The sequence below is a fragment of the Lissotriton helveticus genome, chromosome 9, assembly GCF_964261635.1.
Source record: "Lissotriton helveticus chromosome 9, aLisHel1.1, whole genome shotgun sequence".
NCBI lineage: Eukaryota > Metazoa > Chordata > Amphibia > Caudata > Salamandridae > Lissotriton > Lissotriton helveticus.
The window spans coordinates 474,693,013-474,837,191 of record NC_136070.1 but is presented as its reverse complement, the minus strand read 5'-3'; positions in this window follow the sequence as shown (position 1 = coordinate 474,837,191).

The following is a 144,179-nucleotide window of genomic DNA, read 5'->3' as shown; positions in this document are numbered from 1 at the left end:
GCGCTCCGCAGACGGTGCGTAGCCGGCCGCCACCCGCCTCCCTCCCGCCCTTCTTAAATACTTAAATAAAAGGAAAGAAAGCTTTTAAAAACACTTACCTTGTCCGCCGCGTCCCCGGGGCTCCCTCTCGCCGTCCCTGGATTCGCGCCGCCATTTCGGATACTAATGCGCATGCGCGGGCGTCCGCGCATGCGCATTAGTATCTGAATCGGTGGCGGCGCGAATCCAGGGACGGCGAGAGAGAGCCCCGGGGACACGGCGGACAAGGTAAGTATTTTTAAAAGCTTTCTATCCTTTTTTTTTAATATTTAGGGAGGGCGGGAGGGAGGCGGGCGGCTCGTAGTGGGGCTACGCGGAGTGCGCGGGTGGGCGTAGTTTTGCGCCCACTTCGCGTAGCTCCGCGGAGCCCCACTCCGCACCCTACGCCCAGGGTTAGTTTAAATTCAAGACACCCCACAAAAAGACTAGGCCCATGCACCACTCACTACCGCTGGGCATAATGGATGAAAGCTAGGCAAATTGGGTGCAGGCCTGAGAACACTGCCTGCCTTCAAAATGGCCCCTTGCACCCCAACACATGGCCCGTCCCTGCCTGTACCAGCACTCAAAATGGCCCCCACCCACATGCACAGTCCACAACAACACCCCCAAAAATCGAAAAAACACAAAAAAATCACCACAATCCTATGCCATCCATGCCCTCAATGATGTTTAAATTCAAGACACCCCACAAAAAGACTAGACCCATGCACTACTCACTACCCCAGGGCATAATGGATGAAAGCTAGGCAAAATGGGTGCAGGCCTGAGAACACTGTCTGCCTTCAAAATGACCCCTTGCACCCCAGCACATGACCCGTCCCTGCCTGTACCAGCACTCAAAATGGCCCCCACCCACAAGCACAGTCCACAACAACACCCCCAAAAATCGACAAAACACATAAAAATCCCCACAATCTCATGCCATCTATGCCCTCAACGATGTTTAAATACAAGACACCCCACAGAAAGACTAGGCCCATGCACCACTCACTACCCCTGGGCCTACTGGCTAGTGAGGCTTTACAGGCACCCCAAAATAAAAAAATAAAAACATATAACAGTGAGCTAAAATTCCATGACATATATGAGAACTAAGTTAAAAAAAATCAGAGAAACAGTTGTATCATGCACCCATGACTAACCCTGGGCCTACTGGATACTGTGGCTAGCTACCACCACAATATATATTTTGTTAAAGTTGTGAAAAAAGTTTTAGAACTGGAGCTGCCTCAAGTGCAATGCCCCAAACAAACAACACCAACTTACTTGTAAAATCTCAAGTCCAAAAGTGATCCAAACTCCAAAGTCCAAAAAGTCCTCAAATACAAAAATCCACCAGCAGCAAGAAAAAGTAATCCTTCCAGCTCAACAGCCAAATGAAAAGTGGCCAGTTCATGGACAAAGCACTGGGAGGAGCCTGCTGGACAGGAACAGGAAGTTGGAGACTCTGAGGCAATTCCTTCCTCCCACCCCACCCCAAAAAATGAACTCCTGCAACAAAAAGTGCAGCCAAATGTCAATCTGAGGAGTTATTCTGATCAAAATCATCATTTTCACAAGGTTTATGCTTCCTGCGGTGGATTTCTTGTGCAGAATTGCAATTTTTGCAATTTCGGGAACTCGAGCTGTTCAAACCTCCGGCCGGAAGTCAGCTGTGCGCCGTCGCGGGCATTTATGACGTACTCGCGTTGTGAAACTCTCGCTGTGCAAGATGGCAAGCCGCGATGACGTAATTGCGTTCGAAAAACTCTCGCGCGATCACGCAGCAGGATCGAAAATGGCGCAGCACACGCAAAACCGGGAGAAAAACAACTCGGCAGGCTCAGAGTCAACGCCGCGGGCGCGATATTGTATTTTTAAAGCGCGACCAAGCAAAATAATTCATAGCTTGCGAATTTGCGGATTATTGGGAAAATTCACACAATTCGCGGATCGCGAAATCGTCAAAAATCCGCAAATTCACCCGCGAAACGGATTTTACGCCCATGGTTACTATTTATTCCCTTTAGTATCTATTCAAGCACTTGATCGCTAAAAAAGCCAAAATTAATATAATTGCACAATCGCGTTTTGTAAATTACACACACGCTTCCATGTTCTAAAGGTCGAATGCGCTTAGAAATGGTGCCAAGTGAGATTTTTTTAACATCACCGTGGTTTTTCATAAATTTGAAAAATATTGTTTTCACAGGCACATGAAATGTGCTGCACGTTTTTCATTTTAGGGTGTGTAAGGGTTTTCCTGTTCTCGTGTTTGCGTACTGCTGTTTTTTTTTTTTAAACCAGGGACATACAACACACCACACCTGAGGAAGCTCGGTTGGCTCTCAATACTCAAATGCACGCAGTTCAAACTCCTCACCCACACATTCAAAGCCCTCCACAACTCAGGGTCCAGCCTACGCGAACAGCCAGATTAATTTCCATCACCCATCCAGGCACCGCCGCTCAGCTGGACTCGTACCATTACACATCCCACGCGTTCAAAGCAGCATAACCGGAGGTCGAGCAATTTCTTACATCTCCCCTTAAGGCTTGGAACGACCTTCCACTACACATAAGGGCCTCCACCTCTCTTTTTAAATTCCACAAGATGCTGAAGACCTGGCTCTTCAACTAACTCCTCACCCCACTCCTAGGGTTAGCCTCACACACCTACATAGCGCCAGGATGCCTTCAAGGAGGACAGTGCTCTATGCAAATAACCATAGCATAACATAATATTCCAGGCAAAGCACAATAGTGCCTCCCTCAATTCATTGGGGACATTCCCACCTAGTTAAGCAATGATAGCCTCAGTGGAGGCAGCTCCTGCTGCTATTAAGAGCCAAAGGGAAGATGTCCTTCTTAGTCCTTCTCAGAGATAAATAGCACCTTTCAGTGATGTCACAAAACACCTTCTGGCTGCACAGTAAATGTATGAGACTGCATTCATGTGATTGCACGTGTGTTGACGGAATGCCCCGCAGTGATGGCATGACTGAAACCTTGATTTCCTAGACCTCAGGCTGGAAGATGACGATTCCCCAGTAGGGGAGCTCCACCATTGGTGTCCACCCTGACTTGTGCCACTTTGGTATTGCATATGGTATCCATTATCTTGTATACTGAGAAGGGTTCTATGAAATAAGTATGCGTTGGGATTGTTTAAATAGGCAATATAACCAAAATCGTCAATTATCATATCATAAATGATTTCATCATGTGCTCCAGTGTTGTATATGTAGGCTCTTAACTCTAAAATGGCCGGTGGTCTTGGACTTCCATCGGATTACAGTGACTAGCCTGGCGCCATAACTGCCCATCACCCAAGTGTCCTTGCAGAAGATTTACCACTGCTCCCGGTGCCCCTTGGCACCATGGCTATATCAGTACTTGGACCACACAGTAAAGCATTGAACTTGGGTCAGCCTAGTGGTACAGGGATTGTCTGGAGTATTTTTTTGTGCTACAGCAGCTGGGCTTCAAACACTTAGCTGCTGTGAGTGCTACTGCTAATCCATTCACAGCAGTCCGAGCAGCAGGCAGTCTGGCCTCCTCATTCTTCCTATCATGCCCCAACTTGGAAATTGTCCTGTCAACAGGCACCCTCTGTGGGCAAATGATCCTTAGCTGTGCTCCAGTGTGCCCTTATATGGGCTTCACTGACCTACTGGACTACATTATTTCTCACCACGATCCCTTGCAGATGACAACAGGGCTCATGTACTGCACTGCACAATGATTCTAGTCTTCTGCTTACTGTTCCTATATCTGCTGTATTGTTTGAGTTCAATGTACTTCTCCAGGCTCCTCTTCTCTCAGGGTCTGCTAGACTCTAGGTTCCCTCTCTGAACTCCCACTGGTATTGCTAAGATCCACTAAAGTATAACCTGTTTCCTTTTTACTCTCCTCGCTCCAACCATCAGACTTTCCAACCAAAAACTAGGCCTGAATTCCTAACTTAAAGATTGCTGGAACCGTTCAAGGCTAGTGGCACCAAGTAAGCACTGTGGTACAACTGCAAGGAAGTTTACAGTCTAACTGGACATACTAATAGTGACCATCATAAGAGCCTATCCATGTAAACACATTGTTTTTCCTCTGCTTTTCTGCAGCATCAAGTATACCCTCAAAATGACCAACTCTCAGAGCTGCTCATTGCGACTGCTGATGGGCATTCAGGGTCCTTACCTACCGGGAAATATCACAGAAATAAGTACAGTTGTGAGGCTCCAGGAGCACTCTGGACATCTCAAGCCACCCCTACAGAAAAGGATCTGGCCACAGGAAGCCAGGCAAGCCAGGTGAGTCCTAACAGTCCTGTTGTCTGTGCTCCTCTTTAGAGGCCATGTTTGCAGGACAATTGAAAGCTGGGACTTTTGGGTCAAAGACTGCTTCTATTGGTGTTTTAATTCTGTATGTATATGTGGATTTGCAGCGTGAAGAAGTGGAAAGCTGTACTGGGTCATAGTTAACAAGGGGATCTTGCGAGGAGGATCATTGGTTAGACAAGGAAGACATGACTCATCCTCACCTTCCTTGCTACACAACAAGATCCTGGAGGCCTACACCCCTTGGCTATTCCCTGTGAAGAAGGGAAATTAAGAGGTGCCCTAACGAATGGGCTTTTGCATTGACCTTGAAGATGACAGCTGGGCATGACTCTCCTTCCATAGTCCCTGCTGTGCTCTAGATTTTTGGCACCCGAGGATAACCCTACATCCTTGGCAAAGGGAATTCTACATCTTTAAAAAATAACTGAACATGTAATTGTGTCTAAACATTCTGATATATATGGTCATTTTGCTTGGTGCTTTTATCATCTGGTTAGGGGTGTGCATTGTCTGGTATTCAGTTAAATCTGCTATGGAGTTTGGAACACGAAAGGAACATGTAATTAAGTCCTGAAATCTGAAAGCCATTACCATTACAACAACACCTCTAGAACTTTTACTGTTTATTGTTATAAAGATTAAGGTACAATTTAGCATTCTACTCTCATTTCCGAAATGAGTATCATTAAAGTATGTAACAAATCAGACCAGTTTTTTTAAGCACATTACTTATGCATCGGCATGGGCAGTGTGGCTGAAACCGCGGGACTTCGAGTCCCATGACTATTTTGGTGAGAGTAGGTCCCTTAACCACCTGACCAACTCTATTGATGACTTTATCAGTAACAAATTTCAAGCTTGCATGGATTCATTTTATACAAAGTTAGAACTATTAACTACTACCATTAGCTATTAACTACTATTAGCTACTTCACCTACTTGAGTTCTGTTGTGGGAATATTGAGCAAGCTATTATGGGAATCAAGGGTGTTTTGCCCCCGTCAGCTATATCTACACCACTTGTTGCAGGTCAGAAGATGTGCTTAAAATGGTGATGGATTGTACATCTGTGATTAACCCCACGAAGGGTGATGCTTGGTTATTTAGCCAATAGCCCCACATGACAGTAGGCACTAAGGTCTTCTCTGGCAGCTCTGATCATGTTAATTGAGACTGTCAAACTAACCTATCTTTGGTCCCATTATTAACCTTCCTCCAGAAGCAACCCCCTACTTTGTGATCCTTGGAAATGTGCCCCATGTGACTGGCCACTCATCGGAATTGAAGCCTAATTAAAAAACAAAGTGTCCCACTGGATTGGCACATATTCGGAACTGGGCTCTGCCATTTATGATTGAATTAACATGATTAGAAGAGTTAGCTGGCTGGTAAAAGGTGAAAAGACACTCAGTGGGGATTGTGTTGTAATTAATTTCAACCGCTCTAATGTGGCAGAGCAAGTATTTCCTGCATTAAGTCCCTTTAGAGCAGCCACTTCCTCCTCAATCCTGGTTCTTCCTTTTGGATTTTTCTACAGAACCGCAACAGTATGTCCTACATCATGGACCATGGTTGGACCCCAGAGTCATGGTCACTTTGGCAAGAAGCCTCTTTTTACCCCATTGGCGATTGGCAATAGATTTGCCCCTGTGAATCAGTTGGACTCCTATGACTGACTCGAGTCCCTTGTGCCACTTCCAGCTCCACCCCTTCCTACCCCAGTTAGCCATCCTGTTTGTGTACATGCTGATCCAATCACTGGTAATTGCAACAACCTTAAACTGCTGCCTGTCATTTTGAAAGGTATATATAATTGTTCACTTTCCTCTTCTACCCTTGAGACAGGAATCTCAACTCGGGAGAGGTTAAATCTAGAGGATACTACACAGGGTATTATGGGTCTTACTGGGTAAAAAGCCTCTGGCCCTGACGACATCCCTTTAGATTTGTTTGTCAGCAATGTGGAATTCCGGGGACCCTTGCTGACTCTAATTCTAAATGTTGCGGTTAGGGACTGTCCTCCTTTCGGTCTATAGCAGTTATAGACCCCATCTTTAGGGCGATAAAGACAGTACACAGAATTACAAGCCCATATCGCTTATTGATTCTGTTGTAAAGGTCCTGGGGTGGGTGATACTGGATAGACTTACATGTGGGCTGAAGACAGCAATATTATTTCAGTTTCACAATATGACTTTAAGCAGGGTAAATCTACCATCAATCAATGCATGAACCTTTATATGGTCATCAATAAATATACAGTTGCTCACTCAGAGGCAGTCCACCTCACTTTCATGGATCTGACATCAGCCTCTGACTGTGTAAATCCCATCAAACGTTGGAGTGTTCTCTTGGCGATGGACCCAACTATAGTATATTTTGTACAGGATCTCCATGATAAGGTTAGGGCTTTCCCATATCTGGGTGTGTTATTCGACTCTATTTTGAGATGGAAACCTCTTGTTACTGCAAAGAAAGAGGAACTTAGGAGGACTATTGGGACTGGATTTAGCTTTGCAACACGCCTGGGGAGTAGACCGCTCAAGGCTTTAGTCAAGATTTACCAGCCCAAGTGCATTTCAAAGGCGCTGTATGGGAGTGACATCTGGGGTTATGTGAGCTCAAACGAACTTCAGATCAAAGATAATAAATTCTTTAGGCGTCTATCGTCTGTCTCCCAAAGTACCTTAGCGATCAGATAGCCCTTCGCCCATTGCTGAGTTGGATCAGGATATGGACCAATGAGGAGCTTAGCCTGAACCACTTAATAGTCAGGGACTGTTTGTCACTTGATCATGCTTTAAAAATCCTCTGGTACAAGCACATAAGGGACTCACTCCTCAAGTTGGGAAGAGCAGAGCTATTTTCTAATCCTGAGCGTAGTCATCGAGTGGATTATTAGTGAGTGAAGGAGCACTTCCTTGAAAGGAAAACCCTGTTAAGAGAGGAGTTTGAATTGCTGAAACCCAGTGTCCAAAAGAATGTAATGCTAATCATCACCCATGATAAGGAGCCCTACTTAGCTCTGGTGAAAAACAAAAAAAACAGATTTTCTCTTTTAAGATTTATATTTACCCTACTGCATCTGTCCTTAACTCACCCTAAAGGTTGATTTTAAATCTCTGGGTCCCATCGGCTGTGACAATTGGCCTCCGCAGGACACGATGTATTTTATCATGTTTTGTAAATTTTACACTTTGTCCAGGAGAACCTTTATTGTCCCCTTACTTAGATGGAGGCTTCGCAAATGTTCGCCCTGCGCTTTTTTTTCCAGATACAATAGGATGAGTTCACACTTTTAAATGTATGCTTTTTAAGAGTCATAATTACCCTCAGGGGTTCACAGGAAGAATAATTTTGCTATAAACTTTTAAGCATTTTCCTTGTACATTGTACAGATTTTATGTATTGTATTTATGTTTTTATGTATACTTTTATGGTTTTAAATGTAACCGAATAAAGATATATTGATTGATTGAAGTCATGAAACCTGAAAGCCATTAGGAGCACAACAACACCTGTAGAACTTTAATCATTTATTGTTTAACCATTTATTGTTATAAACTGTAAGGTACAATTCGGCATTCTACCTTTGTTTACAAAATGAGTATCATTAAAGTATGCAGTGGCGTAGCTAGCTCTCTGGCTGCCCGTGGGGGTCCTTGCATTTTCCGCCCGCGGCGGCCGCAGTAAAGAGTGGGGGGTTGCTGGCGAGTTTTCTCAGTTTGTCACCCCATGGTAAACATATTGAGGAGCGGGGGGGCTTGCTATTGCTGCCCCAAGACAGCAGGTAAGAGCAGGGGAAGGCGCCAACCCCAAAACTCGTGCCACCTCGGGAGAAACGCCCAACCGCCCAGCTGCGCAACTAAAAGTATGTAACAATCAGACCAGTTTTTATTAGCACTTACAAAGGGTGCAACTGTGCTAAGAAGATCTAAATCGAAAGCAAGTTATTATTTTCTAATATTTGCAATGTGGTGCAAACGCAGATGTTTAGTGAGGAGCTAGGACAAAGAATTGAGATGGTGTTGTCTTTTTTATGATCAATCTCCTGATTTTAAATGGGTTCAATTGATGATTACCTATTTTAAATGTGCTTTTTAGCTTATTTATATTTTTTAATTCATTGTATTTTATGATGACATTTTCAAATTTGCTGCTAAAAACTGACCTCATTTGAGATGTCTGATTATGCCTATTTGTGCCCAGGGGTTAACCTCTAGAGGGGGCGCACCCTTCCGTATATTTTCATCCTCTCGTTACTAAGGGATTAAATGCTAGAGAGCAACTATTGATCTGTTTTTAAACTACATTATGTCATTTTATGTTGTTGTACTTAGCAATGTTGTATTATTGTGCTTTTATGGCAGCATTTGACGAAATAAAGTTTGATTGATTTCTTGGTTAATATTTCAGCGCTTAGACATGGCAGAAATGGAAAGTGAAGCTCTATATGAAAACAAGTTATTACAACGCTTAGAAATAGGCACTAAAGCTCTACATAAAAGACAAGTTTTGTTTCAGCACTTAAAAATGTTAGCAGCATGTCTTGAAGCTCTGTATCAACAACACATTAATATTATTAGTTCTATTATTAATATTATCTGTCAGGAACTTAAAATATTTGCTGTACCGGAAACAGATGTTGTAATTCACCTCGACAAATGGGTGCAGGCCTGAGAACACTGCCTGCCTTCAAAATGGCCCCTTGCACCCCAGCACATGGCCCGTCCCTGCCTGTACCAGCACTCAAAATGGCCCCCACCCACATGCAGAGTCCACAACAACACCCCCAAAAATCGAAAAAACACATAAAAATCACCACAATCCCATGCCATCCATGCCCTCAATGATGTTTAAATTCAAGACACCCCACAGAAAGACTAGGCCCATGCACCACTCACTACCTCTGGGCATAATGGATGAAAGCTAGGCAAAATGGGTGCAGGCCTGAGAACACTGCCTGCCTTCAAAATGGCCCCTTGCACCCCAGCACATGGCCCGTCCCTGCCTGTACCAGCACTCAAAATGGCCCCCACCCACATGCACAGTCCACAACAACACCCCCAAAAATCGAAAAAACACATAAAAATCGACACAATCCCATGCCATCCATGCCCTCAATGATGTTTAAATTAAAGACACCGCACAGAAAGACAAGGCCCATGCACCACTCACTACCCCTCGGCATAATGGATGAAAGCTAGGCAAAATGGGTGCAGGCCTGAGAACACTGCCTGCCTTCAAAATGGCCCCTTGCACCCCAGCACATGGCCCGTCCCTGCCTGTACCAGCACTCAAAATGGCCCCCACCCACATGCACAGTCCACAACAACACCCCCAAAAATCGAAAAAACACATAAAAATCACCACAATCCCATGCCATCCATGCCCTCAATGATGTTTAAATTCAAGACACCCCACAAAAAGACTAGGCCCATGCACCACTCACTACCCCTGGGCATAATGAACGAAAGCTAGGCAAAATGGGTGCAGGCCTGAGAACACTGCCTGCCTTCAAAATGGCCCCTTGCACCCCAGCACATGGCCCGTCCCTGCCTGTACCAGCACTCAAAATGGCCCTCACCCACATGCACAGTCCACAACAACACCCCCAAAAATCGAAAAAACACATAAAAATCACCACAATCCCATGCCATCCATGCCCTCAATGATGTTTAAATTCAAGACACCCCACAAAAAGAATAGGCCCATGCACCACTCACTACCACTGGGCATAATGAATGAAAGCTAGGCAAAATGGGTGCAGGCCTGAGAACACTACCTGCCTTCAAAATGGCACCTTGCACCCCAGCACATGGCCCGTCCCTGCCTGTACCAGCACTCAAAATGGCCCTCACCCAAATGCACAGTCCACAACAACACCCCCAAAAATCGAAAAAACACATAAAAATCACCATAATCCCATGCCATCCATGCCCTCAATGATGTTTAAATTCAAGACACCCCACAGAAAGACAAGGCCCATGCACCACTCACTACCCCTAGGCATAATGGATGAAAGCTAGGCAAAATGGGTGCAGGCCTGAGAACACTGCTTGCCTTCAAAATGGCCCCTTGCACCCCTGCACATGGCCCGTCCCTGCCTGTATCAGCACTCAAAATGGCCCCCACCCACATGCACAGTCCACAACAACACCCCCAAAAATCGAAAAAACACATAGAAATCACCACAATCCCATGCCATCCATGCCCTCAATGATGATTAAATTCAAGACACCCCACAGAAAGACTAGGCCCATGCACCACTCACTACCCCTGGGCATAATGGATGAAAGCTAGGCAAAATGGGTGCAGGCCTGAGAACACTGCCTGCCTTCAAAATGGCCACTTGCACGCCAGCACATGGCCCGTCCCTGCCTGTACCAGCACTCAAAATGGCCCTCACCCACATGCACAGTCCACAACAACACCCCCAAAAATCGAAAAAACACATAAAAATCACCACAATCCCATGCCATCCATGCCCTCAATGATGTTTAAATTAAGGGTGGGCGGCCAGCTACCCACCGTGCACGGAGTGCGCGTAGTGCCGTCTCCTACGCATTTTGCGTAGCGGGCGTAGCCAGGCGGCACTACGCGCGCTCCGCAGACGGTGCGTAGCCGGCCGCCACCCGCCTTCCTCCCGCCCTTCTTAAATACTTAAATAAAAGGATAGAAAGCTTTTAAAAACACTTACCTTGTCCGCCGCGTCCCCGGGGCTCCCTCTCGCCGTCCCTGGATTCGCGCCGCCATTTCGGATACTAATGCGCATGCGCGGGCGGCCGCGCATGCGCATTTCTCATGAGAAATGCGCATGCGCGGGCGTCCGCGCATGCGCATTAGTATCTGAATCGGTGGCAGCGCGAATCCAGGGACGGCGAGAGAGAGCTCCGGGGACACGGCGGACAAGGTAAGTGTTTTTAAAAGCTTTCTATCCTTTTATTTAAATATTTAGGGAGGGCGGGAGGGAGGCGGGCGGCGCGTAGTGGGGCTACGCGGAGTGCGCGGGTGGGCGTAGTTTTGCGCCCACTTCGCGTAGCTCCGCGGAGCCCCACTCCGCACACTACGCCCAGGGTTAGTTTAAATTCAAAACACCCCACAAAAAGACTAGGCCCATGCACCACTCACTACCGCTGGGCATAATGGATGAAAGCTAGGCAAATTGGGTGCAGGCCTGAGAACACTGCCTGCCTTCAAAATGGCCCCTTGCACCCCAGCACATGGCCCGTCCCTGCCTGTACCAGCACTCAAAATGGCCCCCACCCACATGCACAGTCCACAACAACACCCCCAAAAATCGAAAAAACACATAAAAATCACCACAATCCCATGCCATCCATGCCCTCAATGATGTTTAAATTCAAGACACCCCACAAAAAGACTAGGCCCATGCACTACTCACTACCCCAGGGCATAATTGATGAAAGCTAGGCAAAATGGGTGCAGGCCTGAGAACACTGTCTGCCTTCAAAATGACCCCTTGCACCCCAGCACATGACCCGTCCCTGCCTGTACCAGCACTCAAAATGGCCCCCACCCACAAGCACAGTCCACAACAACACCCCCAAAAATCGACAAAACACATAAAAATCACCACAATCCCACGCCATCTATGCCCTCAACGATGTTTAAATACAAGACACCCCACAGAAAGACTAGGCCCATGCACCACTCACTACCCCTGGGCCTACTGGCTAGTGAGGCTTTACAGGCACCCCAAAATTAAAAAAAAAACAACATATAACAGTGAGCTAAAATTCCATGACATATATGAGAATTAAGTTAAAAAAAAATCAGAGAAACAGTTGTATCATGCACCCATGACTAACTCTGGGCCTACTGGATACTGTGGCTAGCTACCACCACAATATATATTTTGTTAAAGTTGTGAAAAAAGTTTTAGAACTGGACCTGCCTCAAGTGCAATGCCCCAAACAAACAACACCAACTTACTTGTAAAATCTCAAGTCCAAAAGTGATCCAAACTCCAAAGTCCAAAAAGTCCTCAAATACAAAAATCCACCAGCAGCAAGAAAAAGTAATCCTTCCAGCTCAACAGCCAAATGAAAAGTGGCCAGTTCAGGGACAAAGCACTGGGAGGAGCCTGCTGGACAGGAACAGGAAGTTGGAGACTCTGAGGCACTTCCTTCCTCCCACCCCACCCCAAAAAATGAACTCCTGCAACAAAAAGTGCAGCCAAATGTCAATCTGAGGAGTTATTCTGATCAAAATCATCATTTTCACAAGGTTTATGCTTCCTGCGGTGGATTTCTTGTGCAGAATTGCAATGTTTGCAATTTCGGGAACTCGAGCTGTTCAAACTTCCCGCCGGAAGTCAGCTGTGCGCCGTCGCTGGCATTTATGACGTACTCGCGTTGTAAAACTCTCGCTGTACAAGATGGCAAGCCGCGATGACGTAATTGCGTTCGAAAAACTCTCGCGCGATCACGCAGCAGGATCGAAAATGGCGCAGCACACGCAAAACCGGGAGAAAAACAACTCGGCAGGCTCAGAGTCAACGCCGCGGGCGCGATATTGTATTTTTAAAGCGCGACCAAGCAAAATAATTCATAGCTTGCGAATTTGCGGATTATTGGGAAAATTCACGCAATTCGCGGATCGCGAAATCGTCAAAAATCCGCAAATTCACCCGCGAAACGGATTTTACGCCCATGGTTACTATTTATTCCCTTTAGTATCTATTCGAGCACTTGATCGCTAAAAAAGCCAAAATTAATATAATTGCACAATCGCGTTTTGTAAATTACACACGCGCTTCCACGTTCTACAGGTCGAATGCGCTTAGAAATGGTGCCAAGTGAGATTTTTTTAACATCACCGTGGTTTTTCATAAATTTGAAAAATGTTGTTTTCACAGGCACATGAAATGTGCTGCACGTTTTTCATTTTAGGGTGTGTAAGGGTTTTCCTGTTCTCGTGTTTGCGTACTGCTGTTTTTTTTTTTAAACCAGGGACATACAACACACCACACCTGAGGAAGCTCGGTTGGCTCTCAATACTCAAATGCACGCAGTTCAAACTCCTCACCCACACATTCAAAGCCCTCCACAACTCAGGGTCCAGCCTACGCGAACAGCCAGATTAATTTCCATCACCCATCCAGGCACCGCCGCTCAGCTGGACTCGTACCATTACACATCCCACGCGTTCAAAGCAGCATAACCGGAGGTCGAGCAATTTCTTACATCTCCCCTTAAGGCTTGGAACGACCTTCCACTACACATAAGGGCCTCCACCTCTCTTTTTAAATTCCACAAGATGCTGAAGACCTGGCTCTTCAACTAACTCCTCACCCCACTCCTAGGGTTAGCCTCACACACCTACATAGCGCCAGGATGCCTTCAAGGAGGACAGTGCTCTATGCAAATAACCATAGCATAACATAATATTCCAGGCAAAGCACAATAGTGCCTCCCTCAATTCATTGGGGACATTCCCACCTAGTTAAGCAATGATAGCCTCAGTGGAGGCAGCTCCTGCTGCTATTAAGAGCCAAAGGGAAGATGTCCTTCTTAGCCCTACTCAGAGATAAATAGCACCTTTCAGTGATGTCACAAAACACCTTCTGGCTGCACAGCAAATGTATGAGACTGCATTCATGTGATTGCACGTGTGTTGACGGAATGCCCCGCAGTGATGGCATGACTCAAACCTTGATTTCCTAGACCTCAGGCTGGAAGATGACGATTCCCCAGTAGGGGAGCTCCACCATTGGTGTCCACCCTGACTTGTGCCACTTTGGTATTGCATATGGTATCCATTATCTTGTATACTGAGAAGGGTTCTATGAAATAAGTATGCGTTGGGATTGTTTAAATAGGTAATATAACCAAAATCGTCAATTATCATATCATAAATGATTTCATCATGTGCTCCAGTGTTGTATATGTAGGCTCTTAACTCTAAAATGGCCGGTGGTCTTGGACTTCCATCGGATTACAGTGACTAGCCTGGCGCCATAACTGCCCATCACCCAAGTGTCCGTGCAGAAGATTTACCACTGCTCCCGGTGCCCCTTGGCACCATGGCTATATCAGTACTTGGACCACACAGTAAAGCATTGAACTTGGGCCAGCCTAGTGGTACAGGGATTGTCTGGAGTATTTTTTTGTGCTACAGCAGCTGGGCTTCAAACACTTAGCTGCTGTGAGTGCTACTGCTAATCCATTCAGAGCAGTCCGAGCAGCAGGCAGTCGGGCCTCCTCATTCTTCCTATCATGCCCCAACTTGGAAATTGTCCTGTCAACAGGCACCCTCTGTGGGCAAATGATCCTTAGCTGTGCTCCAGTGTGCCCTTATATAGGCTTCACTAACCTACTGGACTACATTATTTCTCACCACGATCCCTTGCAGATGACAACAGGGCTCATGTACTGCACTGCACAATGATTCTAGTCTTCTGCTTACTGTTCCTATATCTGCTGTATTGTTTGAGTTCAATGTACTTCTCCAGGCTCCTCTTCTCTCAGGGTCTGCTAGACTCTAGGTTCCCTCTCTGAACTCCCACTGGTATTGCTAAGATCCACTAAAGTATAACCTGTTTCCTTTTTACTCTCCTCGCTCCAACCATCAGACTTTCCAACCAAAAACTAGGCCTGAATTCCTAACTTAAAGATTGCTGGAACCGTTCAAGGCTAGTGGCACCAAGTAAGCACTGTGGTACAACTGCAAGGAAGTTTACAGTCTAACTGGACATACTAATAGTGACCATCATAAGAGCCTATCCATGTAAACACATTGTTTTTCCTCTGCTTTTCTGCAGCATCAAGTATGCCCTCAAAATGACCAACTCTCAGAGCTGCTCATTGCGACTGCTGATGGGCATTCAGGGTCCTTACCTACCGGGAAATATCACAGAAATAAGTACAGTTGTGAGGCACCAGGAGCACTCTGGACATCTCAAGCCACCCCTACAGAAAAGGATCTGGCCACAGGAAGCCAGGCAAGCCAGGTGAGTCCTAACAGTCCTGTTGTCTGTGCTCCTCTTTAGAGGCCATGTTTGCAGGACAATTGAAAGCTGGGACTTTTGGGTCAAAGACTGCTTCTATTGGTGTTTTAATTCTGTATGTATATGTGTATTTGCAGCGTGAAGAAGTGGAAAGCTGTACTGGGTCATAGTTAACAAGGGGATCTTGCGAGGAGGATCATTGGTTAGACAAGGAAGACATGACTCATCCTCACCTTCCTTGCTACACAACAAGATCCTGGAGGCCTACACCCCTTGGCTATTCCCTGTGAAGAAGGGAAATTAAGAGGTGCCCTTACGAATGGGCTTTTGCATTGACCTTGAAGATGACAGCTGGGCATGACTCTCCTTCCATAGTCCCTGCTGTGCTCTAGATTTTTGGCACCCGAGGATAACCCTACATCCTTGGCAAAGGGAATTCTACATCTTTAAAAAATAACTGAACATGTAATTGTGTCTAAACATTCTGATATCTATGGTCATTTTGCTTGGTGCTTTTATCATCTGGTTAGGGGTGTGCATTGTCTGGTATTCAGTTAAATCTGCTATGGAGTTTGGAACACGAAAGGAACATGTAATTAAGTCCTGAAATCTGAAAGCCATTACCATTACAACAACACCTCTAGAACTTTTACTGTTTATTGTTATAAAGAATAAGGTACAATTTAGCATTCTACTCTCATTTCCGAAATGAGTATCATTAAAGTATGTAACAAATCAGACCAGTTTTTTTAAGCACATTACTTATGCATCGGCATGGGCAGTGTGGCTGAAACCGCGGGACTTCGAGTCCCATGACTATTTTGGTGAGAGTAGGTCCCTTAACCACCTGACCAACTCTATTGATGACTTTATCAGTAACAAATTTCAAGCTTGCATGGATTCATTTTATACAAAGTTAGAACTATTAACTACTACCATTAGCTATTAACTACTATTAGCTACTTCACCTACTTGAGTTCTGTTGTGGGAATATTGAGCAAGCTATTATGGGAATCAAGGGTGTTTTGCCCCCGTCAGCTATATCTACACCACTTGTTGCATGTCAGAAGATGTGCTTAAAATGGTGATGGATTGTACATCTGTGATTAACCCCATGAAGGGTGATGCTTGGTTATTTAGCCAATAGCCCCACATGACAGTAGGCACTAAGGTCTTCTCTGGCAGCTCTGATCATGTTAATTGAGACTGTCAACCTAACCTATCTTTGGTCCCATTATTAACCTTCCTCCAGAAGCAACCCCCTACTTTGTGATCCTTGGAAATGTGCCCCATGTGACTGGCCACTCATCGGAATTGAAGCCTAATTAATAAACAAAGTGTCCCACTGGATTGGCACATATTCGGAACTGGGCTCTGCCATTTATGATTGAATTAACATGATTAGAAGAGTTAGCTGGCTGGTAAAAGGTGAAAAGGCACTCAGTGGGGATTGTGTTGTAATTAATTTCAACCGCTCTAATGTGGCAGAGCAAGTATTTCCTGCATTAAGTCCCTTTAGAGCAGCCACTTCCTCCTCAATCCTGGTTCTTCCTTTTGGATTTTCTACAGAACCGCAACAGTATGTCCTACATCATGGACCATGGTTGGACCCCAGAGTCATGGTTACTTTGGCAAGAAGCCTCTTTTTACCCCATTGGCGATTGGCAATAGATTTGCCCCTGTGAATCAGTTGGACTCCTATGACTGACTCGAGTCCCTTGTGCCACTTCCAGCTCCACCCCTTCCTACCCCAGTTAGCCATCCTGTTTGTGTACATGCTGATCCAATCACTGGTAATTGCAACAACCTTAAACTGCTGCCTGTCATTTTGAAAGGTATATATAATTGTTCACTTTCCTCTTCTACCCTTGAGACAGGAATCTCAACTCGGGAGAGGTTAAATCTAGAGGATACTACACAGGGTATTATGGGTCTTACTGGGTAAAAAGCCTCTGGCCCTGACGACATCCCTTTAGATTTGTTTGTCAGCAATGTGGAATTCCGGGGACCCTTGCTGACTCTAATTCTAAATGTTGCGGTTAGGGACTGTCCTCCTTTCGGTCTATAGCAGTTATAGAGCCCATCTTTAGGGCGATAAAGACAGTACACAGAATTACAAGCCCATATCGCTTATTGATTCTGTTGTAAAGGTCCTGGGGTGGGTGATACTGGATAGACTTACATGTTGGGCTGAAGACAGCAATATTATTTCAGTTTCACAATATGACTTTAAGCAGGGTAAATCTACCATCAATCAATGCATGAACCTTTATATGGTCATCAATAAATATACAGTTGCTCACTCAGAGGCAGTCCACCTCACTTTTATGGATCTGACATCAGCCTCTGACTGTGTAAATCCCATCAAACGTTGGAGTGTTCTCTTGGCGATGGACCCAACTATAGTATATTTTGTACAGGATCTCCATGATAAGGTTAGGGCTTTCCCATATCTGGGTGTGTTATTTGACTCTATTTTGAGATGGAAACCTCTTGTTACTGCAAAGAAAGAGGAACTTAGGAGGACTATTGGGACTGGATTTAGCTTTGCAACACGCCTGGGGAGTAGACCGCTCAAGGCTTTAGTCAAGATTTACCAGCCCAAGTGCATTTCAAAGGCGCTGTATGGGAGTGACATCTGGGGTTATGTGAGCTCAAACGAACTTCAGATCAAAGATAATAAATTCTTTAGGCGTCTATCGTCTGTCTCCCAAAGTACCTTAGCGATCAGATAGCCCTTCGCCCATTGCTGAGTTGGATCAGGATATGGACCAATGAGGAGCTTAGCCTGAACCACTTAATAGTCAGGGACTGTTTGTCACTTGATCATGCTTTAAAAATCCTCTGGTACAAGCACATAAGGGACTCACTCCTCAAGTTGGGAAGAGCAGAGCTATTTTCTAATCCTGAGCGTAGTCATCGAGTGGATTATTAGTGAGTGAAGGAGCACTTCCTTGAAAGGAAAACCCTGTTAAGAGAGGAGGTTGAATTGCTGAAACCCAGTGTCCAAAAGAATGTAATGCTAATCATCACCCATGATAAGGAGCCCTACTTAGCTCTGGTGAAAAACAAAAAAAACAGATTTTCTCTTTTAAGATTTATATTTAACCTACTGCATCTGTCCTTATCTCACCCTAAAGGTTGATTTTAAATCTCTGGGTCCCATCGGCTGTGACAATTGGCCTCCGCAGGACACGATGTATTTTATCATGTTTTGTAAATTTTACACTTTGTCCAGGAGAACCTTTATTGTCCCCTTACTTAGATGGAGGCTTCGCAAATGTTCGCCCTGCGCTTTTTTTTCCAGATACAATAGGATGAGTTCACACTTTTAAATGTATGCTTTTTAAGAGTCATAATTACCCTCAGGGGTTCACAGGAAGAATAATTTTGCTATAAACCTTTTAAGCATTTTCCTTGTACATTGTACAGATTTTATGTATTGTATTTATGTTTTTATGTATACTTTTATGGTTTTAAATGTAACCGAATAAAGATATATTGATTGATTGAAGTCATAAAACCTGAAAGCCATTAGGAGCACAACAACACCTGTAGAACTTTAATCATTTATTGTTTAACCATTTATTGTTATAAACTGTAAGGTACAATTCGGCATTCTACCTTTGTTTACAAAATGAGTATCATTAAAGTATGCAGTGGCGTAGCTAGCTCTCTGGCTGCCCGTGGGGGTCCTTGCATTTTCCGCCCGTGGCGGCCGCAGTAAAGAGTGGGGGGTTGCTGGCGAGTTTTCTCAGTTTGTCACCCCATGGTAAACATATTGAGGAGCGGGGGGGGCTTGCTATTGCTGCCCCAACACAGCAGGTAAGAGCAGGGGAAGGCGCCAACCCCAAAACTCGTGCCACCTTGGGAGAAACGCCCCCACCGCCCAGCTGCGCTACTAAAAGTATGTAACAATCAGACCAGTTTTTATTAGCACTTACAAAGGGTGCAACTGTGCTAAGAAGATCTAAATCGAAAGCAAGTTATTATTTTCTAATATTTGCAATGTGGTGCAAACGCAGATGTTTAGTGAGGAGCTAGGACAAAGAATTGAGATGGTGTTGTCTTTTTTATGATCAATCTCCTGATTTTAAATGGGTTCAATTGATGATTACCTATTTTAAATGTGCTTTTTAGCTTATTTATATTTTTTAATTCATTGTATTTTATGATGACATTTTCAAATTTGCTGCTAAAAACTGACCTCATTTGAGATGTCTGATTATGCCTATTTGTCCCCAGGGGTTAACCTCTAGAGGGGGCGCACCCTTCCGTATATTTTCATCCTCTCGTTACTAAGGGATTTAATGCTAGAGAGCAACTATTGATCTGTTTTTAAACTACATTATGTCATTTTATGTTGTTGTACTTAGCAATGTTGTATTATTGTGCTTTTATGGCAGCATTTGCCGAAATAAAGTTTGATTGATTGCTTGGTTAATATTTCAGCGCTTAGACATGGCAGAAATGGAAAGTGAAGCTCTATATGAAAACAAGTTATTACAACGCTTAGAAATAGGCACTAAAGCTCTACATAAAAGACAAGTTTTGTTTCAGCACTTAAAAATGTTAGCAGCATGTCTTGAAGCTCTGTATCAACAACACATTAATATTATTAGTTCTATTATTAATATTATCTGTCAGGAACTTAAAATATTTGCTGTACCGGAAACAGATGTTGTAATTCACCTCGACAAATGGGTGCAGGCCTGAGAACACTGCCTGCCTTCAAAATGGCCCCTTGCACCCCAGCACATGGCCCGTCCCTGCCTGTACCAGCACTCAAAATGGCCCCCACCCACATGCAGAGTCCACAACAACACCCCCAAAAATCGAAAAAACACATAAAAATCACCACAATCCCATGCCATCCATGCCCTCAATGATGTTTAAATTCAAGACACCCCACAGAAAGACTAGGCCCATGCACCACTCACTACCCCTGGGCATAATGGATGAAAGCTAGGCAAAATGAGTGCAGGCCTGAGAACACTGCCTGCCTTCAAAATGGTCCCTTGCACCCCAGCACATGGCCCGTCCCTGCCTGTACCAGCACTCAAAATGGCCCCCACCCACATGCACAGTCCACAACAACACCCCCAAAAATCGAAAAAACACATAAAAATCGCCACAATCCCATGCCATCCATGCCCTCAATGATGTTTAAATTCAGGACACCCCACAGAAAGACTAGGCCCATGCACCACTCACTACCCCAGGGCATAATGGATGCAAGCTAGGCAAAATGGGTGCTGGCCTGAGAACACTGCCTGCCTTCAAAATTGCCCCTTGCACCCCAGCACATGGCCCGTCCCAGCCTGTACCAGCACTCAAAATGGCCCCCACCCACATGCACAGTCCACAACAACACCCCCAAAAATCGAAAAAACACATAAAAATCACCACAATCCCATGCCATCCATGCCCTCAATGACTTTTAAATTCAAGACACCCCACAAAAAGACTAGGCCCATGCACCACTCACTATCCGTGGGCATAATGAACGAAAGCTAGGCAAAATGGGTGCAGGCCTGAGAACACTGCCTGCCTTCAAAATGGCCCCTTGCACCCCAGCACATGGCCCGTCCCTGCCTGTACCAGCACTCAAAATGGCCCTCACCCCCATGCACAGTCCACAACAACACCCCCAAAAATCGAAAAAACACATAAAAATCACCACAATCCCATGCCATCCATGCCCTCAATGATGTTTAAATTCAAGACACCCCACAGAAAGACAAGGCCCATGCACCACTCACTACCCCTAGGCATAATGGATGAAAGCTAGGCAAAATGGGTGCAGGCCTGAGAACACTGCTTGCCTTCAAAATGGCCCCTTGCACCCCTGCACATGGCCCGTCCCTGCCTGTACCAGCACTCAAAATGGCCCCCACCCACATGCACAGTCCACAACAACACCCCCAAAAATCGAAAAAACACATACAAATCACCACAATCCCATGCCATCAATGCCCTCAATGATGTTTAAATTCAAGACACCCCACAGAAAGACTAGGCCCATGCACCACTCACTACCCCTGGGCATAATGGATGAAAGCTCGGCAAAATGGGTGCAGGCCTGAGAACACTGCCTGCCTTCAAAATGGCCCCTTGCACGCCAGCACATGGCCCGTCCCTGCCTGTACCAGCACTCAAAATGGCCCCCACCCACATGCACAGTCCACAACAACACCCCCAAAAATCGAGAAAACACATAAAAATCACCACAATCCCATGCCATCCATGCCCTCAATGATGTTTAAATTAAGGGTGGGCGGCCAGCTACGCTCCGTGCACGGAGTGCGCGTAGTGCCGTCTCCTACGCATTTTGCGTAGCGGGCGTAGCCAGGCGGCACTACGCGCGCTCCGCAGACGGTGCGTAGCCGGCCGCCACCCGCCTCCCTCCCGCCCTTCTTAAATACTTAAATAAAAGGATAGAAAGCTTTTAAAAACACTTACCTTGTCCGCCGCGTCCCCGGGGCTCCCTCTTGCCGTCCCTGGATTCGCGCCCCCATTTCGGATACTAATGCGCATGCGCGGGCGGCCGCGCATGCGCATTTCTCATGAGAAATGCACATGCGCGGGCGTCCGCGCATGCGCATTAGTATCTGAATCGGTGGCAGCGCGAATCCAGGGACGGCGAGAGAGAGCCCCGGGGACACGGCGGACAAGGTAAGTGTTTTTAAAAGCTTTCTATCCTTTTATTTAAATATTTAGGGAGGGCGGGAGGGAGGCGGGCGGCGCGTAGTGGGGCTACGCGGAGTGCGCGGGTGGGCGTAGTTTTGCGCCCACTTCGCGTAGCTCCGCGGAGCCCCACTCCGCACACTACGCCCAGGGTTAGTTTAAATTCAAAACACCCCACAAAAAGACTAGGCCCATGCACCACTCACTACCGCTGGGCATAATGGATGAAAGCTAGGCAAATTGGGTGCAGGCCTGAGAACACTGCCTGCCTTCAAAATGGCCCCTTGCACCCCAGCACATGGCCCGTCCCTGCCTGTACCAGCACTCAAAATGGCCCCCACCCACATGCACAGTCCACAACAACACCCCCAAAAATCGAAAAAACACATAAAAATCACCACAATCCCATGCCATCCATGCCCTCAATGATGTTTAAATTCAAGACACCCCACAAAAAGACTAGGCCCATGCACTACTCACTACCCCAGGGCATAATGGATGAAAGCTAGGCAAAATGGGTGCAGGCCTGAGAACACTGTCTGCCTTCAAAATGACCCCTTGCACCCCAGCACATGACCCATCCCTGCCTGTACCAGCACTCAAAATGGCCCCCACCCACAAGCACAGTCCACAACAACACCCCCAAAATTCGAAAAAACACATAAAAATCACCACAATCCCATGCCATCTATGCCCTCAACGATGTTTAAATACAAGACACCCCACAGAAAGACTAGGCCCATGCACCACTCACTACCCCTGGGCCTACTGGCTAGTGAGGCTTTACAGGCACCCCAAAATTAAAAAAAACCAACATGTTTTTTTATTTTTTTTATTTTGGAGATTTATAGAGCGCATGGCTGCCCGAAAGCGTCCCAGCGCTATCTGAATCCACTATGATCTCCAGATCTCCAGAGAACATATAACAGTGAGCTAAAATTCCATGACATATATGAGAATTAAGTTTTAAAAAATCAGAGAAACAGTTGTATCATGCACCCATGACTAACCCTGGGCCTACTGGATACTGTGGCTAGCTACCACCACAATATATATTTTGTTAAAGTTGTGAAAAAAGTTTTAGAACTGGAGCTGCCTCAAGTGCAATGCCCCAAACAAACAACACCAACTTACTTGTAAAATCTCAAGTCCAAAAGTGATCCAAACTCCAAAGTCCAAAAAGTCCTCAAATACAAAAATCCACCAGCAGCAAGAAAAAGTAAGCCTTCCAGCTCAACAGCCAAATGAAAAGTGGCCAGTTCATGGACAAAGCACTGGGAGGAGCCTGCTGGACAGGAACAGGAAGTTGGAGACTCTGAGGCACTTCCTTCCTCCCACCCCACCCCAAAAAATGAACTCTTGCAACAAAAAGTGCAGCCAAATGTCAATCTGAGGAGTTATTCTGATCAAAATCATCATTTTCACATGGTTTATGCTTCGTGCGGTGGATTTCTTGTGCAGAATTGCAATTTTTGCAATTTCGGGAACTCGAGCTGTTCAAACCTCCCGCCGAAAGTCAGCTGTGCGCCGTCGCGGGCATTTATGACGTACTCGCGTTGTGAAACTCTCGCTGTGCAAGATGGCAAGCCGCGATGATGTAATTGCGTTCGAAAAACTCTCGCGCGATCACGCAGCAGGATCGAAAATGGCGCAGCACACGCAAAACCGGGAGAAAAACAACTCGGCAGGCTCAGAGTCAACGCCGCGGGCGCGATATTGTATTTTTAAAGCGCGACCAAGCAAAATAATTCATAGCTTGCGAATTTGCGGATTATTGGGAAAATTCACGCAATTCGCGGATCGCGAAATCGTCAAAAATCCGCAAATTCACCCGCGAAACGGATTTTACGCCCATGGTTACTATTTATTCCCTTTAGTATCTATTCGAGCACTTGATCGCTAAAAAAGCCAAAATTAATATAATTGCACAATCGCGTTTTGTAAATTACACACGCGCGTCCACGTTCTAAAGGTCGATTGCGCTTAGAAATGGTGCCAAGTGAGATTTTTTTTAACATCACCGTGGTTTTTCATAAATTTGAAAAATGTTGTTTTCACAGGCACATGAAATGTGCTGCACGTTTTTCATTTTAGGGTGTGTAAGGGTTTTCCTGTTCTCGTGTTTGAGCACTGCTGTTTTTTTTTTTTTAAACCAGGGACATACAACACACCACACCTGAGGAAGCTCGGTTGGCTCTCAATACTCAAATGCACGCAGTTCAAACTCCTCACCCACACATTCAAAGCCCTCCACAACTCAGGGTCCAGCCTACGCGAACAGCCAGATTAATTTCCATCACCCATCCAGGCACCGCCGCTCAGCTGGACTCGTACCATTACACATCCCACGCGTTCAAAGCAGCATAACCGGAGGTCGAGCAATTTCTTACATTTCCCCTTAAGGCTTGGAACGACCTTCCACTACACATAAGGGCCTCCACCTCTCTTTTTAAATTCCAGAAGATGTTGAAGACCTGGCTCTTCAACAAACTCCTCACCCCACTCCTAGGGTTAGCCTCACACACCTACATAGCGCCAGGATGCCTTCAAGGAGGACAGTGCTCTATGCAAATAACCATAGCATAACATAATATTCCAGGCAAAGCACAATAGTGCCTCCCTCAATTCATTGGGGACATTCCCACCTAGTTAAGCAATGATAGCCTCAGTGGAGGCAGCTCCTGCTGCTATTAAGAGCCAAAGGGAAGATGTCCTTCTTAGTCCTTCTCAGAGATAAATAGCACCTTTCAGTGATGTCACAAAACACCTTCTGGCTGCACAGCAAATGTATGAGACTGCATTCATGTGATTGCACGTGTGTTGACGGAATGCCCCGCACTGATGGCATGACTCAAACCTTCATTTCCTAGACCTCAGGCTGGAAGATGACGATTCCCCAGTAGGGGAGCTCCACCATTGGTGTCCACCCTGACTTGTGCCACTTTGGTATTGCATATGGTATCCATTATCTTGTATACTGAGAATGGTTCTATGAAATAAGTATGCATTGGGATTGTTTAAATAGGCAATATAACCAAAATCGTCAATTATCATATCATAAATGATTTCATCATGTGCTCCAGTGTTGTATATGTAGGCTCTTAACTCTAAAATGGCCGGTGGTCTTGGACTTCCATCGGATTACAGTGACTAGCCTGGAGCCATAACTGCCCATCACCCAAGTGTCCTTGCAGAAGATTTACCACTGCTCCCGGTGCCCCTTGGCACCATGGCTATATCAGTACTTGGACCACACAGTAAAGCATTGAACTTGGGCCAGCCTAGTGGTACAGGGATTGTCTGGAGTATTTTTTTGTGCTACAGCAGCTGGGCTTCAAACACTTAGCTGCTGTGAGTGCTACTGCTAATCCATTCACAGCAGTCCGAGCAGCAGGCAGTCGGGCCTCCTCATTCTTCCTATCATGCCCCAACTTGGAAATTGTCCTGTCAACAGGCACCCTCTGTGGGCAAATGATCCTTAGCTGTGCTCCAGTGTTCCCTTATATGGGCTTCACTAACCTACTGGACTACATTATTTCTCACCACGATCCCTTGCAGATGACAACAGGGCTCATGTACTGCACTGCACAATGATTCTAGTCTTCTGCTTACTGTTCCTATATCTGCTGTATTGTTTGAGTTCAATGTACTTCTCCAGGCTCGTCTTCTCTCAGGGTCTGCTAGACTCTAGGTTCCCTCTCTGAACTCCCACTGGTATTGCTAAGATCCACTAAAGTATAACCTGTTTCCTTTTTACTCTCCTCGCTCCAACCATCAGACTTGCCAACCACAAACTAGGCCTGAATTCCTAACTTAAAGATTGCTGGAACCGTTCAAGGCTAGTGGCACCAAGTAAGCACTGTGGTACAACTGCAAGGAAGTTTACAGTCTAACTGGACATACTAACAGTGACCATCATAGGAGCCTATGCATGCAAACACATTGTTTTTCCTCTGCTCTTCTGCAGCATTAAGTAGCCCTCAAATTGGCCAACCCTCAGAGCTGCTCAGTGCGACTGCTGATGGGCATTCAGGGTCCTTACCTACCGGAAATGTCACAGAAATAAGTACAGTTGTGAGGCTCCAGGAGCACTCTGGACATCTCAAGCCACCCCTACAGAAAAGGGCTTGGCCACAGGAAGCCACGCAAGCCAGGTGAGTCCTAACAGTCCTGTTGTCTGTGCTCCTCTTTAGAGGCCATGTTTGCAGGACAATTGAAAGCTGGGACTTTTGGGTCATAGGCTGCTTTTATTGGTGTTTTACTTCTATATGTGTGGAGAAGTGTGGCTCACTGGTTAGAGGAGGCAGACCTGGAAGCAGAGGTCAGCCCGGGAGCAGGGTTCAATTCCCGGCTCGGCGGGGTCTTGAGTCCTAAAATGTCCATGGACTCGACAATTCTCGCTCCGGTGCCTACTCGATTCACGGGTTCACACTCTGCGACTCTGGGCAATAGCTTGCCTAATCTCCACAACCCCCCTCGCGGCGGGATGCTTGGCTTTCACCTTGCGGATACCCTGCCGGGGTTATCTCACAGGGGAATACCAGGACGGGTTCCCTAAGCAAGCGCTTAGAAACCGCTTGGTGATTTGCGCTATCTAAATTCCTGTACATTTACATTTACATTTACATATGTATATGTGGATTTGCAGCACATGTGAAGAAGTGGAAGCCTGGGGTGGGTCATAGTTCCCAAGGGGATGTTGCAAGGAGGATCATTGGTTACACAAGGAAGACATGACTCATAATCACCTTCCTTGCTACACAAGACCCTGGAGGCCTACACCCCTTGGCTATTCCCTGTGAAGAAGGGAAATTAAGAGGTGCCCTAACGAATGGGCTTTTGCATTCACCTTGAAGATGACAGCTGGGCATGACTCTCCTTCGATGGTCCCTTCTGTGCTCTAGATTTGTGGCACCCGAGGATAACCCTACATCCTTGGCAGAGGGAATTCTATATCTTTAAAAAATAACTGAACATGTAATTGTGTCCAAACATTCTGCTCTCTATGGTCATTTTGCTTGGTGCTTTTATCATCTGGTTAGGGGTGTGCGTTGTCTGGTATTCCGTTAAATCTGCTATGGAGTTTGGAACACGAAAGGAACATGTATTTAAGTCCTAAAATCTGAAAGCCATTACCATTACAACAACACCTCTAGAACTTTAACTGTTTATTGTTATAAAGATTAAGGTACAATTCAGCATTCTACTCTCATTTCCGAAATGAGTATCATTAAAGTATGCAACAATCAGACCAGTTTTTTTTAAGCGCATTACTTATGCATCGGCATGGGCAGCGGGGCTGAAACCGCGGGACTTCGAGTCCCAGGACTATTTTGGTGAGAGTAGGTCCCTTAACCACCCGATTGATGACTTTATCAGTAATAAATTTCAAGCTTGCATGGATTCATTTTATAAAAAGTTAGAACTATTAACTACTACCTTTAGCTATTAACTACTATTAGCTACTTCACCTGCTTGAGCTCTGTTGTGGGAATATTGAGCAAGCTATTATGGGAATCAATGGTGTTTTGCCCCCGTCAGCTATATCTACACGACTTGTTGCAGGCCAGAAGATGTGCAGAAAATGGTGATGGATTGTACATCTGTGATTAACCCCACGAAGGGTGATGCATGGTTATTTAGCCAATAGCCCCACATGACAGTAGGAACTAAGTTCCTCTCTGGCAGCTCTGATCATGTTAATTGAGACTGTCAACCTAACCTATCTTTGGTCCCATTATTAAACTTCCTCCAGAAGCAACCGCCTACTTTGTGTTCCTTGGAAATGTGCCCCATGTGACTGGTCACTCATCGGAATTGTATGTCCAATTAAAAAACAAAGTGCCCCACTGGATTGGCACACCTTCGGAACTGGACTCTGCCATTTATGATTGAATTAACATGATTAGAAGAGTTAGCTGGCTATTAAAAGGTAAAAAGACACTCAGTGGGGATTGTGTTGTAATTAATTTCAACCGCTCTAATGTGGCAGAGCAAGTATTTCCTGCATTAAGTCCCTTTAGAGCAGCCACTTCCGCCTCAATCCTGGTGCTTCCTTTTGGATTTTTCTACAGAACCGCAACAGTATATCCTACATCATGGACCATGGTTGAACCCCAGAGTCATAGTCACTTTGGCATGAAGCCTCTTTTTACCCCAGTGGCGATTGCCAATAGATTTGTCCCTGTGAATCAGTTGGACTCCTGTGACTGACTCGAGTCTCTTGCGCCATTTCCAGCTCCACCCCTTCCTACCCCAGTTAGCCATCCTGTTTGTGTACATGCTGATCCAATCACTGGTAATTGCAACAACCTTAAACTGCTGCCTGTCATTTTGAAGGTATATATAATTGTTCACTTTCCTCTTCTACCCTTGAGACAGGAATCTCAACCCGGGAGAGGTTAAATCTAGAGGATACTACCCAGGGTATTATGGGTCTTACTGGGCAAAAAGCCCCTGGCCCTGACGACATCCCCTTAGATTTGTTTGTCAGCAATGTTGAATTCCGGGGACCCTTGCTGACTCTAATTCTAAATGTTGTGGTTAGGGACTGTCCTCCTTTCGGTCTATAGCAGTTATAGAGCCCATCTTTAGGGCGATAAAGACAGTACGCAGAATTACAAGCCCATATCGTTTATTGAGTCTGTTGTAAAGGTCCTGGGGTGGGTTATACTGGATAGACTTACATGTTGGGCTGAAGACAGAAATATCATTTCAGTTTCACAATATGACTTTAAGCAGGGTAAATCTACCATCAATCAATGCATGAACCTTTATATGGTCATCAATAAATGTACAGTTGCTCACTCAGAGCCAGTCCACCTCACCTTTATGGATCTGACATCAGCCTCTGACTGTGTAAATCCCATCAAACGTTGGAGTGTTCTCTTGGGGATGGACCCAACTATAATATATTTTGTACAGGATCTCCATGCTAAAGTTAGGGCTTTCCCATATCTGGGTGTGTTATTCGTTTCTTTTTTGAGATGGAAACCTCTTGTTACTGCAAAGAAAGAGGAACTTAGGAGGACTATTGGGACTGGATTTAGCTTTGCAACACGCCTGGGGAGTAGACCGCTCAAGGCTTTAGTCAAGATTTACCAGCCCAAGTGCATTTCAAAGGTGCTGTATGGGAGTGACATCTGGGGTCATGTGAGCTCAAACGAACTTCAGATCAAAGAAAATAAATTCTTTAGGCGTCTATCGTCTGTCTCCCAAAGTACCTTAGCGATCAGATAGCCCTTCGCCCATTGCTGAGTTGGATCAGGATATGGACCAATGAGGAGCTTAGCCTGAACCACTTAATAGTCAGGGACTGTTTGTCACTTCATCATGCTTTAAAAATCCTCTGGCTCAAGCACATAAGGGACTCACTCCTCAAGTTGGGAAGAGCAGAGCTATTATCTAATCCTGAGCATATTCATCGAGTGGATTATTAGTGAATTTAAGGAGCACTTCCTTGAAAGGAAAACACTGTTAAGAGAGGAGGTTGAATTGCTGAAACCCAGTGTCCAAAAGAATGTAATGCTGATCATCACCCAGGATAAGGAGCCCTACTTAGCTCTGGTGAAAAACAATAAAAACAGATTTTCTCTTTTAAGATTTATATTTAACCTACTGCATCCGTCCTTATCTCACCCTAGAGGTTGTTATGATTTTAAATCTCTGGGTTCCATCGGCTGTGACAATTGGCCTCCGCAGGACACGATGTATTTATCATGTTTTGTAAATGTTACACTTTGTCCAGGAGAACCTTTATTGTCCCCTTACTTAGAGGGAGGCTTCGCAAACGTTCGCCCTGCGCTTTTTCTGCCCGATAAAATAGGATGAGTTCACACTTTTAAATGTATACTTTTTAAGAGTCATAATTACCCTCAGGGGTTCACAGGAAGATTCATTTTGCTATTTTAAGTATTTTCCTCGTACATTGCATAGATTTTATGTATTGTATTTATGTTTTTATGTATACTTTTATGGTTTTAAAGGTAACCGAATAAAGATATATTGATTGATTGAAGTCATGAAACCTGAAAGCCATTAGGAGCACAACAACACCTGTAGAACTTTAATCATTTATTGTTTAACCATTGATAGTTATAAACAGTAAGGTACAATTCGGCATTCTTCCCTTGTTTACAAAATGAGTATCATTAAAGTATGCGGTGGCGTAGCTAGGTCTCTGGCTGCCCGTGGGGGTCCCGGTATTTTCCGCCCGCGGCGGACGCAGTAAAGAGTGGGGGTTGCTGGCGAGTTTTCTCAGTTTGTCATCCTGTGGCAAACATATTAAGGAGCGGAGGGGGGGGGGGGGGGTTGCTATTGCTGCCCCAAGACTGCAAGTAAGAGCAGGGGAAGGCGCCAACCCCAAAACTCGTACCACACCGGGAGAAAGGGCCATCCCCCCAGCTACGCTACTAAAAGTATGTAACAATCAGACCAGTTCTTATTAGCACTTACAAAGGGTGCAACTGTGCTATGAAGATCTAAATCGAAAGCAAGTTATTATTTGCTAATATTTCATTTGCAATGTGGTGCAAACGTAGATGGTGTTGTCTTTTTTAGGATCAATTTCCTGATTTAAATGGGTTCAATTGATGATTACCTATTTTAACTGTGCTTTTTAGCTTATTTATATTTTTAATTCATTGTATTTTATGATGACATTTTCAGATTTGCTGCTAAAAACTGACCTCATTTGAGATGTCTGATTATGCCTATTTGTCCCTAGTGGTTAACCTGTAGAGGGGGCGCACCCTTCCCTATATTTTCATCCTCTCGTTACTAAGGGTTTAAATGCTAGAGAGCAACTATTGATCTGTTTTTAAACTACATTATGTCATTTTATGTTGTTGTACTTAGCAATGTTGTATTATTGTGCTTTTATGGCAGCATTTGCCGAAATAAAGTTTGATTGATTGATTGGTTAATATTTCAGTGCTTAGACATGGCAGAAATGGAAAGTGAAGCTCTATATGAAAACAAGTTATTACAACGCTTAGAAATAGGCACTAAAGCTTTACATAAAAGACAAGTTTTGTTTCAGCGCTTAAAAATATTAGCAGCATGTCTTAAAAGCGCTGTATCAACAACACATTAATATTATTAGTGCTAATATTAATATTTTCGGTCAGGAATTTAAAATATTTGCTGTACCGGAAACAGATGTTGTAATTCACCTCGACACTTGAGGGGGAACTAATTAAGGAGTGCATCTATTTCTGATGGTTTAATTTTTCTTCATCATGTTTTTTTAGAAGGAACACAAATTAATTCTCAAAGCCCAATCAGCGTCTTTCATTAGGTAATGAACCCCATTAGGATGCACCGCACACCTATACACCACTGCATAGCTTGCCTAATGATTCCATGTAACTGCCTGCTATCCCATTTTCTAAATGAGCATTCCTTGTTTCCTTTTTTTTTTTTTGGCTCTAATCGTTTATCTCTTGAACGATTCTATCCCAACACTTTTTTGATCTACCTTAATTGGTATTTTTAAGATATGCTTTTGCTCTACCAGTTTGAAATTGTTCTCCTGGTGCTCCTGATCTGAAAGGAAGCCCGGAGCTGTCAGGATTTATACTGGGGTGTAAATGAAAAGCTTATGCTGACAAAGGAAACCTTAACACTAGGGCTGCATCCTCAGGCAGGTTCAGCGTCCCTGCTGACAACATCCTGCTGTCGCAGAAGCCCAACTGCTTGACTTGTTTTGTAATGCTTTCGCTTGTAATGCCCCGGTGTATTTCTTTGGAGCTAGCTGTATTTAGAGAGCACCAGAACTACCCCCCAGAGCCTGAACGAAACCTTAATGCATCTTTGTGAGCTCGTCATTGGTTTTCAAGTCCACCATATTATGGCACTACTGATGCGTTAATTAAAATTCACGAGCCGTCTACGACACAGACTTCTATTTCACAATACCGACTTAATGGCAGAAGAACATTTGGTACACAAATACTTTGCAAATAATCATTTTGGGGCACTCAAATAGGTAACACTCATTAAACAAAGCAGAGAAAACCTCGAAATCAAAAGCAATATATTGCTCATCAGTTGCACATAACAATTGACGCACTAGGGTGTAGTAATATTAGTGCACAACCTATGGATAGTTTATTACTAAGGCCCTGATTACAAACGAACTTTTAGCCTTAAGGCCCATGGTGGCCCCCTCCAAAATTAGATTTTTGGTTGGGAATGGGTAACCCGTGAGAAAAGCTGCTAAAAAGTACGGGTAAGCAGTCTATGGAAATTATTTACAGTTTAGCCGTACAGTATATCCGCAATACATTGATAGGTTCACAGTTCTGCCATACTTGTTGCATTTAGTGTAGGAGGAATTGCTGGGTTTCTAAAGGCGAAGCTTCAGATGACATCGCTAGTAGAAGACCTTGAACCTTGAACTTGTATATGTGCAAAATGCTAAGGATGCATGCTAACAGCTTTGCACTCACACTTCTCGCCCCTGAAAAGGCCTTCTATGTGTAAATGTGAATATTGGCAGAAACAGGCCCTTTAAGGCCCATACTTGTTAACTGCACTCACACTGGGTGACATGCATTTGTGGGTACGGTCTAAGGACATCAGCAGGAGAGAAGAGTTGTTCAAAAAGAAAATGTAGACCGCCAGATGTATATTTGAAAATGAAGACCGCCAGACCTATTTTGCTCGTACTAGATAGACACCTGCAGGCAAAAAGCTATAACACATTTTGCTTCTGATTAATTTCAAAACATTTCAAAAAATGAAGTTAATGCTAAATTCACATGATGTGCACTTCATGCACACGAAATTTTAGAATTTCACAGCTAGAAAACAATGTTCTTGAGGCCTAGTCATTTTGGTTCTTGAAAATGTAAAATCCTTTTTTCAAAAATCTAAGAATGTGTACACTCAACAGCAGGCTTTTGCTCTTGGCTGGGATATTCTGTTTCCTATAAGGTGCTAAAGGCGTTAGCCGAGATCAGTGGTGTATAAGTCACTTTCATTGAAAAATGTAAGCCGCGTATTGCAAATGTAAGGGTGTAATTCTCGCGGGAGACTAGGTTTAAACAATGACAACCGAATGTTACCAGATCCTGTGATCCACCAACAAAAAACAACGCCAAATTCCTAGCAGATAGGTATGTATCATGAGGATAAGTCTGGGATGAGATTTCCACTGTCGCAAAGAAAGTCTAAATTTCAAGGTAATTCAAACTTGAAATTTTAGGGACTCCAATTAATACCAATTCGAAACCCTCACTGAACACCTTTGTTTGTGGTAAACGTGCGTATTTGCCACTGATAAGTTGGCTTGTTTACATACAGTCCCTACATGGCTGAATATTATTTCAAGAAAACAGCTCTGTGTCCCCTAACTCCACCTGAAAGACGGGAATGAACATGAGGACTGTCTTCCTTCTATTGGAGTCATGGGAGTGCCACACTTTGGGAGCTGAGTGACAGCAGAGCGTGATGGTTCTCACTCCCTGCCTTTTATTATGGAAGGTAACTGGAGGGTTTGGTGGTACATCAAGTCAGCAATCTTGCCTAGATTAGCAGATGACTGCATTGAGGCCTATTGCACTTGATCTCAATACTGTTTCCAGAAAAATACAGGGGATGCTGAAAGTTAAAACGAAGTTTGTGATACTAAAACTAGAACTTCACAATATTTTGCCTCTGACAAAAAAGAAGACAGAGCATCTCTTAATGAACCTTAAGTGAGACAGAACCACTGAGCCTAGTCAAAACCAATGAGACACTTCTGGATCCTCTCATCTGCTGTCCCATTCTGATTCCCTCATCGCAACTATAAAACAATTGACAGGAGCAGTGTTGGATGACACGCTTCCAGCCATAAATCCACCAATTAAATCCTGCATCCTTCCTTTTATCTTCACATAAGGAACCTGGGAAGCACTTTTTGCTCCTGGAACTTGGATGCTCACTAAGTGGCGATCTATTTTGAAACAAAGCAATTTTGCTATAAAGGAAGCACTCAACTTTATTACCGTTCACATGAACCATAAAAGTTTACAATAAAATTATCACAATGTGTATAACAATTACAAACAATAAATGAAAAGAAAAATAATTCATAAAATTCCAGAGAGATAAAATTCTTAACATACAATGACTGAATTGGGGTCAAATAGTAATGTATAGATCATCAATGTTCCAAAAAGAGACTATAATAATCAGTTGAAAACAATGTACATTAAAATCAATCATTATACTGGAGCGCTTATTCATAGCGTTTTCTAATAGCCAAAGAGACTTTTAAATGAAGCACTCAATCGGCTCCTTCGTGACACCTGACGTGGGTTTCATCCGCTCAGTAAGGTAGGCATTTTTACCCTAATCAACATTCTCATATGGGCCTTACTGTTTATGTTATAGCTGGCTCATCCCTTGTAAGCACATTTTGTTTCTCACAATGCAGGTCCTGATTGATTTGATAGGAGAGTACGCAATCTCTTTTTCCTTGAGAAACTTCCATAGCAGGTGAGACTGATGTTGGAGCTTCTACCTTGCTAAATGGCTTTAGGCTTCTTTACCATAGAGGCTGTGCACTATTGTGTTTATAGTCCTGATGCACTATGTAGCACACATACAAAGTGGGAAAAGCTTTCCATTGTGTTTAGGCATAATATTTTGTACAAGAAGGGTACCCTTACTGTACAAAACCTATTCTACACTCATGCACACACTCTAGCGCTATGGCTCGGGTGGGACTGCGCTCTGTTGCGTCACTTTTTCCCTCCCTGTGTGCATAGCCATGAGCTTACATGTATCTATGAGGGGATGTTGATTGCGGTAAACAGGAAGGGGACAGAATGCTGATTGGAGGAGATGCGAGAAAGGTAATAAGAGAGTGGTGGCAATGAACTTGGGGAAGGGTAGTGAGTGAGGCCATATATGTGGGTAACGAAACTATTTGAAACTATACGTTAAATATGCCCCATGCCCTTTCAATCATAAGCAGGGACTAAATCGCCTAGGAATGAACGTATGCTGTAAATCGTGAGTCACAGGTTCCAATACGGGAGGTTATTGTCTGCATTTTATATCCTTGCAATCAATTACACATGACTCTTAAGGTGAGCGATAGTAAAACCTATCTCTAAATCTCTAAGAGACACTTCATTTTTACGGTGTGTGGTATTAAAAGGGTCAAACAGCAGCCTTTAAATAACAGTCACCTCTTCAGGCACTAAATGTTTCCAGCTCAGAATTGCTACTCCAAACGTTTTTGAAGACCATGCTATAAAAGCAGCTTACATTAGTTCTGTTGCATAGATGTGGATTAGACACTCATTAACTGAATGCTACGCAGTTTTCCAAGAATTCTACATGTTTATTTCTTTGATTTTAAACCAAAATATTAATATAATGGAAGTTGATTGGATTGGAAAGATCAAATGAGGATGTACAAGCATTAGAATGCACAGATGTGGTATTCCAAGTGAGAGTTGTGGTCAGTATTTCTAAGTCAACAGAACCATACTTTCTGCTCCAGTCTGCATCACTCATTCATAACATAACTTTGATGTAACGTTTTGGGCCAATCCTCTTACCATTCGACCTTTCTTTCCGACTGAAAGGTGAGGGAAGTTAACATTACATCAATCAATATCAATTAACAGTGTTACCCATTTGACAACACAATAAGGACCAGGAATCAGTGACTGTAGTTAAGGTTTATTACAAATTAGCAATCAAGTTAAGGTACACAAATTTTAGCACCATGCTATAAAGATACAGAATAACAACTTGGAAAACCAACCTCCCAAAGACGTTTAGCTTACCAGTATTAGGCAAATAAGAAGTTCAGTCACAGCAATACAAACGATTAACATTAAGATCAGGTGTTCAGAGACAAGTTTCCAGTCCTCTCTGCTATACATGAGTAAATCTAGAATCATGTAAGTTAAAGTCCAAACTAAGAGGATGGTTCATTGGTCTAAGGAATCTCAGGCTTTAAGGAACTGCAGAGAAATAGGAAAACGGAAGAAAGTGCGGGAGTGAAGAAAGGTGTCAGCATTCCAGAAGCTCGGTCAAGAGTATTCTTGGATCAGGGGAATTTTGAGTGTTTAGCCTAACCCACACTCAGCAAAAATCAAAAGTAAATAAGCTTAGAGGTCCAAACCTCTCAAAGTCCAGGAAAAGTGGCTCTAGCATCAGACAGTGTAGACTCCAGTTATTCACACTAAAATCAATCAGGAACCACCCCTCTGATCACATCATCAGGGGTTCCATTGTCCTTTTCCATTCTCATGTTTTGACCTGTAACATTTGCGAAACATACCACACTGAACATGAGAACGAGATCATCTTTGCTCAACCAAGCCATGTTGGAACATTGCTGAATAGGACTCTTTAATTAAAGCTCACGCTCTCCATGTTTCTTTGTCAAGGTCTTCTTCTCAGGCTCTCTCTCTATTGCTAATACAGCCTTGCATCTATTCTCAAACTAACAAAGAGTGTGTATGCACCTGCATGGAAAAGTCATGTCAGCAGAAATTGAAAACATTGTTTTATGCAGAATGGAAATCAGGGCAACTTAAGGCAAGTTTAGAATATTTAATCAATGGTGCACATTTAATATCTGTGTGCGTGTTTAAACATAAAGGAATACAACGTTGACAGTATATTAAATTCATACTACATATGGCATATATGGGTGGGCAGAAATATTAACTCTGCTTGCGTAGTTTGTGGAATTCTGGAACTCTGAGCCCCGTGTGTAGCGTGGAGTTACCACTAAATTCCACCGTGCAGCGCCAGGCGGAATTTTGTTCTCCTTTGATGTTGTGATACTTGTTTTGGCATGCACTGGGGAGCGCCACAAGACTTTCCGGCCGCTAGCGAGCGCGCACAATGTTTGGTGGGCGCTAGCACGGCTTCCATCGCAACGGTGCCTTTTAAGCAATGCTGGCGAGCCAGAGCAACTGCTACTGCACCTCTAGCAGATTGTCTTCTCGAGAAGGAGCTAAATGTCCTAGAAAACATGTTTTCGAGTTTATATTCATCTCCAAGAGACCGTTCAATTAGTTTTTTAGTGCATAAAGCCTTTTTTTAATGTACTTTTTTTTTCAACAGAGACTCTAACTTCCTGTTCCTCTCCAGCAGGCTCCTCCCAGTGCTTTGTCCATCTCCTGGTCACTTTTCATTTAGATTTGGAGCTGGAAGGATCACTTTTTTTGTCTACTGCATATAAACCATTGGATGAAAGGACTTTTTGTGATATCACAGGTAAGTTTAAACATTGTTGTATAAGGGTGTTGTTTGTTTGATAGAGGGCATGCACCAGTATTTATTTATACTTTTATTCATTTTTTTAAATTTATTGTGGTGGGTGGCTTGCAGTTTCAGAGGGGACTAGTTATTTTTTTGCATTTTATTTTTAATCTTTTGTAAAGGAAAAATGTTACACAATTCAGTACATTTTCTCCATGGTTGTTAATAAATTTGCAATATATTAATTTAGTTTACTAGGTGGACTAGTCTTCCATTGGGCCACCCAGCCAGTAGGCCCAGTACTAATCATGGATACATTAAACAACTGTTTTTGTTGTATATGTTGTTAAAACATAATTTAAAGCAGTGATAACATTGGATTACATCTAAAATGAGTTTCTTTAATGGGTATTACACATTTTGTTTCAGCTTAAAATGTAGAGGTTTGGTAGTATTTGATGCCTTGGGAAGATGTGTGTTGTTGTAAAATCTTTATAGCTGAGCTAATTTTCATTTTTGGCATTGCTATATTAATGGTAGTGCTCTCATCCATTTTACCATGTCTCCTTTGTGTGGTGAGTGAGTGTGTCTGTCATAGACCACCATTTGTTTTTGTTCTCCATACCATGTGGCCAGGGGACATTTTGTGTAGTTGGTGTCCGTAGACCTGCATGTGTTCTTTGTTTTCCAAGCATTCTTGTTTGTTATTTGACCATGTAGCCAATGGCCATTTTCTGTAGCCAGCCAGTGTGCTTTTGACATAGGCCTGTATGTGTTCTTCGTTGTTGCCATGCCTCCTTGCTAGTTGTTGTTGTTTGACGATGCGGCCGGTGGCCATTTTGTATAGTCAGTCAGTGTTCTTTTGCCATAGGTCTGCATGTGTTCTTTGTTCAGGCCATGCTTCCTTGCTGCTGTTGTTGGTTGACCATGTGTCTGGTGGCCACTTTGTGCAGTCAGCCGTACTTAGCATTTTCCCAATTTTCATTCAAAGCCATTTTCTAGGGACATTGATAGGAGAGGGCTATGCATGTTTGCTTTTTTATCCATTTTTTCCATTTTCTTCCAAATCAGCTTAATGAGTTTTGATGATCATTGTATTATATGTATATCATGATTTTTATGAAGTGTTTTATATTATATGCATTTTTTGTATTTTGTTACATGCACCTTCTTGACAATGGCATTTTTTTAAACTTTATTTTTTAAGATTAAAGTAAAGTTTACTTATTTCCACCCTCCATCTACCCATCCATCCCCTGCCTGACATAGGCGCAGAGGCGAACAACAGCAATCATTTTTTAAGTATTATTCAATATTCCCCTGCACCGCCCTAACCACCACAGATGTCTCCCCAGCTTAGCTGCACATAAAGCAAACATTTACATCTTTATGTTGTGTGTGCTGATTGGAAATTAAATATTTATGTTATTGCAAACATCTTGGAAGCCTTTAACAGCAGGGTGCTTGAATGACTGTGACCCAGAGTTCTCAGAATTGAATTTGTTTCCATGGACAATGGCAGTATATAGTTAAGGCTATGGCAGATGGTGGTTATTTCAGCGTCCTGTGTTTGGCACATTGCATGAGGTTATCATTCTGCAAGACTTTCTCAGAAAAGAAGACATAGTCAGCAAATTACTGACCACCTGCAAAAGAATCTGCACTCATTTCAGCCATTCTTTTAAAGCCCGGAAGCAGTTGAGGATCATTCAGTGTGATAATAGAGTACCAGTTAAAGCTCATACAGGAGGTGCTAACACATTAGAACTTGAACTATTAAATGTTGCAACATCTGTGTGAGCAGAGCAAATCAATCAATCAATGAGTATGTCATTCAAAGAGAAGGGGATGCAACTGTGAAAAACATGTCCATTGTGATGAACAAATCAAGTGCCTGATGGAGATGCTACTTATATTTGAGGTTTTCACACAGGAAGTAAGCAAGGAGGATAGTACAATGGGCCAAGCTGCTATCCAGTTGATGTATCTGCTACAGGGCAGTGACAAATGGTGGCTGAAAGCTTCTTGGGTGTAAACGAAGATGAGCATAATTTGGTCCAGAGATTAATCGTTCGCTTGGCTGATAATACAAGGCTGCAAAGAGGCATTGTGTCATTCCAAGAGTACATCTGTGCCACAATACTTGATCACAGGTACATAAAACTGTTGTCCACTTTCATTCCTTTTTCAGAAGGGGATATTTCAGAATACAAGACGTGGATTGCTCGGTGAGTCAGAGACCTGGAACAAGAATGGCTGGAAATTAGAGCACCACCCCCAGGCATAAGTTCTGGGGTGCTACCTTTTACTTCTGGAGAGGGCAGTCCTGTTGTCCAAAAGCAGCAAGCAGCAGCAACAGTAAAACCGGTGGTAACAACAACAGGACCAGAACCTCTGCAGTAGGTTGGTTTCAATTTGCAAGTCTTAAGTTCCGTGCAGAGGTGAAGGCAAAACAGGTCAAACAAGTGGCAGCACCAATGACCATTCAGAGATATTTCAGGACTATCTGGATTACCCAAGAGAGGTCTATGTGGATCAAAACCCATTGGTGCATTGGTATGGGAAGATTCTCCAATGGCCAAAGCTCAGCAGGCTGGAAATTAAGTATCTGGCTTGTCCGGTAGTGAATGTGTCTGCTGAGCGTGCGTTCAGTGCAGCTGGTACAGTCGTCACAGTAAAAAGGACCAGTCTCTCGCCTCAAATCATGGAGAGATTGACCATGATCAAAATGAACCAGCACTTCATACCACAGAAATACACTGTTCCTGAAATAACACAGTAGGAGGATGAGGGTGATTGGTCAAACTCAAAAGTGTTAGATCATGATGAACAACTTCTAGACAAACCACCTGAGTTGGAGAACAAACTCAACTTCTTTGACTGAGAGTAGGCTGCCACAAAACTTTATTACTTTTTGCTGAACTGATAATACATACAAAAACACAACATTAGGGGAGTCCACCATGGCCACTCTCTTGTTTTACTATTTGAGCATGAGCAAGAAAAAGAAAGCCTTTTCAATAAACATGCATAGAATAGCTTAATTGGGCCTGCTTGGGTATCCAGACACTTGTCACTTTGTACAGCCCCTCTCATCACACCCAGACTAGACTTCTTTTCACTCTTCTATAATTTGTATTTTTCTAACCTAAATGCCTGAACATTTAGAACTATAACTTGGGTCTCTGTGACTGAACAACTCTTTGCTATGGATTTAACTGAATTATGTCATACTTTTTTTATTTCCATCCACAACAGATTGATGTTGATGTGCTGCTTATCATCACACTGATGAATATTGTTGTTGCGTAGTGTTTGTCTTGGTCACTCCTTTCCCCATATTGCCTTTCCCATCCATTTATCAATTCTTCAAACACCTAACCCTCTTTTCCTAAGTTGTGTGATTTATTGAGGTGACTTAATTTACACCATAAATGGATCACACACTTGGTGGGGTAGTTATGATGAAAGTGACATTCACTGCAGGATCTTCTATTACCTGAGCAATAGCCCACACCAGCCCCACTTATCCACCCATGCATAAAAGGGATTTAGATATAGAACATCATAATTCAGGTCTTGTGTTACGTAAACGATTAACCTTGTTGACTCTACTCTTGACTATGAGTCCACTTCTCCTGACTCAAGAATTTCATAACTTTAGTTTTCATTAAATAGCACCCCATCACACAGAAGACGTTACTATACCGTTAGCTGAGTTCTCCCCAATTGCAAAACAGGAACTACTTACGATTACGGACTGAGTCAAATCTGGCTCTCAGGTTGATCCATGCCCTCCTGATGTGTTCAAATTGGCACTGCCAGGTATTGAGAAAGAAGTTTTGCATCTGTTGAACACTTCCCTTCACACAGGACAGATCCCTCTAGCTTTCAAAGAGGCTCGCCTGATTCCTCTACTAAAAAAACCTGGATCGGACACGAAGTGTTTGAAGAACTTCCGACCCATTTCCCAGCTGCCTTTTTTGGCTAAGGTGATCGAGCAGCATGTGCTGGCATTGCTCTCAGGACATCTAGAGAGCAACAACCTGCTGGAGTCCAATCAGGCAGGGTTCCGTGCCAACCATAGCACGGAATTAGTCATGCTATCAATCCTGGATGAATTGAGGAGTCGAGCTGATATAAAAACACCGAGTGCCCTGGTACTACTGGATCTCTCCGCGGCCTTTGATACCGTGTGTCATGGACAACTATTGTCGCGGTTGAGGTCTTTTGGTATCAGGGGTACAGCACATGCATGGCTTACATCATTCCTGCAGGGCAGGACACAAAGAGTACAGTTGGGGGATCTCCTTTCCACCTCTGCTCCCATCACTTGTGGGGTGCCACAGGGTTCTGCCCTGTCACCCCTACTCTTTAATATTTACTTGCAGCCATTAATTGCACTCCTGAATAGGATGGACTGCCTAGTATACAACTACGCCGATGACACCCAGATAATCATCCGGCTGGATGATGGCCCGGGAGCGTCTACCAGGTTGCAGGACATACTCAAAGCCACGGTTAATTGGATGTCCGAGAATTCCTTAAAAATCAACCCGGACAAGACGGAAGTGTTGCCTATTTCCATCACGGGCAACCCCTGGAGCGAGAAATGCTGGCCTGTGGAGCTGGGTGCGCCACCGGAACCGGCGACTGCAGTCAAAAGTTTGGGCTTATACGTGGATGATAAACTCTCCATGAAAAAACAAGTCACCACGGTAGTGGGCACCTGTATAGGCCTGATGCGACAATTGAGGAAGATCTCTGCACTACTCTCATTTTCCACCTTGAGACACGTGGTTTCAGCCACAATCCTGGCTAGGCTGGACTATGGAAACTCCCTGTATATCGGTCTACCCCAGCGGCTGCTGGATATGCTACAGGGGGTTATGAACGACGCAGCCCGGCTGATTTACAAGAAACCTAGGACTGCCCACTCTTCCCCTCTGATGCAGGAGCTACATTGGCTCCCGATTCGGCAGAGGGTTGTATTTAAAGGATTGTGTATCGTACATAAGGCGCTGTATGGTAATGCACCAAGATACTTGTAATCCCGCCTGTCCCCATATACACCGAGCAGGACTTTGCGCTCGTCGGACGCTACCCTCTTGTCCCAATCCTGTTTTAAACTGGCCACGGTGGGGGGACGTGCTTTCTCTAACACACTCCCAGCTTTATGGAACAAACTGGCCCCAGAACTAAGGAAGGAATGCAATCTGTTATCCTTCAGGAAAAAGTTAAAAACCGTATTGTTCAAGCAAGCATGGAGTAGCCTCTAGGCGTTGTGTTAAGATCAAGTAAATACCGAACCCCACTACGTAATCTGGACAAACAGCGCTTAGAGACCCCGGTGGTTATAACGCGCTATACAAATTAAATAAATAAATAAATATTGCTAGTTTTTGTAATAATTCCAGGTACTCTTTTCTTTATTGTGTCATGGTGGTAGTAGTCTGGTCTCAGTCTTTGTAAAGCTATGATATAAATATATAACCAACTAACTCTGTGTTTTCCTTTCAATATAGTTGCCTGTGATGGATAATCTTTTTGGTTAATCCTACAGTTAGAGCTCAGCTAGGTTAAAGTGGGACTCGCTTGAAGTGATGCCTTTACTGTTAGCACACTAGCCTGCTACTACCACAACCATTAAGAAGGCACCTTGGGAAACCCTGCAAGTAGTTTTTGAAGACTAAGAGAGTTAGTAGCCATCGCTTCATCTATTCAGGTAAGAGAACCGGAGTGGAGTGAACTACTTTAGTTAGTAAGTAACTAACCTCTATAGATAACTATACTATACACCTTTGACTTTCCTCATTTATCTAGGTTGTTGTAGGCAATATATATAATGGCAGCATACCCTATCACCTGATGGTAAATCAATAATATAGTTCCAGAGGGTAGTAGGGCATGGGTATAACTAAATATAACTAAGTGGTATACATACACTTTGATAACCTGATTAAAAACAAGCTGTGCGAAACGACAGCAGTGCAAAGTAAAAGTAAACCACTTCAGGCATAAAGTAGAATAATAATTTGTAATTAACTTTTTTTGTACCCATATAACAACATACAAAAACAAAAACCCACCCTCTCCATCCACAACAGGCTCATCCGTCTCCAAAAACAAAACACCCCATCCTCAAGCAATGTCCAAAATGCCCAAACTAGTCCCCTTCCTGTCCCAATTCCCACCCTCTCCATCCCCAACAAAACATCCCTCCCACCAAAACAAAAAATAAACCGAGCATTGGCAAAGCCGATAGGTCTCACCTCTGCAAGAGCTATTGGCTTTGGTAATATGTTTTAGCATTGCTGTACACCAGAGTGGCTGCTGTTCAGCATGGCTAAAAGTTAGAGGAGTAAAGCAGAGTGACATGGAGATGAGTGTCATAAAGTGGAGTAGAGTGGAGTGTTATGGAGTGGCAAACTGTAGAGTTGAATGGCATTGAGAGGAGTGAAGTGGAGTGTCATGGAGTAGAGTACAGTGTTGTGGAGTATTGTGAAGGGAGTAGAGTGACATAGAGTGGAAGTACATAGAGTTGAGTCAGATAGATTGGAGTACAGTATCAGAATTGAGTAGAGTAGAGTGGAGTGGCTTAGAGTGTTGTGGAGTGGCATAGAGGGTGTTGCGTAGATTGGAGTAGAGAGCTGTGGAGTAAAATGGCGTACAGCGGAGTCGATTTTCATACAGTGGAGTGGAGTAATGTGGCATAGGATAGAGGGGATTAAATAGGCATGGAGGGGCATAGAAGGAGTTGTGTAGAGCGTATACAGTGGAGTAGTGTCATAGAATTGCATATAGTGGAGAAGAGTGCTGTACAGTGGAGTGCCGTGGAGTAGAGTGTCAGTGTAGCAAAGTTTAATGCGAAATGCTTCATGTAGTGGAGTATTGTGGAGCGGATTGTTGTGGAGTAGAGTGCAGTAGAGGGGCATAGAGTGGCCTAGAGTTGAAGTGCCACAAAGTACAGTGGTGCAAAGTAGACTGGCATAGAGTGCAGTGGCGTTGAGTTGGTTGGTTATGAGTAAAGTTGGTTATAGTGCATTGGCATAGAGAGCAGGGGCGTAGAGTAGCATAGAGTGCAGAGGCATAGAGTAGAGCAGTGCGGAGGAGATTGAAGTGGAGTAGAGTGCAATGGCACACAGTGGAGTAGAGGGGCATAGAGTGAAGTGGCATAGAGCTGAGTAGTGCAGGGGAGATGAGTGGTGCAGAATTGAGTGTGGTTATGCAGAGTACAGTCATACAGAGCGCAGTCATACAGAGTGCAGTTATGCAGTGCACAGGGTCATAGAGTGCAGTTATGCCGAGTGCAGTGGCATAGTGTGTAGTACCGCAGAGTGCAATAGCAAAGAGTGCAGTAGAGTTCAGTGATGTAGATAAAAATTACTATAAAATATATCTATAGAAGGTTTTAATGAGAGGCGCTACTTTAAATGAGTAGATACTGAGTGCCTACATTTGTGGGAGGCACATCACCAGTAAGGGTCCCAATTACTGGCTGTGTGCCAGTGAAATAGATGACAGGTCCTAAGGACACAGGACAGTAACTCCTACCTTTAAGATACGTCTGTCAATATTTTAGGTATGTTAAATGCTACATAGGGTTATCTTGTTTCTGCAACCCGCATTTACTCTGTTAGCTGTGATTCTTGTCACTACTTCACAGGAAAGGGTATGCATGGCTTGCTCTCTGGGGTCCATCACATTGATCGCCTCATCCCATTTGGTGATCTTGGGCATTCCTGTGGCGTAGGCTTCTCGGCTCACCGATAGTGCCTCCCCCCACAGTGTAGGGCTGTGCAAGTCTCCCATAAAATAAAAAAATTTGGCTTGTGAATCTTGCTGGCATGTGAACCTGTTAACCTCATGTTTGCACACATGTCACAAGTGGGGAGACTTGAAGGCCTCAGAGACGCTCGGCTTCTGAAAAGCAGCCAGTGATTGGCAGAGCATGCAACACCTATGCCAGCAATACAAAATACCAAAATGGCTTCCATGTGACACGGACCGGACAGGCTCTGCAGCTCCTCCCCACCACCATGTAACCTGAGAGAGAGTGCTTCTGCACCCAGAAGCTTTTTATAGAATATAGTGCCAGAATGGTGGACTGTTTGGAAAGTAGTTGCCTCCTGGTTGGGCCCCTACTCCCAGCTGAGCAATTAAACTAAATAATGTGCTCTTGGGCAAATCACTTTCTCTGTGTACTTCAGTTCAGGCAAGAAAAATATTCAGGAGGCGGGAACCTGGTGTACCCTGAGGATAGTCGTACATCGGACAATGAAGAAGAGACACTGAAAATGGATGATAAATTGTGCATGTCTCAATGCTCTCAGTTTGGAGAACATGTGAGGTTATGTGGGACGAAGATGAGAAAGGTATGTCATGAAGGATTAGGTAGAAGCAGTGAAGCAGAAATAATTTTAAAAAAAAACACATCGACCAAACATCTGGCTCATGCTCATATTTAGGGAAGTGGGGAAGTTTCACAGGAGCTTGAGACAAGCAAAACGGGGTGGAGTAGGTGCTGTAATAGAATGCTACAACTACAACTGAAAAAAAACAAGCACCGGAAGTGACTTTTCAGAAAGCAAAAAAAAAAAAAACAATAGTACCAAATCAGTGGACGGGCACTGTTTAAATTGAATCAATATTTGCTTGGCCCCTGCTCCACAGTATGTGGCAGAAGTGATGTTTCAGCTGCACTGATGAATTAAAACAGCTGCAGAGAAGAGTGACAAAAAAAGCAGACAAATGGTAAGCATGGGCAGGGTCCAAGCACTTTTCTTTAACTCCTTCCATGCTCATGACGAGCTCAGCTCGTCATGAGGCACACTGGAGCTGTGCTAATGACGAGCTGACCTTGTCATGAACAATGTAAATCTGAAGCCTTCAGCACAGGAGGGGAAAAGTCATAGCAGCCAAGGTGTTAAACAACAGTGTCTGGCAAGCGAGGCACGTGTGCTAGTGCATGCACTTGGAGGCTCAACCATAAAAAGAGCTAAAAAAGGGCATTCTCCATGCGTGTCCGGAGCTCCTCAAGGTTACCCTTCATCTGTGCCATCCTGCTGACTAGCTGCACCAGGTGCTGCAGCACAAGGCCCTGGAATAGGCGGTCTGAGCGGAAAGGGGGACCGCAGTGGTTGTAGTTAGACAGGAGGATGCCAGCTGCCTGCAGTCTTTCAATTCTACCTTGACTCCAGAGAGCCAGATGAATAACATTAATGCCACTACATCACACACGCCATGCATAGAATGCAGATATCCTGTCTGCTGTAAGTAGACGGTGGGGAAAATGATGTGCTGCAGTACAGGGAAAGGAACAGGATACAGATGATTTTTGGCACATTCATCTCAGAATCTCCAGTCCGCAAACTCGAAATCAGGCACTTAGTCCCACTGTACTCGCTGGCCTCACCCTCCAACAAAAAATATTTCCAATGAATACAGTCATTTGGCAGTAAGGAATGGAAGCTTAACTTACTCTACTGCAGGGTAACTCTGAGGGATTAGGTCGGGTACGTAGAGGTTTTGCTATAGAATAGTGGGGTGTCACTGATCATCATCAGCATCATGTGCCCACTGCCTAAGCTTTGGTTTAGTCAGTCATTGTAGTTGACGAATGTCGAAAGGGAAAATTTTGAACCGGTGTACCGTAAATCCGTTATGGAAGCCATAAAATATAAATGACAAATTGACCAGAAAAAAGTGGTACATGCCAAGAAAGGATTTTTCAAAATTTTTGGGTAGTCTGGGAAAGAACTTAGCAAATAATAAAGGAGTGAAGTACTAGGAGGTGACTGAGTGGGCACTGAGAGGGGAGGGAAAAGCACCTTGTTTTCGGTTTGCAATGCAATAATAACTTGGTAAATGCCACATCAATTGAAGCAGACACACATTGCACAGCCAACACTGCAGTGCCAAATGAAACCTTACTACAGTTAGGTCATGGTTGGTGAAATGCCATGGGCAGGGAGGTGATGAATGATGATGGGTGGGATACATATCTGCCTCGCTTAACAATTACACTGCAAGGGAGTACACAGAAAATAGAAATACCCCCACTTTGCACCAAAGCTTTGATAAATCCAAGCAACTCTCTTGTTTTACTGTTTAAACATGAGCAGAAAAAAGATAGGCTTCTCAACAAACATGCATAATATAGCTTACTTGGGCCTGCAATCTTCACAGTAGAGTAGCTAAAATCTGTTCTCTTAGTTTTACAATGCCAGTCCACAAGACATACGAGGGGAGAGGGAAAGCTTGATAACAAAGCAGAAGAAATAGAGAAAAAAGGATAATGCAGGGATATCAAGAATTTTACAAACATTAGATTGAACAAAAAGGAGTTGAAAAAAAGAAGACAGTCACAGTATAATAAAAAAACAAGGAAAGATTACTCTAAATGGGTAGAGTTAAAGGTTAAGGAAAAAATAATAATATTTTAACAGGAGGACTAAATGGGGCCAGCAGATCTGTCAGCTGCAGCCAAGGTGCTGGTGGTGGCTGATCCGGCTCCCTGGTCCACCTCAGATGCAAGCTTCTTGCCCTTGGGTGCTGAAGTAAGAAATAAAGAAGATTAAAAAAAGATTTGTGGCACAGTTAATCTCCCCAAAAATATTTTGACAAAGGCAAATGCAATAACATTGTACTTTTCTAAGTCAGATCACCTATAGTACCAGTATTAACTATCAAGTTTACCTATTCCTAATTTCCTAAACCTAAGGCCTATACCAAATTTCCAAAACCACATTTGGAACTACCAATGCACTACAATGAATAATCTTTGCTTCTCATCTCATTCTCAACCCCCTTTGATGGGACAACTCAGTCTCCCAGATTGCTTGTGACTGTACAAGAACGCTAACTCACTGATAATATTAACTACTACAACTAACTTAGTGATAGAACAGAGGAGTCTGCATGTCTTCTTAAATAATCAGCCAAAGCGAGCACCAACAAGTATGATTAGGTAATGCCAAGTGCCTGGCTATCTAAAATTGGATCACATAATATTCGTAATAGAAACTTAACTTGCCTCTGAGTGTGAGCAGCATGCTATTTGAAAAAAAATATTAGCATTGTAGGACACAACAAAAAATAGAAACTACTCACGAGCCCCGCAACCTCAACACCCAGCAAGTCGAGCAGGTCCTGCTTCCGGTCCAGTATGTCTGCCCAGAGGTGCTGGATGCACTGGACACACACTGGTGCACCCTCTTCCGGAGCAGCCAACGCTCCTGCAAGGCATACCCGCTCCCAGGCCTGCCGCCTGCTGCCAGCAAGGAGGGGAGGTGGGCCTGCAAAAAAAAACAAGTACAGCCACCTCCGCTTCTGAAAAAATGGGGCAGGGCTGTACCCCTAGACGGTGCCAACGACCGCAATATAGGCAGGTAGTATCTGTATGGGCACCATAGCTGCCTGTCGTGCCCTGCTCTGCCATGGTGCTGGGTGAGGAAAAAAGAAGAAATGGGAAAAGTAAAGAATTTAGAAGTATAAAGGAAGAACTTAGGAAGTAAAGGGAAAACCAAAAAAGTACAAAAAAGTTGCAGAAAAAAAGACAAAACGTAAAATACACAAACACAAGGACACACTAATAAAATGAAGGTAAATGAGGGATAGATGAGTGGGACAGAGGGATTGCTAAAATATAACTTTGATAAAGAAATCAGGCCCAACACATGCACAGAACAGGAAAGCAGGTAAATAGGAAAGCAGGACAGGAAAGCAGGTAAAACAAAATGGAAGCACCCATGTGCACCACGTAGTGCCGTTGGCACTAGTTTTGCAGTGCGGTAGCACGCATTGCACTCTGGCATGTAAAAAACCAGCATGAACGTGCGGACAAGCGCTTCCAGCCAATTACAAAGTGAAACTCCAAGAAAGTCTGTCAAGCAGAACTACTCCCACCCCTAATGGCTTTAATAGTCATGTGTAAGTATGGCTATGAAGAACTACTATTTATATGAAATATATGTGTAACCTTAGTCCACACATTACATGAACCATTATCGTTTCTAGAGTAAACACATTCTAAATATGTGAGGATGTTTTATTCATCAAGTCTTCAAAGATTATCTCATTTAATATGGTTAATGCACACAGTGTAATGTATGAATTCTCGAATTGAGTGCACTTCAATAATAATGTTACGTGCAACATTTCATATTAATTATCGTTAAGTCACATAGCTAACATGTGCTAAGTGCACTTTTATTTCATGTAGTTGTGACATGTAAAGGTGGGGGGTCAATATTACACTGTACCAATTTCCTCTTCCTTCAAGTCTTACAGGTGCTTCCCTCTGTAGAATTGACGCCACTCAAGAAAAGAACTCTATTGCAAAATAAAACAATTTAGTTCCTTCCCACATTATCGAACAGCTGCATTTTTGTCTTTTTGTCTACCTTCTCAGAGACAACTCTTAGAAAAAGAATAGTTCAGATAGCTGAACAATAGCTGTTTTGACTGTCTTCCTATCACATAGTCAAAAATTAGTGGAGGCGGTGGATGTCTGTGCCTTCTCATGGAAATTGTTCTCCCACTGAGGGGTGATTTTTAGGTTTTGCCTAGCGAAAGCTGCGCTCTGCGCAGCTTTTCGCGCAGGCGAAATCCTGTTGAGAACTGTAGGGTGCTTTGGGTCGGCCCTCGTCATTGATTGGCTGGCTCCGTAAACGGAGCCTTGCCATTGGACGAGGGGCCTGTCCGTCAATGCCGGACCAGACACGGGGGCGTTCCTGACATTCTTTGCCTTTTGCCGACGTCACGCGACGCCGGGAACGCCCCCGAGTCTGGTCCGGCATTGCTGGCACCTCCCTTGCTCTACTGTCATCACCACAACACTGCGCCCATTTTATCCCAAGCTAAACACTCGGAGAGGCGCAGTGACCGGGTCTTTGAAGGCCGCTCTCCCAATGAAAACAAGTTTTCTCTCCGAGTCAGCACGAGCAGGAAGACGAGCAGCGCGCCTCCCAGCTGGCCTCTCGCATCAGCATCCAGAGCTGCCCTGCGCGGTGTGTAGCTTCAGTGGAGCTTCAGAGTGCAGAGTGGAGCTTCAGAGTGGAGCTTCAGAGTGCAGAGTGAGCTTCAGAGTGCAGAGTGGAGCTTCAGAGTGGAGCTTCAGAGTGGAGCTTCAGAGTGGAGCTTCAGAGTGGAGCTTCAGAGTGGAGCTTCAGAGTGGAGCTTCAGAGTGCAGAGTGGAGCTTCAGAGTGGAGCTTCAGAGTGCAGAGTGGAGCTTCAGAGTGGAGCTTCAGAGTGCAGAGTGGAGCTTCAGAGTGGAGCTTCAGAGTGCAGAGTGGAGCTTCAGAGTGGAGCTTCAGAGTGGAGCTTCAGAGTGGAGCTTCAGAGTGGAGCTTCAGAGTGGAGCTTCAGAGTGCAGAGTGGAGCTTCAGAGTGGAGCTTCAGAGTGCAGAGTGGAGCTTCAGAGTGCAGATTCAGAGTGGAGCTTCAGAGTGCAGAGTGGAGCTTCAGAGTGCAGATTCAGAGTGGAGCTTCAGAGTGCAGAGTGGAGCTTCAGAGTGCAGATTCAGAGTGGAGCTTCAGAGTGCAGAGTGGAGCTTCAGAGTGCAGATTCAGAGTGGAGCTTCAGAGTGCAGAGTGGAGCTTCAGAGTGGAGCTTCAGAGTGCAGAGTGGAGCTTCAGAGTGCAGAGTGGAGCTTCAGAGTGGAGCTTCAGAGTGGAGCTTCAGAGTGGAGCTTCAGAGTGGAGCTTCAGAGTGGAGCTTCAGAGTGGAGCTTCAGAGTGGAGCTTCAGAGTGCAGAGTGGAGCTTCAGAGTGGAGCTTCAGAGTGGAGCTTCAGAGTGGAGCTTCAGAGTGGAGCTTCAGAGTGGAGCTTCAGAGTGGAGCTTCAGAGTGGAGCTTCAGAGTGCAGCTTCAGAGTGGAGCTTCAGAGTGGAGCTTCAGAGTGCAGATTCAGAGTGGAGCTTCAGAGTGCAGAGTGGAGCTTCAGAGTGCAGATTCAGAGTGGAGCTTCAGAGTGCAGAGTGGAGCTTCAGAGTGGAGCTTCAGAGTGCAGAGTGGAGCTTCAGAGTGCAGAGTGGAGCTTCAGAGTGGAGCTTCAGAGTGCAGAGTGGAGCTTCAGAGTGCAGAGTGGAGCTTCAGAGTGCAGAGTGGAGCTTCAGAGTGCAGAGTGGAGCTTCAGAGTGCAGAGTGGAGCTTCAGAGTGGAGCTTCAGAGTGGAGCTTCAGAGTGGAGCTTCAGAGTGGAGCTTAAGAGTGGAGCTTCAGAGTGGAGCTTCAGAGTGGAGCTTCAGAGTGGAGAGTGGAGCTTCAGAGTGCAGAGTGGAGCTTCAGAGTGGAGCTTCAGAGTGCAGAGTGGAGCTTCAGAGTGCAGAGTGGAGCTTCAGAGTGCAGATTCAGAGTGGAGCTTCAGAGTGCAGAGTGGAGCTTCAGAGTGGAGCTTCAGAGTGGAGCTTCAGAGTGGAGCTTCAGAGTGGAGCTTCAGAGTGGAGCTTCAGAGTGGAGCTTCAGAGTGGAGCTTCAGAGTGGAGCTTCAGAGTGCAGAGTGGAGCTTCAGAGTGGAGCTTCAGAGTGGAGCTTCAGAGTGGAGCTTCAGAGTGGAGCTTCAGAGTGGAGCTTCAGAGTGGAGCTTCAGAGTGGAGCTTCAGAGTGCAGATTCAGAGTGGAGCTTCAGAGTGCAGATTCAGAGTGGAGCTTCAGAGTGCAGAGTGGAGCTTCAGAGTGGAGCTTCAGAGTGCAGAGTGGAGCTTCAGAGTGCAGAGTGGAGCTGCAGAGTGGAGCTTCAGAGTGGAGCTTCAGAGTGCAGAGTGGAGCTTCAGAGTGGAGCTTCAGAGTGCAGAGTGGAGCTTCAGAGTGGAGCTTCAGAGTGCAGAGTGGAGCTTCAGAGTGGAGCTTCAGAGTGGAGCTTCAGAGTGGAGCTTCAGAGTGGAGCTTCAGAGTGGAGCTTCAGAGTGGAGCTTCAGAGTGGAGCTTCAGAGTGGAGCTTCAGAGTGGAGCTTCAGAGTGGAGCTTCAGAGTGGAGCTTCAGAGTGCAGAGTGCAGATTCAGAGTGGAGCTTCAGAGTGCAGAGTGGAGCTTCAGAGTGGAGCTTCAGAGTGCAGAGTGGAGCTTCAGAGTGGAGCTTCAGAGTGCAGAGTGGAGCTTCAGAGTGGAGCTTCAGAGTGCAGAGTGGAGCTTCAGAGTGGAGCTTCAGAGTGGAGCTTCAGAGTGCAGAGTGGAGCTTCAGAGTGCAGATTCAGAGTGGAGCTTCAGAGTGCAGAGTGGAGCTTCAGAGTGGAGCTTCAGAGTGCAGAGTGGAGCTTCAGAGTGGAGCTTCAGAGTGGAGCTTCAGAGTGGAGCTTCAGAGTGGAGCTTCAGAGTGGAGCTTCAGAGTGGAGCTTCAGAGTGGAGCTTCAGAGTGCAGCTTCAGAGTGGAGCTTCAGAGTGCAGAGTGGAGCTTCAGAGTGCAGATTCAGAGTGGAGCTTCAGAGTGCAGAGTGGAGCTTCAGAGTGGAGCTTCAGAGTGCAGAGTGGAGCTTCAGAGTGGAGCTTCAGAGTGCAGAGTGGAGCTTCAGAGTGGAGCTTCAGAGTGCAGAGTGGAGCTTCAGAGTGGAGCTTCAGAGTGCAGAGTGGAGCTTCAGAGTGGAGCTTCAGAGTGGAGCTTCAGAGTGGAGCTTCAGAGTGGAGCTTCAGAGTGGAGCTTCAGAGTGGAGCTTCAGAGTGGAGATTCAGAGTGGAGCTTCAGAGTGCAGAGTGGAGCTGCAGATTCAGAGTGGAGCTGCAGAGTGCAGATTCAGAGTGCAGAGTGGAGCTTCAGAGTGCAGATTCAGAGTGGAGCATCAGAGTGCAGATTCAGAGTGGAGCTTCAGAGTGCAGAGTGGAGCTTCAGAGTGCAGATTCAGAGTGGAGCTTCAGAGTGCAGAGTGGAGCTTCAGAGTGCAGATTCAGAGTGGAGCTTCAGAGTGCAGAGTGGAGCTTCAGAGTGGAGCTTCAGAGTGCAGAGTGGAGCTTCAGAGTGCAGAGTGGAGCTTCAGAGTGGAGCTTCAGAGTGCAGAGTGGAGCTTCAGAGTGCAGAGTGGAGCTTCAGAGTGCAGAGTGGAGCTTCAGAGTGGAGCTTCAGAGTGGAGCTTCAGAGTGGAGCTTCAGAGTGGAGCATCAGAGTGGAGCATCAGAGTGGAGCTTCAGAGTGGAGCTTCAGAGTGGAGCTTCAGAGTGGAGCTTCAGAGTGGAGCTTCAGAGTGGAGCTTCAGAGTGGAGCTTCAGAGTGGAGCTTCAGAGTGGAGCTTCAGAGTGGAGCATCAGAGTGCAGAGTGGAGCTTCAGAGTGCAGAGTGGAGCTTCAGAGTGCAGATTCAGAGTGGAGCTTCAGAGTGCAGAGTGGAGCTTCAGAGTGCAGAGTGGAGCTTCAGAGTGCAGATTCAGAGTGGAGCTTCAGAGTGCAGAGTGGAGCTTCAGAGTGCAGAGTGGAGCTTCAGAGTGCAGATTCAGAGTGCAGAGTGGAGCTTCAGAGTGGAGCTTCAGAGTGGAGCTTCAGAGTGGAGCTTCAGAGTGGAGCTTCAGAGTGGAGCTTCAGAGTGGAGCTTCAGAGTGGAGCTTCAGAGTGGAGCTTCAGAGTGCAGATTCAGAGTGCAGATTCAGAGTGCAGATTCAGAGTGGAGCTTCAGAGTGCAGAGTGGAGCTTCAGAGTGCAGATTCAGAGTGGAGCTTCAGAGTGCAGATTCAGAGTGGAGCTTCAGAGTGGAGATTCAGAGTGGAGCTTCAGAGTGCAGATTCAGAGTGCAGATTCAGAGTGGAGCTTCAGAGTGGAGCTTCAGAGTGGAGCTTCAGAGTGGAGCTTCAGAGTGGAGCTTCAGAGTGGAGCTTCAGAGTGCAGAGTGGAGCTTCAGAGTGCAGAGTGGAGCTTCAGAGTGGAGCTTCAGAGTGCAGAGTGGAGCTTCAGAGTGCAGAGTGGAGCTTCAGAGTGGAGCTTCAGAGTGGAGCTTCAGAGTGGAGCTTCAGAGTGGAGCTTCAGAGTGGAGCTTCAGAGTGGAGCTTCAGAGTGGAGCTTCAGAGTGGAGCTTCAGAGTGGAGCTTCAGAGTGCAGAGTGGAGCTTCAGAGTGGAGCTTCAGAGTGGAGCTTCAGAGTGGAGCTTCAGAGTGGAGCTTCAGAGTGGAGCTTCAGAGTGGAGCTTCAGAGTGGAGCTTCAGAGTGGAGAGTGGAGCTTCAGAGTGGAGCTTCAGAGTGGAGCTTCAGAGTGGAGCTTCAGAGTGGAGCTTCAGAGTGGAGCTTCAGAGTGCAGAGTGGAGCTTCAGAGTGCAGAGTGGAGCTTCAGAGTGCAGATTCAGAGTGGAGCTTCAGAGTGCAGAGTGGAGCTTCAGAGTGCAGATTCAGAGTGGAGCTTCAGAGTGCAGAGTGGAGCTTCAGAGTGGAGCTTCAGAGTGCAGAGTGGAGCTTCAGAGTGGAGCTTCAGAGTGCAGAGTGGAGCTTCAGAGTGGAGCTTCAGAGTGGAGCTTCAGAGTGGAGCTTCAGAGTGGAGCTTCAGAGTGGAGCTTCAGAGTGGAGCTTCAGAGTGGAGATTCAGAGTGGAGCTTCAGAGTGGAGCTTCAGAGTGGAGCTTCAGAGTGCAGAGTGGAGCTTCAGAGTGGAGCTTCAGAGTGGAGCTTCAGAGTGGAGCTTCAGAGTGGAGCTTCAGAGTGCAGAGTGGAGCTTCAGAGTGCAGAGTGGATCTTCAGAGTGCAGAGTGGAGCTTCAGAGTGGAGCTTCAGAGTGCAGAGTGGAGCTTCAGAGTGCAGAGTGGAGCTTCAGAGTGCAGATTCAGAGTGGAGCTTCAGAGTGCAGAGTGGAGCTTCAGAGTGGAGCTTCAGAGTGGAGCTTCAGAGTGGAGCTTCAGAGTGGAGCTTCAGAGTGGAGCTTCAGAGTGGAGCTTCAGAGTGGAGCTTCAGAGTGGAGCTTCAGAGTGGAGCTTCAGAGTGGAGATTCAGAGTGCAGATTCAGAGTGGAGCTTCAGAGTGGAGCTTCAGAGTGCAGATTCAGAGTGGAGCTTCAGAGTGCAGAGTGGAGCTTCAGAGTGCAGATTCAGAGTGGAGCTTCAGAGTGCAGAGTGGAGCTTCAGAGTGGAGCTTCAGAGTGCAGAGTGGAGCTTCAGAGTGCAGAGTGGAGCTTCAGAGTGGAGCTTCAGAGTGCAGAGTGGAGCTTCAGAGTGGAGCTTCAGAGTGCAGAGTGGAGCTTCAGAGTGGAGCTTCAGAGTGGAGCTTCAGAGTGGAGCTTCAGAGTGGAGCTTCAGAGTGGAGCTTCAGAGTGGAGCTTCAGAGTGGAGCTTCAGAGTGGAGCTTCAGAGTGCAGAGTGGAGCTTCAGAGTGGAGCTTCAGAGTGCAGAGTGGAGCTTCAGAGTGGAGCTTCAGAGTGCAGAGTGGAGCTTCAGAGTGGAGCTTCAGAGTGCAGAGTGGAGCTTCAGAGTGGAGCTTCAGAGTGGAGCTTCAGAGTGCAGAGTGGAGCTTCAGAGTGCAGATTCAGAGTGGAGCTTCAGAGTGCAGAGTGGAGCTTCAGAGTGGAGCTTCAGAGTGCAGAGTGGAGCTTCAGAGTGGAGCTTCAGAGTGGAGCTTCAGAGTGGAGCTTCAGAGTGGAGCTTCAGAGTGGAGCTTCAGAGTGGAGCTTCAGAGTGCAGCTTCAGAGTGGAGCTTCAGAGTGCAGAGTGGAGCTTCAGAGTGGAGCTTCAGAGTGCAGAGTGGAGCTTCAGAGTGGAGCTTCAGAGTGCAGAGTGGAGCTTCAGAGTGGAGCTTCAGAGTGCAGAGTGGAGCTTCAGAGTGGAGCTTCAGAGTGCAGAGTGGAGCTTCAGAGTGGAGCTTCAGAGTGGAGCTTCAGAGTGGAGCTTCAGAGTGGAGCTTCAGAGTGGAGCTTCAGAGTGGAGCTTCAGAGTGCAGATTCAGAGTGCAGAGTGGAGCTTCAGAGTGCAGAGTGGAGCTTCAGAGTGCAGAGTGGAGCTTCAGAGTGCAGAGTGGAGCTTCAGAGTGCAGAGTGGAGCTTCAGAGTAGAGCTTCAGAGTGGAGCTTCAGAGTGGAGCTTCAGAGTGGAGCTTCAGAGTGGAGCTTCAGAGTGGAGCTTCAGAGTGGAGCTTCAGAGTGGAGCTTCAGAGTGGAGCTTCAGAGTGGAGCTTCAGAGTGGAGCTTCAGAGTGGAGCTTCAGAGTGGAGCTTCAGAGTGGAGCTTCAGAGTGGAGCTTCAGAGTGCAGAGTGGAGCTGCAGATTCAGAGTGGAGCTGCAGAGTGCAGATTCAGAGTGCAGAGTGGAGCTTCAGAGTGCAGATTCAGAGTGGAGCATCAGAGTGCAGATTCAGAGTGGAGCTTCAGAGTGCAGAGTGGAGCTTCAGAGTGCAGATTCAGAGTGGAGCTTCAGAGTGCAGAGTGGAGCTTCAGAGTGCAGATTCAGAGTGGAGCTTCAGAGTGCAGAGTGGAGCTTCAGAGTGGAGCTTCAGAGTGCAGAGTGGAGCTTCAGAGTGCAGAGTGGAGCTTCAGAGTGGAGCTTCAGAGTGCAGAGTGGAGCTTCAGAGTGCAGAGTGGAGCTTCAGAGTGCAGAGTGGAGCTTCAGAGTGCAGAGTGGAGCTTCAGAGTGGAGCTTCAGAGTGGAGCTTCAGAGTGGAGCTTCAGAGTGGAGCTTCAGAGTGGAGCATCAGAGTGGAGCATCAGAGTGTAGCATCAGAGTGGAGCATCAGAGTGGAGCATCAGAGTGGAGCATCAGAGTGGAGCTTCAGAGTGGAGCTTCAGAGTGGAGCTTCAGAGTGGAGCTTCAGAGTGGAGCTTCAGAGTGCAGCTTCAGAGTGCAGAGTGGAGCTTCAGAGTGCAGAGTGGAGCTTCAGAGTGCAGAGTGGAGCTTCAGAGTGCAGAGTGGAGCTTCAGAGTGCAGAGTGGAGCTTCAGAGTGGAGCTTCAGAGTGGAGCTTCAGAGTGGAGCTTCAGAGTGGAGCTTCAGAGTGGAGCTTCAGAGTGGAGCTTCAGAGTGGAGCTTCAGAGTGGAGCTTCAGAGTGGAGCTTCAGAGTGGAGCTTCAGAGTGCAGCTTCAGAGTGCAGAGTGGAGCTTCAGAGTGCAGCTTCAGAGTGCAGAGTGGAGCTTCAGAGTGCAGAGTGGAGCTTCAGAGTGCAGAGTGGAGCTTCAGAGTGCAGAGTGGAGCTTCAGAGTGCAGAGTGGAGCTTCAGAGTGCAGAGTGGAGCTTCAGAGTGGAGCTTCAGAGTGTCAAGAGCAATGCCAATAGCTCTAACTTTAACAAAGGCAAAACCATTGCATTGTAAATGCTTGTTTTATTTACCTTTTGATATTCCTTACTATTTGTTTGTATGTTTGGATCTAGTCGGATGCTTTGGGTCTTTATGGATTTGCCTGCGTGAGGTGTTAGAAATACTTGAACAATGTACCTGGTGCTCGTTAACACAGTTACTCAGGTTTCGAGCAGACCACCAAGCATGGGAGACATGAGGCAGTGGGTAAAGGCAAAGCATCTTTACTTTGGCTGACTGGTTAATCTGCATTGCAAAAGACTATCTGATGGGAGACCATAAGCCATTTTGTACCCAGCTACCAGAGTAAATAATAATAAATAGTACATGTCATTTGGGGCTGCTGGTGTGATCACTTTAGTTTGTGACATAATTACATTAGAATATCTGATTTAAATTTACTGCTAGATGTATCTAAATGTGAATAAACAAATGCACTATTTGGCATTGAATTTCAAACAGATTTTTATTGTCAAATGCCACTGATGGTACCTGGCAGCACTAAGCATGATTGCATAAGGAGTTCTTGCATGTCTTTGGTGCATCTAGCCTTGCTTGCAGTGCACAGAGACATTTCATTGCCACACACAGAAGAAAGAAATTAGTGGGAACATTGTCATAGCCATTCCCCACACACAACAAATAGATTGCTATACTCTACACATCTACATACATGCTACGTAGCAGACACAGATTGGATTAATCTTTCAAACATGGCACAATGACAATACACTACATTGCAGATGTTCTGACGCATCATTGAAGAAAATGTATTTAAATTACACAAGATTGTAATTAGATTAATAGTTTATGCCAATTGCATCGCAGTTCTTACTTCCGCTCCTCATACCGTTTTGGCTGTAACAGAGCAGTTGGTGGTGCAATTTGGTGGTGGTAGGATGTAAATTAAGCATTTAAAAACACTGTTAGTCTCTAATGTATCCCTAATATCAGATTCACGCTTTGTTAAATCAGCAACATACTTTGTAGTCCAAGTTTCTACAACTATGGCGGAGACCATTTGCTTGAACTACAACACTTTGCACATGATATCATTTGGGATTTACAGAAAATGTGATAGACTCCCTCTGAGGCTGAGTGTTGGGCAATCTTAATAGGATGGTCATACTGCCTCTATTTATTGATGGCTTCAGGTCCATTCCACTTTATTTCTCCAAAGCATTAAAAAAAGTAGAAACTAGGTGGCAAATGTTCTGGCTGTATAAGAAGCCATACTACGTAATCAACTCAATGGCCATAGGGCTATGCGTTTCCTGGTTATCAAAGTGTTAACCACATCACTACAACCTTGAAAAGTAACATTGACACCGAGAATATGATGACAATTTGCAATATTTCTTGTTTCAAACAATACACATTGCTGAGATATAATCCTGGTATGCTGTCATTCATTTACGCAAGCAATATATCTTGCTGGAGTAACCTGCACTTTAAGACCTTATGACATATGACTAATAGTGGGATATTGCTCCCATTTGTAAAAGGAAAATATAGTACCTAGCCAAGGCTTTTATCAGTCTTTACTGCTTAGAGATTTTCTGCAGAATCCATATTTGAGGGAAGTTGACCTAGCACATAATGAATCTTTAGAACACTTCATCAGGGTACCTTGTACGGGGTTTACATGTGTCTTTGTAATAATAGTAAACCACACAAATTTAATCTCCAGGCTTCCAAATGGATGAGGCATTCAGGATCTCCTGTTTGTGAGGATGACATTAGATCAAGCAATATGTTTGTACAATCTATTCATAATGTTTCTTGTTTTAGGGTACATCGCTTTAAATTATTAAATGACCTATACTACCCTCCTTATCGACAGCATAAGCTGAGTCTCAGTGCATCTTCGGAGTGCTTCATGTTATCACATCGAGGCTGATGCCACCTACATCTTTGTATCATATCCACCCATTACACTGTACTAGGATTGAGTGTTTTATCAACCCAATCTCTAAAGGAAGATTGGCAGTGTTTGGGATTAACCTTTAAAACCACAGCAAAGATATCCCTTGTTTTTAGATAATAGTAGAAAAGTGACCTTAAGTAGTTCATGATCCATCATACTTCTTGATAGCAAATTCCTGATGAACGATCAAGGAAGGACATACATTATTCAGTTTACTATCTTTCATTATAGCCACTGTTTACAGCAGCACTTGTGCTTCTGTACCAGCATCTTTGGCTGAATCCAACCTGACAATTCAAAATAAAACAATCTGATGCTAGATAACATAACGATTTTTTACAAAGTGTTTTTCAGATGACTCACATAACCCATTTAAGAGTGGGATGAGATAATTACCTGGCTTAGAACAAGCACATCCTCTTTATTTAAATATGTACTATCCTTTATCTATCTATCTATCTATCTATCTATCTATCTATCTATCTATCTATCTATCTATCTATCTATCTATCTATCTATCTATCTATCTATCTGTATGTCTGTGTGTGTCTGTCTATCTATCGCTCTAGAAAAACAAGGTTTAAAAGTGATGTTTTAATAAGAGATGAGAACTAATGTTTAAAAACAAAGAAATCACTGATATTTACTAGTTACAACTTAGTGAACTAACTGTAAATTGCGCCCCATCATACACTGCTTATGACATTGCATCACTCATAACAGGTTAAATAACATCACTGGTGACATCACAGATGACATCATCCAGTCATAGTGACAGCATCCTATATCATTTATGGGCTTTATGCAACACATATATAGTTCAACAAGGTACACCTGTGCCCAATGTTCTGTCATCAATCAAATGACAGCAGGTATAACCTATAGCCACATGATGGGCATATAGCATTTGTATTAAATCGCTCACAGTTTTTTTGGGTTCTATCCTGTTTTACTGGTATTCACCCACCTAACAAACCATAGGCCTCCATAGACATTAAAGAGATTGCCTCCCTTTTAAACACTGAATACCCTCCAAAACAGAGTTCATACTCCATTCTCGTTAATAGGATCACCCTCTAAAATATATAACCCGCAGGTTTAAGTCAAGAGGGTGAGAGATATGTATTTGTCACTGATAAGACACCGTCTGCAGACCTATGGCCAAGTAGTTTAGAAAAATACACGGCACACATTCTTGAGATGAGCATAATGGCGTACAGCCTCAAAGCTATGCTTACAACCGTGTTGTGAATTAAACTATCACTAAGTTGGTCACGACTATATTTTACATTATTCAGAAATCTGCAGTGCCCCCAAACCTTCACCAAAGTATTGGAAATAAAAAACCCACAGCATATAAGCATCCTTCTTACATAGAATGTATCTTTAGCATTATATTACAACTACTTAACAACGGTACGTGATCAGACATCTACTGGTGGATAATTTATTGTAAACTAGCAGCCCGTCCCGACGTTGTGCGGGAGCAACAGGCTTCCCCGACCCCCGCCTGCCCCAACATTGTCCAGCAGCCCGGCCCCCGCCCGGCCCGTCCCCCGCCCAGCCCGTCCCCTGCCTGCCCCGAACCCCGCCTACCCCGACATGGGTCCCCTTACCTCATCCGCCGCTCCTCCCGCCTGTCCGCTGCTCTCACCGCCGCTGGCCTGTCCGCTGCTCCTCACGTCAGCGCTCCTCCTCCGCGCCATGTCCGCCGCTCCCTTACCTCAGCCGCCGCTCCTCCAGCCTGTCCGTTGCTCGCACCGCCGCTGACCTGTCTGCTGCTCCTCACGTCACCGTTCCTCCCCCGCGCCATGTCCGCCGCTCCTCGTCGCGCTCCTGGACGCCGCTCCTCCCCGGGCTCCTGACGTGAGCACGCACGTCGCGGCCGGCGCTACTTCGGAGGGACTACTTTTTTTTTTACTGTACATTTTTTAAATAACTTTTTTTATTTTATTTATATAGCCTATAACCATCTACACACCCTGACGATTCCAACGGTGTATCGGGTGTGTGGATTAGCGCTGTGGTTCCCGAGTTTACCCGCCTCAAAGGCTGAAAGTTCTTCCTTTATTATAGTAGTATAGATAGAAGTTTTGGCTTTTCTCTCTGATTTTTTGCAACAGACTTTGGCTATAAGCTATAACGTACTTTGAAAAATGCCTCTGCAAACCACATCAGATGCCCTCAGCCATAATCTTGTTTAAAAAAGAGTACTATTTATATCACAAACTTTACTCATGTGCAAATAGTGCACAATATAACTTTCAACATGCACAACCACGCGTGCCTCCAGGACTTATGCTATTTTCATTCTATGTACTCATAAGTGCGCACACAGTAACTCTATTATATAAATGATTATAGGCCCTAATCTAACAACTTTCAAACTTTTTAAAATAATATAAGGGCTAAAGGAGTAATATGAATAGCAGTATCATGGATGATATTTGGATTGTTCTGTTTTTTCACCATAATCTAAGATCCTATTGCCATAACTAACTTTATTGCCACTCTACCCTTTATTTTTTTCAGTGAATATCTGAGGATTTCAGACCTCATGCTCAACTCCTTCAGGCAACCTGCAGGTAACCTCCCAGCTGCGCACAGCTTTCAGTCTTGTGCAGCATGAATGAGCTTAGCCGCAGATACAGGGCTCTGTCCAGGCTCTAAACCCAACCCTCAATGGGCAACCACCTCCCTGCTGGCCACCAACTTCAAGCCAGGACCTGTGCCTATCTCCTTTCAAGCATCGTACACCCCACCGGCGCCTTTGGTTATGTGCAGAGGGTGTTGGGGGCAAAGACAGGGGCCAGCCCACAACCCAGAAGGGCCCAACTCCCCACAGTGCGTAGCCTTTTAGCCATGCACAGCGGTGGGTTGACCCTGCGCCAAAACCACTGCTGATGTCCAACCAATCAGCAAAACCCCATCTATGATGAATGGACCATTTAGATCGTCGGGCTAAATATGTCTAACATTTTGCCAGCGTTAACCCCTTCATGCCCATCTTAAGCATATTTTTAAATAATAATAGCTCAAAAAATGTCTGAATAGATTTGCACTAAATAGCAAAAAGTATGCTTCCTGAGTAAAGTTCTGCTGGCGGAAAAGTCCCTCGGTGGTGATGGCTGTGCACCCCTGATCTGAGTGGCCCACATTTAATGATGTCTGGATCCCAGATGCTGACTTGTGTTGTCATTGGCAAATATGGATTGTTTCTGTGCGCCATGAGTTAGGCCTGTCCAATGGATTACAGTCTTTACCGACCAGGAGGGTTGCCGAAAGCGCTACCTTCATTGTGGTGAAAGGCTACTGCCTTTTTAGAGGTTAAGCAGTGCAAGCTTGGTGGTAGTAGCATACATGTAGTGATCAGTAATAGTGAACAAGTCTTTTTATCTTGGAGTGCGGCCTACAAGCTCACTTATTTAAACTTCTACTGCTATATGCTAAACTATTCCTTGGCCTGCGTTGGTTTGGTGTGTAGTGCTGCGTAGTTGGTGTGTTGGGTGTATGTGTGCCAGTGAATGGTATAATACAATCCATTTTGGGAGACCCAGGGCTAACTGGAGGAACATGAGGTGTTAAAGGAATCCCTTGACAGATTTCTGGAGTGCTTCATTCACATAAGCAGGGTGGGACACACTGGAGGAAGGGAGAGCCAATAAACCTCAAAGGGTGCTCTGTTATTCAGAATGGGATCCAAAGGAAGGGGCTTGGGCACATCTCACGAAGTATTAATACTAATAACTGGGTTGATAGTGATGCGGCAAGTAGTGGCGCCTCTAATTTAAACGTTAATATAGTCCAACACAAGTTTTCAACGGTGCTACAGGTGAGAGGATAATCCACAACCTCCAAATCGGACCGCAGTACTCAAAACATAAATACAAAGGACCTGTGCACACGTAATTGTAAATATACAGTATTAATACTGAGAGTATTTCAACTATATCAAGATCACGAAATACATGATCCAGACAACGTTTTTTCTCCTTTGGCAGATTTATTAGTTTTCCAGGTGCCCAGCCCACATCTCATGAAGTAGATGAAGCTGATAAGAGAATCATAAAGAGTAGGACTGAGGCCCTGTGATAGCATTTTGATACATGTATCACTCTGGCAACTTCCAGGTGTGAACCTCAAGTCACTCCCATGCCTGTGCTGCAGGACTATCAGATTTGGAGTCGCTTGTGCTGTGACAGACACCTTTCTGGAGACAGGGCAGAGAAGAGGGAACTTCAAAAGGAAACTGAAACCCCATCATGAATTTCAAAGACTAAGACTATAAGAAGGGGAGCTCGAGACCACCAAATTTGGCAACTGTCAAGCAGCCCTTCAGGCGTTGTGAGGAGGAGAAGCTCTGTAAGACTTTTGCCTGTGCCTAGGACTGGGGTCCAAGGCATGCCAGTCTTCTAGCAGGGTAAGGGGACCTCACTCAGTGAATCCAAGACCACCTGCCCTTGGAGCCTGGACCATCAGTGCCTATCTGCCTGCCAAGACCAGTGTGTCCTTTGAGGAAGAGGATGGCTGGAGGGAGCAAGGTCCAATAGGGGATCTTGCAGATTAGATCCCTGCAGTGAGGCATGATGAGATCACTCTGGCACCGATCCGGTCATTTCTTGCGTGCAGGAAAAGTTGGTGGCCCCCATATGCCAGATGAGTGCAGCTATGAAGTCAACACTGAACTCTTCTGTACCTATTGGTTCATCACCTATGTGCAGGCTGTAAGTCAGCGACCCCATAAGCAAGGTAGAGCCACTGTGAAGATTGTTGCTGTGCCGATTGGGTTATAGCCGGTGTGCAAAGGTAAGTCTGTGACCCTATACACCAGGTGGGACCATCATGAATATTACTGTAATGTCAATCAGGCAGTAGCCATGTGTGGAGTGAAGACTATGGTCCCGTATAACAGAGGGCACTGGACCAAGACAAGGAGTGTGGTCTGGTCAAGACCGGTGTCGTAAGTAGGAAGCAACCGTAGCTACTTAATTGGGTGCAAGCCTTGGATGAGGAACAGTACCAGCAGTGTTGCACCCCCCACCAGAGGAGGGGAGGAGGAGCATAGGGGGCACCCTGGCCACTGCCTCCGCAGGATGACATGAGAGGAAATCAAGGGCACCCAAGTGATGCCCCTCTTGGCTTACAATGAAGAACTGAAAGGAGCCAGTCACTGCAGCTACAGCACCTGCAAAGGGGGCACGCTTGGAGACTCTGGTCGTTCCGATCCTGCTGGTGCGAGTAAGACTGATGTATGGGCCAGAAGGTGTTAGAGGAACCTGCCTGCAATATAGCACTATAGCACTGGAACATTTTTGACTTTTGTAAAAAGTCAGAGTTGGACTCCTGAGGCATTGGACTATTAGTGGTGCCTAACCTGAATGCCACTGAACCACTACCGCTAGCAACAGAGGAGTGGGACTTAGGAACATGCCTATGAAACACTAGAGCCCTGACCTCAGGGGACTCTGTGTATTGTTTGACATGCCCTATTTTACTTGTAAACAATATGAAACAATGATTCCCTTGGAGAGGGCTTTATGCCTAGGCTCTCCTGGCAAACATAATTATAAAAAACGAATACAGTTTCTGTTATATGTCTACAGATGCGTTTTACTCATTGGTTGAAACACAAGCAAACACAATTGTATCCTTCATAATAACAACTAGGTTCCCCAAATGTACGGACCAGTATAAGTGTATGGTGACAAAAGTGATCTTTGAATCTCATGTGACATACAAAAAATGTAAATAAGAATCAAAAAAATCTCTGTTGACAAATTTGCAGAACAATCAAAATGACCTAGAACTCTTGTTTTATTATTCTGATTTTTTTTCCTATTGAATGATAGTCAACAATGTAAAAACATTGGTGTTTCGACCCCCATGTAAGCCTCACTGGAGTCTTCTTCAGGACAACAGAACATAAGGAACCCTGAATTCTTGGAACATGTGAAGAATACCCGTGCAGAAAGAAATAGTGCAAGACATGTGTGAACATATCTCTTAGAAAGAAACGAAGAAACAGAGAGCTCTTGGAGGGAGACAGAACACTCTTGGTGCTCTTAACAGTAACATTTCACTGATCCTTTTGACAGTGATTGGGGGCCCAGTATTCAGTAGTTTCCTATGGTTTATTGAGTCTCACATTGATCTGTTGAATGGTGTTGTAAGAACCTAGTACCTCCCTACATGATAAAACAGGCCTTCTTGATGCTGTTGTTGTGCAGATAAGTTTGCACATTTCTTGCACTATTTGTATCAGCAACTCATGTGTTCTATACTTTCCTGTGCCTTGGACATAAGAATGAGGTCACTATGGAAAGTGTATATCATAGTGTTTTTCTTTATGGGTAGGTGGTGGTTTTGTGACAGTGCTCTGTCATTAGTGATATGCAATTTCCCACCAGACTGCTTTTTAGATCTTGCTTACAGACATGTTTCAGCTGCTTGTTGTCAAAGACCTATAAGTGCGCAATATCACTACTAAGAGTCATCCAATTGCCTACCATTGGTTGCCATTCTTTGAAATTCTCATTGGGTTTCATATTATTTGACTGCTTTGCTTCCTCTTCTTGTGTTTGTCCCTCCCGTGGATCATAGCATCCTTACCATCCACTTTAATGGATAACCTGTATCTTTTCACTACTCTCACTCAGGGAACTAGATGTTTTCCCCATAGTCCAGTGCTGCAGCCTCTTGTAGGTTTCTACTTTTTAATTTCCATACTGTTGCTCCCCTGTTCCACACATCTTGTTTTTTATTCTATTATCTTACACACACCCCTCAACCTTCTCACGTTATTGCCCACTGCTGAAATTGAATGTTATTTAAAGGTTGACCCCACTACCTCACAGGCTCCTCTGTTGCTCCACAACCCAACTCTACCCCTCCTCATTACCTTAAAAAATGGTAACTGCTTAATAATACAGCATGCATGGTGACGCATTTACTTCATCTCCCTGCAGTCGCTGTATCATCATAACCATACATGTGCATGCGTGATGACACATGTGTATGTATTTGTCGTTGTGCTGGGCCTTGCTTGCTGATGCTGACATGCATCAGCAAAAGGCATTTATTTTGCACTACTTATTAGCTTTTCCAAGGGTTGTTTGACACATTCACTCTCTGGCACTCCGAAGGGAGCAATTTGGGAGTGAGAACAATGTGTGCCAGTGAAGAAAAAGAGAGCAGGCATCAATTTTGTATAATTTCTTTCAATGAGCAGTGCACGTGTGTGTGCTTCACTCTGCCTTTTTTTTCCTTTGAGTTTCCTTGGTTTTGGTTTTTACTAATTGGATTTGCATTTATGCATAGCAACAGGGTCGGTTTTAGCGCTGGTGGCGCCTGGTGCGACAATCACTTTTGGCGCCAGACACAACCCATGACAGCATCCTTGGATTTTCTCCCCACCACCTGCAAAATTGCCCCTCATATGTCCTATCAAAAGATATTGCAAAACACAGCGCCCCCCTGATGTCACACGTCCCTCTCAACAGGTCAGCTCCCAATGCGGCCACACCAGTTGCACTGCCGTAAAGCCGGCCCTTCATAGAATTGCCCTATGTGGTGTTATGTGGATGTGTGGTACTTATCTGCAGTATTCTCAGGGTGAGCTTGTGTTATTGTGTTTTCAACACTGGCACTTTATTGTGCTTTGTAATCTTCATGTGCACTATACATGGATTTTGTCATCCACATGCTTCCTCGATTGATGTACATCAGTAGAGCTGGGTGGGTCACTAAAGGTTGGATCCAGGTTCAAGCCTAAAGCGTGTTTGTGGCTCAGCTCAAGGTCCTCTTGAAGTCTGGAACCCAAAACTAGCTTGGCATTATTGTGGCTCCTGCCTACAACTCGAACATCATGTGCCAAGAATTAAAGACAAACCATTTACAGTAGATGTAAAAAATGGAGAGAGAATGAGGTACCCATCTCGGCAACTGAATTCCAAAATGTGAAACCAGAAAACCCACTTGACCAACTTGTTTGAACTTAAGCAAAAAAGTATATTATTGTGCTACTTTTTTTCATTATAGCATGAACGTTCTGGATGTTTACAGTACAAAACTTCATTTGTGCTTGATTTAACAGACTATGATGTAGCTCCATGAATGAAAAAATGAAGGCCACATATAATCAATCAATCAGTACATTTGTTGAGCCCACCACTCACCTGTGAGGGTCTCAAGGCACTGGGGGGAGGGAGGGGTGCTGCTACTGCTCGAATAGCCAGGTCTTGAGAAGCCTTCTGAAGGTTAGTAGGTCCTGGGTCTGCCGTAGAAGGATGGGGAGGGTGTTCCAGGTCTTGGCGGCTAGGTGGGAGAACGAACAGCCACCGGAGGTTGCTCTTTGGATGAGGGGGACAGTGGCGAGGGCGATGTCGGCGAAGCGGAGTTGGCGGTTCGGGATGTAGAAGGTGAGGCGTCTGTTGAGGTATGCTGGTCCGGTGTTGTGGAGTGCCTTGTGTGTGTGGGTGAGGAGCTTGAAGGTGATATGATAGTTGATGGGAAGCCTGTGCAGGTCTCTCAGGTGCGGTGTGATGTGGCTGTGGCATGGGATGTCGAGGATCGGGCAAGCAGAGGCGTTCTGGATGCGTCGTAGACGTTTCAGGAGTTTGGCCGAGGCTCCCGCTTAGAGGGCGTTTCCTTAGTCAAGCCTGCTGCTGACGAGGGCCTGGGTGACCATTCTTCTTGTTTCAGTGGGGATCCACCTGTAGATCTTGCGGAGCATGCAGAGGGTGTTGAAGCAGGAGGACAAGACGGCGTTGACTTGCTTAGTCATGGAGAGTGTTGCGTCGAGGATAAACCCCAAGTTGCGTGCGTGGTCGGTGAATGTCGATGCTGCTCCCAGAACGGGCAGCCACCAGGAGTCATCCCAGGCTGAGGGGTTGGAGCCGAGGATGAGGACCTCTGTCTTGTTCGAGTTTGGCTTCAGACGACTGTTCTTCATCCACTCGGTGACAGCTTTCATTTCTTCCTGGAGGTTGGTTTTGGCATTGAGGGAGAGGATCAGCTGGGTGTTGTCACCTTAGGAGATGATGTTGAGGTCGACGTGGGCGAGCGGTGCCATGTAGATGTTGAACAGTGTCAGGCTGAGGGATGATCCTTGGGGTATGCCGCAGATGATCTCGGATGCTTCGGAGCGGAAAGGGGGGAGGCAGACGCTCTGGGTTCTGCCTGAGAGGAAGGAGGTGGTCCATTCCAGAGTCATGTCTCAGAACCTGCATTGTTGAGGCGTGTGCGTAGGGTACGGTGGCAGACAATGTCGAAGGCAGCTGATAGGTCCAGGAGGATGAAGGTCGCGGTCTTGCCGTTGTCCAGCAGTGCCCTGATGTCATCGGTGGTGGCGATGAAGGCAGTCTCGGTACTCTGATTTCTGCAGAAACCAGACTGGGACGAGTCCAGGTTGTTGTTCTCCTTAAGGTAGCGGGTCAGCTGCCTGTTGACGGTCTTCTCGATGACCTTTGCTGGGAACGGGAGTAGGGAGATTGGCCGGAAGCTCTTGAGGTCCCTTGGATCCACCTTGGGCTTCTTCAGTAGAGCGTTGATCTCGGCGTGCTTCCAGCTTTCCGGGAAGGTCACGGTCTCGAAGGAGATGTTGATGGCCTTGCGAAGGTGGGGTACGATGGTGACGCTAGCTTTGTTGAAGATGTGGTGTGGGCATGGGTCTGACGGAGAGCCGGAGTGGATGGTGTTCATGATTTGGATAGTGTCGTTGTTGTTTTTATGATGGTCCAGGTGAGTAGGGGGTCGATGTGGGTGGAGACCGTGGGGTCTGATTGATGTGTCGATGGTTGTTGGGGTGGTTGGGTTGTTGAAGCATTTGTAGATGTCTACGATTTTGCGATGGAAGAAGTGTGGCTGAAGGGGGCTTGCGGAGAAGATGGGATCGAGCGCGTGACCGGCGGGGTGGGTGGGCATTGTGACACACTGTCTGAGTCCGAGGTTGGCGAGGGTGTCAATCAGGGTGGTGGAGGTGGTGTCATTGTTGTTCTCGAGGTGGAAGTTCAGGTCTCCGAGGAGGATGTAGTCTGTGGAGGCAAGGACATGTGTGCTGACAAAGTCGGCAATGGATTCGCTGAACTGATGCTGGGGACCGGGGGTTCTGTAATCGAGAGCTCCTCTGAGGGTGAGGTTGGGATCGGTGTGGATCTGGAAGTGCAGGTGTTCTGTGGTGCTGAGGGTGTCGTTGGTGCTGGTCGATACCCTGAGGGTGTTCTTGTGGATGATGCCGATTCCACCTACTACTCCGTTGATGCGGTCCCTATGGGTGAAGATGTAGCCGTCCGGGATGGCTATGGCAATGTCGGGTGCGGAGGAGGCTTTCATCCAGCTCTCTGTCAGGAAGGCCACGTCCGGGAAGGATGTGTCAAGCATGTCTCAGATTTCAACGGCGTGTTTGCGTGTGGAGCGGGTGTTCAGTAGTATGCATCTGAGGTGGTTGCGTCCTGTCTTGGTGGGTGGTTTGGCGGCTCGGAGGCTGGTGAAGTTGCAGATCCTGCAGGAGAAGGGTCATTTGGTGTGCTTCGGGGCGGCCAGGAAGCAGGTGTGCGATCAGCCAGTGTTGAGTGCGTGGAGGGTGTTGGCATCGTAGTGGCGTCGGGTGTCATGACGATCGCGGGGTCAGGGGTTCGGGTGGTGGACATGGTCCAGGTGCAGACGGGCGCAGACGGGCTTGCCTTAGGCGCGCCAGCGGCACGGCTGCACATCGGCCACCATATAATGTAAGGTGGGAGGGAGGAGCCTCTGGGAGGCGGGAGCGAGGCAGCGAATAGGTGAGCAGGGGGCGGGGCGCAGGGGACGTAGTGGCGGGAAAACAGGTGAGGCAGGGGTTACAGAAGGCAAAAACAGGGGGCACAGGGGAGTAAATAAGGGAGACAATACACAGGGCAGCAGGAAAAATAATGAGCAGTTACACAGGGATGTAAAAGAAGATAAGAATTCAGCAGTACCTGCCTTGCGAGGCGAAGGAGCCTCGAACCTGCGGCAGTGGCGTTGAGAGCAGCAGGGACACACCGTCCTACTGGTGGAGCTGTGCGGTGAGGGGGAGCGACTTGCCTGAAGACAGGGTCAAGGGCCGCTCTCTTCACCGCCCATCATCAGCCAAATAAAGGGAGGTGGGAGGGAGGAGCAGCTTGGAGGAGGGAGCGGGCGGCGAATGGGTGAGCAGGGGGTGGGGCCGTACGGGACACAGCAGCGGGAAAACAGGTGAGGCAGGGGTTACAGAAGGTAAAAGCAGGGGGCACAGGGGAGAAAACGAGGTAGAGAATACACAGGGCAGCAGGCAAAATGATGAGCAGTAACACAGGGATGTAAAAGAAGACAAGAATTTAGCAGTACCTGCCTAACGAGGCAGAGGAGACTCGAACCTGCGGCTGCGGCGGTGAAAGCAGCAGGGATACACCGTCCCACTGGTGGACTGAGGGACTTCCTCTTAGTTCACTAATGGCGAATTTCATTGCCTGCACTGCATCCCCAAATGCGATGCAGTGCGCGCAACAAAATTTGTTTTATTTATTTATATGTTTACTTACCTGTTAAACTCCGTAATCCATACATTACTACCCCCCACCCTGCCTCTCCCACTCCCCACGTCACCACCCTGCAGAAACTCCTACTACCGACCGCGGTTGGCCACAGCGCTATTGCATGGATCACTAGCGCATGTGTTAATCAGCTCCTAAAAGAAGTTCTTTAAGCCTTTTTGCGGAGTGCAACTGTGCGATTTAAATTGTAAATGCTTCATCTTGAAAAATAGTTTGAAATTTAATGTCATATAATGGAAGACACTGAGAAAGAAATGCTGTTATTGAGACTTTCATGTGTTTTACTATTTGTCTCATTTGAAAGTTTTTATAAAAGAAGAGTTACTTGACTTGACGTTGATCCTTACCCTAAAGAAACCTTAAATAATGTACCTTTGATAATGAATATATTTTCTTGGTATTCCTGCAAATGAAAAATTCTGGATACATATTTAATTTCTAACCGAATGTGAAAAGTGAGACAAAAACAATTCAGACAGATTTGTATAAAAGCAGCATTCTTTCTTTTCTTACAAATTTACATGTTTCAGTTTACAGACAAAGCATTATGGAAAACATTCACCTCAGATGCCTTACTGCCATCCGACCTCGAAAAAATATTGTTCAGTACAAAGCAAGGCAAAAGAGATAGAAGTTTGTTTCAATTATGGATGCCAGACGTCCTCAGCAGTGCTCGAGTCATAGGCAGGAAACATAACATCTCTTGCTACATTTAATCTGTAAGACATTACATAATTAGGACACGGTTCTGTGAAGTGATCTGAGCAACATGCACATCGGTTCAGGGCTTTTATGTTAGTCATCAAAGACCCAAATGTAATTGTCTACAAAAAAACCTTTTTGTTTATAAGTAAATATGCTGTTTTTCTCAATAGGACACCCTTTGTACTTAGCTATAGGATGAAAGCTCGTCATCTCTGATCAAAACGGAGGAAATACACATCAATTGTATTAGTCAAAATAACGGAACACGTCGTGTTTGTAAATTGACTTCACAAAAACAAAACTATTAATAAAAACACTTGTGAGAAAGGTGCGGGAGATGGAGACATAACAACCTACTTGGTTCAATTATAGTAGTTTGACAAAATGCAAATTACAACCAGTCCATTTAATTTAGAGAAAAGAATAGCACAGCTGCTTAGCCCTCAGTTCAAAAAGTACCAGTTCTGTCATTTAATTCAAAGTATTTAAAATACGAACATAAGACTCATATTTTGTAGAATGTCTGTTTCACTGCTTTTTTGGGTTCCTTCGCAATATAAGAGCAACTATTTGTATCGAATCAAAAAACAACTCAATAATACCTATGTTAGCATGTATGGCAAAGCGAATTAACTCAGCAAATTAAATATTCATTACATATATAAATAATTGAAGTATATAACTGTGTTTTATCAACATTATTTTTTAAATAAATGTAAAGACATCCCACCAACAGTGCCAATTTTTAGGTATTTAATATTTACTAAATTTAATTTAACATTCTTTGTTTAATTAATTTTAATTCATTTAATGTCAATAAAAGTTATAAAAATTTAACATTAAAGTCAAAATAATGTAATTATTGTAACATTATGTTTTAAGTCTCTTTCTCCATTATTTTCCATGGGAGTGAGTTGCAGTACCTGTGTGTAGTCATGTGTGGGCTTTGCTTGACTAATGTCATGTCTGGGCTGGAGTACATTTAACTGTTTTGTGGCCTATGAGACTAGTAACTTTAGAAGAGTAGTTGTTAACAGCAATGGTACTCGCTTTAGTGGAAGAGGTGTGGCGCCGCGGCCAGGGCGACTGACGCTGGAATCTGGGGACCACTGTTCGATCCCCGGCTCCGGCGGCAGGTCAGCCCAGCACCATGTGACTCTGGGCAATAGCTCGCTTAATCTTCCCGACGGCCCCCCAGCGCCTAGAGACCCTTACGGGTGATTGTGCGCTTTACAAATGTGGACTTTACTTTACTTTTTTGAGCGTGGGTGTTTGGATTAGCATGTCCCTCGCAGGTCCCCTCCTTACCTCTCCTTAAACTCCCCCTAAATCCCTTCCATTTTATAGTAAGTAGTCCCCATTATCCAACCACTCCTCTTGGTCCCTCTCACAATTTTACAGCAAAAACATGTACTTATGGGTGTAAGGATCTCAATATTGAAAAAGTAGGACAGGCGAAGGCAGAAGTCTCTGTCTGTAGATTAGTGAATCGCATTTTTGAATATGTAATAGTACTGCTGTACTGCTGCTAGAGATCGCGGGTCACCCGACCAATAATTTCGCCACTTCTGGCTTCGGGCCCATATACTTTACTTTATCATATACATTGATCAGATGACCACACAATCTACTACCAATAATTGTGAGTTCCCTTTCGATTATTTCCAGTGTACCCAACTTACCATCCACCGTTATGGGCCTATGACCACGATGGGTCAGGGAGCTAGCTGTAAAAGGAAAGGCAGCAAGATACAAACCCCAACTTTTTGTACTTTATTTCATGAAATGACCACGGACAACTGAGAAGTTTTAAAAGTTTATCTTAGATTTCAGATTCTGCAATCATACAGTTTATAGTAATGAGGCAAACTATAATCAGAATAACGAAGAGCACATAACCATATAGGAAGAGTATACAGGTAACCATCTAACCCTATAATGAGGGAAAATCCCGAAATAACGGAAATGAAATTCGAGGGAGGGTACTAAATGCTAGGAATTTTATGCACGTTTTAGGATTTTATCATTAGGTCATATTTCGAGAGAAAAGACACTGGGGAAACCTATACATCTATGGAAGGGTAGAAAAGTGCAACATGCTATAATGCTAACGTTATTACTTCAATTCAGTATTTAGGAGGAAAATTGTAACACACATTTAATTCATAAACAGTATAGGGAGATTTATACTAAAAAGGCAGGGGAACATAGGAACATGCTATGAAATGCAAACTGTAAATGACTTTAATGAGATGCAATGATTTGCAGAGAAAAACATGGAAAATTAACATATGCAAAGGGTATGTCTTTATTGAAGCAAAGACAGAAAATAGGAAGTGCAGTTTCAGAGATTTTCAGCAAGATATTTACCTAGACTGGTGTGAAAACCAACCCTGGCCACGGGTCAGTTAAGGACAGGAAGTACCCCAAGGAATAGCAGTCATCAATGGGACAGCAGGTGCAGAATGGACACCTCAGGACAGGACAGGAAACCCAGATTAGGATCAGGACAGGACCACCAGGACACGACCAGCACCCGCAGTTCGGAAGCAACGCCTGCGCTCCACCCTCTCTGCAGCTATCGATCAGAACCCCGATTGGGTCAGCGAACTCCCAGCAAAAGTGCTCCGCCAGCACTTAAGGTTTAGTCAAACCTTAGTCTATGGTCAAATTCGGACAGAGAGCTCCGCAGCACCTCTGTATCAAGTCACCTATTGAGTGCGTTGGGTCAGTGACAGGTCAGCTATTCAGACAAGTCGGACAATTTCCCTAGGTGAACCTAGGCTAGATATACTGTTTTGGGACAGGGTACCACCCCCCAAATGTTGCAAAGTGTCAGAATCCCCAATTTGGATCGGTCCTAAGGTAGGATTTGGTTAACACACCAATCAGAACAGACTATTCTAAGGCCTATTTTGCATCCTAAGGTGCCGCCTAGCAAGATTGGGGTTCCCACGAGAAGTCGCAGGGAATACAATGGAAAGAAATACAATGTATACAAATAGGGTACAAGCTAGGCTTTCTCGCTGGGTGAAGGTGCATCTTCCCATGCAGGCTCTGGCAGCAACCTTCTTTGGCTTGGTTTCAATGCCACCGCACCATCGACTGATTCGGCGCAGTAGTGCCCTCCAAGATGGACTCCCCAGCCCCATCACCCCTCAGTGCCGAGGATACATGAAAAGTAAGCGAAAACAAATTAGTACATAGAAATAAATGAATGTATTACATGTCATGATTTCATATTTTAGTTTCATCATTGTAAAAATATACTATGCAATTACGGGTAAGTGCTACACATAACGACACGATAAGCAATAGCACGAGCTTCAATTCATTATCACATTAAGCTGCCATTTCATGGCGATTACGCATGCGCACCCTTTCCTTCCAAAACTATCTCTACGCAAAGTCACGTGAGTGTGACTGACGCATGCGCAGAAGAGGAAAGTCAAGCAGCGGCCATGTTAGGAACAAGAATTAATCGTATTAGTAGAACACATAAGCAAGCATCTCTATGATACCCACGCACATTCAAAATACATAAAATTAGTAAAACAAACAATTGAAGTTACGAGATTATAATAGATTTTCGAGGTTCTTGACTCGAGCAAGTCGCAATGCGAAATCTTGCTCTATCAATCCCCTCTTTGATGATATTTACTATCATCACAAAAAATGGAACCAGATGCCAACTTTCTTTCACACCTTGTACATTTCTATCTCTTCTAACAGGCGATTCAGTTTTTCTTTCTCAGTTTTGGTAGGGTGAGAATTTTTCACCTTTTTATAAATCTGATTATTAATTTCTTCCAATTCAAGTTCATCCGCACTCCGTTTCACTCGTCTCGTATTCACTTGGTATTTCTTTGTGTGTTTGCGACATTTGCAACAGACGAATATGAGAAATAGGATAAGACCTATCACTCCAATTGGCATCAGTACCTTAAGTAATAAGCTTTTACCTAAACTAGCAAACCAATGACCTACATTGGAGAGACCATCAACCAGTCTCTTCCAGGCACTGTCAACCTCGAGTGGTTTGAGTTCCTTTTCCAAATTAGTAATGTTTTTCACATATCTTTTGAGCTGTACGCTTTTGTCCGGAATGTAAGTGCAACAATGTTGCGCCTTCAGCATCCGGCAGACTCCGCCCTCTTTTGCTAATAAGGTGTCAAGCGCAAGTCTGTTCTGCAAAACCATTGATCTGATCGCAACCATTTCGGTATTGACCAGCAGAAATCCATGAGCTGTGTCAGTAGACAACACATCCACTATTGTGGACAATTTGCAAATTCTGTGAGTGTTCAGAACCACTCCCACTCCAGGTATCAGTGCACTAAAAATACTACCCATTATTTCACCTACGCTTTCTCTTTTACTACGCGCTAAGCCATTAGTGTTTTCACTGCTTCCAGTAATTTCATTCACATGGTATATTCTCGGGAAAACAATGCCAAAGTAGCAGCTTCCATACCAGTGATCCGGCAATTTGAAATAAGCCTTGTCTCCACATATATAATAAATTCCAGGAAACACAGGCTCTGACCCATTTTTGAATCCCCAACCTCCAATTACCTTGTAATTGTGCTCACATTGACTGGAACCAATGAAAATGTTATTATAATAATCAGTCTTCTCACGGTGAAGACAGAGTTTCCCTTTCTTTTCGAAATCCAGCAACAGAGCAGGCCCTGCCCCGCCATTTGAGGTGCTTTCCATGTTCTCAGCCCATTTAGGTGTTTTCTGCCTTTTGTCATTTGCCTTTCTTTGGAAACTCTCCCTTCTTTTCTCTGCCATGTTTAAAAATACCTTTTCTTGTTCATGTAATGAACAGGTCAAGTTGTCTCTGTGGGCTTCATTTAAGTCTATAGTACCTATAGTCAGAAAATATTCTCCCATATAACGTGTAACGTCACTTCTAGTATGTACAGGATTCAGATTTCCACGTATAGGAAGTTCAGAAAAGATCACGTCATTGTTAGAGTAATAGTACTGTAACGGTCCTCTTTTGTAAAATAAGCTTGCTAAAATACTACAGGAGATTCCATAGGTCAGAGGTAGATGATGATATGTCACGCCTTCAGCCACAGAAGTAGGTAGCTTCATGCAGACATAGCAATCTTCTATTTCCATAGTTTCTACATAATGCACTAACAGGTTTGCGAAAACATTTAAATGAGTCTGGTTTCTAACTCCGTGGTAATGTAGTCCTTCCTCATCTGATGCTTCTAAGTCTCGTTTTGTCTGTCTGAGTGCTTTTTCACGTCTTTCTACACTTCGTGTTGTCAGTTCTTCAGTGTCAGTAGTCTGGGTAGGGTCAATATTAGTATTTTTGCTTACCATAAAAGGAATGAAAACTGTTAATCCTATCCAAATTAATATAACTATAACTATACTACATATACACACCTTGCAGCATGTTTTGCAACAACTGCGGCTAGGTCTACCACTCACGTTTGAATCAGACATTTTGGCTCAGAAGAAAATTTCAACCCCTCTTTGTTGCTTTGCCCAGGTATTTTTATGCTGAGCAATTTCACGGCGGTTCTTCCTCTTCCTCTGCAGAGTAATCAGTAATCTGTTCTCCGTCGCTTTTGTCAGTAATATCAAGATTCTCAAAGTTTTCCAAGATTAAGTAGGTCCACTCCGGATCTTGGTATTTTTCGTTTTGTCTTTTTATTCGTTCACTCCTTCTCTTGGAGCTATCTTCGGGTATTTCTGCAATTCGGGGACTTCTTCTTATATCTGCAAGTTTCTCTTGGACTGTTTTTATTCTTAATTTTAGTCTCTTAATATACCTTGGCTCAATGTGCTTCTTTTTCTTGAGTCTTTTAGCTGGCACTACTGTTATTTGGCTTTCTTCTAATGTCCTTTTATTTTCACTTGTTTGTGGCACTTCAATTTCTGCCTTCTCCCTTTCTGTCTGACTAGTCCCAGGTCTTGTATCTATTTCTTCTGCCTGGTTACTAAGCTGGCCTTGTTCAGGTATATTTTGCGTTTCGCTTTCAAATGTCTAAGTCCTGAACATGTTCTCCTAGTTCTGCCTGATCCTCCTCGAGCACTTCGATCCCTTGATTTTCTTCTGCTCGAACTATTACACTATGTCTAGTCTGTCCCTTTTCGATATCATGAGTCAGTGGAGGAGTATCGATCACTTGTTCTGTCCCTGTCTGACCTTCTTCTTCGTCCTCAGTTTTGATGTGAATCTCAATGATCTGAGGGTCTTCGCCTGTGCCTTGCTCGACCTCTCTATTCCACTCTCTGTCTTCTCCTATTCGCTCTCTTGTTCTGAGTGGGTCTCCAGGAAGGTCGATTATGGGTATCCAATCTTCTGGCCAAATCCTCGGCAGCTCGTCATCAGCTACTTCCGGACCAACATCTGTGGGATCCTCAGCAGTACTAGTGCTTGGCCATACGTCATCAGCTACCTCTGGACCAACGCCTATTGGACCTTCAACGGGACTGGTGCTCGGCCGGCTAATATCAGTTACTTCAGGACCAACGTCTGTAGACCCCTCAGCTGAACGACCTTCGGCTCCAGGTTCCTCGTCAGGTATCACCTTCTGGGTATGGCTGGCATGGATCCACTTGGGAACGCCTGCGCACTTCACAGCTGTGCTTGTTACCAGGATTACTTGGCGCTTTTTTCCCCACCTTGGCTCAAGGCAACTCGAACGAGTATGCTTCTTTATCTTAACCCAGTCACCAGGAACCAATTTGTGAACTGGGGTTGTCGGGTTGGCGACGGCGTCTGCCCCAATCTGGCGAGAGATAGAACGCACTTGGTCACCCAGTTGCTTGCAGTATTCAAGTACCAAATCATCAGAAATGCTTAACAGTTTGTGTCCTGGTACCCACGCTTGTCTCATCACTCTTCCCATCAATATCTCATGGGGGCTCAGGCCTGTTCTTCGATCTGGAATGCTTCTGAGTCCCATCAGAACAAGAGGCAAGGCATTTATCCAGTTCAAGCCAGTAGAATCACACATTTTTGCCAATCTATTTTTTATAGTGCCATTTATTTGTTCTACCACTCCAGAAGCCTCTGGATGATATGCACAGTGCAGCTTTTGTGTGATCCCGAATGCTTTGCAAAGCTGGGCCAAAATTTCATTCTGAAAATGTCTGCCTCTATCTGAGTCAATAAAGACTGGAACCCCGAATCTAGGTATCAATTCTTTGAGTAGGAGCTTAGCTACTGTTATGGCGTCATTCTGTGTGGCAGGGTAAGCTTCCACCCACTTTGAAAATAGGCAGACAATGACAAGGACATACCTTTTTCCCTCACAACGAGGCATGGTAATGAAATCAATTTGTATTCTTACAAAAGGACCCCCTGATCTCCCAATTTTCATCAGTTCAACTACTGTTCTCTTGCCAGCGTTGAACTGCTGACAGGTCAAGCACCTCTGGCAGAGAGATTCTGCTACTTTCCTGAATTTCTTGTTGTACCAAGTCTGTTGAAATACCAGAACCATGGCGTCCCTCCCAATGTGTGATCCCTCATGTATCAATCGAGCCATTGGGGCAAGCAGGTGTCTGGATAACACAGGCATACCATTTGGGCCCACAATGACACCATCCTCACGTCTCGGTTTACAACCTTGTTCTTTCCACTTCTCTTTCTCTTCCCAGGGCGTCACATGCTGCCATTCTCTCACTTCATCCCATGTAGGCACTTCTTCAAACATTCTAAGTTGGCAGCTGTTTCCAACCCCACCCCGCCTGGGATTTATTCTCATTTGTTCCATAGCACATTGTTTTGCCACCCGATCAGCAAAATCATTTCCCAAAGATACAGGGTCAAGGCCCTTCTTATGAGCAACACATTTGACCACTGCCAATTCTTTTGGTAATTGGATTGCCTCTAAAAGGTCTTGGACAACTTTTCCATTCCGAATGGGGGTACCTGAGGAAGTCAGGAATTCTCTTTGTAGCCATAATTGGCCAAAGTCATGCACAACCCCGTAACAGTACTGACTATCAGTATACACTGTTACTCTTTTGTCTTTTCCCAATTTGCAAGCTCTTATCAGGGCGATCAATTTGGCTACTTGTGCAGACTTTACTCCAAATAGATAAGATGCTTCTTCAATTTTGTTTAACGTGACCACAGCATAGGCAGCACTTAGGCCTCCGAGTTCATGCCTTAGGCATGAACCATCCACGAACCATTCCTCATCATGTACAGGCAAAGGAGTTTCTTTAATGTCTGGGCGGGGTTTAGTACTAAACTCTGTCAGGTCAATGCAGTCATGCTCATTATCTCCCTTATCTTCCATTGCCATTGAGTCAGGGAGTAGAGTGGCAGGGTTTAAAATGTTACATCGGGTAATGACTATATTTGCGGCACCCATGAGAATCCTCTCATATTTAGTCAGCCGACTAGGGGTGAGATACTGAGTTTTTGTACGAGTCAATAGGATCACAACTGCATGTGGAACATACACAGTTACAGGATGTCCCATAATAATTGACTCACTTTGTTCTAAACTGGTGCAAGTTGCAGCTACTGCTTTCAGACATCCAGGTAGTCCAGCAGCCACTGAAGTGGCAGAAAAATATGCCACAGGCCTTCTGGTCAAACCATGCTCCTGAGTCAGGACGGACAATGCACAATTGTCACGAGTGTCACAGAATAGGCCAAACTCCTTGGAGTAGTCAGGCATCCCCAGAGCAGGGGCTGTACACAGGCAATTTCGCAACTGTGTGAAAGCTGTTAAGCTCTCGTCATTCCATTCTACTGGGTCCTTTGCTCCTTTCTTTGTCATTTGTATCAAAGGCTTTGCAAGGACTGCAAATCCCACAATCCATTGCCAGCAGTAACCTACAACTCCGAGGAACATTCTGATTTCTTTCTGAGTACGGGGTAACTGCATATTTTGAATTATTCTGACTCTCTCTGAGGTGACTTTTCTGATACCTTTTTCTATCTGGTGTCCCAGATATTTCACTGATTTCGAACAGAACTGTAATTTCTCAGGGGCCACTTTATGTCCCTTTTCACTCAGATGATTCAGTAGGGCAATGGTGTCAACCACGCAATCCCTATGGCTTTTAGACGCCACCAATAGGTCGTCAATGTACTGTACCAAAAAAGATTTTTCCAGGTAAGACTAAAGTTTCAAGGCATTTTTTCAAGATCTGATTAAAGATAGAGGGGCTTTCTGTGTACCCCTGGGGGACCCTGTTCCAGACATACACGTTACTGTTGAAAGCAAATGAGAAAAGAAATTTGCTGTCTGGATGCAATGGGATCGAAAAGAAAGCATGACATAAGTCTATCACAGTGAACCATTCAGCATCCCAGGGGATCTGATACAGAATCACTGCTGGGTTCGGGACAATAGGGCAGCAAGGGACCACTATCTTGTTTACCTTTCTCAGGTCCTGCACTACTCTGTACTTGCCATTAGGCTTTTTGATGCCCATAATGGGTGAGTTGCACGGCTACTCATTACTTCCTGTATGATGTTTGCTTCTAGCAATTTCTGTATTTCAATGGCAACACCTGCTCTCACTTCTGCACTCATTCTGTAAGGCTTGGTATTGGGGTATACTGCATTTTCCCTCATGGCTATTTGTATGGGGTCTATGTTTTTCATTAATCCCACATCCTTTCCTGTAAAGTCCCACACTTCTTGTTTCACTGTCTGCTGGAGTTCTTCAGGTAAGTCCTGTATAGTCATTCGTTTTATTTCTGAGTCAGGTCTAATTAACATTAGCTTGTAGATACCGTCTTCATCTGGGGTTTGAATTTCGACGCCCTTTGGTGTGCAAAAGATGGTACAATTCATTTTGCACAGCAAATCACGTCCCAGTAAATTTACCGGACTGGTATCGCAGACAACAAATCTGTGCATTTGTTTAAAATTTCCAATTGAGATCTCCATGGGCTCGGTAACAGGTGTACTAATCAATTGATTAGATACTACTACTACTTGGATTGCTTCTCCCGAGAGGGGTAGGTTTGGAACGTCCACTGTTCTTACAGTAGAACGGGTGTCCAATAGAAAGGTGACATCATTTCCATCAACCTTTCCTTCAATGTATGGCCCTGACTGGTCTATCGGCAAAGAGGCGCCAAGTACGCACTCCTCGTCCTCCCTTCTCAGGCCCCGTCAGTACTGGTCATCACAGAAAAAGGTGTCGTTCAACAAATACTGCGAAGTTGCTGTATTTCTATCCTCATTGCCTCCCCAGATTTCTACATCATCACCCTGTTGTGACTTCCCTTTAAAAATAGGTTTTGGCGCTCGGGGCACTTGAATCGTCTTTACCTGCTGCTGGGTCTTTCTTTGTTTTTCATTCTGCGTCTGTGGAATTAAATCAGGTGTTTGGGCATTATCAGACTGTAAATAGGGACACTCGTCTCTCCAATGTCCAATTTCTCCGCACTGATGGCAGGGAAATTTCTTTTTTGCTTCCTCTCTACTCATTTTAGCTCTAGGTTTTCCTCCACCCCCACCCCCAGGGCCTTGGTTCTGAGTAGTTTTGTTTAACTTACTCAATTGCTTTTCCTGCTGTTCTGCGAGCTTTACTTGAGCCCACATCACCTTCTCCTTCAGGGCCTTTTTCTTTTCTGCCATTTCGTCCTCACAGTACTTTGCGTACCGTAGGACCTCATCCATCTTTTTGGTATGCCAACAGATTTTATTATCCTTTATCCACTGACAAATTTCGGGTCTTAAACCGTTTACAAACCTGTAAATGAAGTTGGTCATGTCCTTCATCTCGATGTTATCTATACCACTGTATGTTTTAAATACCTGCAACAGCCTTTCATAAAAGGAGTGCACTGTCTCGTCCCTTTCCTGCGTGGTTCTATCTATCTTGGTCCAATCAGTTTCTTTTGCAGGCACTTTTAATTTCAAATGTTGAATTACTTGTTCATACTTCTTCATCACTTCCTTCGATGGTTCCCCTGTTTTTTCGTCTCTCGGGTATTCCTCACTAGGCCAGGCTATAGCTATCTTACACTCAGTCCACAGATCTACAGGGACCACTATGTCGAAGAACCCATCCAGGTCCTTCCATAGGCATTTCTGCACTTTTACGAATCTTTCTACCTGCCGGTACCAATCGACTGGCTTTTCTCGTAATTTTGGGAAGTCATTGGTAAAGGACACAATATCCTGTCGGGACCATGGAACATGTACATATTTTCCTCCTGGCACTTCGCGCATAGGGCATAACTGTTCTGGTTTGTCTGCTTCCTTTAGGACAAATTCGGGAGTTACTTGCTTAGACCTGGCCTCATCTTTCTTTCGGGCCCACCTGGCTTTCCACCTTTCTACATCTCCCCATTTCTGTAACACTGTCAATAGTTCCTTGACCTGCGCCTTTTTCCCTGACACATTCAGGTTTTCCAAATCTCTGTCTGAAAATTCTGCTCGGTATGGTTTCTGCAAGGGTTTCGATTTTGAAATGTCTATTCCCATACTAGCAGCAGTATCTGTCAATTTTTCATGAAGTACTCGGACATTGCGGGTAAGACTTTTGCACATAAACAACAGCTCTTCTTCAGAGTAGGTATTTAATCTGTCTAATCCTACATTTCCTACCATTAATTCTTCTATTTCTACTCTCAGTTTGTAGAGGTCTAAAGGTTTCGTTTGCGAAGTTTGTTTCTCTAATTCTTGACTCCATCTTTCAATTTCCTCAGGTGTAACCAAAGTGACGCTTCTAGTACCCGAAATCGATTCCATTTGAATCTCCCTCGCATTGAAAGGATTATGTCTTTTCTGCATCCTTTTCCCTGTATTTCTATGGGGTAGATCCATCAGTGAGACTTCAGATTCACACTCACTTGTCTGTTCATCTACAATTAAGGGTTCTGGTCTGGGCTGTGCTATGACGGGAGTAATGACTGGAGGTTTTGGACTTTCATGCCGATCCCCGTACAATGGAACCACGGGTCCGATTGTTACTGGGATTGTCAATGCTTCAGGACTGGTATTTAACTGGGACATTTTCTGAATGATCTCAGCTCTCTGTTTTGCTAGAACCTCCCGCTCCTTTTCTTCCAGTAATCTCTCTATGGATTTGTCATGTGACACCTGCGGGGTCAGTGTGGGAGCATAACTTGGGGCAGTGGGATGAGTCTCACTAGGTCCTTCACCATAATTTGGTCTTGGGAACAAACTTCCTGTACCTAGGGATCTTCGTTCTTCCTCATACTGTGGCTGTAATAACGGCATTCCTGAACTTGAGGGTCTCATCTCGCCTCCGTAGGGAGGTCGAGAAGAAAAATCTCCTTCACGGGAATATCCTGTCTCCCCACTAGCTGACATTCTGGGGTATATGTTTCTGGTATCCACTGGTCCTAAATTCTCAGTATAGGGAGGAATTTGGTACCCCCCTCCTACACTTGCGGACCTGATCTCTTCTTGTGGTGGAGGTCTCCGGGAAATATCTCCCGCACTTGAAGGTCGGTGTCCTTCATTATAAGGAGGCGGACTTCTCATACATATGTCATCTAATGATTCATCATCCGACTCTCCGATAGGTACCCAATGTTTAGATTTTTCCAACCGTTTCTTTTCCCCAGAAGGATCATCTGCTGGCATCATGGGAAACAATCCCTCCACTATCATGTTCTGCCTCCACTGTTTCATCTTTTTAGCTCGTGCTTCCTGCTTCAATTTTGGATAAAATTTAGTTAACCCTTTATCCATCCGTGGCTTATCCCTTTCGAAAGCCTCGATTTCCCATTCCTCTAGCGCTTCATACTGCGTTAATCTAGGTCTGGGATGTAAATCATTCATTCGGGTTCTCAAATTGAATAGAATTCTGCTGTTAAATGTTCCATCTAACGGGAAAGCCAATACTCCGTCATCTTTCGTGTATTCTGCCCAATTTTCCAACCATACACATGTGTTATACCCTTTATCGAACATCATGAAAGATGCGGGAGTATTTGGTGGTGGAATCACAACACCTTCTCTAGTTTTAATCGGCTTGTCCTTTTTGAAATAATTCTTCACTTTGTTTACAAGAGACACTTTTCTCTTATTTCCGTACATAATGTCGTTTTTAACTCCTTTCCACTGATCGTTCTCAAATCCCATATGCCGTGGATCAGGTCTGGTATGCGGTCTATACGAATGCCACGTACGATTTTTACGAGTAATTTGTTTACAAATCACTTCCAATCCGAGTGCGTCTTTTATTTTCGTGCGACCAATGAAATGCACGAATTCAAATAATCTTGACCAATGGGTGCGCGGCCCTTTCGCGAGACAGTTCTCACGCTTCGGCGCTCGCCCCTCCTTTACAATTTCAGCTCTGCTACCAGCTCGCTACGCCTACCAATCCCAGCGCGGCACGGAGTGACGTCAGAGCAGCTTCGCGACTGACTCCCTCCTTCACAAGGTAACGGAAACTTTCTTTCTTTCTAAAGTGTTCAGTGCTAGGTTATTTATCAACGAATACACATTCGCCACTGTGCTCAAGTGTCTAGACAGGAAAGAATTTTTTTTCACTGCAAGTAAACTACTTCCATTTACTTTTCACACTCTACGGGTAGATCTCTTCTGCCTACCCTTCACACTAGCATTGGGGCACCTGCTACTCCCCTAGACTCATCCACCTTTCCGGGATATATCCAAGTCTAAAGTTTCACCAGCGAGCCCTTTTGCTTTCACTCAAGCTCCGATGAACCTGCTACTCTTCCGGTGTGACCCTCACTAGGTTATGCCACAGTAGGAATTTTGCCAATGAACCTCGTTACTAACATTTATTCAATCATACATTCAGAAAAACCCTAGTTAGTGCTTCCAGTTCTGCCTAACCTGCACCAACTTTCCTTAGAGCAAATGACCTCAAAGCAAGTGGATTCTATTCACCACTCGCTATTCAATTCCCCGGGGATTCCTTAACAACATACAAGACGTTTTACGTACGAATGGATTAATACATATACCAGTATAATAACAAGAATAACAATTTTAAAACATTTCATAATTTTTCAAAGTAAACAATTTTCAAGCGAGTGATCAATTCTCTTGAAGCGCCTACTCTTATAGCAGCATCCGACTTAGCTAGACTAACTAGTTCTACCTAACCTTTAGCTATTCCCTAACCATCCTCGATGCTACCAGAAAATTACTGCTAGAGATCGCGGGTCACCCGACCAATAATTTCGCCACTTCTGGCTTCAGGCCCATATACTTTACTTTATCATATACATTGATCAGATGACCACACAATCTACTACCAATAATTGTGAGTTCCCTTTCGATTATTTCCAGTGTACCCAACTTACCATCCACCGTTATGGGTACCTATGACCACGATGGGTCAGGGAGCTAGCTGTAAAAGGAAAGGCAGCAAGATACAAACCCCAACTTTTTGTACTTTATTTCATGAAATGACCACGGACAACTGAGAAGTTTTAAAAGTTTATCTTAGATTTCAGATTCTGCAATCATACAGTTTATAGTAATGAGGCAAACTATAATCAGAATTACGAAGAGCACATAACCATATAGGAAGAGTATACAGGTAACCATCTAACCCTATAATGAGGGAAAATCCCGAAATAACGGAAATGAAATTCGAGGGAGGGTACTAAATGCTAGGAATTTTATGCACGTTTTAGGATTTTATCATTAGGTCATATTTCGAGAGAAAAGACACTGGGGAAACCTATACATCTATGGAAGGGTAGAAAAGTGCAACATGCTATAATGCTAACGTTATTACTTCAATTCAGTATTTAGGAGGAAAATTGTAACACACATTTAATTCATAAACAGTATAGGGAGATTTATACTAAAAAGTCAGGGGAACATAGGAACATGCTATGAAATGCAAACTGTAAATGACTTTAATGAGATGCAATGATTTGCAGAGAAAAACATGAAAAATTAACATATACAAAGGGTATGTCTTTATTGAAGCAAAGACAGAAAATAGGAAGTGCAGTTTCAGAGATTTTCAGCAAGATATTTACCTAGACTGGTGTGAAAACCAACCCTGGCCACGGGTCAGTTAAGGACAGGAAGTACCCCAAGGAATAGCAGTCATCAATGGGACAGCAGGTGCAGAATGGACACCTCAGGACAGGACAGGAAACCCAGATTAGGATCAGGACAGGACCACCAGGACACGACCAGCACCCGCAGTTCGGAAGCAACGCCTGCGCTCCACCCTCTCTGCAGCTATCGATCAGAACCCCGATTGGGTCAGCGAACTCCCAGCAAAAGTGCTCCGCCAGCACTTAAGGTTTAGTCAAACCTTAGTCTATGGTCAAATTCGGACAGAGAGCTCCGCAGCACCTCTGTATCAAGTCACCTATTGAGTGCGTTGGGTCAGTGACAGGTCATCTATTCAGACAAGTTGGACAATTTCCCTAGGTGAACCTAGGCTAGATATACTGTTTTGGGACAGGGTACCACCCCCCAAATGTTGCAAAGTGTCAGAATCCCCAATTTGGATTGGTCCTAAGGTAGGATTTGGTTAACACACCAATCAGAACAGACTATTCTAAGGCCTATTTTGCATCCTAAGGTGCCGCCTAGCAAGATTGGGGTTCCCACAAGAAGTCGCAGGGAATACAATGGAAAGAAATACAATGTATGCAAATAGGGTACAAGTTAGGCTTTCTCGCTGGGTGAAGGTGCATCTTTCCATGCAGGTTCTGGCAGCAACCTTCTTTGGCTTGGTTTCAATGCCACCGCACCATCGACTGATTCGGCGCAGTAGTGCCCTCCAAGATGGACTCCCCAGCCCCATCACCCCTCAGTGCCGAGGATACATGAAAAGTAAGCGAAAACAAATTAGTACATAGAAATAAATGAATGTATTACATGTCATGATTTCATATTTTAGTTTCATCATTGTAAAAATATACTATGCAATTACGGGTAAGTGCTACACATAACGACACGATAAGCAATAGCACGAGCTTCAATTCATTATCACATTAAGCTGCCATTTCATGGCGATTACGCATGCGCACCCTTTCCCTCCAAAACTATCTCTACGCAAAGTCACGTGAGTGTGACTGACGCATGCGCAGAAGAGGAAAGTCAAGCAGCGGCCATGTTAGGAACAAGAATTAATCGTATTAGTAGAACACATAAGCAAGCATCTCTATGATACCCACGCACATTCAAAATACATAAAATTAGTAAAACAAACCATTGAAGTTACGAGATTATAATAGATTTTCGAGGTTCTTGACTCGAGCAAGTCGCAATGCGAAATCTTGCTCTATCACTGCTACTTCACACACTACAAAATGCAGTTTGTAAATAGTTACCACAATTTGTGAATAGGCTCCATGGAGTCTTTATGATTGTACGGAAAATCATATTTAGGGGTGTCAGGTTAACCAGTGATCAACACAATATTAAACTCTTACTTGTAGAGAACTGCTGTTAGATGGTTCAGTAATCCACAAGCCTATATTTCTTGAAGCTGATGACGTGTACCAGTATGTTGCTTTGTGTGTACACGGTGCATCACACTCAATCTGCTATGCATATTCTGGAACCAACACAATGACTGACTGTTCAGTTACATTTTTGGGAAATAGCATAGCATCTCAAATGTTTATTTAGCATTTTGGATCTTTAAGTTTAGCTTTTGCCTAAACATTGTTGTGGCTATGCAAGAAATAGTACCATCTAATTATTTCCATATCTTTCTTTCCTCTGTAACCCATGGTTGCCTCTCCTCCCGTAATCAGTCTGTCAGTGAGGCTCTTTGCAGTGTCCTTGAAGGCACACATGAAGGTGGATCTTCATCGTACTTTTAGGCAGACTTTCAATTATCATACCTCTGTTGGGACGGAAAAGTCCTCTGAATGGTAAGAGACATGAGTCAAGGCCAGCTTTCGCACTGGTGGCGCCTGGTGCGACAATCCTTTTTTAGTGTCTTCTCCATGACCTCCTCCTCAGATTCCCTGACTACCCCCTGGCAAAAGGGGCCCCCTCATCTCTCCATAGTCCCTCTCCTGCATACATTTCATTTGTCTTAAAGCACTGGTAAATATTGGCTTTTCTAATCCACTCAGCTATCCACTCTAAATACAGATCTGATCTTTGTAGCAGGCATATTAACCATTTGAGCTCCTTTGTGGCAAGTCAAAACTGCCACTAGACAAAACTCATAGCCCTCCCTCTAGCAGGAACATTAATCACAAGAGTTATCTTGACATTTTCATTGCTGCCTGTAATCTGAACACACAAGGAACTCTGCATCAGCTGCTTTTAAATTGTAAGTAATTGCTAAACACAATGCCCCCACCTGTTGTCAGTGCCCACCCTTGCAGGTCAGCTCTCAAGGCAGCATATGTGCCTTGACATAGGCTTGTCACCTGGATTGCGGTCTTGTTGGTCTGAGAGTGATGCAGAAACCGCTACCCTTATAGCGGTATAAGGCTACCCTCTTCACAAGAAATTAAGCAGCACAAGTGCAGTGGTGGCAGCATACAGTGTAGTGGTCAGTATTAAAGAAACAGTGTGTTTTTACCCTGTATCACAGGACTGAGTCCTACAGGCGTATTCACCTTTTTAAAAGTTTGCCTGCTGTGTGCCTAACTCACCTATGGCCTACATCAGGTAGACGTGGAATGCTGTGTAGCTAAGGAGTAGTCACTCTGCCCAGGATATATCTGTGCCTGGGAAGGGTACAGTCCAGCCATAGAGCAATACTGTGCAGTATCTGAGTGTTTAGTGCACGAACTGAGTGTAAAGATGCCTGATGAGAATACATTATGTGAGAGATGTAGTGCTGTTTAGTGCCCGTGCAATAAATGCATATGCTGAGTTTATTTGTTTTTGTCAGAATTATAATACATGAAGGGTTGTGCGGCACACACATAGTGAGGGTGTTTGTGCTGGCAGTGTGTGCTTGCGGGTAGTACACCCTGGTACAGTACAGAAAAGCATCAGTGCTGAACAGTGTGCACACACTGGATGTATGTGCTGCCTGCATGTACACTTGTAATGGTACAATGCATGGTGGTAACAGTGCTGGACAGTAAGTGTCCTGTGAATGTACTCTTAGTAAGTGTGCCTGCAATTGTACATTACATGGAGGACAGTGGGTTCCATTTTGGGGAGCTAGGACTGCCTGGTGAAGACATGAGGAGGTGAGGAATACCCCCAGACAGATTGTTGTACTACTGCATTCCTGTGAGCTGGATGGGACACACACTGGAGGGAAGGAGGAAGAGACTCCCCTCACACGTCAAAAGACTGCTCTTTGATTCCGTGGTAGATCACAAGGAAGGGGCCTAACCACATCTCAGCAAGGGGCTGAGGGTGATTAAGGGAATCATAAAGAGTAGGGCTGGGGGTCTTGGATTATTCTTTGATGCACACATTACTGTGGCTGACATCCAGGTATGAACACTGCACAGTCCCATGATTTGTGTTGAAGGAGAATCAGCTTCAGACATCCTTTTGTGAGGAAAGAAGAAAAGGAGGAGTGTCCATTTCAAAAGAAGCAGAACCACAACTTAAAACTTCACAGCCTCTAAACTACATTGTGATGTCTGCAAATGGACTATACAAAGGGAAGGTTGAGACCAAAACTGTCATCTGCCATTAAGCCAGAAAAGCTGTGTGAGAAAGCTAAGTGCTGCAAGACTTCTGCCTGTTACAAGGGCTGGGGACCAAAGCATCCTAGTCTCCCTCCTGAGTGAGTGGACATCACCCAGAGAAAACCAAGATCACCCACCCTGGAGCATCCAGCACCAGACCAGTGTGCCCTGTGAGGAAGAGAAGAGTATCGGAGGGAGCAAGTACCAATGGGGGAGCCCTATGAAGAGGACTCCCTGAGTGAGGTGTGAGGAGAATTGTTTTGCACTAATTGGGTTGTTGCCTGTGTGCAGGAACGTATGCCAGGAGAGGGCCGCTGTGTCCTCAGCGTGTGCTGAGGGACATGTGTGAAGCATCAGGCCTGCAACAACGGGCTGTGGTAACCCTGTAAGCCAGAAGGGGCCACCGGCAAACTTATTTAGGCCAGGTATGTGAGACTTGTGCCCACTGAGATTGGCAACCCCGTACAACAGGAGGGGCAACCGTAGTGAGGACAATTGAACTGGAAGGGTCTGTGTCTGACTGTGAGTAAGAATGCAACCCTGCATGCCAGGAGGGCCTACCGTACTCCTGTGGCAAGTGTCCTGGGTGTGGCCGGAACTGGGAAATTACTGCCCTGATAGACCGGCTGAGCCTGCCAACCTCATCTGAATGCTTTCCAGAGGATCTCAGGATGTCTCCAAATATGTCACACCCTCGCCCGAGCTCCAGTCAAAAGCCAGAGAATCCCTCGAATCCCCAGTAGTTGGAGAGTGACTTGAATCATGTTGGCTGAGCAGGAGCAGCTCTAATTGCTAGACATGCCAGCTGTGCAGCTTGAATGAGAGGACCTGCGCCTGTTTGGGGGCTTCCATATGAACTGCGCATGGCCCATCTTCGCCACACAGGATCTGGACTCAGGAATGCCCATGGAGAGGACTTTGTTGAACACTTCAATACCGCTGGAGAGGTTAAGACTGGAATTGGGCCTGTGGTGCCCCGGAGGGCTCGCTGCTAATGGTGCAGCGGCATGAGTCATGCTCATCTACCTGTATATACACTCCCCCATACCCCCACCAGGAAGCCTTTGACTGCTTTTCCACTGCAATTACTGAAAGCCAAATGCAGAAAGGGTATTTGGCCCAATGCTTAGGATCCATAATAGGCTGGGCCCAGTAGCCTCTGCATGTCCGTGGCCCTCTGAATGGGTATTTGATGCCCTCACTACCTCTCATTGTTATTCATGATTCCATAACTCACAGCACCTTTTCAAGGGATGTTTGCTCTTTGAAACAACACACTCTGCGCTCTGATGAGACTCAGACACCTGCAAGTGGCTCAAGACTGGTGTCCTTGCTCTTCATTCAACTGGCTCCACAAGTATTCCCTTCACTCCATACAGGAAGTCCTGCTGAGTTCCACCACCTCTATCCACACAGACAGCCTCTTGATGCTTCTGCACCACATCATCTCCTCCTTCATGCCCCAGAATATCTTTACTCACTTTGACCTGTGGTCCCAATTGGGGAAAGGAGATTTGAAGGAAGCAAGAGGAGGGTACCACCCTGACTTCCATCAAGCAAACTGGTTGTGGAGTGTCAATGGTACTTTTGTCAGGACTCATCCAACAGGTTGCATCTTTTGTGGCAACATTGTCCCTATTTTCAAGACAGTGCAGACCTGAGGAATGTGGGATACATTTTATGGTTCTGAATGTAATACAGTGCAGCTTGTTGAACTTAGGACCACAAAATGGCATGCAACAAGCAGACGAAAATAAAAGGAAAAACTGAAAAGCGTAGACAAAATGAAGAAAAAAATACAAAAGTTACGGATTTTGGACAGAAACAGAAGTTTCCACACAAACAGGGATTCCAAGTTGTGTGGGAAAACTACAGAAACACATCAGCCTTTACTTTAAAAAGTGTTTTAAAGCTTCTTGCTAGGCTTCAGTCTTGGCTAGTGAAATTTTGAAAGCTTGTTTCTTTGAGCTGAAGGAAGGATGGCAGAATTTTCTTTTTTGCCCTTACTAACCAAGTTACTGCAATTAATGCTTGTATCCGTACTGTGGTGACTATTCTATAACTAAGTAAGTCTTTGTGTGGTATCTAATATGGTTAACAATAAATGCTGGATGCAGGCCTCATGCAGACCTTTATTTGTGTCTTTTGAGCTGATGAGAACTTGACATCAAAATCACAGTTTTCTAGACCTAATCTCTGCTTCCTACAGCAATCAATTGGCCTAGGTTCAGCGCTGGTCATGTGCTTTTCATATTCCTAAATTTGAACTTTTGAATTTAAAGTATTTGCATGACACAAGACTCATCTATTTAAAAAAAATATAGTTTACTTATTGATTTTCATAATAACATACAACAGTGCAATGTCAGTGTCATCATTACCAACAAGTAGTACATGCCTTGTGCATGTCGCATCAACAACCTATAAAAAAAGCACATATTATCTGCAGGCATATATTCCTATTCATACAAGGCAAAGACATTCAGGAGTCACCTGAACAGGTGTGTCTGAAGGTGGTCCATATGTCCTTTAGCCATGATGCCTGCGGGAGTTCCTCCGCATATATCTCCAATTGATCCCTACAGAAGGCAATATCCCACAGCCTCTGTGCAATCTTAGGATCTTCCCCCAGTTCATGGATACCCTCCTTTTAGCTAGTAGGATACAAATGGCTGCTAGTTTACGGTTAATCGGTTGCAGTTGTTGAGTAGTCCTCAAAAGCACATATGCGAAGTGCATTCTACTTGCTCTAGAATCATCTCTGATATTGTCTGAGTTACCTGTGCCCAGAAATTAAATATTTGTGGACATATCCACGACTGATTGTGGATTACAATGCAAAATAATGGCAGAAGCTCTTTGGGGTTCCGTTTGCAGGACATGTTGTCATTTTGTGAAAGGACAAATCTTGAGTGCTTTGTGTTAAACAACACGCATGTTCTGTGTTTTTTATCAGATTTGTAACTCTGAACTGAAAGCACTGCTGGAAACACTCTGCCTCTTAATGCGAGGAGACATTAAAGGGAGATTAAAATGTAGAGACTTGGCGCAATATTACATCACCTGCTTTTCCTCAGTTTCAGTTAAAGTTACATTAAAAGCTTAAACGTATGTCTTTTGAGCCAAATTTAGGCAGCTAGGTTTCTGGTTTAAATTGGCAACAACATTGAGACTGGTACTTGACTTCTGCTTTGTAAAAGGAAAGCCTGATTTTGGAGGGGATGTTTCTGGACTTGGGCACTTTATGCATTTCTCTTTTTGTAAATCGTGCTGGTTTTCTGTGCCCAGAACTGGCGGCTGTAAATCACACACAGAAGAATTCATCCAAGTGACGACACCTCTCTTTGACCAAGTTTATTAATTTATGGCTGTTGCAAAAGTTATTCTTTTTGGAGATGGGTAATTGACAAAATATTCCCATGGTCCATTGGCGCAGTCTGGCACAGTAACAGTATTTGTAGCCACTTTCAGCTGATGGCACACCAATTCAATTCAAATGATCTTTATTCGGATTTGATACATCCATAAAAGTACATACAGAATGAAAAATACATTAAAAAAGACATTTAAAAACGATACTTACAAAATTATAAACAATGATCCAATTAGGTTAAGCAGCAAGATGACTTAAAGTGCACAATATGAAGTACAAAAAGTGCATAGTGCGTAATTCTAAGGAATATAAATCCATCAATGTCCACAGTTACCCACTATAAAAGTGTCTCTTACAGACATTCAATGTTAATAAGCTGGTACTCAAGTACATGAACCATCATAGTGCTATTATCCATTATCTATTTTCCATAGTTGCCCTCGATTTTACGCAGGCTTTTATGAAACAACTGACAGAATAAATAACATCATCCATAAGCATCATTTGCAAAAAATGCAGAGCAGGAACAGATTCACGTAGGTTATATTTGCGTAAGATTGGTCTTAAATATTGATAGGTATACAATTTGTAGTGGCCACAAAAGAAGAAATAATGCAATAGGTTTTGTCGTCCACCTAAGGAACAGGGACAATCCAGTTCTTCTAAATTATTATTGTAGCCAATGGGGAAGCTAAGCAAATAGACTAAGCTTCCCTCCCGGAACCTGAATAAAAGACTCCGATTCCATCTACCTATCGGCATTGTCAAATATCTAATAAGATTATTAGAATTATCAACATCTAGGTCACAAATGCGCAAATATTTCTTGACCACTGGTTTACTAGATTCTGATCTCATCCTTTCCTCAGTATATACCTCCATAAGTGCCTGTTTAATACTGTTTTTGTGGGCGGGAACGATTAGGTCAGGGGAACTAAATAAGGATCCTAATCCCACCTGTTGTAGACTGGTTTTGACTGCTTTTAGCCAGGGTATGTGTTGAGATCTGTCACTAGACAAACAATCAGATATAATACTACGAGTCAATGTTGCTGCTGGGTTTAACCAGATTTTAATCCAAAATAGGGCAGGCCTTGACTTTATAAAATCGGCAATGTATGGCAACCTCAATTCATTATGACATATCAGAGTGGGAGCACAAGGGACTCCCCCTAACACCCTCCTACAGAATCTATTTTCCGCCACCTGAAGGGCCGAGCTGTTGCAATATCCCCATACTTCTGCACCGTAAGTCCCAGTTGGTCGACATTGGGTACGGTAGATGGTAAGGAGAGGGGTGACAACATCAGCTAATTTCGGTTGGCGAAGAGATAGGATCGAGTTAATTGATTTGCCAATTTTGTTGCTTGCAAAGGCAGCATGTTGCTGCCATAAGCCTGAGTTGGAAAATAACAACCCTAAATAAGGAAAAGTGCTGGTGCATTTTAAAATGTTATTACCCGATTTAATGGATGCAATGTTATATTTCTGTGGCCTGCAGTTCATTATAAAAGATTTTTTAAAATTTGTATTTAAGCCAAGATCGGACATAAAGGTAACAAAACCAGAGAGTAAAATACGTAATGCATTCGGTGTACGCCCCATCAATACAGCGTCATCCGCATAAAGTAAAGTAGTGATGGGGGAACCGTTTATTATGGGAACATCCTTACTAATCTCACTCAAAGTGTTGCTTAACCTGTTAATATATAAAATAAAAAGCAGTGGAGCGAGTACGCAGCCCTGTCTGACTCCTCTGCTGATAGGGATATCATCAGACAAATCACCATCATTATTGATTCGTACTCGTGCTTTTAAGTCCCTATGTAGATAAGAAAGGAAATACACCAGTGAATCGTCCAAACCATAATCAAGCAAAAGTGACCACAACCTAGAACGATTAACAAAATCAAACGCAGAACTCAAATCCATAAAACCCAAATAAAGAGGAGATTTTTTAACAATAATGTATTTAGCCATAATCAGGTTTAGATTTAAACATTGTTCTGTAGTACCCACCTTACTTCTAAAACCCAATTGGCTACAATGAAGAATATTGTTATCTTCAGCCCAATCCCTTATCCGTGTGAAGATTACTCTTCCCAGAACCTTTAGCGTGTTGTCGATCAGTGAGATCGGGCGATAGCAGGCGGGGTCCGACCTATCGCCTTTCTTAAATATAGGCACAATCACACTGTTCGACCAGGATTCGGGAATTGAGCTGTCATTTAGGTTATTAAAAAGGTTGCATAAAAGAGGGGCCCAGAAATTAATTTCTGATTTTATTTGGTCAATGGAAAGACCATCAGGACCTGGGGCTTTATTACTAGCACTATCAATGATAGCATCCTCGACCTCAAGTAGTGAGAAGGTCAAGGGTTCATTGCTAAGGGATAGAGAGACAGTATTTGAAGGGGTAGTTAATATGGCATAGATTTGGGAGAAATGCTCTACCCACGCCTGGCCAGTTATATTACTATTAAGTTGGTTGATGTTAGAACCAAAAGATCTTAGTGACTTGACTTCTTTCCAAAAACCCATTGAGTCCTTCAATTTGGCGGTGCGCGTAAGTAATTCCCAGTGGTTGATTACAAGAGCTTCAGATCTAATACGTAAGACCCTTTTATATTGTAATCTTAATACTCTCACAAGTTGGGGGTCCCTCGGGTTTGTATTGAGAGCAGCCCTCAAATCCCTGTTGGCCTTAGAACAAGAAGTATCAAACCAACGGGGTCCCTGGGAGGTGTTCTGCCTGGCAGGTTTGGAGGATTCAATTTTAATTGCCCTGCATAGATCCCCAAAAGCGCCAACCACCTCATTGCTGGGACTTATATACGATAGGCAAGTCTCAACTGTCTCAGGGTATTTTTTAATTACTCTGGATAGTATCCCTTTATTGTCAGCTCCCTTCCATGCTAGTCTCAATCTATCAGTTGATAATGCTAGATGTAAGGGACCTACATCTGGTTTCACTGCAACCCTTGAGGTCTGAGGATTGTGTATACTAATTTTAAGCGGATAGTGATCACTGTATGCGGAGCAGACGACTTCAGCTTTTAAAATTATTTTGCTTAACTCAGGGCATGTGAAAATATAATCAATCGTAGAAGCACAGCCCTGACCTATGAAAGTGGGGGTTGTTACATTATTTATACTTGTACCTGCAAATTCCATAGTGTTAACTAAATCATAATAGGCTATAAAATCTTTCAATTCTGCCCCATTCTTACATATTGGGCTGTGGCGATACAAGTGTGCATTAAAATCCCCTCCGATGCAAATACCATTGAAAGATCCATGCTTTTGTCCCCCCAAAATTTCATCTATAAAATTAAACAATAATATAAAATTGCCATTTGGGCGGCTTACAAAATCATTGTTATAAAAATTAATAATACATAATTTCAGTCTGTTAATGTACTTGATAGCCATAAAACAACAGATACCTGGTGTTGGGATCAACTTAGTTTGCACCCCATGTTTTATCTTGGACCAAATAGATAGTCCCCCACTAGGTCGACCCATGGGAGACGGCAAAGCCTTAAGATTGTGACAGCAGAAACCCTCAATTGTTGGTGACTTTGTACTCCATGTTTCTTGTAGCAACAATATATCACAGTTATTATCAACCCACTTATACCACTCTGAAATTTTCAATTTCGAATTTAAACCTGCTATATTCCAACTGACAATAGACAGAACTGAGTCCAAAGGCAAGTGAACAAGGGTCTGAAGTGGTTTGCTCAAGGTTCTTTGAGGCGAGTTTTCTGGGACGATCGGGATCTCGGGTTCCGGAGAAGAATCGACAAAGGTAGTCGAAGGTGGTCAATCTTGCATATCCAGATCCGAAAGTGGTGCATATCTATTGTACATTTGTAATGGAAGATAAGGTTGGTGAAATTGCATAGGTGGTGGACGAAAATGCACAGATGATGGTTGAAAGTGCATAAATGGTGCTGGTTGTGGGTGCATTAATGGCACAGGGAATTGCATAGGAGGTGGGCGAGGTTGTGAGGCCGATTGTCTATAAAAATAGCTCAAGGGTAACATAGTTGCAACAGTTGAGATGGTTGAATAGTTACAATTTCTGTTTAGGAGGTTTCTTACTGTCCCAGGATTATTAAAGTTCAGAACTACGCAGTCACCTTCCTTGTCCTTGAGTAAGGGGCCAACCCACGATACCCTACGCGCAGATATAATTTCTCTAGAAATACCAAAACCAACACCTTTGTGTTTGGTTAACCAGTCTATGCTCTTATTCCTCAATTGCACCCACAATTCCCCCTGATCCTCTCTCAATGGCGGGACACCTGCTAGAACCAGAACAAATGGACAGGCGTCCGGTGGCAGATGTAATGCAGGTCCTTGATGTTTAGAAGATTTAATAGACCCTTGGGGGCCATTACCCACGTTGTTGTTAGCAGCAGTGGATTTTGGAGCTGCACTTAAATTGGTTGGGCCATTATTGTTGCTTGTAACAGAAGAGTTGGAAGTCAGTGGAGTAACAACTTTCCTAGGGGCAGGTATAGGGGTTGGTTTCGTAGATGTATTAAACTCACTCATAGCTAGCCCCTTTTTAGTGGTTGTTGGTTGAACTGATGATTGCTCCGTCAAAGGAGAAGCAGAAACAAAATTGCTTAATGCCCCTCCCGCGGTACTGATGTGAACCTGTTTTTGTGATGACAATATATTGTTTGCAGTTTCCAATTCCTTCAAAAGGCGATCTGCTCTAACTTGGTCCAAGATGATTGACCCTTTCCTTTTTGTTTCACCAGTTTTAACCAGGTTATCCAATCTATCCAGTCTTTTAAAAACATTATTAAACTGACTGATCATTTGTTTTTCAATCCGTTTAAAAATAGTATCAACTATGGTTTCTATCATATTTCCGTTCTGTTTGGAAAGATTATAATTATCACCCATTATAGTAGTTTGAGTCCAAGTAGTTTTAGAATTCCCACATAGGTTATTAATGGATACATCAGAAAAGCTAGCCAAGTATGCGGAGTCTTTATCCTCTTTATCCTCGGTCGAGGAGGTATATACCCCTGATAATTTATTTTTATTCCACAAACTTTGTGGTGTTGGTTGGTTTCTGTGGAATACAGGCTGTTTTCTTTTATTCGCACTTTGTTTGGATGTGCCTCTTTTGCGTTTCTCCCTGCCCTGCGTGTTACTACTAGAGTCAATGGTGTCCACATTAATGACATCATCCTGCAAAGCAGTTACAATTGTAGGAACACTCTCTATCTGAGGGGATACCGGGGATGTCGCTGTCAGTGTTGACTTTGGCGTTACTGCCACTGATGTTGAAGAGGCAGAAACTTGTGCTATGTAGGTGACAGTATTTTCATCATCCAGAATAATGGGCACGTCAGCAAAGGGATGTGATGGTTTTACCACAATTATTTCTGGGTTTATATGTGCATCTCCATTGGTACAGCTGGAGCTAATTGTGAGGGTCGTTTTGTTATTAGTAGAAAAAGAACCCATAGAGAACCTTCTCTCGGTCTCAACTATTTCATTAAAAGCGGAGTCTATCATTGACTCAAAGGAAGTAATTAGGGAGACTGAAGTCTCGGCAATATTGTTTTCTACATCAAAGTTCTCGCTGTCGCCCATTTTTGTGTCCTTAATAAATGCTCACCTTTAATACAGTTGTCAGAGGGGTTGCCCGCCCGTCCACTACAGTCCACGGACGGCCACAGACGGCCCCGCCCTTGTCCCGGGCTTCTCCCGGTCGCTCCCGCTCGCTCCCGCGAAGCGGTGATACTGCGCTCCTTATGACTTAACAGCTATGCGTTCATTGGGTGATAGGCGGGGGGGCGTGGCCAGCGGGGAGAGCAGCCCAGGTGTTGCTGATTGGGCGCGCAGGGGCTCCTGGACACTGGAGTCCCCTGCCTGTGCTCGCAGCCCCGCTGGTTTACTCGCCTGTCCCCGCGCTCCTCCTGGAAACCTCGGTACAGCCTCCCAACAAGCGACGCGCTGCGGGACCCGCGAAGCGGGTCCGGCGAGTCGTAGGCTAAGTGGTGGCAAAGGGTCAGCTAGGCAGCAGGACCGCCGCGCTCCTCAAGCGTCCTGGTGCAGGCAGCATAGTCCGTTCAAAAGGGGTCCCACAGGCTCTAAGGCAAAGCCCACTTTTAGCTCCGTTGGCGGGGGGGCGTGGCCAGCGGGGAGAGCAGCCCAGGTGTTGCTGATTGGGCGCGCAGGGGCTCCTGGACACTGGAGTCCCCTGCCTGTGCTCGCAGCCCCGCTGGTTTACTCGCCTGTCCCCGCGCTCCTCCTGGAAACCTCGGTACAGCCTCCCAACAAGCGACGCGCTGCCGGCGAGTCGTAGGCTAAGTGGTGGCAAAGGGTCAGCTAGGCAGCAGGACCGCCGCGCTCCTCAAGCGTCCTGGTGCAGGCAGCAAAGTCCGTTCAAAAGGGGTCCCACCACATAATGAACTCCAGGAAATCAAATTGCACATGCTGGCCATTACACAATGATGACAATTTCAAGGGCCACAATCTAATATTTAGACACAGTACCTGCTCTGATGTAAAATTCAGTGGCTCCTTAATTCCTCTAACTGACAAATTCAATAACCCTCAAATTCCTATAGCGTCTTCAGGTAACTTCAGAAATATAACAATGCTGTGTTACAGCTGTAAAGCGATCTTAAGAATGTTTGAGGTCCTGGGCCTGAGACTTATTTGGGTCATTGCTAAATTTGCGAAGAATAAGTGTTGGTGCATGGTAAGTAAGAAAGCTTTTAAATGTTTTGTGCGTATGGGTGAAAATGTGTGTCTGTGAGACAATAGAGCCTCCCCCAAGCCTCAGGAAAGTTTGGTGACACCGACGGACAGTGCGGGCCTCGTATACCTGAGCACGGTCCAGGTGAGGTGAGGTCCAGTCCCCTGTCATTTCGGATACCGTTGAGTATCCATGTGACAAGGAGGATGAGTACATAACTGTAGGTACAGGTTGTATCGTTGCTACGCTTATTTTTTCTTTCTCACAGATTAGGTGGGTGTAATACATATAAAAATATTTTCTCTCACACACTTGTTACAGTAGCAACATTTAAGAGCAGTGGCCCTGATGAAAGCCAAGGGACGCTTTGCCCGGTAGGCAGAAACATGTTGGCCCTATTAGCGACAGTCATTTGTTCCATACTGTGGTTTGCACTGTTCCTGTTCTTTTAATTAGGGGATGTGCCTTGTTTCCATTAAAGAGTTGTTTAGACATATCACCCTATTTTAAACTCACCACTTTCTTGTTAGGTTGCACTGTGTTTTCACCACTTTTCTTCAACCATCATGGACTGTTCAACAATTGGTGGTTCATAGCGTACTGTGGACCGTATCCAGTATTATCAACTTACTGTGTGACATGGGGTCTAGATGATCTAAGGATCGGCCTGGTCACAGTGTGGACGGCCAAATGATATGACTGATCACTTGGTTTGTTTGATGGTTATCAATAAGAAGATGTTCTGGATTTTGTTGACCAGTTTCTGAATAAGTTTTAGATATTTGAGTTTGTGTTCCTCACACATGTGACGCATGCCCTCTTTCATTCTTTAGAAGTTTGTTCCATGGTGACTGTAGCACCCACTGACATAGTGTATCACATGCCAGTTTGGCCAATACATTTGGCTGATAGACATCACAGGTTCTTTTATGTTATTCATACTATGTTGTTGGGGAAGTGAACTTGAAGTAGGTCTTTAATCTCCTTTTCCCTATGACCTCTCTCTCCCTGTTTTGTGCAATTGTCTGTGAGACAAAACATGTGTATGTGTGAGCATTACCTGTGTGTCTATGTGTGTGTGAATGAAAGTGGAAGACACAGATTGAAGGAGGGAATTAAATGAGTGAGAATGAATGCAAGTGAGTGAGGGAGAATGACAATAAGTTAACTGAGTGTTACTCTGTTTGACACTGAGTGAATTGGAGTGAAACAGATGGGTCAGAGAATGAGTGAGTCAGTGTTGCAATCAGTCACACTGACTGAGTCGGTGTGAATAAGGCTTAGTGGCTGGGAAGGAGTCAGAATGAGAATGAGATTTATGAATCAATGAGTGCGACTGAGTACGTCAGTGAGACCAAATAAGTCAGGAGACTGAGTGACTATGAGTAAGCCTAAATAAGGCTAATTGAGATTGAGTGAATCAGAATGAGTGGGAGCGAGAGAGAATAAATGAGCCTGAGTGGGTCAGAATAAGTGAGACTGAGTGATTAAGAACAAGTAAAAGTAAGTGCAAGAGCGATTGAAAGTAAGTGAATGAGAATAAGTGAGAATGAGGGAGAGAGTAAGACTGAGTGCAAGCGAGTGCGAGTGAACCCCCAAACCCTTCAAGAAGTCAGGTTTGCTCAATGAAATTCGAGCCAAGGATTACAGCTCACCACTTTTAAAGGTCACCAGCCGCCACTGTTGTATTCTATCTGTTCAAAGCTTTGGGCGAGTCTACTGTATTCTCCTTCTTGGAGACAGTATACAGTCGGGTTATGAGACTCTTACATTAGTTATTGCTTGGTATCATCTGTAATGCCTCTGGTGTAAGTGGGGCTTGTGAAAACTGGAAACTGTGCCCCTACTGCCTCTTTAAGTCTATGACAGATAAATATCTGAAGGGGGTAAGTTGTTGCTTTTGAGATAGCGTGTTTATCGATATGAACGGCCCCTCCGGATACATGTCCCCTAATGTTTCCAGTCCCAAGTCCTTGAGAATACCAAGCGACCCGAGTTCACATGTGACAGATAGATCTGTATGCCAGAGCAGCGGAAGTGCTGATGCATAGAGTGGCAATTTGCATGTCCAAAGACGCAGTGTCCGCCTGGCCCTCGTAGTGCTATCGAGCGTATTAATTTCCATTTGAGTGATATTTCCTCCCTCATTCAACAGGATAGCGCTAACCGGTATAGGATGTGTGTCATCATGCTCTATGGCTATGTGCAGGAATAGGGAGTAAGAGAGTACCCATAGTGTGCAAAGTGGGCCTACACACATACGCATTAATTAAACATATCTGGAACCCAGATCCCCCCATGTTCATAGGGTTTGGTTAGTGTGCTCTAGCTAATTCTGGGTTACTTTCCTGCCTAAGCCAGTGTTATCATATATGATTTTTGTACACTTAAAAATGCTTTGGGTAACCTTATAGGAAAATTAATGAACATATATAGAAACTCAGGCAAAATGACCATCTTTATAAGTGCAACTCTGTTGGCTAGCGACGGAGACAGGCGTATTTGCTTGATACATATGGCCCTATATATGCACAATGTATGTGTATGCATTTAGTAAATGCAGTTGTTACGTCTGTTAGGTTGACAACTGTGCCGCCATTTTAGATCTAGAAGGCGCCATTTTGTATCTGAATCGAAACTGTTACTTACTCATTTACGAGAAATGGTTCTTGGCGAGTTTCGTTTCTCCAATGCTGAATCTTGCTCATTAACGCATGTCTTTTCTGTAACATAGAGGCCTTCACCCACCTGCCTAGAGGGGAGGATAAGCCAGATGACTTTGGATAGTAGATAACTTGTACCAGGCTGTGGAATGGAAACTTCTGTTCTGTACCCCCATTGTATTACGACAGCTACCAGTGTTTTTCCATAGTAGGCGGGTCTTTGTGAGCTCCGCAACATACATAATGTAACTTTACGCTTGTTAGAGGCAGTCCCTCGTCTGCCATCATAGGAGGCTGGTCAGATTGGACTCCACTGCAGTGTATTTAGTGAATAAACTAGTTTTGCTTGTATTCTCTACTACGTCTTCAACTTTTCATAAGAGGAGGTCGAGAGGGACCTGGGTGGCCCTAATCGGGTCACTTCCTTCAGCGGTAGTGTTTGTTTCTGGTATGCTTCTGTGTGCATTGCATGCAGATGAGGAGTCAGCAAGTCTGAATACACCTTATAAAACTCTCTCAGCAGCCCATCACACCCTGAGGGAGAGTTCTAATGGCAACTCTTACTTAATCAATTGTAATCGGTTGTGATAAGAATTCCCTGTTAGCCAGAGACAGCCACCCAAGCAGGAGCGGCTCCTCCATGTGGGCTGAGGAGCATCGCCCCACTGCTTTCTCACAGTGCACGCACGAAGCAGAAACATAAAATGGTATTATAAATACCATTTTATGTTTCTGCTTCTCACACTGTGAGAAACCAGAAGGGTTTGTTAGGGGGTGGCTGGGTGGGCGTTCCTGCTCGAGGGCAGGGGAGGAGTGGCTAGCCCACTCTGAGGGTGCTGACTTCATACTCACTCTCCCTTTTCTGCATGCAGCCTACATGCAGAAAATGGCCTCCATATAGACACCTGTGTGTTTGGCGTCCCAGCCAAGCACAATGCTGCCATTGCAGCATTGTGATTAGCTTAGGGGAGGGAGGCTGCCTCCTTCCTGCGAGGAGCAGAGAGAGAGACAGATGCGAAGTGGTACCGGACCGGCCGGACGAAGGTAATAATACACCCCGCCTGACCCCCTCCCCTTGCGCTCCCCGCCTCCCCAACAACGAGTCATGCCGGCCACAACTGCACCCGACGCAACTTGCCTAGATAGGCAGGTGTCTACTCTACCATTGCTGACTCCAGCTCATCATACATACTGGAGTACTATTGTGGAAAATGACAATGTATATGTACATAAGCGGCGTTCATTTGTGTTCACCCTCGCCACTGTTGAAGGTAAAGCGAAAGTCACGAAACAGTGGCCCCGCCATCTTGTCCCCTTTTAGGCCCCATCACGAACATAGATAGTAGCCATTTTTGTGTCATGACCTCTCTGCCCACTGCCAATAGCCTGCGTCTCTCTCTCTCCCCCCCCCCACTCCCCAGCCTCGCGAGTATTCCCCCGCGCCCTGACAGCCCCCGGTCTCTCCTGCGCGGGCCATAAACGCACCTCTAAACACGACCCTGCCTCCGTACTGAACCCCTGCCCCCTCGCTCTTTCATCCCACCCATAGAACAGGCCCTTTCGGTAACCTCTTCCTCCCTGCCCGATTGCCCGGCCTGATCCCAGGCCATCACCTAGCCCAACAGATGCAGTTTATTGCTTCCTACAGTAGGACCTCGCCTCATATCAGAGGAGCGGTGATTAATGAAGGCCTTCACACCCCTAGATCTGACCGACACCCCTGCATTCCTCCCAGGAACACCCTTTCTCTCTTCTGATGACCCCCCCGGCTACACCTGGCCTCTCGACCCAGTCCCAAGTCATAAAACTAGGTCTCGTGGATGTACCCCCCCGGCCCCGCATAGCAAAACGTGATCTTATCGCCTACCCAACCTTAGATCAGACCACCCCCTCCTGCCCTCGTGTCCTGTTGGAATGTCCGGCTGCAGATTGCAATCACATGTTACATTTGGGAGGGGAAAACAACATCAGAGCGACCGGTATGGGAATAGGCCTGGAGCTGGGATCCCAAACATGCCCTTTTTGTACTTTCAAGTGTCTTTATTGCAATAAGGAATGTTTGTGCATCATAAACCTGTGTATAAAAGACGGAGCCGTAGAGAAACTTAAGAGAGCACCTCGAGAAGATACCCTGTTGTCTGATTTGACGTGTTCTGTTCCGTCGGAAATAAACTCCTGTTTCCTGCCTTCCAGTCTCCAGCGCCTGCCTCTTTATTAGGTAATCATGAGTTGGGTGAGAAGCGGCTAACGCCGGGCAAATATGGGAAAGGGGGTAATCGACCTGACCTGCCTGAACCCTTAATTCCACAATTGGCGTCCCAAACGTGGGGCCCATCAGCGACACGTGGATCCAGTGAGAGAGGTCCCAACGACAGAGTGAACAACTACAACGATCGGGAAGAGCTCCTGCCCGATAGACCCTTGTCTGGCAGCCGATAATCCGAACTTCACTGGTTCCGAGCAGACCTCTCTCGAGTGATCTACGGTCCTGACTGGGAACCATCAGGAGTGCCACAGCAATTACGGAGAATAGAGGACGATCGGGCGCTGGAAACGGAAGACGAGAAACTGTCCATGCGGTCCGGGTAAGGTCGTGTAACACGACGAATTGCGAATTGATTGTTTGATTGTCATTGTAAAATACTAGTATTACGCATTTGATTGTTCTGTTCTGAGAGATTCTCTGTCTGCAAACGGGGAAGGATAGGAGTATTCTCCCTTTGCAGATAGTGAAGGGTGGGTAGCGCAGGCTTTTGCCCCCGTTGTAACCCGTCGGTCCTACTTCCCTCTCCATTCGATTGATTGTTACCCACGCATTTATTGTTTTGGAAAAGGTTCTCTTTGGATCATTCTCTATTTGCAAACAAGCACGGAGTCGCCATACTCTGTTTAGTCTTTGCAGATAGTGAAGGGTAGGTAACGCAGGCTTTTGCCCCCGTTGTAATCCGTCGTGCCTATTTTTTATCCCCCACTGATTGATTGTTTGACCGGACATTAATCGTTCGGAATTGGTTCTCTGAAAGGATCTTCTCTGCCTACAAACAGGGAGGAACAGGAAGATCTCTCTCTTTGCAGATAGTGAAGGGTAGGTAGCGCAGGCTTTTGCCCCCGTTGTAACCCGTCGCGCCTATTTTTATTCCTCATTTGATTGATTGATTGTTTGTCCGAACACTGATTGTTTGAAATTGGTTCTCTCTTTGGGTATTCCCTATTTGCGAATACTGTAGAATAGAAATATTCTATCTAGTCTCCGCAAAGTAGTGAAGGATAGGTAGTGCAGACTTTTGTCCCCGTTGTAACCCGTCATGCCTATCTTCTCCCCATTGTTCAGTAGTTGGTTCAGCCCGGACCATTTATTAAAGGTAGACCATCTGGCTCCACCGGAGGACGCCCCTAATAAAAAGGACATATATAAAGAAAAATGCGGATTAGCCGCTGTATCGTGCTAGCAAATTAAAGAACATAAAAATCGTTAGGAAAAGCAAAAGGAATCGAGCAAAATCAGTAGGCCACTGATGAGATCTCTTTTCGACCTCGCTGAAATGGAAACATTAGGAACAACCCCTCAGGAAATATGAAACTAGTGAGAAGAGCCGAACTCGACGCTATGACTGCAAGACAGCTCGGCTCCACCGCCCACCCCGCCCAAATAACGACAAACCCTAGGCAAATATTAGAAATATACAACACTCCAGCAAGGGAACATGTTAAAACGTTTTATTTTACAACTATATATTAAACAACTATTTACATGGCAAACGGCTGCAACACCAAACCCACAATGCAATTCGCCGCCTGCTTGACGCCGTTCCTGTCCCTCCTTGCGAAAAGTAGCAATATTGGGCTACTTTGGGCTACTTTTTAGTAGGTTTGTGGGCGTTAGAAAGTCTACAAAAGCCATCAGCTGGCGAGGTAGCGTCGGTGGCGGCCTGGGGTAGAGGGCCATTGCGCGAACAGCCCAGAGACGACACCACGCGCCAAGGCCTGTCCCCAGGATGTCCGGAGGTGGCGCGGACGACCCCCCCTTTTTCCCCCACCAGGTAGGGGGTCGCCTCCAACGCTCAGCTTGCCATCAGCCGGAGAAGCCGTGGGGTGAATGGCCCGGCCCGGAATGTACTGGTCTTCCCATTCCCTTCTTCTTTCGGCGCCTTGCAGGCCACGGGGGGATGTCTTGCATATGCCTCCGACCCCCCCCCCTCTTTCATCGCCTGGTCCAGCCATAACGAATGTCAGCGAGACGGCGTGGGGTGCACTGGGAGGGAGAGGCGGCGCAGACGAGCCTCTCCCACCTCCCCAGGTGGAGGCTCCTCAGCTGCACCCCCAACGCTCCACGCACCCGGCAAAGGGTTCGTCCACTCTAGCGGTGCAGCGACGCTCCACTCACCCAGCAGGGTCTCGTCCACTGCTGCGGTGCAACGACGCCTCGCCCGGCAGGCTGGAATCCGTCTGCTCTTTCGATCCAGTGACTGCGGGTAGCTGCAGAACTCCTAAAAATGGCGGTCGACTCTGCAGGAATGAGCCTGGCGTGCAAGGATGGCCTGGTCGCTGGCCAGCTAGAAAACGAGTTCCCCGTCCAGAAAAGTTCTCCTCAGCTTTGAAGATTCTACGACAACTGCAGGGGCCCCAGGCCCCCCGATGGGGAACGACTGCCATGATTGCCCGCAGAACGACCAAGACGTAGCCACGAGACGTTGGCGCCCTCATGCTGGCGCCAGCCTCAGTTTTGAATGACCAAAAATACTGCAGACTACCGATTTGATCAGTTCCGGTGGAACATCAGTATGACCCGGTAGGAAAGATTGTTGCCCCCTCCTTTTTCTTTGATTGATGGTTCATGTCACCGGTCCCTTCTGTTGCCCCTTAACAAAACTTCTGGACTGCCGAAAGAGGTTCTGGTCCGACCACGAGTTGGTGGAGACATTTTGACTATACTTGGACCCACCTGACCCCACCCAAAATGGCGCCGGTACAAACGAAACCCGCAACTCCCCGTTGTGTTCCGGATGCTCAGACTTGATAATCTAGATATGTATGCAGTTTTTTTGAAGCACATGGCGGGAGGGGATGAGTATTGATTGAACATTCGGACAATGATTTGATATTAAGTTCTGACGCGTCATTGATTACAGTATTATTGAAAGTTCGAATTTTCAACACTTATGGTACTTGCCCACAATGAATTTTCGATATGATTTTATTGCACTTATCGTACCTTGATGAAATAAAACGACCACCGACTCAGTTACGTTTTCCTCAAATAAATATGCCCTCAGGTACAGTTCCAGTCTGCTCCGTGGCCGGCCCACGTGGTTGTAGGCCTGCATTTGTACGTCAGCATTTTTTAAATAAAAGTTTTGTGAAAAGCAAATATAGTCGTAGCTCTTGGATTGGTAAGTTCGAATACATGACCATTGTTTCCGATATACGTAAAATACAGGCAAAATAAAGCAATTCGATCACTTAAATGTTCAAAAGCAAAGTACCCAGAAACATTGCAAATATGAATGGTCCAAGTTCGTTGCGTGTGTTGTTTTTTTTATTTTATTTTACTTTTGTGCAACATAAAGTAATCGACAAAGGTCCCGGTGTTCTGTTTTTTTTTTATATGCCACATATCTCAGGGAAATTGTTTCAGATGCCCATAAGCCAGACCCGGTACCACTGTAGACCACCCCTCCTCCTCGAAGGAAGAACACGAGTTCACCCCCACTTTACACTGACTGCCCTTTTGTTTCGACCCCCCCCCACACAAGATCCGCAATACCACACGTGGGCGATCTATGCAATATACAGTCCATCAATGATTATGCCTCCCGCACTACCAGTCCCTCTGGGCTTAAAATGCCGAGATGGAAGGGACTGCACCCCGCGGAGATAGGTCGAATACGTGGTAAGTAAAAGCTTTTTGGGTTTATGCGCGCGGATGTGTTTTAAACGCTGCCCCCACCCCTTCTTCTTCCCCTTCTTTCTGCAGGTCGCATCGGAACATCGACTAAAGTATGGAGAAGACCTAAGCAAAAAAAACAAAAAAAAAACGAATTTGGGTGATATGAATGCACGCGTGTATGACCGGATGTGTGTATCTCGACTGGATATACGTTGCACGCGTTGACCTGATAAGAGAGATGTTTTTGTACGACTTGAGTGATGATTGAACGGCCGATGGAATGGGGAAAAAGGGGGCCTGAACATAGTACCTATACACGACGAACAAATATAGATATAACACTCCCTTACTTAGAAACAACCATCTCTCTCTCTCTCTGAACCCAGCAACTGGAGGGGTGGCCTGAAGCAGAAACTTGACGGGTTATTGCAGTATGACAAAAATATGACTCCAACCGGCCCCCGAATAATGCAACCAAGAATGACGTGCACCTACGAGTAGATTCTTACGACATGAAACTCGAAGCTGCCCATTGTTCCCCCAACTGACACCCTCCGTTGCCTCAGCCTGGATACCCATTCGCTAAAAACGATTCAAAGATCCCACCGTAAGTACTAGCCCGACCAGGTTAGTTCCCGAACAATTGACGAAAGTGTAAGTATTTGCAACAGAGACCAACAGCAAAAGACAGCCAGGCGAATTAAATAGGAAACTAAGGATGCGCAGCATGCAGGAGAAAATATCTTTGGCCAAGTACTGTTCTATGTTTTGTCTTGAGTTCTGTATGTAATACATGTACCCCCCCGCCTGAATTCATGTGTACGTAGTATATGGATTTACGTTGTCCCTCAGTCTGTGTTTCTATATAACATGACCCCTACTGTTTTGTGTGCGCACTAAAATGGCCTATTATTGTACACGTTTCTCTCTCTCTTTCTTTCTCTCCATGTCGTACGTGTACCGAATAGTTCATTTAAAATGCGGACGACTCTCTCTCCGAGGGTCCCCCTGTTCCCTCTTCCTTTGTGTGGTAACGTTGTGCCCCCGCCGGCACGAGCCTAATTGGTTTTTCGAACACAAAGGTGTTCGACAAATTGCCAGAAACTAAAACAATTGTAATTTGCCATATTACTACCTCTCCTTTCTGTAAAAATGATAGAACTTGAATTGGCTATGAAGGAAAGGACAGGTAAGACGACTGATGTCCCCTAATCTGGCCCTTTTTATAGGAGGATTATACGTCAGTGGCCTCCTGTTCTCAGCTCGTTAGAAACACAATCTCCTATGCCCAGATTGCCCCACCCCTCTGCACCCAAGTACGGATGTCCAAAACGTCCCCGTTTCTCCCGCTTGACCCCAGCTCCGTAAACTCGAAGTATAACTGATGACCCTGATTAACTGTTGCTCCCCGAGAAAAGAGTGTTTAGCCTCTACCTCTCTCCCATGATGATAGAAGACTGCCAGGGCTTGGGGTAGAAAAACGAGTCTCTACCGAAGGATCCGATTTCGAGTTTGATGAAGTACACAGTCAATAAGAGTCGGATCTCTCCCTGTACGTCATGAATGAACGCCAAATAGGCTTAGCACATACTCAGTAGACATGCCTGTATACATGTTCCACAGTGATAACTTCTGACCGTGACCGATGAACGAACCCCCAACTACTTAGATTTGGGACGGAATTGAAATGTATAAATGTCTTCTCTTGTCAGTCCTCTAAAACCTGTTTTGTACCCATTCAAAGATACACAGTCACCGGAAGAGAGGGGCCGGACGTGACGCACAGCCTGGCCACAGATCATGAGGCACGTGTGACCTCGACCTAAGATGGAGCCGCAGAGCAACGGGACGCGGGACGATGCACCACTCTCAAACGCAGAAAATGAAGGAATGGAGGGCTGCCTTGAAGCCCTCTACTTGTTGACCAACGCGTGCCAGAAGTCCCCGCCCCTTTGAGCCCGATTGATGGACCTGCCTGCGCATCACCCTTTGCTCCCTTGGTTTGTCTCAAAGATCTGGTCCCACTCCGCCCTCTCTTCCCTCGATTATCCGACAAAACCCCCCTCGTTTCCTTTTCACGTGGATTTTGACTCAGAGAAAAAGAACAGCATTTAGGTAGAATAGGGTTTGCCACGGAAGGAGAAAGAAATGCGGGTGCCCAGCATGAGGCGCCCTTAAAAAGATTAGTTAGGAAACAGGACTGTGGTCTAACAGCAGAAGACAGATCGCACCCTGCGACGTGTAAAGAAGGATCCGAGCTGGACCTATAGCTCCACCACCGGTGCTCAACAGCGCCAACGGAAGAAAACGAACTACCAGAGCCTACCAGTGATGGCTCGCTACTAAAAAGACACTGTGGCGAAGACACCCGCCCCCTTTTTCGGAACTTTCTACACCCCTTGACTAATTGCTTGTATTGGACTAAATTCCTCCCTCAACCACTTTTTGCCTGTAAAATGTTTCATCGGTCACTTTTTAAATACGACAAATGTAAATTTATATGTATTCCACCTCGTATGTCGCATCAACTGCACACGGTTATATGCAAATCCACCAGTATTGACAAACGCTATTTCATTGACAACACACGACTATATGTATACCCCGTCAGTTATGATAAACACGGAAATGACCTAACTTATGTTAAAAAGCGGCGACTGTGGAAAATGACAATGTATATGTACATAAGCGGCGTTCATTTGTGTTCACCCTTGCCACTGTTGAAGGTAAAGCGAAAGTCACGAAACAGTGGCCCCGCCATCTTGTCCCCTTTTAGGCCCCATCACGAACATAGATAGTAGCCATTTTTGTGTCATGACCTCTCTGCCCACTGCCAATAGCCTGCGTCTCTCTCTCTCCCCCCCCACTCCCCAGCCTCGCGAGTATTCCCCCGCGCCCTGACAGCCCCCGGTCTCTCCTGCGCAGGCCATAAACGCACCTCTAAACACGACCCTGCCTCCGTGCTGAACCCCTGCCCCCTCGCTCTTTCATCCCACCCATAGAACAGGCCCTTTCGGTAACCTCTTCCTCCCTGCCCGATTGCCCGGCCTGATCCCAGGCCATCACCTAGCCCAACAGATGCAGTTTATTGCTTCCTACAGTAGGACCTCGCCTCACATCAGAGGAGCGGTGATTAATGAAGGCCTTCACACCCCTAGATCTGACCGACACCCCTGCATTCCTCCCAGGAACACCCTTCCTCTCTTCTGATGACCCCCCCGGCTACACCTGGCCTCTCGACCCAGTCCCAAGTCATAAAACTAGGTCTCGTGGATGTACCCCCCCGGCCCCGCATAGCAAAACGTGATCTTATCGCCTGCCCAACCTTAGATCAGACCACCCCCTCCTGCCCTCGTGTCCTGTTGGAATGTCCGGCTGCAGATTGCAATCACATGTTACATTTGGGAGGGGAAAACAACATCAGAGCGACCGGTATGGGAATAGGCCTGGAGCTGGGATCCCAAACATGCCCTTTTTGTACTTCAAAGTGTCTTTATTGCAATAAGGAATGTTTGTGCATCATAAACCTGTGTATAAAAGACGGAGCCGTAGAGAAACTTAAGAGAGCACCTCGAGAAGATACCCTGTTGTCTGATTTGACGTGTTCTGTTCCGTCGGAAATAAACTCCTGTTTCCTGCCTTCCAGTCTCCAGCGCCTGCCTCTTTATTTGGTAATCATGAGTTGGGTGAGAAGCGGCTAACGCCGGGCAAATATGGGAAAGGGGGTAATCGACCTGACCTGCCTGAACCCTTAATTCCACACTATTCCATGAACCGTGATAAAATCTCCGGTGTGCATTTGTATATGTGCTCGTCTGTAGAGTCTATCCTTACCACTTGGGCGTGTGCCCAGGTTTCTTTAATTTTTGCAGTTAAGCTGCCACCATGTCATCCTCTCTCCCCCATAGGATCTCGCCACCCATCGTCTAGATAGATGCTTTGCTTCTTGCTCCGCTGTGTCATTGTATTCTGTTACTTGTTCTCTGATGCGTGCTAATGTATGGGGGCTGGATGTGTATCATATTGTCGTTCTAAGTCTCTCAGTGTAGTCTCAATAGTCTGCATTCTGGAGCAGATTGATCGCAAGATCCCTGTCTGTAATCCTATACACACTCCATGTATTGTTATTTTAAATGCCTACCACAATGTGTCGGCTCCCTCTACTGATCCCTCATTTTCTTCAAAGTAGTGTATTATCTCCTTCCCAACCATTTCACGAAAAACGTGATCCAATAGTGACGTTGCCTTCAGCCTCCATTGAAATGGGGCAGGTATGTGTGTGGGGAGTTTCAGAGCAACTAAGACTGGTGCATGATCCGATAGTGTTCTTGGCAAATGTTCAGCAGTTTCGGCCCACGTGCATATCTCAATGGACACCAGCCAGTAATCAAGTCAAGGTCATGTTTGTGCACTGATGAGACATTCATCCCCTCTCTGGAGCCCGGAAGTCACAGCCTCCAAATGTCTATGAGGCCATACTCTGCCATGTTGTCCCTGTGAACTCGGGCAGATAGCTTGCTCAGCCTGTCAGTGGCAGTACCTCTATCTAATGTAAAGTCCAGGGCAATGTTTAAGTCTCCACTCCAGATAACCGCCTTTGGCTGTAGTGCAGATATTCAATGCCATATCTTAGTGTAGAACTCAGGATCGTCTATATTGGCACACGTGTTTATTATGGGAACTTCAGTACCATATAGCCTCCCTTGCATTATAATACATCATCGTTGATAATTAGTTTCAGAAATAGGGAGGATGAGCGGTACTTCTTTCTTGATAAGGATTAGCACCCCCTTGGAATATGTTGAGTAGGCGGAGAAGAGTCTAGTGCCGGCCCATTGCCGACCCACATGCTGCTCAGTGGTTTGCATCAAATGTATTTCTTGTATTAGTGCCACATATATACATGATGGTGATCTAAATAAGCTAGGACTTGCCTGATCTTTTTAGAATTGTTCAGGCCTCTTACATTCCAGATCAGGAATCTGACATTACCTGCTGTGTGTGCCAGTTTGAGTGTGTAGGCGATAGCCTCTTGTCATACCAGTTTGACAGCACCTGGTGGTAATTTGCATAAAAAATTGGAGAAGGCAATGCACACCAACAGTTGCTGGAAAAAATAAAACCCTCACCCACTTCAGTATCCCAATTATGCTAAAGACAATCCCATTGCAACAATCAGAAAACAACTAACACATAGAACATCGAACAAAATGTGTAATAACATAGTAAGATAACACGTGGGGCTGCTAGAGGCCGATGTACCCTCCCGATGAACAGGAGTGGCTGAGGAGACATTGATGGCATATGCCATAGTGGCTAACATCTCTATGGTAAGCTGACACTGCGGCCTCATATCATGTGCTGCTTATACTATGATCAATACAATTTCCAATCACAGGTTATCCCCATGAGACATATGTCACGTTGACACCAACAAAGTCTGTGCCAGCCCTGTCTACAAAGTAACATTATCAGAAGAGTCAAATATAAGTGAGCTCTCCTGTGTTGCAGTGACCTTCTGCAGTCTTCCATCACCTTCGCCATTTTCAGAGCTACTCACAAATCAGTGCTTAGCATGGTGCTCCAAGGCAGGTGGTAGAGGGGTACACAGTGCACCAAAATAGGAGGGTACGCAGTTCCCCAGATTAAAAGGGGAAAAGGGGTGGATGAACCAAGGTGAGTGGAAGGCAAACAGGAGGGGAGTCCTCCTTGTTGGAACTAGAGTCCTCACACACCCTGCAAGCTAGGTGTCATGCTTTCACCATATGGGTTCGCTCCTCGTCGGGTCAGCGGTGCAATACCCGACGGGCACCCATAAAGGGGTTCTTTAGCGTAGATCTTTTGTTCCTGCAGTATGTTGCCGTGGGTGTGAAGGCCCAAAGGGAAGGGTGGGAGTTAAGTGTGTGTGTAGATGTGCGTTAGTGGTTAAAAAACGTTGGGTAGTCCACAGAAAAACCTTTAATAAAGTGGTGACCCACCTTACTAAAAACAAACAGAGTGGTGGTTCTCTGGCTTAAGGGTTAGGGGAGCCCATCCCTACTCTAAATCTATGGTACACAGTACACCCACACCTCCCCCCAACACAAGGGCAGCCTGCCACGGGCCCCCAAAACAATCCCCGCTAGCCTTTCAATGGCAGTTTCTCCACCATGGAAAGGTTGGCTGTAGCCAGCATCGTAATTTGGTGGATGGTGCCTGCTAGGTACCACCACTATTTTATGTATGCAGACCGCTCCGCCAGGCAATCGTGAAGATTGCCTGTGGCAAATCCATGGCGGGCAGTCTTTGCGCCCGCTATGGTCGCGGTCTGATTCCCCCGCCACCGTAATGTGGCAGGGGGAAAATTGCTTTCGGATGGCGAAAGGCCCATCACTGCACTGCTGGCGGTGGCGGGCCTTCTGCCATCCTAATGACCCCTAGATTGTAAATCTGCAAGAAGATTATTGTTACTATTGCACTCTTCGAGTTAGATGGCATCACTTCGTTCCAGATTCGTGTAAAGAAAACAATCCTCTGATAGGGCTTTTCTGTCCAGCACTTCTGTATCAGCAGTAGGTTTCTTTAGAAGAGGACACACATGAATCACAGTTAGTGAATGTGCGAGACAGCCCCGGCTCATGGAGGAGTTAATGATTCTTAACCATGGCTGGGAAGAGACATTAGAGTTTTGGACATTTGAATGTTCCTTTTCCAGTGAGGGTGGGATGCGAATGATGAGAAATTTCAAGTTTTGTACTGACTTTATTGTAGTCAGGATAGCATGGGCGAAGGCACAGCAGATTACTGAGGGATTTTTCGTTCTGATACTGCAACTTTCATTGTCCAACAGAGGTGTGAGTTTAGTTATGCCCTCTGTGATTGCTTTGCTTTTATTGCAGAAATGGCTGGCTAAGTTGTTACGTTTGGATAAAGTTAGGGAAAATATGGCTGAATCTGTGGATTGCTTTTTTATGATCGGAAAGAGGTGGCGTCACCGATGGTAAGATGCTGATGCAAGCATGATTTTCAGGAGCCCTGCACCCGAAGCAATAAATACATCCTCTAGAATCCTGCATGATTGTGTAGCTGTACTTTCCTGTCATTCTGGCAGAAAAACTTGTCTTCATAAAAAAACATGCCTTGCAACTATACTTCAGTGGATGTTGTGAAATTTGATTAGTGGGGAAAGCCCTTGGTTTCAAAGAGTGTTTCAAGATGACACCATTTGCTGTGCAAGGTGTGGTATTCACAAACAAAGCTAGGAGCAGCTGTCTGGCTCAAGGAAAAGGTGTGACAGCGGTAGTGGTTAGCGGCTGCTTCAGGGATGTAGAAGTCTCAAAGTAGAGGAAGCAATGTATTAAAGCAATCGGGGGGCCTGGTGCACAATCATTGAGCCAACTGATATGGAATCCCCCACCCCAAGTGACTAGCTGACCCGCCCTTCTTGAATCTATAAACCCAACCCTCCATGTGAGGCTTTAATGAGGTGCATAACACTGACAGCAACTAGATACAAGGAGTTAGGCTGCAGTAACTGAATGACAAGGATGAACATAAAGAGTGAGCCTGTGGATTTCCCTAGTAGCATCTAGGTGAGGGAGCTGGGACACATGAAACTGAAAGAACTCAAACCTCGGTGGGGACAGTGCAGAGCCACATCACAGCTCCCTACTGCATATCTGCATTATGGAAACTATGCTTAGGGATTGAGGTCTGTGAAGCCCCCAATCTGGATCCTATATGAACAAAGTAAAATAATTCCAGTCTGAATCATGCTGTTGGAGAGCTGGAGTTCCACTTGTTTATGGTGTGAATGAGACCATAACTACCATAACTGACCTAGACAACTGGAAAGTGATTTGCCAGTGGCACTAATGGGGGAGGTGATGAATGGGGCACTCTGCTGCTTCTCCTGTGACACTGATGATCTAATGGGAAAACAATATGCTAAAAGATAAATCAGGCAAATCACCCCAATCAAATAGATAGTTCACTAACCAGTAAACATGGGTGAAGGACAAACTGACTTTCAGAGCCTCCGAGGGCAACCACAGACAGTACAGAAGGAGCCTTCTCCATTAAATTTGCTGCCCGCCACCAGGCACTTCTGGACTTCCCCACAGAGCCCAACATTGGCGCTGTCCTAGGGGAGAATAGATTGATTCAGAGTGACTTGTGAAATGGTTCTGAGAGAATAAAGATAAAGGAGGAAGCAGTAGAGGCAGAGAGGGGAAGGATACTCAATGGAACTCTTTTTAGAGATATAGATCTCAGTGAGCCTCTGTCCCTAAGACTTAATAAAATTGTTTTCATTAGAGAGGGGGCACAGATCAAGGGCACCTCTACTAAAACCTGGTGACCCTCCTGTAGCAGTAATAACTCTCTTTAATAATTTCAGCGATCGTGATGCTATATTGCAATGTATGAGGACCAACAAGGAGGTCCAATATGAGGGTTTGACAATATACAGTCTTCCCAGATTTCACAAAATGATTCCAAAGCCTGTGAAAATCATTTGAAACAGTGAAACTATAACTTTACAGCCACACAATAAAATATGTGTTACTTTTGGCTGCCAAACTCTGTGTAATAAAGAAGAGCAAGTTTAATTTTTGTATTTATTAAGGGAGAGTCTGTCACTAAATAGTTGGATGGGAGAGACGATGCCGATCAAAAAAGCCAACACAGACAGGCATTATGTAGCGTTATTGGGAATGACGATTTCACACTGACTTTGAATAGATTAGGAGTGAACGGAATCCCTGATATCAATGATTGAATAACGAAAAACATATGCCCCAAGTGAATAAGCATGTAAAGGTGGACAGACCCTGCGATTCTCTTTATCCCCCTTCAATGGGACCATTAGTCTTTGCTGGGAGGGATGCCTCAAACATGTGACTGCCCTTATGAAGTTTTTGTTTATGATATAGTTATATTCTTTATAGGGTTTGACTTGGGGTGGGGCAGAATGGAGAACTTACTGTCTTCATCAGTAGGGTTTGTGGATTCATAGGTGCTCAAGTTGGTTGGTGGGCAGGACTATCTGGTGGAAGGAATTTGTCACATTCCTTGAGGTTTTTTTCAAGCAGAGAGTGAGTAAAACAGGAGTTTGTAGGGTTTTGTAAGACTGAAAATTGAAATGAGAGTTGTGAAGCTGTGTGGCAATAAAGATGGATTTCTTATAATGATGGCTCTTGGTACTTTTCATTGATTAAATGCAGAAAGAATAAGAATGTCTTCCTGGAGGAAACCCATTAGAGACAGATTCTGTAACAAATGGGGACGCAATCTATGTGCATATTTCTAATTATCATATACGGCGGTGATCTTGGTTCTGAAAGGTGTCCCCTGCAAAATCCAAAATATCAAATTAGACCCAGAAGGATGATACAGCCTGCTAGTGAGGGTGCTAGCCAGACAATGTTTGCTTCTTCTAAATATGTATCAACTGATCATACAAGACCAAGATCTTTTCCAGAAAATGATTGAGTTGATGTACTTACAGATCAGTCTGCTGATGCTTTGGGCTAGTAACTTCACTGTGTCATTTTGAGAGTGCTGGGCAGGGCCACCTGATGCAGGGTGCGCACACTCGAACTTTGAGGCAACTGAGAGATACCCTTGCCAACTTTTATTTTGCACAGATTTGGTGACTTTGGCACCTGTAGACATTGAGCTTCTCATATTACTGATCTTCCATAAGTTGCATAGTAGAATCAATTATATGTAAGCTAGCAAGACATTTGTAGACCTTTCTGATGTAATCTTGATTGGTTTATCGTTCTAAGGGACCGATGTGGGAAGCAAGAACTGAGGGATTGACAGACCAAGATTAGAGGTAATTTTCAGGGAGGAACTAGGCAGTTATTTTCAAACTAATTCAAACTTGACTACCACACTTGGGAAGCTATGCAGGTTGTCCAGAGGGTTGTGTGCAATGGGTAGATACATGCATTCTGAATACAATTAGAGCAGGACAAAACAAAGGTTGAGAATGAAATTGTGCAGATAGAGAATGTAGTGGTATGAAATCCTGAATGAATGATAGAACCACTTGACATGGAACACAACTGATAAGTCTTAGAGACTACCTTGGACAAATACTTGTATTCATCATACAGATAGAAATAGGGGACATACATCGATTAGGTTACTATCCTGACTACTACGAAATAAAGCAGAGAGGGAAAATACTCTATGGATTAAAGATGCTCAGTATACTGAAATGTTGTTCCCAAGAATCAATTAGTAAGATCTTCCTTGATCACCTCAATGAGTGCTACTGCCAACCAGATCCCTTCTGCCTCTTCAGAACCTCAATTGGTACAGAATCTTCTGGCAAGCATAAAACTTCCCAGAGGGACCAATAAATAAAGTCTGAATTGGAGATATCTTTCCATGACCAGGAACACTTCACATAACTCTAGACTATTAAAGGTGGAAAGATCTCAGGACTGGACTCAGAATTATACACAGCTACTTCAAATATTTTACTGGATAAACTTCACTAAGTCTATGTAAATACTCTTGAGAAAGGTGCACTGCTAGATTTCATGTAAGGAGCCTTAATAAATATAATCCCAAAAAATAAGGACCCTTAGCTTATGCATTGTATAGAATTCTGCTGCTGCTTTTGATGTGAAAATAGGCCAGAGTCAGCTGCCTTATTAGGGTCCTTTTACATCGGATCGCTCCTTCCCAGTCAGATTGTATCACAGAAACACTATTGGGAACTTGAGAAGACTGGCACATTTAACTGTATTAGTTATGAATGTACGGGCAGGAGTATGCAGCAGCATCCTGAGACACTAAGAAGGAATTTGATAGAGTCATCTGGAATATACATTCTCACTGTTAGTTACATTTGTCAAACAATTATTTTAATGGTTGCAACACACGTAGAATGCTCCCACAGAAAGTTAGAACACAAGGGTTAGTCAAAGAGAGGTGGATTTTGCACAGGGGCACTAGGTAGGGATACGTGTTGTCCTGCTCCTCTTTGCCCTGTCTCTGCAGATCTATTGCGTAGAGACATTTGTTATGTTATGTTATAAAATTTTATAGAGCGCGCAGCTGCCCCAGCGAAGGGGCGTCCCGGCGCTAAACTCCAGAGCAGAAAAAGAACCATGAGCGAAGTAGTGAATGAGCATCTCCAGCAAAAAATTTACAGAAATAGATGAGTTTTTATAGCTTTCCTAAAAACAGACAGACTTTGAATTTCTCTGATGTAGGAGGGAAGAGCGTTCCAGGCTTTGGCTGCCAAGAAGCGGAAAGAACGTCCTCCAGCTCTACTACGCTTGACCCGAGGCACTTCGAACAAATTTTGGCCAGCAGAATGTAGTGTGCGCAAAGGAGCATACAAGTTCAGAAGCGGGCAGAGCATCCTGGGAGTTGTCAGTCTTAATATTTTAAACGAAATACAGAGAGTCTTAAACTGTATTCGTTGGGCTACAGGTAGCCAGTGGAGCCTTCGGATGGTCGCAGAAATCGGGCAGAATTTAGGCAAGCCTACTAGAACTCTAGCCGCTGCATTTGATTTCTGCCTGATTTACACCCAGCAGTAATGAGCAGGCGTAGTCAATCCTAGACTTCACTGTGGCCTGGATTATCATCTGTCTGGTCTCAGTGTCAAAAAAATTTAAGACAGGTTTAGACTACGTAGGATGCCAAAGCAAGTGGCGGCAACTTTCTTTGTATGGGTGGAAAAGCTAAGAGTCGAATCTAACCATACTCCGAGATTTTTCACATCTGTCTTTGGTTCTGGAGCCTTCCCCAAAGTAGCTGGCAACCAATGGTCTCCCCATAAATAGGTGTTCCTACCAACCAGTAGAACCTCAGTCTTGGCCGCGTTAAGCTGTAAGCAATTGGCTGTCAACCAGTCAGCCACTGCAGACAGCCCGGCTCTGAATCTGACATGATCTCTGGTTGCATCCTCCGATAGGGCAACCACTAGCTGCGTGTCGTCTGCGTATGAGACGATGTTAAGGTCCCATAACTTGGCGACCGCAGCGAGCGGCTGCACATAAAGGTTGAACAAGGTGGGACTCAAGGCAGAGCCCTGAGGAACACCCTGCTCGATGGAATGTGCCCTAGAAAGAAAAGGAGGGGTAGAAACACGAAAGGATCTTCCTGACAGGAAAGATCTAAACCATGCTAGTGCCAGATCCGTGACCCCAGCTTCCTCGAGCCGATGGAGCAGGATCTGATGTGAAACAGTGTCAAAAGCGGCACTCAAGTCCAACAGGACCAGTGCCGCCGTTTGACCCTGACGATTCTTAAAGGGGGTGGTGATGGACAGAGCATCTGAATTAAGCAGAACACTCCTACCCAGTCAAAAGATCAGGGCTTGATCCATCACCGTTTTTTAGCTCACTGCACCATCCCAGTTCAGAACCTGGCTACATGCAAATTAGTCTGTCCCTGGCCCAGTGCATCATGGGAACAGGGCAGACCAAACTACCAAGCCAATTCTTTACTGGAGAGGAAACAAGCTTCCGGGGACCGGTTTCTGGCATTACAGCCGTCTTCGGCCCGGCTTGCTTGAATCCTGGTGGTGCAGTGAGCAAGGGACTCATGTCTGAGCATACCCTTCCACTCGTATAGTGGCCAAAACGATTCATAAAGGGGGTGGTGATGGACAGAGCATCTGAATTAAACAGAACACTCCTACCCAGTCAAAAGATCAGGGCTTGATCCATCACCGTTTTTTAGCTCACTGCACCATCCCAGTTCAGAACCTGGCTACATGCAAACTAGTCTGTCCCTGGCCCAGTGCATCATGGGAACAGGGCAGACCAAACTACCAAGCCAATTCTTTACTGGAAAGGAAACAAGCTTCCGGGGACCGGTTTCTGGCATTACAGCCGTCTTCGGCCCGGCTTGCTTGAATCCTGATGGTGCAGTGAGCAAGGGACTCATGTCTGAGCATACCCTTCCACTCCTATAGTGGCCAAAACGATTCATAAATGTGCCCTAGAAAGAAAAGGAGGGGTAGAAACACGAAAGGATCTTCCTGACAGGAAAGATCTAAACCATGCTAGTGCCAGATCCGTGACCCCAGCTTCCTTGAGCCGATGGAGCAGGATCTGATGTGAAACAGTGTCAAAAGCGGCACTCAAGTCCAACAGGACCAGTGCCGCCGTTTGACCCTGATCAAGAGTTAAGCGAAGATGCTCAGTCATAGCAAGCAGCGCTGTCTCAGTGCTATGACCGGCGCGGAACCCATGTTGAGTATTATCCAAGATGTTATTGGTATACAATAAGGTGGAAAGAATTGAATTTGCATGGGATTCCGCAATCTTCGCTGCCCATGGAAGCAGGGAAATCGGTCTAAAATTTTCCAGCTTCAGAGGGTCCAAAGTAGGTTTTTTTAATATGGGAGAGACCCATGCCTGCTTCCATTTAGCTGGAACGATAGCCGAAGAAAATGAGGCATTGATAAGGCTGTGCAGAGGAGCCAGGCAGCATGATGCAGAGTCTCTAAACTGCGCCGGCTTAAGAGGATCCGCAGGTGATCTGGATTTAATTTTGCTAGTTAGAGTAAAAAACTCCTCCCAGGAAATTTCCGGAATCACCGTCAGAAAAGAGGCAGGGCTAGATTTCACCGAGTAGGGGGGCTTCAACTCCTTCACAGGGATGAACCCTTGATAAATGCACCGGATTTTCTCAACAAAGAAAAGAGCCAGTTCCTCACAATAGGCAGAAGAAGTAGGTAGGTTTTCAGGACTTTTTTTAGTATTGAGCTCCTTAAGAATCCTAAAGATTACTTTAGCCGGATTGGAGCTTGCTTTAATTTCAGAGGCATAATAGTCTGCCCGAGCCCTGCAAATAGCTCTATGATAGACTTTAAGTTTATTTAAATAACAAGCTTTCTTCTCCAAGGAGTAGTCCTTCCTCCAATCACGCTCCAATCTCTTGCAGGTCTTCCTTAGGGTGGCCAAGGCGTCTTTATACCAAGGATTGGCATCTTGGGTACGTCCTTTAACCCACACAGTCGGTATAAGTTGATCTAGGGCCCGTGTAATCCAGGCACAAAAAGAATCATATCCTACCTCAACTTCACCAAGTGGACCCAGCGGTATAGTTCCCAAAAGAGCATTTCTGAATGGGTAATGAAGGTTCAGAAGAATACACATGTTGTGTTATTTTATGTGGGTGACACACCAATATACGTAAACAAGACTGTAGGTTCGGTGCCGCATATAGTAAATGCTCTGAACAGATTTGGGTTAGTCTTGGATCAACATATAAACATTGCTACATTGCTGTTGTTGTCTATGGGAAGACTGAAGGAAAGACCCGACTCGGGCCTCCAGGATCTGTGGCTCAAGTGGTGGACAAATTACTTCAGACATCCGGGCAACCCAGTGCTCAGACTCACAGGAAAATTTACGTAAGTAATAGATTTGCTTGGATGCTACTAGTGCACAATACAAACTCCTGATGATTGTCCTCATGGTGGACAGTTTTCAGGGATGAGTATTGTGGACTACTGTATTTGAAAATGTAGCTTGTTTTGTCCATTTGGATGATATTCTCCACGTGAAGAAATCGTTTCCTCCAAATCCCCAAAAATGTTGTTATGGTATTGTGTATACAATATTTGCAAACCTAATCCACCCTTTCTTTGTGAATGTTCTCAAGTTGGGCTTCGAAATCTATGGGAAAGCTTTGTGAATACTCACAAAGTCATGATTTGTTGTTGTTCACCACCCCTCTGTCCCTCCCTCAGTGTAAAACTCTGTTCTTCTGCTAATCATTAGCTTACAGCTGCATAAATTACACCATATATGCAGATTTTCTCGTCATTGAGAGGTCTATACAGTTTGAAATACTTGTTAAACTGATGCTCTTACCATAAATGTAACTTTTTGCACACTTAAGTGACAAGTAGTCTCCCAACAATGCATTGCTTGGAGCCACAGAGAACTCCTTGCACATATACAGATAGGGCTGCATGACAGTATTTCGAGGTCAATAATACTGACCTACAATATAATTGCATCCACTTTACTCCCTCCCACTACATCATCTTCGTAAATATATATGTACTATTTTTCCCTGCACATCTACTTACACGTGATATAGTGGTGAGGTCTATGCAGTGGATGCCATATTATTATACGTGATAAAGTACCTGTGATGTAGTAAAGATATATCTCATTAAGATGTCTCATGTACCATTTAAGCCTGAATATGTGAGACAGAAGGTGAATATGCACAATCACCAGAACACCAAATACATTAAACTTATAAGTTGAAAGGTCACATCAGGGCTTGTGATTTGTTTACTTTCCATCTGCAAGCATGCCTCACTAGACAAATGCAATTCGTTTTTTTTCCATGCAAAGCCGTCCATTTCTTTTTAAATGTTTCAGAGTAATTTTTTGCTGTAGTCTTAAGTGCACCAGAGAAAAACATTTCTAGAAGCAGCAATATTTTGACACTTGAATTGTACGGGATGCAGAAATTGCTTCTACCTTAAAAGCTTCCTTGTAGCGAAGAAAATAGTACATCAGTCCATCGCCTACCCGCAAGGCCAAGAGTGCCTGCTATTTGCCTGGTGGTGTGCACCCCCTGCTGACCTGCCCTCCTGACAAATCACACAAATAGAAAAGTTCATGTCTGCTAAAAACTTTGCTAAGAATGACAAGAGTGAATATTTCAAGTAGAATAATGGAAACTGGAGCGACGCCGCTGCATAGCGCTGCAGTACAAAAGTAGACCTCAAGATGATATATTGTTTGACGATCGTGAATTAGGTGGTGGCAGGCCAGGTAGCTCTGGGAAATGACATTACAGGAGAAATATATTGCTGTTGTATATGTCTGCAAGCTCGAGGATGGGCTGAGAAAGATGCCTCTCCGTGCAAGCGTAAGAACATCATGCAGAAGGTTGTAGATTAGCTGAGCTAGACTGGAAATTGAATCCTATATGGAGAGATGAGCACGTGAAGCGTGTGCAGCATTGCAGATGCTTTCGAACTTCTTTGAGGAGACACTGGGGCCTTATCGCATAAAGTTAGCCTGGGGGTGCTAACTTCTGACATGGCCCTATTACATGGTTCCAGATCACTGAAGTGCCAATTTAAGACTTGCAGCCTGATTTAGACCTTGATGGATGTGATACTACACCACATACATGACAGATACCCGGTCTGCCTTATTAAAAGCGCCAGAGGATGTAATGCACTTGTGATAGGGTGGACGTTTGTGACAGAGTATCCCATCCGCCAAAGTCTAAATCAGGCCAAAGTTCTGTATCGCAGAAAGTGAACATTGGTGGCAGCCGCTATTTTGGGCTGACTTGCATCTTAAGCGATTGAAGAAACGGAGCGGTTCTATTTTACCGCCATAGAATGTGGTTGCTTGTCACAGGAGGTTTCAAGGGTTGTGCTGTTTTGGCTGGAAATCTAGCAGTGTTTGTTGACATGCCTCAAGTAAACAAACATAATGCCATAACATTCACAAAGCAACATAACAACACAATTAAAATATAACTTGGCACATCACAACTAGATAGTCAATACAGAATGCAAAGTGAAAACTGCAGTATAAGAAAAAAGAAAACAACATTGCGATAATGCAGTACAAAAAAACAGCAGCACAAAATAAGCAAAAGAACACATCATCAGCTTGATGAAATGCCACACTGCAGAGGTGTACAAACATTCTTGTCACACGTTACTAGCTCCAAACCCTGTTTTCATAACATGGTGGTAAAAGGTGTTTAGAGTAAGCAGTTACCTTAACAGAGGCATTCAAAAATGTTTTGTGATCTGGCCCGCAGTCTTTGCCACAGTTTTGGGCTTAATGGAGTCTTAAATAGCTGATAAGTAGTGACAATTTGCTCCTGTGCAGCAAGTTGAATACCTGACTAAGAATAGATTACTGTAAGCATTTCAAGTGCTCTGCTGAGATCTCTTGCGTGAAGGAAACAACGTGATTTGTATTCCAGGAATGCAACAAAGGTTGTAGATCACATTTTTGCAACAACAAACACAAAAATTATGCAAACGCATTGCTTCCTTGATCTACACTCCATCATCAATCTAAAAAGCAGCTGGAGTCACACATCCCTCCATTGTGCCTTAGAGGCATGAAAAGTATGTCTAATTTACATGTTAAAGGCAGCTCCTGCAACATCGCCCAACAAGGTACCTTAGTATATTCAGAAAGAAAGAATCCAGCTCCAAAAATCTGCCTTAGGCACCCTTGTTTCCTGATACAGAGATACACAAGGCTGTATCACGTAAAGTGGACACTAGCTGCGCTAAATTAAGATACAGGGCATCATTTATGAAGGCTTGCAACACTTTTACTCCGCCGTTGCGTACTTTTTGTGACAGAGCGGCGACATAAATAATGTGCCACATTGCGCTATATTTTAAAGTGACGAATCTAAGCAAATGTATCACTTTGTAAAGGTCTGCGCTACATTATTCCTTTGTTAGGTATAATGTATGTAGGGTTGGCGTTCCCACATGAAAAAGCCTCGTCGAAGTGGAGTATCTATCAGATTTCACTGTGCCACTTCTTTGGCGCTACTGCGTCACAACCTTAAGCCTGCCTCACAACAGGCGTAAGGGTGATGCACTGTAATGGGAATAGACCTCCCCCATGCATTGTTTGAGTTGCATCATGCTTATGACACAACTCCAGCAATCCGTGTGTCTTGCGCCATGGTACGCCGTACAATACATACAGTGCATCCATTGTTTTGCAAGGAGTGTGCACTGAATAGTTTTGCATCACTGCTTTCATGCAGTGATGCAGCAGTTTTCTTAAATGAGGCCCACAGACTTTGCTATCGTTTTGAACTGACTGATGTCTTAAGTAATTGAAAAGCTGGAACAGCTCCATTTTAGCACTTTAGACAGTGGTAAATGGCTGCTTACACTGCACAGAAAAAACAATCAAAACAGAAAGTAACACCAGAACCACAATACAACATCACACTGCAAAAATGATGCACAAAAGACAGTAACACAAAAGCAAATTCCCACACTACAAATATACACACTAAACCTACTTTCATAATAGTGTGTAAAAGGTGTTTACACCTAGATCTGCCTAAATTTACGACCAAGGACATAAGATAAGGCCTCTCAAAAATATTTTGTGATCAGCCCTTACATTTTTAAAGCCATCACTGCGCCATTTATCACCATGGAACTGCAATTTAATGAAATGTTTTGTGATATGCCCTGGTCTCGGCTAAGATTTACAGTGACTAACACTGGACCCTCATGTAATTTTAAGCACGAGCACCATTTCCCAAGTCAAGCAGAAATGTTGTTGGTATTTCACATGGATTAGATCAAAACAACGAAACATCATGCATTTCTAGTATTAGTTATGTTCTTTTCAGATAATTGAATTGAATATGTGTGTAAGGTGTCCTGTTGTCACCCTTAATTGGAGGGGGAATAAGGGAATAGCACAGAACTGAGCTCCTTCCTCGTGAAGGCCCTATATAAGATTTAGGTCGCCAGTAAAAAGTTGTTCCCGCAGCCAAAATTAGAGGATCTACGGATTCCTTAATCCAGGATACCCTAATAATCTGTTGGGCAGGTACCACTACTGTTACCGGACTCACCAGGATCACCAGGGAGCTTGTAATGGGCTCCTTGATGAGAGTGATAAAACGATATGTAGGATACAAAAAATCATGCACACCATTTGTAAAGCACACAAATAGCTTTCTTTGTGCATAGTGGGTCCAGTGGATGAAGTTAAACTGAAAATCAGGATATGAATGATTGATAGCCCATGATCTATATTTTCTTCTGACAGCACACAGTTGGCTAAATTATGGGCAAGCAGTTTAGTAGCTGAAAAATGCCAGAATCCAAAAGTTAAACATAAAAGGAACTGTGTTGTTTTCACAAAACAATTTACAAATAACCTGAGGCTCTTCCGAAAACAATCATCAAAATGATTCCACTTTCCAACTTTTGTTTTCAACAAAATAGCAAAATGTTTTTCAGTGTGATAACCTCACTGCCCAAATGAGAACTCACTAATTTGTAGAATCTTGGGTGTCTTCATGTTGCATTCCATGAAGCATGAATTAATATCCTCGGCCTGCTGTCAGCTGCCTTCACATGCAGTGTTTTCAAAGGATCATGTCAATAAGCCATACAAGGGATCAATATCACATGCTGTGTCAGAGGTTCACGTAGAGTGCTGTTTCTAGCTACCTAAGCACATTATTTGTGCCTGAATCATGACAACATGATTGAGGCACAAATGTTACTCATGTCATCTTTTTGATAGGTGCCTAAATTACTTATGTAGAGGTCATTAGAGCAATAATGGTTAATGTAGAGTAGTGTATGTATGTTTCCACAAATCGACTAAAATGCTTAAATTAGCCTTAAGTACATGTTATCAAAATAGAGTGAGATCAAAATTTTAAAAGAGTAACTGTAGAAAAAAGGGGTAAATTATACCATAGATGTTTTAATGTTTTTATCCATGATTCAGTTTTGGTAAATTATGGTCCATACAGGTAGTGTGCTTGTGATTACCGTGGCCACTACCATTGCAAGCACACATAACATAATAGGTTGGTCATTGTAATGTCCTAGTTGTTACGTAGACAATTAGGAATCGTAAAGGATTGCTATACTAACTATAGTAACAGATGGAAGTTGACTACACTATAATCACAGGGATTGAGAGGATGTGATTAATAACTCACTAGCTTAGACATGTCTAGTTAAATAGACGCCGGTCCCAGGATGCTAGTTTCCGGTACAGGGAGGTCCTGGCTTGGCAGTTCGGGCTGGACTGGTCCCACAGGAAACAGTGGCAAGACTGATTTGCACATGGCTAGGTCCAAATTGGAGTGGGGTGGTGATGATGAAGCAAAGCTTCGCATATTTTGCGACTTGCTGAATTCATGAACCTCATTTATGTGTAACAACGTAATAAATTGTACGTCTTACTAATGTTTATTCTATGTTTAAACAAGGTTTCCCGAAGCTTGCAAATGTGTTTTACTAAAACGACTTATCGGAGTAAATTAAAATGGCCGCTGCTTGTATTTAGTTACTGCGCATGTGACCAAGTGAAACGCATCCTACTGCCCCAAGTTTTACTCCTCACCTGACCCCACAGATCGTACCTGACCGAACATTAGGAAGAGTACTAGATGAAAGGGAGCAAGAGGCCATAGCTAGACAGAGGACAGAAATAATTCAGAAAATCTCCCAGTTAAATGCCAGTCCCGAAGCTTTGACTATTCCGGTAACAATCGGACCAGTAGTTCCGGTGTACGGGAATAGTCAAGGAAGTCTAAACCCTCCAGTTGTGAACCCAATCATGGCCCCACCAAGGCAGGAGCCCCTACTGATAGACGATCAGTCCAGTGAATGTGAGTCTGATGTTGTGTTCTTGGACCTGCCCAACAAACAAACCGGGAAGGGAGTGCAGAAGAGGCATAATCCTTTTAATACGAAAGAAATTAAATTAGAATCAGCCACAGGTACTAGGAGTGTCTCTCTGGTAACTCCGGAAGAAATTGAAAACTGGAGTCGTGAATTAGAAAGACAGACTCCGCAAACGAAATCTTTAGACCTCTACAAACTGAGAGTAGAAATAGAGGAATTAATGGCAGGAAATGTGGGATTAGACAGATTAAATACCTACTCAGAAGAAGAGTTACTGTTTATGTGTAAAAGCCTTACCAGAAGTACAAGAGTGCTCCATGAAAAACTGACAGACACGGCAGCTAGTATGGGAATAGATATTTCCAGATCCAAGCCCTTGCAGAAGCCATACCGAGCTGAATTCTCAGACAAGGATATAGAGAACTTGAATGTGTCAGGGAAAAAGTTGCAGATTAAAGAGTTGCTTGCGATTTTGCAAAAATGGGGAGACGTAGAACGGTGGAAAACCAGGTGGGCCCGAAAGAAAGATGAGGCTCGATCTAGGCAAGCGACCCCTGAGTTCCCTTTGAGAGAAGTAGACAAGCCCGAAACGTTATGCCCCATGCGGGAAGTACCAGGTGGGAGGTATGTGCACGTTCCATGGTCCAGGCAGGATATTGTGTCCTTTACTAACGATTTCCCGAAACTGCGCGAGAAGCCAGTTGACTGGTACCGGCAGGTGGAAAGGTTCGTAAAGATGCAAAAATGTCTGTGGAAAGACCTGGATGGATTTTTCGATATTGTGGTCCCGGTAGATCTGTGGACCGAGTGTAAAATTGCCATAGGCTGGCCTAGTGAGGAGTACCCGAGGGACTCCAACACAGGGGAGCCGTCGATTGAAGTGATGAAAAAATACGAACAAGTAATGCTGCATTTGAAGAAAAAGGTGCCAGCAAAGGAAACAGATTGGACCAGGATAGATAGAACTACGCAGGAGAGAGACGAGACAGTGCACTCCTATTATGAAAGGCTGTTGCAGGTGTTTAAAACATACAGTGGTATAGATAACATCGAGATGAAGGATATGACACATTTCATTTACAGGTTTGTAAACGGTTTAAGGCCTGAAATTTGTCAGTGGATAAAAGATAACAAAATCTGTTGGCACTCCAAAAAGATAGACGAGGTCCTGCGGTACGCAAAGTACTGCGAGGACGAGATGGCAGAAAAGAAAAAGGCTCTCAAGGAAAAGGTCATGTGGGCTCAGGTGAAGCTCGCAGAACAGCAGGAAAAACAGTTGAGTAATATGAGCAAAAACACTCAGAACCAAGGTCCCGGGGGTGGGGGAGGAGGTAAGCCCCGGCCCAAAATGAGCAGGGAAGAGGCTATGAAGAAATTTCCCTGTCACCAGTGCGGAGAAATTGGACACTGGCATAACGAGTGTCCTTATTTACCTGACGATAACCCCAAAACACCTGATTTAACTCCACAGACGCAGAAAGAAAGACCAAGAAAGACCCAACCACAGGTAAAAACGGTTCAGGTGCCCCGAGCTCCTAAGCAAGTACATAGGGGAAAAGGCACAGAGGGTGATGAGATAGAAGTCTGGGAAAGCAATGAGAACAGAAATGCAGCAACTTCGCAGTATCTGTTAAACGATACCTTCCTTTGTGATGACCAGTACTGACGGGGCCTGAGAGGGGAGGACGAGGAGTGCGTACTTGGCGCCTCCTTGCCGGTAGACCAGTCCGGACCATACATAGAAGGAAAGGTTGACGGAAATGATGTTACCTTTCTGTTGGACACTGGCGCTACCCGTTCTACTGTGAGAACAGTGGACGTTCCAAACCTACCCCTCTCGGGAGAAGCCATCCAAGTAGTGGGTGTATCTAATCAATTGATTAGTACTCCTGTTACCAAGCCCATGGAGATCTCAATTGGAAACTTTAAGGAAATGCATAGATTTGTCGTTTGTGACACCAGTCCAGTGAACTTACTGGGACGTGATTTGCTGTGCAAAATGAACTGTACCATCTTTTGCACACCAAAGGGTGTTGAAATTCAGACCCCAGATGAAGATGGCATTTATAAATTAATGCTAATCCGACCCGACTCAGAAATTAAACGAATGACTATGCAGGATTTGCCCAAAGAACTTCAAGAAGCAGTGAAGCCAGAGGTATGGGACTTTACTGGGAAAGATGTAGGGTTAATGAAAAATGTGGACCCCATACAGATAGCAATAAAGGACAATGCAGTATACCCCAATACTAAACCCTACAGGATGAATGCAGAAGTGAGAGCGGGTGTTACTCTGGAAATACAGAAATTGCTAGAAGGAAACATCATACAGGAAGTAATGAGTAGCCCATGTAACTCCCCGATTATGGGCATCAAGAAGCCTAGTGGCAAGTACAGGGTAGTGCAGGACCTGCGAAAAGTCAACAAAATAGTGGTCCCCTGCTGCCCTATTGTCCCGAACCCAGCAGTGATTCTGTATCAGATTCCCTGGGATGCTGAGTGGTTCACTGTGATAGACCTGTGTCATGCATTCTTTTCCATTCCCTTGCATCCAGATAGCACATTTCTTTTCTCATTTGCCTTCAATGGTCACGTGTATGTCTGAAACAGGGTCCCTCAAGGGTACACAGAGAGCCCCTCTATCTTTAATCAGATCTTGAAAAAATGTTTGGAGACTTTGGTCTTACCTGGGAACTCTGTCCTAGTGCAATACATAGACGACCTCTTGGTGGCGTCTAAAAGTCATAGGGATTGCGTGATTGACACCATTGCCCTACTGAATCACCTGAGTGAGAAGGGACATAAAGTGGCCCCTGAAAAATTACAGTTCTGTACAAAGTCGGTGAAATATCTGGGGCACCAGATAGAGAAAGGTGTCCGGAAAGTGACATCCGAAAGAGTGAGAATAATTCAAAAGATGCAGTTACCTCGTACTCAGAAAGAGATCAGAATGTTCCTGGGAGTGATAGGGTACTGCAGGCAGTGGATTCTGGGATTTGCAGTCCTGGCTAGGCCCTTGATAAAAATGACCAAGAGAGGAACTCCAGATATTGTAGAATGGGATGATGAAAGCTTAACAGCCTTCACCAAACTGCGAGATTGTCTGTGTACAGCCCCTGCATTAGGAATGCCAGACTATTCCAAAGAATTTGCCCTATTCTGTGACACTCGCGATAATTGCGCGTTGTCAGTCCTGACACAAAATCATGGCACAAGGAGAAGGCCTGTAGCATATTTCTCTGCCACCCTGGATCCAGTGGCTGCTGGATTACCAGGATGTCTGAAAGCAGTAGCTGCTACCTGCGCAAGTTTAGAGCAGAGTGAGTCCATTGTCATGGGACATCCTGTAACTGTGTATGTCCCACATGGAGTGGTAATTTTACTGACCAGAACAAAGACTCAGTATCTCACCCCTAGTCGGCTGACTAAATACGAAAGGATTCTTGTGGGTGCTGCAAATGTAAACATTGTTAGGTGCAGTATTTTGAACCCAGCCACTTTACTTCTTGACCCAGTGGATATGGAAGGTGGGGTGGATGATGAGCATGATTGCATTGATTTAACAGAATTTAATACCAAGCCACGTCCAGACATTAAAGAAACACCATTGCCTGAGCATGACAAGGAACTATTTGTGGATGGTTCATGCCTAAGACATGAACAAGGAGGCTTGAGTGCTGCCTATGCGGTAGTCTCCTTAGACAAAATTGAAGAAGCAGGTAATCTATATCAAATAAAGTCTGCACAAGTAGCCGAATTGATCGCTATGATAAAAGCTTGCCAAATTGGGAAAAACCTACGCATAACAGTGTATACTGACAGTCAGTACTGTTATGGGGTTGTGCATGACTTTGGCCAGTTGTGGCTACAGAGGGAGTTCCTGACTTCATCAGGTACCCCTATTCGAAATGGAAAGGTGGTTCAAGACCTTTTAGAGGCAATCCAGTTACCAAGGGAACTGGCAGTGGTAAAATGTGTTGCTCATCAGAAGGGCATTGACACTGTATCACTGGGAAATGATTTTGCTGATCGAGTGGCCCAATGGTGCGCCAGAGATTGGTATATCATAAATCCAAAACGAGGGGGGCCAGGAACCAGCTGCCAACTTCAGGTGTTTGAAGAAGTGCCTACATGGGATGAAGTGAAAGAGTGGCAGCAGGCGGCACCTTGGCAAGAAAGAGAGAAGTGGAAGGAAGATGGGTGTAGACCAAGACGTGTGGATGGTGTCATCTTGGGCCCAACTGGTATGCCTGTGTTACCTAGACACTTACTTAGCACAATGGCAAGGTTGATACATGAAGGATCACACATTGGTAGGGACGCCATGATTCTAGTGTTCCAACAGACTTGGTACAGCAAAAAGTTCAGGAAAGTAGCAGAATCCCTCTGCCAGAGGTGCCTGTCATGTCAAAAGATGAACCCCGGGAAGAAAACTGTGGTGGAACTGGGGAAAATTGGGAGATCAGGGGGTCCCTTTGTGAGAATACAGGTTGATTTCATCACCATGCCCCGTTGTGAAGGGAAGCGATATGTCCTTGTCATGGTCTGTTTATTTTCAAAGTGGGTGGAAGCTTTCCCTACTCCCCAAAATGACGCAAAAACAGTAGCTAAGTGTTTACTAAAAGAACTAATACCTAGGTTCGGGGTTCCAGTCACTCTTGAATCGGATCAAGGCTCACATTTTCAGAATGAGGGGATCGCCGAACTCTGTAAGGCCTTTGGAATATCACAAAAGCTTCACTGTGCCTACCGTCCAGAGGCTTCTGGAATAGTGGAACAAATAAATGGGACTATCAAAAACAGACTAGCAAAACTGTGTGATGCATCTGGCATGACCTGGGTGAAAGCCCTGCCCCTGGTCCTGATGGGACTCAGAAGTGTTCCTGACCGCAAGACAGGCCTAAGTCCCCATGAAATCATTATGGGAAGAGTGATGAGACAAGCATGGGTGCCAGGAAGCAAACTGTTGAGTATTACTGATGATTTGGTGCTTGAATACTGCAAGAGATTGGGTGACCAAGTGCGTTCTATCTCTCGCCAGATCGGAGAAGACGCCATCCTCAATCCAATGACTCCTCTCCACAAGCTGGTCCCGGGGGACTGGGTAAAAATAAAGAAGCATACTCGGAAGAGCTGCCTGGAGCCAAGGTGGGGAGAGAAACGTCAGGTGATCCTGGTAACTACCACAGCAGTAAAGTGTGCAGGGGTTCCGCGTTGGATACACGCCAGCCACACCCAGAAGGTATTACCCGACAAGGAGCCTGAAGAAGAAGGGCGTCCAGCAGAGGACTCTGCAGGAGCCAGACCAGAAGTAGCTGACGACGTACAGCCCAGTACCAGTCGAGCTGCCGAATCAGCAGACGTTGGCCCAAGAATAGTTGATAACGAACTACCAAGAGCCCAGCCTGCTGAAGGGGTCCAAGAAGCTGAGCCAGAAGTAGCTGAAGACGAGCTGCCGAGCATAGGCCAGAAGAGTGGATTCCATTGATTGATCTCACTGAAGATCCCATTCGAACGAGTGAGAGACTGTGGGAAGGTAGAGAGTGGACTAGAGAGGAAAAGCAAGGCAAAGGCGAAGAACCTCAGAGTCTTGAGATTCACATCAAAACTGAGGAAGGAGAAGGTCAGACAGGGACAGAGCAAGTACTCGATACAGAACAAGTGAATGATACAAAGCAAGTGCTCGATACTGAACAAGTGAAGGATACAGAGCAAGTGATTGATACTCCTCCACTGACTCCTGATATCGAGAAGGGACAGACTAGACATAGTGTAATAGTTCGAGCAGAAGAAAATCAAGAGATCGAAGTGCTTGAACAGGATCAGATAGAATTAGGAGAACGTGTTCAGGAAACAGAAACAGAGACATTTGAAAAACAAACGCAAAACAATCCTGAACCAGGCCAGATTAGTAACCAGGCAGAAGAAATAGATGCGAGCCCTGGAAATAGTCAGATAGAAGAGGAAGAAACTGAAAAGTAATTGCCACAAACTAGCGAAAACAAGAGGGCAAGAGAAGAAAACGAAGTCCAAGTGCCAACTAAAAGACTTAAGAAAAGAAAGCACATTGAGCCTGGATACATAAAGAAATTGAGACTGAGAATAAAAACGGTAGAAGAAAAACGTGCAGAAGAAAGGAGAAGTGCTCGCATAGCAGAACAACCAGAAGACACTTCCAAAAGAAGGAGTGATCGAATAAAAAGACAAAACAAGAAGTACAAGTCACCTGAATGGACACTTGTGTTGGAAGAACTTGAAGATCTTGATATAACTGACGTAAGCGACGGAGAGCCCGTCCCTGAGTACTCTGACGAGGAGGAAGAAGAGCCACCGTGAATTTGCACAAAGTAAGCTACTCGTGTAAAGTCACAAAGAGGGGTTGAGAAACTTCTTCTGAAGCCGAAATGTCTGATTCAAACGTGAATGGTAGCCCTAGTTGCAGTCGTTGCAAAACTTGCTGCAAGGTATGTGTATGTAGTATAGTTATAGTGATATTACTCTGGATAGGACTAACAGTTTCATTCCCTTTGCTGTGAGCAAAAATACTAATATTGTCCCTACTGAAATTGTAAATACTGACAGTGAGGAGCTGACAACACAGAGTGTAGCAAGACATGAGAGAGCACTGAGACAAACAAAACAAAACTTAGAAGCATCAGATGAGGGAGGACTACATTATCATGGAATAAAGAACAGGACACATTTAAATGTTTTCGCAAACTTGTTAATACATTATGTAGAGACTATGGAAATCGAAGATTGCTATGTCTGCATGAAGCTACCTACCTCTGTAGCTGAAGGCGTGACATACCATCACTTGCCGCTGACATATGGAATCTCCTGTAGCATTTTAGCTAGTTTATTTTACAAAAGAGGACCGTTACAGTACTATTACTCTAACAATGACGTGATCTTTTCTGAACTTCCTATACGTGGGAACTTGAATCCTGTACATACCAAAAGTGACGTAATAAGATATATGGGAGACTACTTTCTGACTATAGGTAATATCGACATAGCTGATGCACACAGAGATAACTTGACTTGTTCTTTGCGTGAGCAGGAAAAGATGTTCCTGAACATGGCAGAGAAAAGGAGAATTAAAATACAAAAGAAGGCAAATGACGAAAGTCAGAAAAGACCAAGGTTGGCAGAGAACATGGAAGGCACCTCAAATAGTGGAGCGGGTCCTGCTCTGTTGCTGGATTTTGAAAAGAAAGGCAAGCTATGTCTTCACCGCGAGAAGACTAGCTATTATAATAACATTTTCATTGGTTCCAGTGAATGCGAACATAATTACAAGGTAATTGGAGGTTGGGGTTTCAAAAATGGGTCAGAGCCTGTGTTTCCTGGAATTTATTATATTTGTGGGGACAAGGCTTATTTCAAATTGCCGGATCACTGGTATGGAAGCTGCTATTTTGGCATTGTCTTCCCGAAAATATACCATGTGAATGGAGATGCTGGAAGCAGTGAAAATACTAATGGCTTAGTGCGTAGTAAAAGAGAAAGTATAGGTGAAATAATGGGTAGTATTTTCAGTGCACTGATACCTGGAGTGGGAGTGGTTCTGAACACTCACAGAATTTGCAAATTGTCTACTATAGTGGATGTGTTGTCTACTGACACAGCTCATGGATTTCTGCTGGTCAATACCGAAATGGTTGCGATCAGATCAATGGTTTTGCAGAACAGACTTGCTCTTGATACCTTATTAGCGAAAGAGGGCGGAGTCTGCCGGATGTTGAAGGCGCAACATTGTTGCACTTATATTCCGGACAAAAGTGTACAACTCAAAAGTTATGTGAAAAACATTACTAATTTGACAAAGGAACTCAAACCACTCGAGGTTGATAGTGCCTGGAAGAGACTGGTAGATGGTCTCTCAAATGTAGGTCATTGGTTTGCTAGCTTAGGTAAAAGCTTATTGTTCAAGGTCCTGATGCCAATTGGAATCATAGGTCTTATCCTATTTTTCATATTTGTCTGTTGCAAGTGTCGTAAACACACTGGAAAGCATCAAGTGAATGCAAGAGGAGTGAAACGAAGTGTGGATGAGCTCGAATTGGAAGAAATGAATAATCAGATATACAAAAGGGTGAAGAATTCTCACCCTACCAAAGATGAAAAGGAGAAATTGAATCGTTTGCTGGAAGAGATAGAGATGTATAAGGTGTAATAAGTTGGCATCTGGTTCCATTTAATTTGTGATGATAGTAAATATCATCAAAGAGGGGATTGATGAAGCAAAGCTTCGCATATTTTGCGACTTGCTGAATTCATGAACCTCGTTTATGTGTAACAACGTAATAAATTGTACGTCTTACTAATGTTTATTCTATGTTTAAACAAGGTTTCCCGAAGCTTGCAAATGTGTTTTACTAAAACGACTTATCGGAGTAAATTAAAATGGCCGCTGCTTGTATTTAGTTACTGCGCATGCGTCAGCCACACTCACGTGTCCTGGCGTGTCTGCAGAGTTGGAGGGAAATTTATGCGCATGCGTAATACATAGCTTTGCCAGTAACGTGGTACTGCTCGTGCCACTGCTCTTGTACCTGTTTATATGTAGCTAACATTTAGACTGCATAAGTATATTTTATAGTGATAAGTTGAAAGTACAAACCCTGTGATGTGTTTTCATAATGTTATTTCTATGTATTAATTTGTTTTCGCTTACTTTTCATGTACCGCGGGGAATGGGGGTCTGACTGAACCGAATACCATCTTGGAGGGCCTTTCTGCGCATGCTCCTCCATCCGGGGAACTGTCAACCTTGGCTGGTGGAACTTGGCCAGCTGGCAGGGATGGGCAAGATGCTCCTGAGAACTGACCTGAAAACCCAGGAAAACGGAGCCATTTGTCCCTACTCGGCAACAATGTTAATTGTCACTGTATTTCCCTGCAGTTTCTCATGGGAACCCCAATCTTGCTAGGCGGTACCTAAAAATGCAAATTAAGCATCCAAATAGTGTGTTATGATTGGTGGGTTACCCAAATCCTACCTTAGGACCAATCCAAATTGAGGGATTCTGACACTTTGCAACATTGGGGGGTGGTACACTGCCCCAAAACAGTATAACTACCCTGGGATCACCTAGGGAAATTGTCCGACTTGTCTGGTTTAGCTGACCTGTCACTGACCCATCGTACTCAATAGGTGACTGAAGATACAGAGAGCTGCGGAGCACTCTGTCCAAATTTTGACCATAGACTAAGGTTCTACTGAACCTTAAAGTGCTGGCGAAGCACTTTGCTGGGAGTTCGCTGACCCAATCGGGGTCTTGATCGATAGCTGCAGAGAGGGTGGAGCGCAGGCGTTGCTTCCAAACTGCGGGTGCGGTCCTGTCCTGAGCGGTCCTGTCCTGAGGGTTTGCTGTCCTGTCCTGAGGGTCCTATCCTGATTCCTAATCTGAGGGTATCCTGTCCTGTCCTGGATGTCCATTCTGCACCTGCTGTCCTTTGAGGGGTATCCTTCCTTGAGGGTTTCCTGTCTTTAACTGACCCGTGGCCAGGGTTTGGTTTCCACTCCAGTCTAGGTAAATACTGCTCTAAATTCTTTAAACTTGCACCTTTCTATTTTTCTGTCTTTTGCTTTAATAAAGATACACCTTTGCATATGGTGATTTTCCATGCTTTTGCCGCAACTATTGAAACATAAAGTCAATTGCATATTTTCATAACTTGTTCCTATGTTCCCCTCCCTGTTAGAAATCATATTTTGCATTGCAGTTTGTCATTTTCTGATATGGTCTAGAACGGCCTTACTTAAACTGTCCCAAGAATTTTTGCCCTAAATGCATAGTATTTCCTGTTGCATACCATATTAGCATTTTCTATGATTACCCTGACATTATTTCTCTATAGTTATGTACTTTTCATTATTTTGATTATTGATTGCCTTATTCTTGTAAACTTGATGCTTAATGAAAACGAACTTTAGATAAAGATTTTAAAACTTCCAGTTGTCCGTGGTCATTATACAACAGTATTGAATGTCATTTGAGTTGATATTTTGCTGCCTTTCCTTTTACAGCTAGCTCCCTGATCCGTTGAGGTCATAGGTACCCGTGTCAGTGGATGGTAAGTCGGGTACACTGAGTAATAATATTAGGGAATTCACACAAATTGGTAGCAGCCCGTGAAGTCACCCTGTCAATGAATAGTGTGAATTGAAAGTATATGGGCCCGAAGCCGGAAACGGCGAAATTATTGGCTGGGTGACCTCGCGCGCTCTATCAGTGAGCAAAAGAATGATGTATTTTACCCAGATCCTTGTGACTGGGGGTGAATGTTTGCATTGTTCAGCATTACGTCAATCAATTGATTCTTTTGCACATGTCGTCCTAAGTGGGAAGGGTATGCCCAGACATGGGTACCATGCTCACTATACCACTGGATTCCAGCTACCCGGGCTGATGAAGGGTGATGCCCTGCAACCGGTTCCAGGATGCTTGTTTCTGGTCCCGGGAAGACCTGGCTTGGCAGTTCGGGCTGGACTGTTCCCACAAGGAACAGTGGCAAGACTGATTTGCATATGGCTTTGTCCAAACTGGGGTGGGGTGGTGAGCAAAAGAATTATGGGTTTAACCCAGATTCTTGTGACTGGGGTTGAATGTTTGCATTGTCCAGATTTCCGTCCATCAATTGTTTCTTTTGCATAGTTAAATTGACAGGCACTGATATCAATCAAATCAATTCAGCTCAAACACCTGAGCACAAGCATTGGTGTTGCAGTTACAAACTCAGAAGGAAAACATTGCAAAGCTGTAATTCTACCAGAAGAAATGCATGCATACACTCTCACGTGCCTAAAAAAGTTCAACAGGGGCAGATGCTTCAATAAGAGCAGTACTTTAATGAACACACTGCAACTAAGGTTTGTCATTTAATACATCTCATATACACAGAAGTCTTTGTCACACCCTCGAAATTCTCTAATCTACATTTGGAGGTAACTGTATCTGACACTTACAACAGACCTTTAAAGTTAATTTAGGATTGAAAAAGTCCCTGAAAACATGGGCTAAAGTAAAAATACAAAAATCTTTGACGAAAAGAAAACAATTTTCAAATGCATTGTTTGCTGGAATATTCATGAAATACTCGTACTATTTTGATCCACATGATAATGTAGGTTGCCAGACATCCATCCTAATGACAACATGTTGGTTCCACTCCCTCTTGTAGGCCACAGTAGTTAGCAGCACCTGCCTTCTGCCATGTACTCTTTTCTTGTCCTAGAGAATTACCTCTTTATTGATCTCTTTGTTAATTGGAAGAGCTACTTTTGGTTGGACATGCTTTGACCTAATTTGAAGTAATCTGCTGTGGCTATTACTCCGGACACAATTCTATAGGAGTTGCTGTGGTATACTCCTGCACTCGTCTTCTACTTTCGCTGGCAGATCCGCTTGCTGAGGCAAAAATTAGAAGTGCATATGCTGCTGGGAAGAAACATACCAGCTGTGTGTTCCTTCAGATGATGAACAATAGCAGTATTGTCAGGAATACATGTTAGTGGGTCCCAGTGAAGAGAGGGACAACTGGGCACCCATTGTATTGACTTTGGTCTTTTACCACTGTGTCCTGTAGGCCCTATACTGCAGATCCCTTAACAGGGAACAAAGTACCTCTTTTTAGCACTTGACTCTCAGGGTAGCAAGGTAGAGCAGTCCAAGGCAAACGCAGGGGAAATGATGTGGGTGGAAGGCCCATCACTCTGAACCAAAATAAACAACACTCAATACAATTCTGCACAGTTAATGATGTTTCTTATAGTTAGGAAAAATACTTTAAGTGACACTAAATACTATGCACAAATGTACTAAATGGCAGATGGATAATCTATAGTAATACCCTCTAAAGGGCCCAACAACCAACAAGGGGTTCATACAAAAGAACAGCCCCACTGATCAAGGAACCCCCCTTACAGACACCCTGTATTTCCTGCACTGGAGGCACCTCCTATTGTCTGCACACTAGCAGGTCAAGGCTCCTAATAACACAATACTTCCCCGCCCCCATGAGTGTAAAAAAAACAGGGGTGCATTTACTAAATGTCAGGCTTCAAAGCTTTGTCATTGTGGCACCACATATGTTAAAGTAAGATTTGCAAGATCAGTACACAGTACAGCCAATAATAATACATCTCTAAATGGTATCACCTTTCAATTATATTCAATAATATGCCCAATGAATCACTGCTGATGGTGTTACTGCCCAAAACGATTTCAATGTTCAATACTACTCAGCTGATAAACCTTTTGTCCATCTTCAAAGTTACCGTAAAGCAGCCAAAAGACCGACAACAAAAATCTGTGCATGCTGGAACATAAAAACTGCTTTCCTCACCACCTGGAGAGCTTAAAACTGAACAAATGTCTTGCAGGCCAATCTTTTGTTTACCTGGGATTCTTAAAGTGATAATTAGAATTTCAAAAGAGATCCTGTGGAGAACAGGGACTTACTGCTGATCATTGTGGCCCTCCACTAAAAAGGAGGCAAAACCTCTGTGATGTCCCTGCACTTCTGCACAAGAGCTTTGAAAATGTGCAGTACAGCTGTGCTCCATGGTACCCCAAGGATGCTGGCCTTTCCTGGGGATCAAAGAAACTATGAGCACACAACTCTCTACGCCACCTAGTTCATCTCTGAGGCATTGGGCAGCCACAGAGGCGTCAGGCATTTGACACCATGAAGCAACACATACATGAGGTTTTCTGCTCCCCTGGGGACCTGCAGGTGATTGATGAGGGGTGGTAATCAATAAAATTGCAGAGAGCAGTCCATATTTCCTTGCCCAACCATACTTAGTGCTCGTCGGGCAGGTTTGAAAATGAAGGAACTGCACACAGGCAGTTTCCACTGGTGTGGTTATCTGATTTTAATGGGGTTTGGTTTGTTTGAGTCCTGTTACAATTATGTCGCCACCAAGTGTGTTAAATGTAGGACTCCTTAACTTAACCTTTTGTGATTCTATAGGAGCTTGACTTTCCCACAGTTCTACATCTGATGTATGAGAGCTCTGGGCCTGCCCTCCTGCCCCTTAGCTATTCACTGCCAGCTTAATTCCCCATGGCAGCATGCCAAGGCAGCACATAAGGACCTGCTCCTTTGTCTGGGCTCCTGGAACTTCTCCTTGGCCTGGGATGTTCTTCTGCATCACCCCTTAGCTCTTACGGTCGGTTACCCTGCCTGCCTTCACTACACAGGCCACAGGGTCTCTTTTCCACTTGCAGGGCACCTATGTCTAGAAGGATTCAGACGGTCACACTTTAGAGGTTGCCCCCTGTAGGACCAGTCCAGAAAAGCTCCAGGGTCTCCAGCAAGTCTGTTGATTTACTGTCCCCCAGAGGAAGATGGGAGGCCCTTGCCACTGGCCCAGGAGCAATACCCAGAGTCTACGTCAGTACAGGTCCAGAGTGCCTCCCTACTCTAGACGAAGTGCCCACCCATCATTGGCTCCTGAAGATTCAAGTAATTCTCCCTATATCTCTTTTCTGCACTTTTTTTTAAGTTTTCAAGTGATGGTGGAATCCTCGAGAAGGTGGGCCCACCGCCCATTCCAAAGATGACACATTATCACTTCATCTATGTCCTATTCATCCTGCACAACATCTTGGGACTTTTCAAAATGTCAACTTCAGGTGATCAATGTTTATAGAGTCCTGAGGGATTCAAACCCGCCACAGTTGTTACTTTGAACCTGGTTCCCTCCCAACAACGCTTCAAATGGGCTTCCTGGGGAGAATAGAGACAGTGGACTGGCGGCTCCTCTATTTACTCTATGAGAGGGCATAGCCAGGCTTATTAGGCAGCGTGAATGAGATTTCCCTATGCAGATTCCATCACTACTCTCTACCTCTCCCAAGAATAGGTTTAATTCCCACCAGATGGACTCATTAAATGGGAAGAGGTTCGAGCTACATGCTGGTCTGCAATTCAATCATCTTAGTCCAGCAGTATAGACCAAAACTCTAATCTAATTAAGGGCCAACACAGAGAATTATGACCAAACCCCAGAGAATGGGATGGAGTGCAAATATGACCAAATGATATATTATATTTGCACTCAAGATCTTTGTATATACATACAATGAGATGTTAAACTCCTCACATTGTTCTGCCTATGCAAAATTGTTATTCTGGTTCAGATTTCACCTGCAGTGCACATACAATAACATACAACCGACTTAAAATGAAGCACTAAAACTCACACTGTAGTCAAAATAAAATGGGGATATTTCTTTTCGATGCCCGATTAATTATAAGGCATGTATAGGCCATAAAGCATTTATTAAAGGTTCCACCCACCTGTGTGCCATTAGAGGTCTGAATTAAACAGTTTGAATGAATGTATATGAAATTTCCAGAGCACAAACCTAGCCAAAAACTGAGGAGCACTGTCACTGCTTAATTTGAGCCTGTGGTTTCCAGTGCTCGGCACCAGCAATTCATTGTCAGCACCAGCACTTATGATGGTGGGACTGTCTGTCTAATTTTAAAATGAGTACAACAACAGTTGTTTTAAAATTTATTGTACAATAGAAATGAATACTACCTGACGCCAAAGCCATTCTAATTGCTTTGGGTGGCCTGGATTAGTTTTAATGGTAATACTTGTAGAAGTGTAATGGTTAGTAGTTGTGTTGGTACTATCATTGGCAGTCCTGACAGGGATAATAGGTGGGCAAGCTGCAGTGGCCTCCTGACAAGGACCCTGGCACTTATTCGTTTACAAATTGAGCACTGAGTACATGCTCAAAGACAAGCATAAAGTCAACTAGTAATTAGAGAGGACACTGGGTTTTGGACGTGTAATTCTTTGTGGTGTAGCGTTCTTTAAAGAGGTGAGTCTTTCACTCTTTCCTTAATAAAGCAGTATTGAGGCGATTTTGATGGATGTGTGAATTTTGTTCCAAAACTTGGTGCATTGATGGAAAAGGCCTGCTGTCTTGTTTTTTTTATTTTTTATACTTCTTAGACTGCAGTC